Here is a 144,179-nt window from a genome sequence, read left to right on the forward strand (position 1 = left end):
CCCCTCCCCAAACCTTGCCTTCCCCAGAGCCCACCCCCAAAATCTCCAGGAATTTCACAAACCAGGGATGGCAAACTTAACAGGACCCCATATTTAAAAATTTACTTTCCATTGTCTGTTGTTCACTCTCTTAATAGTTTTACTTGCTGCATAGGGTTGCCAACCTCCAGGTACCAGCTGAAAATCCCCTGCTATTACAACTGATCTCCAGCCAACAGAGATCAGTTCACCTGGAGAAAATGGCCGCTTTGGTAATTGGACTCTATGGCATTGAAATCCCTCCCCAAACCCCGCCCTACTCAGGCTCCACCCCCAAAACCTCTTGCCGGTGGTGAAGAGGGACCTGGCAACCCTACTGCTCCATAGTTTACTTTGATTTTAACCTGACCTACCTGGAGGGCTCACAGCAACATAAAATAAGGATCCAGCAAGGGGGGGGGGATGTTCAATAAACCTTTGATCCAGAATTGTTCCATGCATGCATCACCCCTGTTTGGGAGAGGGAGACTGGTCCAAATTCTTATTCACCCAAAACAGCCCAATGAATGACTTCATGGCTACCTGTCTTTGCCAAATCAACCTCACAAGGCGTCTAAGAAGCTAGAGTTGCACTGGAGGCGCTATAATGGCCTGAAGTCATGGGATATCAGGAGAGGGGGGAAAATCTAAAAGAGATGCTACCTTATTCCTCTAGAAGTTCTACAAAGTTGTGTTGATTATATTACTCTGCCGGCTTTTACATGCATTCAGACCAGAGAAAATATGGCCAGTGTTATGAAGTACATGCTTATATAGTACTTAATTTTGTTTTGTGTGTTTGTTGGTTTTTTGAAAAACCATAAAGGACAGCAGAGCTCAAGCATATCTGGAAGCCAAACACCTTGACACAGAAACTCAAAGCCTTTGCAGTTATGAGTGGTACTCTTGTGGCTATGCAGCTGTGAAGGAGGCAGGCCTCCACAAATCCTCTTGTCAGAGGCGAATGGCCTTAATTTTCGGGTAAGAGCATAATGTGAGAAACCCTGCTCCAAACTCAGGAAGGGAAGGGGGTTTCTCTTGTGTGACACTGAGCTTTACAGCAGACAGAAACAGGCATGATGATACTGGATGTCAGACATCTCTACCCCATAAAGGGGGGGGGGGCAGAGGAATAATGCTTCAGCTGCCCATCAGGGAGAAAAGCAAGATATGAAGCAAATAAACCCCCAAATTTATAGCATTTCTGTAGGGAACACAAGATAATCTGCACGGGAGGAAACTGCACATGGTTACATCTCAATTGCACGGTGTGCCTTCTGCTACAACTTAGGGGCAAGTGTTTTTCCTACATAGCAGTCCTTCGTCTCCAAGCTATATCTGGATGGAATGTCCTTCAGCATCCTTCTAGCTTATTCCAGCTTGCCAGTTAAGAGCCTCTTCTCGAGCCCTACTATCTGTGCCTCAGCCCACAGAGGTAAAGCAGGTGGCAACCAGAGGCAGGGCTTTTTTGGTGGTAGCACCTTGCCTTTGGAATGCCCTCCCCTTGAGGCCCCCTACTTTCTTTTAGGCACCAGGCCAAACCATTTCATTCTACCCAGGCTTTTAACGAAGGGGTTCTATTTAGTTGTTTTATAGTCTGCTCTTCGCCTGAGGCCTGTTTTATTCATATCATTTTAGACGGCTCTGTTTGTTTCATGTGCTTTTATGCCTGGGCTCTTTTAATCGTCTTGGCTTGTTGTAATTGGCATGCTTTTAATGGATCTGTTTTTATTTATTTATTATACTGGTTCAGCCGTTTTCTCATGTGATTTCACATCTCGATTGGTTTTGTTTTATTATTTTAGTTGTGAGCTCCCTAAATCCCTAAATCGATAAATAAGAGTAGCTGTGCAGTCCTGAGCAATACGACCAGTACAGTTTCCATTTATTTAAGTCACATACTGTTAGCAGCATTGGACTTCAATGTATGGCAACGCTATTTTGCCCGGCACAACGAAGGGCCAAGTGGGAAAGAGGCTGCTCTTCTCCTGCCCACCATCACCATAAACACTGCATACAAAAGAGCTCTATAGATACGGTGCCAAGCACACTCATCCCTCCCACTGTGGTCTATCTTGTACTTCCATCTTATGCTCAGATTACCTTTAAAAGCCTTTGCTGTACTGTGGGAAAATACAAACAAGAGCAATGGCCTGATGGAAACTACGGAAGAAAATGTAAATGAACAATCTGATATAGTAGGTAAGCCAAGCCAGGGGGAGAATTAATTGAACTCAAGTGTGATTAATTACAATGTGTTTTCATTGTGCCTTCCTGACTGACGCACAGCCGGGGATGCTTGTTTTCTTCTCCCAGAGAACTGTTCACCTTTCAGACAGACAGGGGACAGCCAGCCCAGATGTTCCACTATCGGCCAGCCAACTAACCAGCATACATTTACCGTTATCTAGTGGAGCCCACATTCCAGGTTGATAAAAACAATTGTCTTCTTTGTAACTGTTTGCATCAAGTACTGCTATTCTGTGGGGGTTTTTTAAATGTACAAGTTGTTATAAACTGGAAAATTCTAAAGCATTTGTCTTCTTGTAAACTGGACTCTGCTATTCTCAGATTAAATGAGTTTTGGACGTTCCTTTGGAAGCAGCATCAACAAGGGTCGGGTACTGCTGAATTTCAAGTACGTTCAAGGTTCATGTGAGTTCAAAAAAGAATCACCCCGACTTTTACCAATAAATTATAGTTTGTTAGAATGGTAGAAGAGAAAGTCATAGATCTGACTCAGAGTCAGAAAGTTCAGTCACTGAACTAATGTTATTAACAAGAAAGCTTGTGAAGTTTCATGTAAAAAGATAAATGCCGTGGTACACACCAGGTACACAAAGTATATAATATGCCTTATACAGTAACTTTCCCCCACTCCCAGCATCATATGGCATGCAGTAAATCCCCCAAACACATTACATTCACATGGACTGGCTGCCCCAGCTCAGCACTTCCAACCACATTGTTTTGCTGAGTAACGTTAGAGAACATGTCTGTTTAAGGTAGCCTTCTTCTCAAAGTGCCACTAGAAGCAACCTAAGCCCTAAGGTAAAATGAACCCTGAAAGGATTAGACTCTGACTCCTGTGGAAACCTTGGTTTTGAAATCTTGTAACCATATAAAAAAGAACAAAACAGCATTTAAAAAAAATAAAACACGTAACATGACTTAAATAGTGGTTTCTTATGCTCAGGTGGGGTGTCCTGTTATTTGAGTAACAGGATAGGTTCAGCCACCATCCTCCCAATCTCTGGACAGTTTAACAGCCAGGAACGAAATGAGGATTATAACATTTGTACGGTTCAGAGGAAGGGCAAAGTCCTTCTTTTCAGCTAAATGAAAGAGATGTACCGGTACTTCTAAGGATTCCACTTTCCATGGTGTAGCTTTTGCTACTCTGCATTTTCTAGTTTCAGGAAGATCAAATCAGTTGCATGCTCCCCACCCCTTTACGAAGTGGAGGCAATTCCTGAAAGGGATATAATTTAACCAACTAAAATGTTTCAGGTCTCTCACTACAGATCACAGAATCAGTGAAACCCATGAGCAATATGGCTTAACCACCATTAAAACCACAATGAATTATTCAGATACTGTTTTGTTATGCAGATAGTAGCATAAAGCATAGCATCTTTCTACCAGTGACAGCTTTATTGGCAGAGCCTAATGATCAAGGGGAAGTGCATCAGAGAGGATGACCCCCTTTGAGTTTCAACATGCTTACAAACTGAGCAGGCGTAAAATAAAAGACCCATACTTTTCAAACAAATCACTTGAGAAGGCGGAGGATGTGGGATTTATGAGTTAAACATCCATTAAATCCACCGTTTTACACTGAAGAGGAAACAAGTTAGAGTTTTAAAAGGCATAGATCTTCCCCAACAAAGAGTGGGGATTTGCTGAAAGCCAGCATGGAAAGGAAACCTTGATTAGTATCTCAAAATAAAGTTTGGTGAACTTGTGCAGCAAGAAGGTGGCAAAGCAGCAGCTGGTTTTTGTTGGGCTTGGGGGTCTCTTGAAGTAGTTCTTATTCCCCAAAAAGATACAGTACAGGGAGCAATTAGAGAGGCTCATAAATGCAAGTATATAAAAATGGTCTACATGGATTTAGTTTGACAGACAAGCTTGTGGATTTTATAGGAGCTGGCATCAGAATTCATTTGACTTTTTCAGCTCAAGTGCTCATAATTAAAGCCTTGGATACCACAGCACTGGGGCCCATGTGAACACTTCCCTAGACTCCATAGACTGCCATCACCTTGCCTAGAAGCATGGTTTGAAAACAGCTGCTTTGAGTATGCAACACAGGTTCAGGGAAAGACACTCCAGTAATCCCCCAATCTACTGCCGCTGATGGAATATCTGACTTCTAAGAATATATGACATACATTGGAGCTTATCTACCATATTTTAGCTGCTGCTGCTACATATCTAGCTTGTTGGCCCTTTTATGAAGAGGACACATAAATGCTCCAGACAGAGCATTCAGTAGGCTGGGACATTATTTTTGGGACATAAAAGCCCTGCTGGATCAGACCAAGGCCCATCAAGTCCAGCAGTCTGTTCACACAGTGGCCAACCAGGGGCCTCTAGGAAGCCCACAAACAAGACGACTGCAGCAGCGCCATTCTGCCTGTGTTCCACAGCACCCAAGATAATAGGCCTGCTCCTCCGATCCTGAATAGGTATGCATCATGAAATTCAGGACCACCACGGAACACTTTCAATTCTTTTGCGTTCTGCCCCTCTTCTTAGTAAAAACTTCTGGCTAAGGAGGCTTGCCAGTCTTGACTTGGATATATGTCCATCTCAAGCAGTGGAGTCCAATAAACATAATTAATTGCATATTAATTGCATTGACCAGCTTTAACCCAAGCAAGTGTATGTTACGGGGGAAGAGAGCTGCACACAATCCAGCCCTACCCATATTTACACAGAGGCTGGTCCTCCTCACCCCTTCAGCGGGATCCGCAGTGGTTACAAGATCCTAATAAGGCAACACATTTGCTCGCCCCTCGTGCAAAAAGTATTTCGAGGATGCAACTTAACTGGCCATATTACCCTAACAAAGGCCCTGCGCTTTCGACCCTTACAGGGGACATTCCGGAGTCGCGGCTGCGTTCGGAAAACCAACAGATCCATTCAATCCCCACGGGGAGCCGAAAAGGGAAAGCCCCCAAGCAGCGCGGAGCCCGGGTCGGAGGGGAAGCTCGCCGGCGCGCGCCACTCGCTCCCCTCCGCCGGGATCAGCGTCGCGGCCGACTTTCGGCCCCCGGGATGCCGATGCCGACGCCGCCCTGCCGCCCGCAGCCGCCCCTTCTCGCGCTGGAGCGGCGGGGCCGCGAGGAGCTGCTCTCGCTCCGCGCCCAGCCCCCGGCCGAAGCCCGCCGCCGGGCCCGTTCCGCGGGCAGTTGGCACTGTAGTGGCAAGTTATAATATAGCGTGGCCATAACCGCTGTTCGCCATAAAAGCTTAATGGAAGCGACCTCCTTCAGAGGCATATTTCTGATTACCAGAAGCAGGCGAAAAACAACGAGGGCGAAAAGGCACGGTGGCTGGAGCCTCCTTTCTTCCCTGTTCCAGCCAGGATCGAACGCGCGTTCGATCCTGGCTGGATCCTGGCTGGAACAGGGAAGAAAGGAGGCTCCAGCCACCGTGCCTTTTCGCCCTCGATGCGGTTTTCATGCCATGTGCAATGAAAACCGCAAAGCAAGCCCGGGAGCCCTGGCCCTGGCCCGGGGTCCTTCACCGCCTTTCCAAGCCGCGCCTTCTTAGGGCCAGTTCTGCAGAGGGGGGTTGGCCTCGGCTTGGCCGCTCTGCAGAGGCCCCCAGTCCCCGTGCCGAAGCTCCAAACTGGGGTTGAGTTTGGAGAGCTCCGGCGGGGCCAGCGTGCCTCTCCGGCGCGGCCGATCCCGCCCGGGCAGCCCGACCTAGCCCTGCCCGGGGAGGGCGGAGAGGGGCCCGGCGGGGGAGCCGCTTCCGAGCCTTCCCCGCCCGCGCACTCACCCGGGGCCCGCTCGGCCGGTGGCCCTGGGCCGGCGGCAGGAGCACCAGCAGCGCCCAGAGCAGGCGAGGAGCGGCGGCGGCGGCGCCCCGCGGCATGGTGGTGGTGCTGGGCCGGGGAAGCGCCCTCTCGCCGCGGCAGGTTCGACGCCGCCGCCCCGGCCGGCGGGATCCCCGTTATAAAGCCCGCCGGCGGGGCGGGGCGGGGCCAGCCGAGGCTCCCCCGAAGAGGCGAAGCCAACCGGCGGCGGGGAGGCGCGGCGCGGCGCGCTCGGGCGCTTCCCCGGCTCCCCGCTCGACGCGCCGCGCCGGCCGGGGGGTTGGACGGCGCGACGCCCGCAGACAACCCGGGGCTGCAGTCCGGGAGGCAGGGCAGGTCTCGCTTCGCCTCGGGTTTGCTGCTCTGCACAGGCAGGTTTTTCCCATCCGGATGCTCAAAACTCAAGGATGCGGGCAGGGGTTTGGGAATCCCGGAGGTGGGGGGACGTGCACCTAGAGAGCAGCAAACCCAAGGCAAAACCTCCCGTGCGTGATTGGCCGGGACAAAAAGTAACCGCCTCACTCATCCTAAACGTAGTAGAAAAGGGCAAGAGTCCAGTAGCACCTTAAAGACTAACAAAAATATTTTCTGATAAGGTGTGCGCTTTCGTGAGCCACAGCTCACTTCTTCAGATGCAGTAGTAGAAAAGGGCAAGAGTCCTGTAACACCTTAAAGACTAACAAAAATATTTTCTGGTAGGGTGTGAGCTTTCGTGAGCCACAGCAACCAGAAAATATTTTTGTTAGACTTTAAGGTGCTACTGGACTCTTACCCTTTTCTACTACTGCAGACAGACTAACACGGCTACCCACTGTGAATAATCCTAAACGAGTTTACTTGGACATCTGTTCAGACACTGCGATGGCCAACAGAGTTATACATGGCAATGAATTTAGAAGGGTGTCTTTGGGAAGCATTTCCCTCTGAACTGGGAATTGGGACCCACTGAACTTGGGGCAACTTACTTCTCAACAAGCATGCTTAGGATTATTATAGTGGTATAGTGGTTAAGAGCGGTGGTTTGGAGCGGTAGACTCTGATCTGGAGAACCGGGTTTGATTCGGATCCTAAACCCTGCTCGCCCTAATGGCTAAGCAAACGGATCCTATTGGCCCTAAGCCAGCATGTTCCATTGGTCGCTGAGAGGGTATTCCCCCCCATCACGGATCAGGGGGGAGTGGCCGCAGGCAACCAGGGGGGCATATAAGCAGGGCATGTTCAGTGTGTTAGTTCTGTGCTGAAATCAAATAAAGCTGTGTTGTCGAACTCCGTCTCTGATCTCGTGAATCCTTTCCACGTGGCCTTAACATAAAGTAAACCGGTTTGATTCTTCTTTAGGTGGTGGAGAAAGGCAGGATATAAAAACCAACTCTTCTTCTTCTTTATTTACTTCATGTATACTCTGCCTTTCTCCCAGGTGAGGCCCCAAAGTGGCTTACATCCTTCTCCCCTCTGTCTTAGCTTCACAACCCTGAGAGACAGATTAAGCTGAGAGCATGTGACTAGCCCAGAGTTACTAAACCAGCTTCCATGGCAGAGTGGGGGATCAAACCTGGTTCTCCCAGAATCCTAATCTGTCACTAACCACTAGACCACACTGCCTCTCTTATTGAGCCAACAAGGAGGCAAAAAAAGACCCTAACTCTTTCCTGAGCGTGTGCATATGTATTAATTCATTATTCTGTCTGGGGTTTTTATGTTGCTAAAAACTCCTGTTTCTTTTTCCTGAATGATCAACAAGAATGCATACACAAGCCTCCTGCCTCATAGGTAAGAGCTCCATGACAAACGTTGATTGGGAGGAGTCTTTCACAGGTTGGAAAAGCACTCATGGAAAGATTCTCAGCACATGGATTTCTTCCTGTTGTGCACTGATGTAGGCACACTGGTGTGTGGGGGTGCCATTCGAGTTGTATCAGACATGTCTTGCGAAAGGATTCAGGAAAGAATCCAGATGGCTCAAATAAGTGAGCCATCAACATCTATAAAAGCAACAGAGCGTGAGCATAGAAAAGAATAAAGAGAAAGAAAAGAGAAAGACAGGCCCAGAGTTGAATGGGAGAATAGAGAAGAGAGTGAAAGTTAAAATACACATTGAAAAAACTGGGAAATCTGCTTATACATCAGATCACATTCTGTACTCAACTCATTAGATATATTTACCGCCCAAGTTCTGTGTTCAAGCTCGTTGGAGACCCAAAATCCTTTTGGTGGAGCCAGTTCCTTAGGGGCAGAGCATCTTTGGTCTGAAGAAGGTCCCAGGTTCAATCCTTGGCATCTCCAGTTCAAAGGACCAGGTAGCAGGTAATGTGAAAGACCTCAGCCTGAGGCCTTGGAGAGCAGCTGCCAATTAGAAGAGACAATACTGACCTTGATAGACTCGGGGTCTGATTCACTATTAGACCACTTCATGTGCGTGTGTACATGGGGGGGGGGAGAAAGTCAGTGCTGTTTGTAATCCAACGTTCATTCAAGTGGCCTGTTTGCACCAGCCATGTAACATCTGAAGGGGAAAAACAATGGAGAGTGCGGTGCCTGCTTCTCCTCCCACACCTCCCAAAGAGACACCCAGAGTTTCAATAAGAATCAGATTTGTTTCCTGTTATTGCATCCTCAACCAGCTACATATGTCTCGTCTGTCATCAAGGCATGCCTGCCTAAATTAAATGTAACAAATAGAAAAGCAACCATAATTATGAGTTTCTAATTGCTCACAGAATTACACTGTCAGCAATAAAAGGTCTACAGACCAGTTTCTGTGAGAAACAATGCTTGTACATTCAGCTGAGATTCAGATTTCACAGCACATCTAGGGAACAATGAGCTGGGGAGAAGGGCAAGACAGCCAAGCAGGCTGAAGGCTAGAGAGCTGATTGGGAAGAAGTCCCAGAATAGAAACCCTCAGGGGGAGTAGGAAGGGGGCTGAAAGAAAGAGGCAGAGGAGGCGGTTAGAGTGAGATACAGGAACCTGAGGGAAAGGGAGGCAGAAGTCATCGGGGAAGGGAAGCATTTTCCTTCGGCAAAGCCAGGTTGGGGAGGGGCTGTGGCTCCGTGGTAGAGCATCTGCTTGGCATGCTGAAGGTACCAGGTTCAATCCCCGGCATCTCCAGTTAAAGGGACTAGGCAGGTAGGTGATGAGAAAGACCCCTGCCTGAGACCTTGGAGAGCCGCTCCCGCTCTGAGTAGACAATACTGACTTTGATGGACCAAGGGGCTGATTCAGTATAAGGCAGCTTCATGCGTTAATGTTCAAGGTTCTGTGGGACAGGAAGACAAGGAGGCAGCAGTACTCTGTTACCAAGTCAAGACTTGGAAGGGCTCCTCCACTTTCGAGAGCTGCACTGAAAAGTCTGCAGTGACTTCTGTTATCACAGCAACATTAACACATGGTCGCTTTAGCCTCCTTTATTCCCTGTTTCGGTGAAAACACATGAGTTCGATCCTGGCTGAACCCTGGCTGAAACAGGGAATAAAGGAGGCTAAAGCGACCATGCGTTTTTGCCCATTGTGCTCTGGCAATCACATGAGGGAAAGAACCAGGGGTAGGTGCTGAATTTCATGGGCTGATTTGAAGTAACTAGCCCCCCCCCCCCAAAAAAAAAATTCTCTGTCTTTTGGCTTCTCGTTTATTATCATTACAGGCAAATGTTCTGAAATTATTTATGGCACCATGTCAGTGAAATGATAATTAAGAATTGTGCTGTTGGGCTTTATATAATTGTTCAAGAAAAACAAGTAACCTTGGTTGGTAAATGCTAAGGAGGAAAGAAAACATGTCAGAGGGAGGCTTTGCGCTGGTTGTTGAAAGGTCTGCACTGGCTGCCTGCCTGTTTCTGGGCACAATTCTAAGTGCTGGCTCTTACCTTTAAGGCTTGGGGCCAGAGTACCCGAAGGGTTTCATTTTATCGATTTCTCCAATACATGACTGAATCACAAAAGTTAGGAGTCTGAGGGCCAAACGAGCTGAGGCGGCATCCTTGTGGCCGCCATGAAGATGCCACCACCATTTTAAATGCATTTTAAAATGCTGCAAAGGCCCAGTCCTGGTTCGGCCTACAGGACAGTGGGCTGAGACACTCTGGTTTCCTTCCCCTCCCCTGCCTTATCAAGTGCTGAAATAACTGCACACACACACACACACACACAGAGAGAGAGAGAGAGAGAGAGAGAGAGAGAGAGAGAGAGAGAGAGAGAGAGAGAGAGAGAGAGAGAGATGCCATGGCGGCTTCAGCAATTGAAAAGGCATGAGGGCAGGCCAGGGACAAACAAGACCACTGTGCTGAGAACCCAGTCAGGACCGGGCCCTCACAGCATTTTAAACTGACTTTTAAAAGGTGGCAGCATCTTTGTGGAGGCCAGCAGGATGCCATCACACCTAGTTTGTCCCTGAGTCAGCCTCCCAAGAACCTCAGCCTCCCACTAATCTGATTCAGACACTAGTACTAGACACTAGTGTATCCTGGAAATTTTTGTTGGTCTTTAATCTACTTACTGGACTTGAATTTTGTTCTAGCATTCCCCAGAAACTTTAAATTTTCCTCAGTTATTAACCCCAGGGTCGCTACACAGAGGCAGGCAATGGCAAACCACCTCTGAATGTTTCCTGCCTTGAAAACCCTATGGGGTCACCAGGAGTTGGTTGCGACTTGAGAACAACAACAAAAAAAAAAAAATAACCCACCCCACCCAAGAGTTCCAAGATCCTTAGACTGCAAGAAAATCCTAAGAGCTTGTTGGTTAAGCATTCCCAGTGTTAAAAATAAAATGTAACTCATATGTCGATGATCTCATGTATTTATCTCCTTTTTTTGCTACAATAATACACAATATGCACAAAATGGGAAGCCTGCAGGCAGCTTCAGGTTGCCCCTTCACACTAGGGTTGCCAACCTCCAGGTACTACCTCGCGATCTCCTGTTATTACAACTGATCTCCAGTGGATAGAGATCAGTTCACCTGGAGAAAATGGCCACTTTGGCAATTGGACTCTATGGCACTGAAATCCCTCCCCTCCCCAAACCCTGCCTTCCTCAGGCTCTGCCCCAAAAACCTCCCACCAGTGGCGAAGAGAGACCTGGCAACCCTACTTCACACACACATAAGCACACAGAAAGAAACCCATGCAAATGCATGCAGTTGGCTCATGGAATGATCTACACAGAGGAAACGTGTTATTTACTTCATATGGCAGCATCTCTTTGATAGGAACTCTATAAGCCATGAGCAGCCTTAAGACGTGTGTGTATCTTAAGGAGAAATTGTTGCTTCCTAGGACATTAGCAGTCTAAACCTGGCCTGAGGTATGCATAAAATGACATAAGCTAGGATTGGCAAATTACAAATGATAGTCCTTTGAAAAGAGGTTTCCACACTACAATTTACCTAGGATGAAAAATGTGACGGGCGATGTCATACTAACCTCAGACATCGTGCACAGGCTGAGCAGCAGTGAATAGTTAGTTCAACAGATACCAACACCTCTTTGGGAGGATAAAACTCTTAAAAATGGATTAAGCCAGATGTTTTGTAGTGCCAGAGTTGGACAAGGATCCAAGAGTTGGGAGCTCATCTTGTCGTTTACCACAGACACTGTGTGTGGCCTTGAACAAACAATCAGCCTCAGCTCCTATAAAACAGGAATAATTGACTTGCACTGCCAAGGTCTATTGAGAAGATGCCTTTAGTGAAAACTCAAAAAACACAACGTTCAGCACGTACAAATTCATGGAAAGAATCCATCGGTGGTGACTTTTACCCTTCAAATGTGGTCATTGAAATCTGCCCTGTCTGGAATTCAAGGGAAAGAAAAATGAATTCAGCACTGGCAGTCCACACGGTAGTTCTGGCTTGTGCAGAAGTTCACATTTGTGAGGTATAATCAGAGCAGGAGGACCAAACTTTTGATGTGAAGGTGAAACCTGAGGAAACTATCATTAGAACCTGGCAGATTTTTATAGAGAACTGGCTTTTGTCTTTTCCCACTTCAGCTTTTGCAATGTTTTTGATCATCACTTGCCTTCTGGACAGCTTGATAGCTGGAGAACATAACCCTCTTGATCCTGATGCATCATCGCTGACGACTCCAGTCACTGAGTTACTGAAAGGCAACCAAGGGCAGGCCCACATTGCCTTGACTTGGTTTTAATTTACTCCATTTTTTAAATCTACAGAAACTAATAAAAGCTTTAAGTTGCTTAAAAGGCCTTGAGCCACTAGTTTCTTCACCAAAGTTTACATTCTTGAGGCTTTTTATAGGCTAATCATGAAAAACATTTTGAAAAAAAGAAACACACTATAGCATAACAGACCCCAACATTAAGAAACTAAGGCTTCAATTTTGTTCCTTATGGCTATTAAGGTATTTCTTCTCTTCTCTCTTTCCCCCACCTAATTAAGATTCTGATTGGTTCTACAGACTCCAGTTCAACTTCCCCAGTGTGCAGTTTGGAATTAACTCCCTGTTTGCCAGGCACCAGCAAGGGGCTTCATTCTGTACTGGGACTAAGATTGCCATTTTTTTCCCTGCAGGCCTCCTGCGTTTTAACAGAAACATAATACACAGAGGCCTTTCCCCACTGGGGAAATGTCCCCACAGGGACATCACCCCACTGACTGCTTCAGGGCTTCCTTTTGATTATGCATGCCTTTTCTGCCCGTCAGAGGTCGCCTCACTCTCCCCAGGCATTTTGCCTGTGTTTTCCAGATGCTGTTTTAGCCAGAATCTGGAAAATGTGGGCAAAGTGTGCATGTTGGATGTAAATATACACTCTCCTCTGTGACCAGATTTATTATCACAAAGTAGAGACGACACCAGGTTTAAGAAGCAAAGGGAGAAAAAAGCTTTTTTTATTTTGCCAGGCAAAAGAGGAAGACATTTCAGCCCTTTTCGGGTTCAAAAGTGAAAGTTTCCTAACAGACTCCGCCTAGTCCTCATATTTATACTTTTCCAGAGTTCTTTGTTCTAAGAGGATTTGAATATCTCCTCCTCTCAAATCCACCCCAACTCTGATCTCATTTTGTGGTCACATGCATATGATCTCATCTGTTATTTGGTGATATCCTGTACCAGATACGAAAGATCACCTGCTTTGTTCAGTTTAAGTTAGACAGGACTATTTTCTACTGACTTATATAAATAACCACAGCTTACAATAGAAAAATAACATTTTTCCAATATGCTAGAATTAAATTAATTAAAATCTTACACATCCCACAGTCCCCCCTCATGATCAAAATTAAAATTATTTTGAATCTTGATCATTTTATTATATTAACTTGCAATTTTAAAACAATAATGTAGACACAATGTTTCCCTAGCCACTTTTTTTTAACCCAAAGGACCAAATAATACATTAAAATGGCTTTTTAAAAGAGCTTTAAACATCTACTCTTGTTCTTTAGCTAGCAATTGTGCTTTGGTTTTCAAGTTTTTAATCATAAGTTTTGTTGATTTTTGAATAAAAATTAAGTTCGCCTGCAGGTTTGACCAACCACTTTGAGCCTCTTGCACTTGAGCTTTTTTTCCAGTTGCAGTGGCTTTGGCTGCCACGACGTCATCTACTGCCCTTCTGATCTCGGCCTCACACGGTGGTAGCACTTTCTTGCATTTGGATTAATGGACTCAGCCTTCCTTTTCATTTACCTTCACTGCGACATCTGTGGTGAAAAGAATTTGGAACGGACCCGTCTACCTGAGCTGGAGAGTAGTATGCTTTTAAGATTTTACAAACACCCAGTCTCCTATTAAAAAAAGAATGGACAACAGAGTTTAGGGGGAGAGGTTGTACAACACAAGCCAGTTTTTGGGTTTCCTTTAAAGCTGCACTTAAAGTTTTTGTATAGTTTGTCATATATCTGTTTCCAACCTTTTTATTGGGTGTTCCCTGATTCTAAAAATGCTAAAAGAGACATTCATACAGAGCCTCAAAGGGCAACAACTTGTGTGGCCCCCGGGCTAATATACGGATGCGTGTCAGTGTGATAGGCAATACATCTGACCATTTTAAATTAGTTTTTTTACACAAATTTTAATTAACATTTCTTTTTTAGGGTCTGATTCATTTTTTTTTACTGTCCCTGATAACTGGGGTAGCCAAGCCATGTAAAAACTATATTTTATTTTCATTTTTTTTTTGTTTCACATTTTAAACTTCAGAGAAAGAAAGGATCTTCTGTTAACAAAACAGTATTTTTGCCTTGATTTACGACCAGTCTGAGAGAGAGAAGAAGAACAAAAACACTTTGAAGCGGAGAAAGGAGGGGCATGGGGGATTTTTTTTTTCTTCCAGTCTCCTCCTCAGAAAGAAGACAACCAGATTACTTTTCTCCCAGCAAAGAACAGATTTTCAACAGAAAACAACAACAACACACAACAAAACCAGACTACTCAAACAATTTGATTTCCTTTCGGCAACACAGTTTGAAGGGAGGAGGGAAATTTCTTTTGGCTGACGCCGTCCAGTATCCCAGGCTGGCCCCATAAAAAATAAACACGTTAACATTTGTCAAATAATCACATAACCCTTAATAAAATACTTCACAGAAAGAGGGAACATATAAGAGAGGACAAATCACGCTGGACAAGACAAAAGACAAAGCTACGTTTCCTTTTCTAGGCATTTACCTCTTCCAGTGCCCTGGAGGCAACTGGAAAAATTCCGGATCAGCACAGGATTTTACAATCCCTGCTCTTGCTTTTCACACTGACAATAAAATACCATTGGCTGAACCCTCTGTTACAGCCCCCGTTACCATTCCAACTCAGTGGCGTCCCACTGAGCCCCTTATCCATGGTGGCGTTGCTTCTGCCTTCTCCTCTTAGAAGGGCTTACCTCTAAGATCTGCCCCACCATTAAGGTCCCGTAATTCCTTTCCGCGGTTCCTTACCTCCAGCCCGTTGCTTCTCCTGGGTCGGTTTAAAAGTGGGACTTTGCAATTGCACTCACCCCCAGATGCTGTGTCTGCCAAGCTTGAGGACCAGCGAAATCGCCGGGTGCACCTGTCCTACAAAACTTCGACACCCGTCATCTGTGAGCAATTGACAACCAGATGTCCCATCTGGGGTGCCATAAATCTGTTGGATGTAAATATACACTCTCCTCTGTGACCAGATTTATTATCACAAAGTAGAGACGACACCAGGTTTAAGAAGCAAAGGAAGAAAAAAGCTTTTTTTATTTTGCCAGGCAAAAGAGGAAGACATTTCAGCCCTTTTCGGGTTCAAAAGTGAAAGTTTCCTAACAGACTCCGCCTAGTCCTCATATTTATACTTTTCCAGAGTTCTTTGTTCTAAGAGGATTTGAATATCTCCTCCTCTCAAATCCACCCCAACTCTGATCTCATTTTGTGGTCACATGCATATGATCTCATCTGTTATTTGGTGATATCCTGTACCAGATACGAAAGATCACCTGCTTTGTTCAGTTTAAGTTAGACAGGACTATTTTCTACTGACTTATATAAATAACCACAGCTTACAATAGAAAAATAACATTTTTCCAATATGCTAGAATTAAATTAATTAAAATCTTACACATCCCACATGCAGGGAGAGCGAAGCGACCTCTGAGAGGCAGAAAAGGCATGCATAATCAAAAGGAAGCCCCAAAGCAGTCCCTGCATAAAAGGCCAAAGCTTTCCTCCTCACAACCTTTCTTCATCTTAAGTCCCCAGGTGAACTGATCTCTATTGGCTGGAGATCAGTTGTAATAGCAGGAGATCTCCAGCTAGTACCTGGAGGTTGGCAACCCTAGTGCCACTAGCTGAGGATGACCTGATGCCACAGGCCTGGATGGTGGCTCAGATCAGGTGGATCCAGGCTGGGGAGGCGTAGCCAGCCAGTGGATGAAACCCAGCCGGCCACTGGACTGGCTAAGAGTGGGGGGGAGGCACGGCTACCATGGAGGATAGCCTGGGAGGAAGGCACAGGTGGGGGGAGGCAAAAACCTACCCAAGCTGAATGGACTCACAGGCCCCTTGTAATAACTCCACAGGCTGGGCACCACTGGACCATATCAAGGTTGTAGAGCTGTACGGGTCTTGACTGGGTTTTGTGTATGAGGATGTATCAGTGTATGCAGCTGAATAAGATAATTTTGCAGCCTGATGGAAGCTGCCACTACAGTGATAAACATTTCAAAACTTCCCTGGTGGATATAAAACTGGCCCATCTCCTTTAACAACTTGGTCCTTGTGTTTGCTTATTTTATCTACCACGTGCTTACTTGCTGAACATATCTTTAGCAATTTTCACTGGGTGCTTGAAGGAATTTATAAAATAGGACTGGGCTTAGTTCCTAAATCAGTCAGCTAGAGGGCCCCCGCCCCAATTCACTGGGCAGAAGATTTTTTTTTAAATACTGTTTTGTTGTTTTAAAAAGAAATACTGGCTTTAGGCAATAGGCAATGGGTGGCTATTTACTCTCTTCCTGGAAGAAAGCTTTTCCTCCATCTTCAAACTTGAGGACTGACTTTGATTATTTAAGTGGCACATGGAGGAAGTCCATGTACGCAGAAGATGAAAAATCTGAGCTGCAGAGCAGGTAACTAACAGGTGCAGAAAAATGGTTCCCTATCATACAGGCTAAGGACTTTTCAGATTTTATGAACCGAGGTTGGCTTTTGAAGCAGATCCGAAGGCCAGACTTCGGCAAGCTCTACCTCAAACAAACTATTGGTTGAAGTTTGCTCCAGATGATTGCCTACAAAGCACACTCACACCCACAGTCTTTGAAACAAATATTGAGGTTGGAACTCATGTCTACAGAGGGTAAAACTACAGATCTGATTATGTTTGGGGGACTTTTGCATCTTAACTTTTCTGCACAGACCAATCTCTAAAACAAATAAATTGGGTTTGTTTTTTATGAACAAATCCAGTCACACCTCTAGCTTTGCTGTCATTTTTTAAAAAATTGTACAAATTACCCTCCCCCTTTGACCCCCTGCCACTAACAATATACAGAGAAAAACCTTTCACTAAGCAGAAATTGCCTCTAACCTGCTTTCTAGAATATCCTACTGTGGTACATACTAACCTTTATCTTATGATTGATAGACACTGCCAAGCCAACTTAACAGAACAGATGTGTGTGTGGGGAGGGGGTGCTGTCAAAGGAATGTTAATGCTCCCCTCCCTTCTCTGCACCCCTTACTTACAAAGCTATTTCTAAAAGATGTGTGAATCTAAAAGCTGGGGGAAGGGATGCTTTGGGATTAGGGGACATCTGAAGAAAGTAGTATAAAATGGCTCTGAAAGGAGGAGGGTGGGAAGAACCTATAACCCTTTCTCCAGCCACCCCAGTGTCAACAAATATGCAACCAATTAATGTAATTGCAGAGTTATTTATGGAGCACAGGAAAGTTTAGTCAAATATCCCAAGGTTGGGGAGATAGAAAATCCCCACCACCCAGTCTTTCCCACAGACATTGGCTGGTGGAGTCCATGTGTCTCATAACCAGAGAGGCCATGTGTGTCTTTTGTTTGCAGGTGTTACTTTCTGCACGGAGGTCAGGTGGGGGAAACATGTCAGGGCCGGAGGAGGGTGTGTGTGGAAAAGAGCAAAAAGGTCTCCTGGTTTCCAGCTGTGATCAAACAATATGGTTTGTATTTTAGATATTTCCTCTCAGCAGTTCTCAATAGCCTGACTTAATCCTACCCCCCACCCATGACCCTTTCGGACAGCAGCAACAAAATTTGCACACAAATAGAAGGGGGGGATACATCCCAATTCTCACTCTGTAATTTAATTGTTCTAGATGACAGTTTGTCTACTTTTCAGTGCCGTTCACCAGAGAGGTTTTAATTAGAGCTATTGAGTGGTCTGAATTGGCGCAATTAGGGTCTGCATTAATTATTGTTGCATGTGCTTTTTTGAACAGTAGGGCCTTTTTAGTTGCTGTTGTAATAGTAGTAGAAGGACAGAAAGGGCTACTGGGAGAGTGCAAATTACTCCTGAAACGTAAAGACAAGTATGACATGCACTGGGAAAAAAGAACCAAAAAACTGGAGATTGTCGGCAAAACCTACAAGAACAGCCTTCTTCTAATCCTCTTTACTCCCGTAGCTCCCCTTAAAGGTAAAGGTAATCCCCCTGTGCAAACACCAAGTCATTACTGACCCATGGGTTGACATCACATCACGACATTTACTACACAGACTATGTTTGTTTACTACACAGACTATGGGGTGGTTTGCCATTGACTTCCCCTGTCATCTATGCTTTCCCCCCAGCAAGCTAGATACTCATTTTACCAACCACAGAAGGATGGAAGGCTGAGTCAACCTTGAGTCGGCTGCCTGAAACCGACTTCCGTCGGGATCGAACTCAGGTCATGAGCAGAACTTTTTGACTTCAGTACTGCAGTTTACCGCTCTGCTTCATGGGGCTCAGCTCCCCTTAGTCCCAGTTTATTGTGCCCACAATAGGCATGCACAACTTGTGACCCATCAAGCCAAATGCAGTTGAGCAGTCATATATAGCAGCCCCACAAGAGCTTAACAAGTGTCCTGTTTACACTGTTGGTCTCACACTGTGTGGCAAACCCACTGGTCCTATTGAGCACCTGGAAGTCCTGTACCTGGCAGATCACAGATTGTGTGGCTCTGATAGGCTCAAGAGTCACAAGTGAATAAAAATAATTTAGACCAACACCTCCCACCTTCATCTGCCCCCAAAAAGGCTACTCGTGCACCAGTCCCCTAGACATGAAGAAAGGCCCCCAAATATACCTGCTTTTTCAATAACAAGTACACAGATTGATAGAAAAAGCTGACACACATACTTCAGTACAGATGATAGAAAACTGTCACAGAAGCGAGCAGACAGAAAGAATCGTGGAGGTAGAGATGGAGACAGATAAAGGTGTGGAAGGGAAATGTAGCGTTTTTAGGCTACCTTTAGGGGCAACTCAGTCAACTCCCTTATCTGACTTAGGAGATCACACATAGTCAAGTTGTTGCTCAAGGAGTCAAATTGGCTGGCTGTTATCAGGGTTCTTCCTCTATAGCTGTAGGGTTTCCAACAGCCTGGAGGAAAAAATGTCCTGTCCTTTTAAGAGAGACTTATCAGAGTGCTACTTATCTGGAGATGTTAGTTACTTCCATGTCATGAAAAGTGTCAATTGCCCATTTCCACACATTAAGCCTCTATTAAAGGGACACATTTTTCTTGTGGCCTATTGGCAATCCCACCAGTACAACAGGATGCCAGTTCATATATTAATGTCGTAACCAACACGAGTAAAGAACTTCTCCTGTGGCATCAGGACATGGAGGTAATCTGTGGTGTCTCAGGGAACCTCTTAGAAGCTAGTAGTGTTCCATCTGGGTAGCATGACAGGGATCTGATAGGGTTTAAACTTTAAAGGGTGAACTCTGTATTTTCATAGTGATTTCATAGTTCATAGTGATTTGAGGAAACTACGAGCTTGGTTGTTGTTTTTTCCTGTTTGTTTGTTTGTTTGTTTCTGTTGAGGGAGAGAAAGAGGAGAAATTGGCGTTAATATGGGAAGAAGGTGTCAGTGAAAGAGGTCAGGAGTGGCTGGGAAACAGAGGCATAGACACGGTGTCCAGAGGCAGCATCCCATCACCGCACTTACCCACTCATTTGAGAAAGCAGAGCTGAGTATCTGCACAGCAGAATTCTACAGTCTGGCTGCTGGAGGAATAAGTTCACACATAGGCTTGTTACTTAAAAAAGAAATAGAAGTTCTTTATTATGAGAGAACTCCATACTAGATAGCAAAGGCAGAGCATAGGCTTCTAGCTGTCTATCTAAACTGGGATGGAGAGAGACTGTAGAAAGCATGTGATGCCCTCATGCTGGACAGAGGAAGTGAGATAAAGAAGGGAAGTGACTGGAAGGAAGGAACCCCTGAAAGTACCATTCTGGGTAACAAAGGGACAGCTGTAGGAGTGGACAAAGGTCAGAGAGCACCCTATCTATCCTTATACTAACTCCCTACTGCCTTTTCCTGAGACTCCAAAGCCTGTGCTAGCATTAAGCGACATTGCACAGTCCATTCCTTCCAACAAGTTGGAGGCAGCCCAGGAGCAGCCCCAGCAAGAAGGGCAGGAGCCGGTAGTCAGGGCCAACGGAGTCCAGGGGCAGGGCAACTGTAGAGGAAGCATGTGGGGAGAGGTTGGCCCCATACAGGGCAGACAAAGAGGCCACGTGCAGGGGAGAACGGCTGGTGGGGTGCAAAAGAGGAGAGGCAGTCCCAGCCTCACCAAGTCCAAGAGGGCTGAAGGCAAGCTCCTTTAGAGGAGGCTGGGGAGGGGGCATTTCAAGACACAGGGAGAAGTCCCATTGGTCCTGGTTCCTGCTAGTCTCCAGTATCGAGTCCCTGGACTGCAGGAAGGGGGAGAAGCTGGGGATGTCCCTTCACCAGGGAACCCCTCAAAGGTGGGTCTAGGAAGGGCCATAGACAGGGTTGCCAACCTCCAGGTGGTGGTTGGAGATTTCCCACTATTACAACTGATCTCCAGGCGACAGAGATCAGTTCACCTGGAGAAAATGGCCACTTTGGCAATTGGACTCTATGGCACTGAAATCCCTCCTCTCCAAACCCCGTTCTCCTCAGGCTCCACCCCCAAAATTTCCAGGTTTTTCCCAACCCAGAGCTGGCAACCCTAGCCATAGAGGAAAGGCTTGAGAGCCAGCATGGTGTAGTGGTTAAGAGCAGTGGTTTGGAGCTGTGGACTCTAATCCGGAGAACCGGGTTTGATTCCCCATTCTTCCACGTGAGCGGCAAATGCTAATGTGGTGAACAGGGTTGGTTTCTCCACTCCTACACATGAAGCCAGCTGGGTGACCTTGGGCTAGTCACAGCTCTCTTAGAGCTCTCTCAGCCCCACCTACCTCACAGGGTGTCTGTCGTGGGGAGGGGAAGGGAAGGTGATTGTAAGCCAGTTTAATTCTTCCTTAAGTGGTAGAGAAAGTGGGCAATGGGCATATAAAAATCAACTCTTCTTCTTCTTCCTACACGGCAAAGGGAAAGGATGTGAGCAGGCCAGAAAGAGTGGGAACTGGGTAGAAACAAACCTCCTCCTCTAGACCCATTGGAGGCCCTCCTAAAACCCTGCCAGGGAAGAAAGGAACCCCGGAGGGCGCTACAGCTCTGTCCTCAGCCCCTGCACCGACACATGGTTGACATGGAAATCTGGTATCTTTATTTTTGCTAAACGTTATGCTTTCCCTTTTTGTAATTAGTAACTGAAAATAACTAAATTTTACTTTTCTGAAATAGTTCTGCTGATATCTTGGCACCCAGATAAAAACCTACTTTGGTTCACGTGTGTGTGAAGTGATGTCAAGTCACTGCTGACTTATGGCAACCTCATAGGGTTTTCAAGGCCAGAGATGTTCAGAGGTGGTTTGCCATTGCCTGGCTCTGCACAACAACCTTGGCCTTCCTTGGTGGTCTCCCACCCAAATACTAACCAGAGCTGATCCTGATTAGCTTCTGAGATTTGTCAAGATCAGACTAGCCTAGGGGCCATCCAGGACAGGGGGGTTCATATTTACCAAGGTACAAAGATAAAATGGGGAGATAAGTTGGATGTGAATCACTCTAATAAGTGAGTTTTCAAGGCTGCATCCGTGTGATTTGTAGTTAGTCCAGTTCTTAATATGAAAAAGAGCCTTTTAAAAAGACATACAACTAGAGCTAGGCCCAGAGAAATACACAAATATATATCTGAATATATAAGAATTAGGGTTCCTTTCACTGCCACCACTAGCGGTGACAGTGAAAGGAACCCTAATTAGTTGGGGGGAGGAATAAAGCTGGTGAGAGAGGTGAACTCCTAAGGGTCTAGCACTTGGGTAGGCCTGGGTAGGGTTGCCAACTGCCAGGTAGTAGCAGGAGATCTCCTGCTAATACAACTGATCTCCAGCCGATAGAGATCAGATCACCTGGAGAAAAATGGCCGCTTTGGCAATTGAACTCTATGGCATTGAAGTTCCTCCCCTCCCCAAACCCCGCCCTCCTCAGGCTCTGCCCCAAAAATCTCCTGCCAGTGGTGAAGAGGGACCTGGCAACCCTAGGCCTGGGCCAGCTTAAAACTTCTGTGTCCCCCATGGCAGAACAGGTGCCTGTTGGGCCCATTTCACCACAGAGGCAAAGAAGTGTTCTCTACCCTGCAGCAGATCCCCAGAGAGAAATCCTGCCCCACAGCAGCAAGTTTACAGCAGTCTATCAGCTTCTTTGTCTCTTTTTCAACTCAAGCTAACCTTTCTTCACATACCTGCCCCTCCATTCAGCCAGAGGAGTCAGCTCCACTGTGCTCTGGTGGGTCCTTCAGCAGGGCTTCCAGTGGACCATCTTCCAACAGTTATCCAGCATTGAGGAGACACCCACAATAGTGAAGGAACAGCAACATCCTTTTGTTAGAGGCTGCACTCCGCATAAGCCAAGCCCAGAACAACACTCGTAATGAAGGAAAGAAGGCTGCCCAGTGGCATCTCCAGGCCACGTTACAAAGCAAAAAAAAAGATGAAGCAATCTGTACCTTTTGAACTACTCATCTGGTTTCCATTTTTAAAACAGACTTTGTTCTTTTTTAAAAATTCCCTTCAGTTTTTTTTTGTGCTAGCTTTTCTTTTTACATTTTTCCCTTGCCACACTACATGCACCCATTGACAGCACAAACTTTTCTTCAAATAATAATAATGTCTACCTCCTTCTGTCCATTACACTGACTGGCAAACTACACTGACTGGCAATCAAGCTAAATTTCAGTAGAAATTACAGACACAATATCTAAAAAGAGATTAGTAGTGGATATATTGATTTGTTTTTTCTTTTCTTTTTTAAATATATTTTATTGTGTTTATAGAGGGATACAGAAAGTAAGAAGGGGAATAAGGGGGAAAGGCTCAAATCTATTTCTACTGCCGAGCATTACAGTCAAAACTATCATCAGGTCAAAATAACACCAGTCGTCTTAAACATATAACCATTGTTATAGACTCTCATTAATTAATTTCTAGAATAATTGTTGTTGTTTTCTTTAAGCAGAATGCCATTACATAAATAGTTTTTAAAAAGGTAAAGGTGACGATATAATGGCTGGTAGGCACGCCACGCCCCTGACAGAGCACAGTCCTCTGACAGTCCTCAGTTGGCCTTCCCTGCTAGTCTTCCAAGCACCAGGCAAACAAAATGATGGGTGGATTAAGAATCTCTCCAGCATTGGAGTGATGCAGGCACCTTGGTCTCCCTGGTCCCATGCTCCAAGTCTGTTGGCCGAGGAACTTCCCAAAACTGAGGCCATCCTTGGCCACATCAGTCCTTGACTATTTTGAACTGGCTCTCTGCCTAAGAAGATTGTTCTGATTGCCCCCATGTGTTACGGTTTCTCTAATATTACTTCCTTGTCTATACACTTTTAGCTTCCTCTTTTTCTTTTCTTTTTTAAATCAGCTGGCATTACAAAGATTGTCCTGGATTTCCCACTGCTCAGAGAAGGGACAGCAAAACAATACCAATTTCCCTTGAGTCAAGTTCTTGCTTTCCAGAGATCTTGTTTATGCAATTAGTTTATTACAGGTCAGTGTAAGCTCGAAAATATTGTATGCCCAGTTGACCCACATGTAACTCCAAATTAAACTTCTGGGATTCCTTATCAGTGCCACTTAGAAGCAATGTTTGCAAACTATGGACTGCTTTGATAAGAGGTAATCTTCTTTTCCTGAAACAGCCATAGAAAAATATGCATGCACATATATCCTACATTATCCTTTTGCTAAAATTTACTCTGCCATTTTTGGCAGATTTCTTCTTGGTTTCATGGCATGTCTTCACAGTAAGTACTCCTTAAGCAAGTTTTCAGCTAATTTGCAGGGAGGAGGGAAAACTGCTATACACTGATTTGCAGCAATCAACAGGTTTTAGTGAACAGTTTAATACATTTCCCAGGTTTTTTAAAAAACGAGTCTGGCAGAACCCCATACACACAACTTCACGCTAGCCCACTAATCCTACGGAGAGGGTACTACAGTGAAAAGCAAGGTTGTAAATGAGAGAGGGTGAGCCAGTGTGGTGTAGTGGTTAAGGTGTCAGACTAGGATCTGGGAAACCCATGTTCAAACTCTCACTCTGCCATGGAAACTTGTTGGGTGACCTTGGGCCAGTCACACACACTCAGTGTCGACCCTGGCAAGTATTTGGATGGGAGACCTCCAAGTAATTCCAGGGGCATGACGTGGAGGCAGGCAATGGCAAACCACCTCTGAACATCTCTTGCCTTGAAAATCCCACCAGGGGTTGCCACAAGTCAGCTGTGACTTCATGACAAAAAAAGGGGGGGAACAGTGTAATGTAGACTGAACACAAATGTGTGGAAAACATTAAGAATTAGAATCTCTCATCAATGCAAGTTTATCAGTCCTTAAAAACCAGATTTGTCACATTTGTCTCTTGAGTGCCAAAATGTCTGTATTCTGTTTGGACTTTTGTCTAAAGCATTGTAATTATGCCAATAAAAGGTATGCATATGTATGTGAGTGCCAAAATGAAGGAAAGTGGGGTGGAGGCAAAGAAGTGTGTTTTGAATTCTCTCCACTAACCAGTGCTTCCACCTAGATTTATTTTGAGTGAAACCTCAATTTGGTTGCATGAACTACACACTAACACCATGATCCTATCCTATGAAGGTAGCCCCACTGATGTAAATATCGCTTACATTATTATTTGTCATTTACCATGTTTGTATCCTGCCTTTCTTCCATCAAACAGCTGAAGATAGCCTCTTCCCATACCATCCAGCCCAACAGTTAGTTGGGATCTCCTTTCCAAGTCCTGCTATTGTGCCTCTGTCTGGAGGGGAGAGGCAGGTGGCATTCAGAGATGGGACTTTTTAGTAGTGGTGCCGTACCTTTGGAATGCTCTCCCCTTTGAGGCTTGCCTGATGCCAACCTTACTGTTCTTGGCCAACATGTTTTTTCACCCAGGCTCTCAACAGAGGGATTTCATCTTTTTTAGTTGTTTTTTATGGTTGACTTCAAGCCTGAGGACAGTTTTATGAATATCATTTTAGGCTGCTAAATGCTGGGTTATTTTTGTGGCTTATTTACTTCTCATAATTCTTTGTTATTGCAGGTCTCTGGACAGGCAGCATATAAATTTTCTAAATAAATAATTTTGACTGATGTAATATTTATTTGTTTAAAACATTTATACACTGCCTATTCAGAAATCTGGCCAAGGCAACTCATAACATAAAAGACAAAATCATACAACATAAAACAGTGCAGTCCTAAGCAAGGTTACACCCTTCTACACCCATTGACTCAAAAGGGTGTAATTCTGCTTAGGATGATACTGAAAATCATTAAAATTAACAACCATTAAAACCAGCCAATAAAACCCAGAAACATAAAAGCATACGTAGTATTCCCAGGTGGTCCCTCATGGGCAGGCCTGTTTGGCTTCAGCAAGGTTCCTGCATCACATGCCTTCCACCGATACTCTGGTTTAGGCAAGCCAGTCCAGCAGCCTCTGTTCCCTACCACTGCTTGGTAGGGTGGCAGGGGGAAAGTGGGGGGAAACTCAATGTTGTTCAGATACTGCAGCATCACTTCTGCACCAACCTGGAAGTGATGTCATTTGCATTGGGCCAGTACTCTAGGATTCCATCATCCCAATACAATGATGTCACTTTCGGGTTCACACAGAAGGGATGTAGTGACACCTGAGCCACACTGATTTACGTGTCCCTGGCCCCCAAAAGCTCTCGCGGGTTGCCAGCACTGAGCTGATATCCCTACTCTGGCTACTTACTTCTAAGTAACACTGCAGCCACAGGCAGTATGTTCTAGAAGGGCAGCCATCTTCATCTGTTGCAGCAAAAACAACAAAGCACCCCATGGTACCTTAACAACAAACGCAATCATTGTGGCCTAAACTTTCATATCCTGTCCCCCAAACAAAACTTTCTCTTTTCATAGCCATCTTTCTTCCCCCACTATTCCCTGCTATTAATGTGTGCGAACCCCTGACACCCTGAATGGTTTCCCAGTGCCGACACTAATCACATTTTAGGGAGCAGGTCAGCAGTGAAGGAGCTGAAATTCGTGTGAAAAAATCTCCGGGATGGCCCCAATGGCTCACACCTGCACGTCCTATTCATAGGCACTGTTTACATATTGTCATCCACAATTAATTCTTTCCCGGGACGCTCCACTGATTGCCCTCCCGTTGCACAGGGACCCCATTCGGAGCTGTTGTGACTGTTAAATTGAGCATGGGGCACCATGATTAAATTAGGTTTTGTAGCTCTCTCTCTGTCTATCTCCCCTTTTCTTCCTTCCCTCCTCTTTTCTCTCTGTTTAATAATGATGCCTGTCTGAGGATGGCTAGCACTGGAGTACAAAGGTAATTACAGGCACTAAATGTGTGTGGAAGGAAGGTTTGCATTTAGAAGTGTGAAGCATGGCTTTAAAGGGGGGGATCTTTCCTAGATTGCTAAGGCTGACCTGGACAGAAGAAGGGATGGAGGAAAGGAGTAACAGAGGCGGAAACAGCTACGTTAGAGATATGACAGCACTTTCCACATATCAGCTTTGTGATTTCCCCCCCCCCCTTCATGGTGAACTATTTACAAGCTAATTGCCTGTCAGAATGACACACAGGGAGATGAAGCAGAGGGAAGGCTCTTCTAGCCATTTCAGATATTGTTCTTTTCTTTGACCCACCAGGATCTTATGTGGAAACCAGTGAATATTCCTTGCCTTGCTCACAACTAACCCTCCATTCAGTTTAGCTCTTGTCATGCCAGGACAACATCGACATCTCCTGCATTCGTATGATGGAGGCCTGGGACCTGTGGGAAAGGGGAACCGTACCACCTGTGCTGCTCCAGATTTCCACCACAGGACAAAGGAAAACAGATTCGGGCTACTAGTGCACCATATAACATTGGCAACCTGAAAGGGATGCAGAGCCAATATATAAACTGGTTGGTCAACAAATGGCATGCTTCCCTGGAGGAGACAGTTTTCTTCCTCCAGCCCATAACTGCCAGATCACCAGCTATAGCTAGGGTTGCCAACCTCCAGGTAGCACCTGGAGATCTATTACAATTGATTTCCAGACGACCAAGATCAGTTCCCCTGAAGAAAATGGCTGCTTTGGAGGGCGGGCTCTATGGAATTGGACCATATTGAAGTCCCTCCCCTCCCCAAATCTCGCCCTTCCCAGGCCACACCCCCAAAATCTCCAGTTTATTTCCCAACTCAAAGATGGCAACCCTAGATATAGCAGAGAACTTCCTGGCGCAGCTCCCCCCCACCCCATAGGGCAGCTGGGAAGAAATGAGCCAAAAATTGCCATCATATCAATGACACAATGTCATTTCCAGGATTAACCGAGAAGTGAAGTCATGCTGTCAATGCACAGCTCTAGCATTCACTGGAAACTCTATGGTTTTACCATAGTATTTCCAGTGAATGCCAGAGTATCATGCCAATGGTGTGACATCCCTTCTGGGTTTGACCCAGAAATAACTTCATGCCATTGATGTAACAGCACCCTACCCTATGTCCCTGCACACCAGGCTTCCACTGGGTGCCAGCCATCAGTTGGCAACCCTATTCCAGCATGGTTTGATTTATCTGTTTGCAAACCTGTTTATCCTGGCAGATGGGAAACAGATGGGTACTGGGAACCTTTTTTGGGAATATATGCATTGATTCTCCCCTTCCTATGTATGCTGCTGGTCCCATAGGGTAGGATTGGTTGCAGTTTAAGGACCAGGCTTAACATTACCTTCACCATGGAGGCAATCTGGAACTCTACAGAGAAATAAGCCATGCATAGCCACCTGGGCCTGATGAGGGCAGAAAGGCAGAATATAAACTTTGTAAATAAGATAAAAATGTATTTCACCTTCACTCTTTCCTTAGCCAATCCAGTGACTGATGTTAGACCTGTTTCTTGCAGTGTGAGAGGAGAAAATGGAGCTGGATAGGACATTGCTTTGTGGTGGAGAGTCTGTTCATTCTCCATACAGATTCACATTGTTCAAGGTTTTTGATGGACATACACACTCCAGAACACAGGTGGATAATCTATACCAGAAGCTAACTAGGACTGAAGGTCATAAACCAGCAACTGGCTTTTTGTAAATAATAATATTTTGGCCTGTTCCATCCTAGTGTCTCAGGGAGGACTGTGGTATTGTAGTGTATAAGATGAAGTTAACTGAGTTTAAATTAAGCATTATTTCATCACATCATTCTTGAAAATACTACCCTGCTCACAAAGAATGCATTCCAACTAAACCAACAGTTCATAAATCTGCAGCTTTGGTATTATATGAACATAAAATAAAATAGTACAATATGATAGAAACATACACATTGGCGAGTATGAACTGAGTTTTGAAATTCTGAAATGATAGTATTTGGAGAAAACAGAAGAGTTTCTTTGACATTCTATGCCTTTGTTTCCCTTCCAAGCCATGGGGTGGAGGACCGCCCATACTTACCTCAGAGGGCAAGGGGCACTGTGATATAGACACCTCAGAGTGCTTCCACATGTCTCAAGTACTATAGGTCAAACAGCCTGGTATGGGAGGATTATAGGAAACATGTGGCTAAAAGTTTTTCTGAGAATAATAATTTGCTCCAGTGTTCATAGCAGGGAGCTGAAAACAGATGGCCATAGTTTTGGGCCAGCACACAAACTGATATGCTAGCCCACCCCTCCAATTCTTGACCTCTTGCAGGTCAGATCATTACTGCTTATAGAGATGTAGCCTGAGATTTTTTTAAATTGTTTGTAATATTCCAGGATTTGCAGGCATGTAATTTTCTAGTGATTAGATTAGAATTTTTAAAGGTCACTTTAGACATTTCCACTTATTTCCCCCCTCTTTCTACATTGTTCCAAGCCGAGTTTTGAAGGCCTTAAAATAAGAAATTATAGTGAACTAAAGATTATTCATGACCCTGATCCACGAACCTCACATGTAGCAATGGCTTCAGTTCTACCATCTTCCTTGAGGAAGCAGCATGCAGATGGAAGAGAACAATCCAAACAGATGGTGAGCCAAGTTTTCTTCAGGCAAGCTCAGAGAATTGTCCTGTATATGATAGCTAACTATGCAGTGCTTTGAACTAAAAGATAAAAGTAAGTGCTAAGGGAAGGGTAGCTTTTTTAAATATCTAGAAGCCAAATTAGGCAGACAGCCCATAATATTTATGTATGTTTATATTTTTGGTACTTCTAATCTGCTTGTCTCTACCCAGTGGACTAAAAATGGCCTACAATATCACCCCCCACACACACATACACAACAAAAACCAAAAACATTTAAACCCCTTATTATATAACATGAAATGAAATTAGACAATCAGTGTTGAACTGTTAGCCAAAATGCTCAGTTATGAATATTTATATGGGGAAATTAGCAAATCAATAACCGGCAAGGGGCATAACCTCGAGATCTAACCTTTGTTTACGGGAGTCCGTTCCAAGATTCAAACAAGATGCGGAAGAAGTGGTTTCGTTTAAGAAGTTTACTTAAAAATATGTGCACAAGCAGTCCAATAACACGTACACAACACACAATCAGAGGCTAGGAAATAAAGGTAGGAATACAGAGACGTTCACCAATGTGGCAGTATTCCTTGAAGAGGGTAATACTACACGTGGTCTAGTAGCGGAGATGTCCTGGATTCCGTGCGGCTAATAGAAAAGGAGGGGGACAGGGATTCCTGGGGCTTGGCCAGCAAGTCGGGAGGGTATATTGGCTGGGCTGCGCAAAACCCACACCAGCAAAGTAACAGCAAGGAAGAGAGGGGTAAAGAAGGATAGCTTATGGCTGAAAACTACCCCAGTTATACTCTTTTTGGGATGGGGGATGATGGGCTTACCCCCTCGTGGTTCCCATTGCAAACAAAGGCAGACAATAGTGTTAATGATCGGCTACTGGGGTGGGGTGATGAGTGATTTAAACGGGCTAACTCGAACCTATGGGCTTTGCGCAATTCCGGGAGATCCGGGAGAAGATCGTTGATGGGTTTATTGAGTTGACACAAAGACGCGAACAGCTGCGTCCGGGGTGAATCACTTCCTGGTTGCCTGAGGTGTGGTCTTTTGGTGCTGATGCCTCAGGGGCTTCCGATGGACCGTTAATCATGCAGATGGAGCGGGGGCTGGCTACGTGTCTAGTTGTTCCTTGCGAAATGGCATCTGATGGACACTCGAACGGGTTTGCAGGAAAATGGATTCCCTCTGGTTCACTTGGAGGGGCCGTCCTGCCCGTGGATCCGTGCTGCCTGTCTTGCGGGATGATGCATGAGTCTTTCCCTTAGAGTTTAGGGCTCGCTGCATGGCTGGAACGGTGGCGACACGTATCTTTGGGGTGGCCAGGTAGCACAGTCCAGTAAAGGGCCACTGCCAGGTCACAGAACAGACTTCACTATGACTTCAGAAAGTTATATCCAGAATGTGATGTCTGGCAACAGCATCTGTAACAACCTGGACCAATTTGTTCAATCCCCTTTATTTGCCTCATTTTTCATCTCTGTGTGGTTTTTATGTGTGTGTGTGTGTGTTTTGTGTGTGTGTGTGTGTGTGTGTGTTTGCTGTCAAGCAAAGTTGAATAGGGGATGTGGTCGGCTGAGAGCCAAACTAGACATGATAGCATCCCTGAGTCCACCATGGGGATGCCTCTGCCATAGAAATGACATTTTCTCTGATTATAAAAGCCACAGGGGCCCGATCTTCAGAGAGACCAGTGCACAGGGAGAAGCAGGGGTTCCTGTTCACCCCACACATACCGTTTTCAACAACGCAACCCCCTGGCATATCCCTCTATGGGCCAAGATACCAGCTTCTGGTTCCATTATTTCTATCTCACCTTTATTTCAAGGGACAAAGACATGATTCTCTAGTTATTTCTGCACCACTAGTACATTCAATCTTGGTTGATCCCTGCCCAAATCACTGTAAATGGAAAGAAAGCCTCTTGAAAACTCCAAAAATCTCATACTAGGGATTGTGGGAGCATCACGAACAAAATGCCATGGGGTATAAGGGGTTGGTCAGCCCTGGCTAATATTTGGATGGGAGACCACCAAGGAATACCAGGGTTGCTGTGCAGAGGAAAGCACTGGCAAACCACATCTGTTAGTCTCTTGCCATGAAAACCCAAAAAGGGGTCGCCATAAATCGGCTGTGACTTGACAGCACTTTACACACATAAGGGGTTGCAGTGAAGAGAGACTTGGGCAAGATTGCCTAGACTGACCAAGTTGCCCACTTTGGCAGGCAGCCATCAACCTTGGTCCCCTGCCACCACTTGATATGATGGCAGGGAGAAATGGCAGGGGCCAGACAGCGCCCCACAATGCCACTTCTGGCTGCATAACTGGAAGTGACATCACCAAGATGTTGCAGCATCCCAGGACACTGTTTGGGTAAGTCCTGCACGCACACACACACCGGTCTCCTGGGAGTTGCCAGTGGCAGCAGGGGACCAAGTTCGATGGCAAGAGTTTGTCTGCCAAGGGCAGGCAATCCTACAATTGCCCCATTCCTTGTCCCAGTGATTTTGCCCAACTCCCCATCCTCACAGCAGTCTGAGTCCCATGGTATTTCATTAAGAGGCCCCCACAGTATCAACAGCATCAGATTTTTAGTAACCTGGGGCAGTTTCTGGTGGAAGTGGGAAACAGGAAAGATCTGTTTCTATGGGCACCATTTTACTCACAATTCGTAGGATCCAGCCTATAATGTTTGAAGTGGTATAAGGTAAATTGAAAGTTCCATCATTTGAACCTCCAGCCTCATTCGTGGGAGCTGACACTTTTCTGCTTTGATTTTTTTGTCCTGCATAAATGATTGAAGGAAGACCGATTAAATGAGAGTGAGAAATTCCCAGCTGGATCTTTTCACTATCCCCTTCTTTACTCTCCTCCTTCCACACTTATTTCCTGCTCCATTTCAGCTCCTGCTCCCCAGCTGCAAAGGGTGACTAAGTGGAACACTGCAGGATGAATGTGGAGCCTAATCTCTTGTATTATGTATATAAAGATCACCACATGATTTCTTTTAACAAGGAAGGAAAGACTTTTAAACCTTCTGTCGTGTGTCCCACCATTGCCCTGGTCAATGCGGTCATTAAAGCCCTCTGCGAGAGTGAGAGTGTGCAGCTCCCTGTTGTTTTGAACTGCATTAACGTAATTAAATTGGCATCCTATTGTGTCCAGGTGCTGGAAGACACCTGGTGAACTTCGTCCGTCACTGTAATTGTGCCACCTGCAACCCAAGGATAGCTGCACACCCTTGCAAATGTGTTATATACATTTGATCCAATTGTTGTAGAATAAAATGCAATCAGGCTTAGTTCTGGTGTGAAAACAGATTCAGGCTTGAATGTTTTAAATGAGTGGCAGGCTTGTTTTTAATTGATTGTTTACTTTTGTTGTATTGTGTTAGTGGTGAGCTGCCTGGTCAAGTCCCTGGAGAGGCAGCATGTACATTTTCTAAATAAGCTAGGGAGAAATCCTTTGCAGGTTTACTCAAAAGTAAGTTCCATTATGTCCAGTGGGGCTTCCTCTTAGGCAAGTGGTGTTAGCAGAAGAAAGCAAATAAATAACCTTTCTGGCATGAGTACCAAGAAATACGTTGTCTATCAATGAAGATGTTGGGGTATTGGCAGACAAAAGATGTGGGGGAGCAGAGAGAAAGGTCAGGAATGTTGTACATGTTGTCAATAGATCCTGTGTGTGCGTGTAATGAACTTAAATGCATCAGTATGAAACATAGTGGTTTTGCTCATCTCTAATGTCTGGTACTAAAAGATGCCTGTTAGCAGGGTTCTAATGGGGCACCAGGGAACCAGTGGGAGAGTCCACACTCAACCTTTAAGTCATGGAACTACCACACTCCAAATTTTAATTTTAAATAGCTGCTGCTCTACTGGAGGGGATTGCCCCTTAGTATCCTACTGGCTTCTATCCTACCCTTCTTCCTCCCAACAATAACCCGAGACTGTCCCAACCTGACTACATCCCTTCTTTTGGGGTGCAGCACATGAGCAGTCGAACCAAGCAAAATATTCTTTCATGCCACTGTTTGGTACATAGGCAAGGGGTTACCTGCCCATTTCAAACTCTGATTTGTGCCGGTTTATTTTTTTTGCACCCCACAAGAAAGTTCTAATTTTTACTGAGAAGGTATGCTTTGCTTACAGCTGGACCACTTCCAACTGCAGGTAGGGGGACGCACATAACTGAATACCCCTCTTTCCACACACACAAAAATCCCCTGTACACAGAAAACTAGAAGTCAGAAAGAAGAGTTCTAGCCTAGACTTCTTCCTGACATGGTAGTTTTCATTATGCATGTTCCATGTTAGGCATCTGGTTTTCTATCTGGAGGGAATTGTTCTTGAACGGAGGAGAGATCAATCATGTGAGCATGATTGTGCTACAACCCAAATGCAGGTTTCCCACCTCAAGGAGAACTAGTTCAGAGTCCATGTGCATATGGAGTCCAGCAAATGTGCTCATCCTCCCTGTAATCCTACAGTCTTGGACCCGACATCTTGTGGTAGCTGAAGGAGGGAAACACAGTTATTATCAAACTATTGTTCTTAAGCAAAAAGAATAACAAATAAAGCTTGCAAACGATCATTTTCATGAAACTTCCTGAATGTTTTTAGTACTAAATCAGGTTACCAGCTCTTGGGATATTTCTGGAGATTTGGAGATGTCTGCTCAATGGGTGGATGGGAGACATTCTTACAGCACCAATGTGTATTCTGCCTTGGGTTACATGCAGGGTTGCCAGGTCCCTCTTCTCAACTAGAGGGAGATTTTGGGGGCGGAGCCAGAAGAGGGTGGGGTTTGGGGAGGGACTTCAATGCCATAGAGTTCAATTACCAAAGCGGCCATTTTTCTCCAGGTGATCTGATCTCTATCGGCTGGAGATCAGTTGAATTAGCAGGAGATCTCCTGCTACTACCTGGCAGTTGGCAACCCTCGTTACATGAAGGGTGGGATACAAACAAATATTGTTTCTGAGCCTCAAGAAACCAAAGGAAAAAGAGGGAAAATCAGTTTACCAATTTGCAATTTGTGTTGATCCATTTTATTATTCTCATCAAATATCTATATGTTTATATGAATAAACAGAAAAGAAAACTTGTTCATGGCAATCAGTTTACTTCTCTGCCTCCATCAATATTTCTTGCAATTTAGGAACCTCAAGACTATAAAAGGACTTAAGCCCCTCCCCTCATCAACTTACTTCCTAAGAAGGAGATCTACTGTAGATCTAATCTAACCTCCATTGCACCTTTTATATAAAAGGGAGTCCCATTAGTTCACACCTTATTGTTGCCAACAGGCACCTGTGTTTATATAATAAATGTACCTCTATAGGAATGATATCATAAGCAGAGTTATTTAAAAAAAAAAAGACTGATGACTTGAAATGGAGAATTATAATTCTGACTGTCACCAATATTAAAAACAACAAAGCAGCTCTTGTTAAAAACAAATTTAAATTTAGGCCCAGAATGTTTCCAATGGATAGTCTCTTTAATGAAAACCTCCCTCGTTATTGATTTTCAAGCCTGGAATCTTTGCTTTGTACAAGGGAAGTGTGACAAACATACATTTTTTCTGCCTGTAAAGCTTTCCAGTAAAAGTGACTTAGGAGTTAGTGCTGCTGTTTATACAGGGGAAGTCTGGAGCCTAAAGCCAGGTGTGGCTCGTCTTGCAGCATGGGGTACTAGCTATCAAACCAACGCTACCATCCCTGCTCCCCCCCCCACCTCCTCTAAGAGATCACAGTGGTGTATGCATCCTTAGCCAGGAGAGTCTGTAGAACAGATCAGCCAGGAAAGAGTGTGCCTGGCACTAACCACGAGCTATAAAGAGGAGGCCCTAGCCCTTTTGAGCTTAGCAAGAGCTGAGGTCTGTTTTCTGGTCACCTGTCTTGAGAGGCCCATGGATCAGCCAGCTGATGACCTGCTACAGTAAATCCCACAATGCTATTCCATTTCCATGAGAGCAATATGAACGGTAGAGAAAAATCCAACAACAGTGTATAAATATATGAAACGTAACGTATGAAATAGCTTTCACTGTGACCACTTGTGCATATCCTAGATAGGGATCACTAACAAAAATAAGATTATGTTCTAAATGTAAAATATATTTGAGTTGTAAGTGCCTTAGTATGTACAGTAGTTACCATAAAGTAGCTTGTGTAGAAGTGTTAGAAGAAGCCATCATATTGGGGGGGGGGGGCGCTACCTGATGGCCCTGCAACCCAAAACCTGAGGTTCAGGACCAAAGCCTGAAACCTGGCAACACTACTACTATCCGATTTTAGTAGCACATTGATCAGATTTGAGTGGTTGTAGTGAGAATTGTGAGTATTTGTGTGGTTGTAGTGAGATGTGTGAGTATTCATGTGTGTGTGTTGGTGAATCACAAAAAGCTGGACCTGAACAAGGCTAAAATAAAATTTTGCCTCATGGCCTACCCAGTTTATTCTACTGAGATCTCAGAAAAGACACATTTTAAAACTGAATTTTAAAGCTTTGCTAATGTAAACTATTCCAGGGCCTGTGACTGATAACATCTCAATTCATTATGTGAAAAGATAAATCATACACTTGCTTTGTGGACAAATTTATTTCCAGTCTATAATGGGTTTTTTTAACCAGATAACACCATCAGAGTTTAAAGGTGAACACAGGAAAGTCATAGGAAACTCTATCTTAACCCCAAAGCTTGATCATGAAAGAAACAAAGAGGAGTCCAGTCAGGTGCAGGAAAACTCAGTCTGATTGGTGTTAAATCTGGACAGGAAATTGCTGGTCGTATCTCCTCACCACATGTGCAGAACTGACAGCGAACTCCAAGAAGTAACTAAGTGGGGCTCTCACTGTTTATCCATCCAAATGGAGGGTTCAAACACTATCCATGGATATTAGTCACATAGATCAAGCCATGTAAATAATCTTTTTTAATGTTATGATTCTGAATAATCCTGTAGCACTGTGTATGTACACACACCCCTTCTGAAACATTCAGTCATTCGTGGCAATAAGCACTATGGGAATTCTTTCTGTCTCTCATCCTGCAGACAGAGAAGATTGGGGGGGGGGGGGAAGCTTGTGGGTTCCAGTGTAACAATGGCAATCTGATAACCATGAAACCTTCTACGTGACATTAAGGGCTGAACAAAACATCTGTCTAGAAATGTGTAGCTGAACAATTGTGAGAAATCTACATCATCCTCCACAGATGAGGGTGAGACAACATATTACACAACATCTTTTTTCAACTACACATTGCTGCAAGACCTGAACTAGCAGTATCCACACATCTCCCGTTTTGCATCGCTTGATGTGGGAGTCTGCACACTTGGGTTCACTTTTTTAGCAAGCAGAGATACTGGTCCGTATCGTACCATTCTCTCAGCAATGTTTGAAGCCTTCTTCCAGCCTAAGTAGCCTTCATCCAACTTAAGTGACTCTTCCTCCAGTGGAGGAGTCTCTTAAGCTGGAGGAAGGCTTCTTAGGTTAGTAGGATACTGCACTTTGTACTTATTATACATTACTTGATACAGAGGCATGGCACTTGATAGCTTTACAATCTTTAATGTTTGATGAAAATGAAAACTCCTAAAATGTCACTAGTTGTCAGGTTTCAACAGCAATGGGGCAGTCCTACTGTTGCAACTATTTACGTATTTTACTTCATTTATGCCTAGGGTTGCCAGGTCCCTCTTCACTACCAGTGGGAGGTTTTTGGGGTGGAGCCTAAGGAGAGCAGGGTTTGGGGGGTGAGGAGGGGAGGGACTTATATGCCAAAGAGTCCAATTGCCAAAGCAGCCATTTTCTCCAGGTGAACTGATTTTTATCAGCTGTAAATCAGTTGTAATAGCAGGAGATCTCCAGCTAGTACCTGGAGGTTGGCAACCCTATTTAGGCCCCACCTTTCCTCCCAAAGGGGACCCAAAGCTTACATTGTTCTCGCTTCTGCCATTTCTGAGGTTAGACTGAGAGTATGTGACTGGCCTAGGGTCACAGAGGAGGCATTCATGGTAGAGTAGGGATCTGAACCTGTGTCTCCGAGATCCAAGTCTGATACTCTAACCCAAATATCCTTGTGGGGGCGTTTATGCAATTTACTGCCTTTTTGCAATTTAATCTCAAAAGACAACTTCACTCACCAAAGCGCAGGCTTCAAGCGCAACCTAGCTGTGATTTTTGCCTCCTCTTCCTACTGAAACCTGAAACTGTGGCTTCAACATAAGGTTGCTGAGAAGCTTGCTGTAAGGGTCCTACTCCCAGCAGTAGTCGCTATGTTAATGGAGACTGAAGAAATCACCCTACTGTTCTTCTGTTCAAGGTCTGTTTGAGAGCATTTTTTCTGTAATTACCATAGTATAAAAGTCCGTTATAAATGTAATCCTGCTATAATTTCACTCTGAAGGTCCAAATTGGCTTACAGACTTATCATTGTGCTCTGGAGCTGACAGAATATGCTACCCCTATTTGCAGTAATCTTGTTAGTTCTGTTTACCGTAAAACTTCCCTCAGTGCTCCCTTGAACAGAGAATGACTTCCTGTGTGCTCGGTTGCCCCTCGTTTGCTGTCAGGAGGAGCAAATGGGAATTAAAGCATGTTCCTAACAACTGTAGCTTTCTGGGGTAATTAAAACAAGACAGTTTTGGGAGGGGAAAACACAACTTTTGTGTGAGTGGAATACTTAGGCTGGTTTTTCCTCAATGTTTTAGGAGTTCCTACCTCAGGGCAAACCTCTCAAATGCTCCTCACTCTGCTGAACATGCAGTTGTTACTTGTTTGAGCTTACCTGTTCCTCAAGATTTCCTGGGGTGCAATCATTTGGTAGTAGACAGTCAAGGTTGCCCAGGGTGCAATCATTCAGCAGTAGACAGTCAAGAAGCTTAAGCAAAGGATTATATCAGACATGATCTCCATGTCCTGTCTTTGCCAGAATTAGTCACATTCATCTAATGTTATGCTGAATGTTATTATTTCCATGTATGGATCCTGCTGAGTCACATCTGAGTTTTTAGACTTCTGAGTTTGTTTGTTCATTCATTCATTTATTTATTTAATTAAATTTTCCCCGCACCCTCCCCAGCAGAAGCCGGGCTCAGAGCTGCTCACATAACAACGTTGCATATAATAAAGCAGAATAAAACCATTTAAAAACAACAATTAAAACTAGCCTTATAAAATCAATAAATAAAGGACAACATGCATCTGATGGCACCCTTAATTGTAACATATGGCTACAGCAGGGCCTACAGGAGAACAAAACCCCATAAAATGACACAAGGGTGGGGCAGGGTGGGGTAGGGAGGCCAGCATTTACAGGAAGATAATGTTGCTGGCCCTGGCAGAATAGCTCTGTCTCGCAGGCCCTGCAGAACTTCTTAAGATCCCACAGGGCCCTGGTCTCATTGGAATTGAAATAAAAGTCGTCACCCCCCCCCCCACTGTTCTGCAGTCCTTACAGGATTACATCTGTCTAAGCCCATTGACTTCAGTGGACTTAGAAAGGTGTAACACTACTGAATAAATATCTGCAAAATATTTTATTGGTATTTTCTGGATATATTTGGGTCTCCAGATGGTATCCGGGATTTTCAAGGACACTGGGAAATGAGTCCTGAAAAATCCTGAAAACATTCTGAATTAGCTGTAAATATCAGGAGCCAGTATTTGAAGGCTCCCATGACCCCCGCCCCCCAGTATGTCTGTGTCTTCCCAGGCTAGTCATCAGCTTGCCATGTTGGGTTTCACTTTCAGTCGGTCCTTTTAAACCGGTTTTGTTGGTCTTGCAATATTGTATTCTTTGTGCAAGTTGGTTTGTGTGGTTTGTGGCGGACTCTTGTGTTCGACATTGGCTTTGATTTTTGGGTTGCACATGGGCATAGATTACATTTGTTAGGCTTGCAACAGCATTCCTATTCGGTTCAGTTTGGACAATTCTCTGGTTTGCCATTGGGTTGGATTCTCGGGTTGTACATTTGTTGTATCAGGCTTGCCACATAGTCCCATGGTTCTTTGTGCTTGTTGGTTCTGTCTGCTTTGAGAGGCTTTTGACCAAGAGTTGCTTTGCTTGATCTTGTGTCTATTCTTTGCCCTAGAGAAAGCAAAAGAAGCAATGGAGGATGGCTGGGGGCACTTTGTTCAAGGGCCCATAGAATTGGACCTCTTGGTCTAATTCACTTGAAATGACAGGCACCAGTAGTCCTGCTGCAATTTTGGTGTAATTTGATCAAAAAACAGTCCTTCCAACCCTCTGGGAAGATTCCTCATAGGGAATAATGGAGCCAAATAATATTGGAAGCCCCCACCCCACCCCAAAACCCAGATCCAAATACCAAACAAGTCTTTGGAACCTGGAAAATGGGGGATGCTAAAAAATTTTGGCTTCTTGATATCCGAATCTTAAAAATACCCATTTTTGCTGAGCCCCACATCCCTACTTGACAGTGAAGAGCCAAAGCAGAAGGGAATGGACTTGCTGGTGCCTGATCTAGTCAGGGGTATCCCACAGCCCTTCCTTGAATTTTCAGCTTTCATTTTTAAAGGGGGAGTGGGTTGTAGAGATGCAAGGAAAAGGAAGCAATATTCTAAGCTGGCTCCTGTCCCCCCAGTATTCTAGCCAATAAGCACAAATGCAGTCTGATACCTGAGAAGCATGGACATTGATCTGTAAATTTTATAAAAACTAAATTTTATTTTATTAATATACAATTGAACAACTTTAGACATTTGGGCTTCCTGTATTTTGGTTGTCTCTTGCACTGATTCTCTTCCCTGGCCCCAACACCACAACATTTCTGGCTACATGGTTGATCTTGATAGTGAAAGTTTAAAACAGAAAATTAAACTTTGGTAAAATCATGATTTTGGGATGTTTTACATCTTCTGTAACCAAAAGAGTGAATATGCAGTCAAAATATCCATATATGTGTTTAGTTGTTTATATAAAAGCACTTGGTTATGAGAAAGCAGCTTAGTAAAAACAGATGATAGATAGATAGATAGATAGATAGATAGATAGATAGATAGATAGATAGATAGATAGATACCCTTTAAACAGTAGACAGAAACCATTAAAAATATTAATTGGATTGGGCAGTTTAAAGGATCAGGTAGCAGGTGATGTGAAAGACCTCTGACCAAGATCCTTGAGAGTCTCCAGAGTAGACAGTGCTCACCTAGACTGATCTATGGTCTGTCTCCGCATAAGGCAGCTTCCTGTGTTCTTCCTCTGTTTGCTAGCATATGGCAGCCAGCAGAGACATGAATAATTCGGCTGGAATAGGAATGGGCAGGAGAATATGCAGCTGGCTTGTCTTCTAATGCACTGAAAATTTTACAGGTGCAGGGCAGATCTCCAGGTTCTAATCTGACAATCCTAATGTAGATTGAACAGGGCAAAAATTATAGTTTTTGCACGTGAGTCAAATGACATAGTTGCCATGAACATCAAGCCATAAGCAGAAAGAGGGTGAAGGGGAAGCCAGCCCTACAAATAGACAGTACAACAGTATAAGATCATTTGAAGCAATGTCACCAACTTTTTCTAGCAGAATTCCAGTGCTTTTAGCAGATACAACATGATACACAAATCAGCAGATAAAGAAATTCTTCATTGCTGAATCACCATGCTACCCTCTGGTACTCTCATGTTCCTTCCAGCATCCCCCACCCCCGCATTCCAACATGGCCACATTGTCATAAGAACATAAGAAAAGCCATGCTGGATCAAACCAAGGCCTGTCAAGCCCAACAGTCTGTTCACACAGTGGCCAACCAGGTGCCTCTAGGAAGCCCCCAAACAAGACGACTGCAGCAGCATCCTGCCTGTGGTCCAAAGCACCTAATATAATAGGCATGCTCCTCTGATCCTAGAGAGAATAGGTATGCATCATAACTAGTATCCATTTTGACTAGTAGCCATGGATAGCCCTCTCCTCCATGAACGCGCCCACTCCCCTCTTAAAGCCTTCCAAGTTGGCAGCCATCACCACACCCTGGGGCAGGGAGACATCCTGTCAGAGCTCCAGGGATTAATCATCCCAGCACCACACAGGAGTAGCCTCAATATCTGGTTTCCACCTCTTGGAAATCTTTTTAAAGGTAGAAGGAACCTGCCAGGAAAAAATGCTGGTAACCTAGTTTGAACGGAAAGCTGTGACAGAATCAACTGGTGGTGAAATTTTCATCCCTGCAGCAGTAAATTTCTACCCCTGGTAATGGACAGAGATGCTCTGTCTACAAACCCTTCAACTGCAAGGTGAAATTAAATATTGGCTACTGAAATTAATTGTCCCCCCCTTTGATGGTTTACCCCAGCTACCCCGGTTTTTAAATATTTTAACTCTGCTGTTCCGTTCTCATTGTTTTAGTTCTACTTTGCCTGTTTTACCTCTCCAGTGAGCTCATTTTCTGATATTTATTGCAAATGTTAAGCTGTTTTATGGTTTTTGATCATTTGTTTGTTTTAAATCTACTGGTTGTCCCTTAATTTTACTCTGGTTTTGATACATTTTTATGCTGCTGTGTTTTTTTTTGCCCTTAGGGGTTTTTATTATGTTAGTTGTATTACAATTTATAAGGCTGCCTTGAGAATAGTTTATTGAGTGGTCTACAAGTCTTTTAACAGTGCAATCCTGGGGCGGGGGTAAATGTGCTCAGTGAGCCGACCGATCTTTATGCTGGCATATCTCTGAGTTACACTGGCATAAAGGCCAGTTACATCAGTGCAGGGCCCCAGCACCACTCCACCAATCTTGGGCATGTGCATAGCCCCTCAGCAGCCACCCGCCAGTGCAACAGAAGCACAGCCCCTTGCTCCAGCATGGTTGTGGGCGGTTCTGGGGGCATGGCCAGAGTTAGTTGGCTCCCTAATCCCTTTCAGCCCTGGAACGCCCCCTCTCAGAGGTGGAAAGTGACACCAACAAAAAACACAGCGTAGCCCATGGGTGCCAATTGTACTAACAAACCAAGTCCATCCCCCCCGCCTCAGCCATGACCATAAGAGCCGGGGGAGTTTAGGATTCTGACTAAGGGTGCAACCAATTGCCTCCTTCCCCTGCAGCAGCCAACCCCCTTCCCAGCACCCAATCATGATGCGGTTGCGGCCTCAAAAGCCCAGCTACTAACTCTTTCCTGCTGGCCGCTCACTAACCAAACCCTTCAGGGAACAGACTAGCAGTGCCGCAGTTACACCGCCGGCAAGCCAACACAGTGCGGGCAGCCCTTAGGATTGCACTGTGAATTAATTAATGAACTGATGGTTGAAAGCAGATGCTTTAGTTGAAATTGCGAACACTAAGATTTTAAGCAGACCTACTCAGAGGTAAGTCCCATTTGATTCAGTGGGGCTTACTCCCACAATAGTGTTCTTTGGATTAAAGCCGAAGAGATCTAAGAGCTGGATAGTGCCCCAGTCAAATCCTATCTGAGCCATGAGTACAGTGGGAGATTTTACACAAACCGCGATTATTGCAGCTTTACTACCCATTCTGCAAAATGTAACATTGACCAATGTTAAAGGGTTGTTCGAAGGAAGACTGAAATAATGTTTTGAATATTTAAAAAGCAGTGTGTATAAAGGAGAGATATTATTACTGTTATCATTATTCAGGACGGCAGTTCATATTATTATAACTGGTCTGACATTGCAGTACATAGCAACGGTTTTAAAGCTCCTTAAAAGAGGTATAAAAAGACATATTCAGAAATGAATACTAATCCATGTTTTGCCTGAAAAAGAGAAAAAATATTTTAAAGAAACCTTGCATTGCCATCTAGTGGTGCTTCATGTTCCATGAAATTGGAGGGGGGGGGGTCTGTAAACGGTTGCCAAACCTGAACCCAATCTGAGGAAACAAAACCAGATCTCAGTGCAAGATGGTGATTTCGAATTGGGACTTGGAATAAAATCCAACAAATTTCAAAAACAACTGCTGGGTTTGGGACTTGGAAAGAGTCCTCACATCAAGTCAGGAGGAGAAATCTGATCAGTAACTACTCAAAATGCATATTTCTCAGCGGAGACTGAAAAACAAGGATTTCTGTAACATCAGGTATGTTGCATTTTTCCATCTCTGCAATAATTCTTGCTATGTTGATCCTTCAGAGTGAAAGAGACACATTATGAATTGACATCGTTTGTTTCACCAGCAGCAGCAAATGACCTGGGAGTGGGTAAGGATAACATCCACACCTAGGGTTGCCAGCCTCCAGGTACTAGCTAGAGTTCTCCTGCTATTACAACTGATCTTCAGCAGATAGAGATCAGTTCCACTGGAGAAAATGGCCGCTTTGGCAATTGGACCCTGTGGCATTGAAGTCCCTCCCCAAACCCCGCCCTCCTCAGGCTCCGCCCCAAAAAAATCTCCAGGCATTTCCCAACCTGGAACTGGCAACCCTATTGACAACCCTAACTTTGTTGCACTCCTTGCAGCTCCCACCCTGCCTTCCCACTTTCCTCTGTCACATTGGAACTGAGGCTCCTGCATTCATAATCTAGCAACTACGTTTCCACTGTGAAACAGAAAATGCCCATCAAAGGACTAGAAAAATGTAGGAGGAAGTGTGAAGCTTAGCTTCACCACCCTCCCCAGATAGGCTATGGCTAGAGAGTTCCTACAGCCATGCATCTGCACCCAACCCAAAGTTTTCCCAATGAGCCAGATTTAATAAGGTTTCTCTTTATTTTGGCATATCGGGGGGGGGGGGGATGTATGAGAATCACATTTCATGAATGAGTTGGCCACAATGTGTGTATGCTCCCAAATAAACTGAGAGCTTCCCCATGTGGAAGCAGCCAAAATTCCAAAGTTTTAGGTCCTATTGATTTCAGCAGGAGTATTAGGCATGTGTTTAACTCTTGTGTTCTATCAGCTTCACCTAGTCTGGCAGTTGGCCTCCTACCTTGGCTTGGATGATCTGGCCATGTGGATCCATACTATAGTTACCTCAAGGCTAAACTACTATAATGCACTTTATGGGGCTTCTCTTGAAGTCAACTCAAACTCCAGTTGGTACAGACCATGGCTGCCCAGCACAATGCATGCACTACCCATCCTGCAGTTGCTCCATTGGCTACTGATCAGTTACTGGGCTCAGTTCAAGGTACTGATTATCACCTATGAAGCCCTTCATGGCCCTGCCTACCTGCATGCCCCCCTCTCCTACTCTGCTCTGCCACGGCAACTTCAGTCATCTGAACGGAACTTTTTGAAGATTCCTCCCTGCAAACTGGTAAGACTGGCAACTTCCCACTCATGTGCCATCTATGGTGGCTCTGACCTTATGGAACAGCCTGCCTGACACCAGGCCAGGAAGACTCCCACAGTACTATCATGCTGCCAAATGTGCAAAATAGAAATGGTCAGGAGGGTGTTCTTGTAATCTGCAAGGGGACAGAACAGTACAGAAGGGCACCTTCATATCGGAGTTGTTCTGCATTGCCTTGTACGTTCGTAAATGTACATTCTGCATTGTTTGCGCTATGCCAACCTGGGCAGTTTGCTGTTGACATTGTTATTTGATTTTGCCTTCCTAATCCTATTGCACTGTCATTGTCATTCAGGTTTTTTATTCCTAGTCCTATTGCATTTTTCCTGCAAAAGTATGATTAAAAATAATGTATAATTACATTATTTTTCTCTTTCTCTACTCTGTAATCTGCCTTGGGTTTTAGTGAGAAAGGTGGGCTATAAAGAAGCTAAATAAATAAATATTCTATTACTGCTTGTAGTGAGAAGACCAGACATTCCAGGGGCCTAAATTGGGGGATGGCAGACTAAGAGCAGGACTCCCCGACTCCCATCCTTAGAGGAAAAAATGCTAGTGGGTGTGAGCACCTGTGCTGCCATAATTCTGCCATGCAATATCCTGGCCCTTGCCATTTGATTCCCCTTTAATTAATTAATTAATAATTTTTTGCTTTCAAGTCACATCTCACTTATGGTGACCCCTGGTGGGGTTTTCAAGGCAAGAGACGTTCAGAGGTGGTTTGCCATTGCTTGCCTCCACATCACAACCCTGGTATTCTTTGGAGGCCTCCCATCCCAAATACTTGCCAGGGTCAACCCTACTTAGCTTCTGAGATCTGACAAGATTAGGCGAGCCTGGAGCTATCCAGGTCAGGGCAATTAGTACATACAGGCCATATAATTTTACTTTTTAAAATGTCAGTCACAACACAAGATAATCAAGACAGTTCAAGGCCACCACATATCAAATATGGGGATTTCCAACCCACCATGTCCTTGCAAGGAAGATTTGATTCCCCTGTCCCAGACCTGGGACCCTGGAATAAATCCCCTTCTGACTGTTTGATTGAAACTGTGTTTGGAGTCTCACACATGCAGTAGCACATACCAATAAAAGCAACACGCTTTATTGAAAAGCATAAGCATAGGGCAAAGGGCAAGCAAGCACAATAAAATAACAAAGTCTAGCTTCCTAACATACACGTACACACATGAAGGTTACAACATCTTCAAATCAGCATAAGTAACAAAGCAGCAGGTAGGAGATGTAGCAAGATGGTCCCTGGCCCATTACTGGTCCTGATGATGTTATTTGGTCATAATATTGTCGAAGGCTTTCACGGTCAGAGTTCATTGGTTCTTGTAGGTTATCCGGGCTGTGTAACCGTGGTCTTGGAATTTTCTTTCCTGACGTTTCGCCAGCAACTGTGGCAGGCATCTTCAGAGTAGTAACACTGAAGGACAGTGTCTCTCAGTGTCAAGGGTGTAGGAAGAGTAATATATAGTCAGAAAGGGGTTGGGTTTGAGCTGAGTATTGTCCTGCAAAAGTATTGTCCTGTAAGTATCAAGATAATGTGCTAATGAGGGTATGGTATGTTAATATGGAACCATTGTATCCTGAAGTGATCTGTTAATGTGTGTAATCCAAAGCTAATCTGTATGGCTATTGTTGAATGTTGTCTTTGTCTGGAGGTTTTTCAGGGCAGGAAGCCAAGCCTTATTCATTCTTAAACTCTCCTCTTTTCTGTTAAAGTTGTGCTGATGTTTATGAATTTCAATGGCTTCTCTGTGCAATCTGACAAAATAGTTGGTAGAATTGTCCAGTCTTTCAGTGTCTTGGAATAAGACCCTGTGTCCTGTTTGTGTCAGTCCATGTTCAGCCACTGCTGATTTCTCAGGTTGGCCAAGTCTGCAGTATCTTTCATGTTCTTTTATCCTTGTTTGTATGCTGCGTTTTGTGGTCCCGATGTAAACTTCTCCACAGCTGCAAGGTATACGATATACTCCTGCAGAGGTGAGGGGGTCTCTTTTGTCTTTTGCTGATCGTAGCATTTGTTGTATTTTCTTGGTGGGTTTAAACACTGTTTGTAGGTTATGTTTTTTCAAAAGTTTCTCCATCCTATCAGTGACTCCTTTAATAAATGGCAAGAATACCTTTCCTATGGGAGACTGTTTTTCTTGAGTTTTCTGATTTTTGTTTGGTTTAATGGCCCTTCTGATTTCATTCTTGGAGTAGCCGTTTGCTAGCAGTGCGTGATTTAGATGATTAGTTTCTTCCTTGAGAAACTGTGGTTCACAGATCCGTCTTGCACGGTCCATTAATGTTTTGATTATTCCTCTTTTCTGTCGGGGGTGGTGGTTGGAGTTTTTGTGTAAACTACTTTACACAAAAACTCCAACCACCACCCCCGACAGAAAAGAGGAATAATCAAAACATTAATGGACCGTGCAAGACGGATCTGTGAACCACAGTTTCTCAAGGAAGAAACTAATCATCTAAATCACGCACTGCTAGCAAACGGCTACTCCAAGAATGAAATCAGAAGGGCCATTAAACCAAACAAAAATCAGAAAACTCAAGAAAAACAGTCTCCCATAGGAAAGGTATTCTTGCCATTTATTAAAGGAGTCACTGATAGGATGGAGAAACTTTTGAAAAAACATAACCTACAAACAGTGTTTAAACCCACCAAGAAAATACAACAAATGCTACGATCAGCAAAAGACAAAAGAGACCCCCTCACCTCTGCAGGAGTATATCGTATACCTTGCAGCTGTGGAGAAGTTTACATCGGGACCACAAAACGCAGCATACAAACAAGGATAAAAGAACATGAAAGATACTGCAGACTTGGCCAACCTGAGAAATCAGCAGTGGCTGAACATGGACTGACACAAACAGGACACAGGGTCTTATTCCAAGACACTGAAAGACTGGACAATTCTACCAACTATTTTGTCAGATTGCACAGAGAAGCCATTGAAATTCATAAACATCAGCACAACTTTAACAGAAAAGAGGAGAGTTTAAGAATGAATAAGGCTTGGCTTCCTGCCCTGAAAAACCTCCAGACAAAGACAACATTCAACAATAGCCATACAGATTAGCTTTGGATTACACACATTAACAGATCACTTCAGGATACAATGGTTCCATATTAACATACCATACCCTCATTAGCACATTATCTTGATACTTACAGGACAATACTTTTGCAGGACAATACTCAGCTCAAACCCAACCCCTTTCTGACTATATATTACTCTTCCTACACCCTTGACACTGAGAGACACTGTCCTTCAGTGTTACTACTCTGAAGATGCCTGCCACAGTTGCTGGCGAAACGTCAGGAAAGAAAATTCCAAGACCACGGTTACACAGCCCGGATAACTTATTTGGTCATGTTTGGAGAAATGTGTGCCAGATGGTTATAGGCTAATTTTATAGGAAACTGGACCACTGACCCTCCCCCAGACCTGTGTGAGCCAATCAAGAATATGATCCAAAAGATGATTCTCAAAGAGGAGCAAGATTCCCTCCTCCCATCTGACATCACTTAGGGTAGTTAAGTCAGATTGCTTTGAATTGCAGAGGTGCAATCTCAAGCCCTTCATCTTATCTTGGGAACAGCGGAAGGAAGAGTTTGTAAGTGTTTGATATGGAACTCTCCCTGTGTTATTCTTTAACACTTGGCTGACACATCAGGAAACAGGGTATTGCTTTAAATTTATGCCATGGCCTGGATGGCCCAGGCTAGCCTGATCTCGTCAGATCTCAGAAGCTAAGCAGGGTCAGCCCTGGTTAGTATTTGGATGGGAGACCACCAAGGAATACCAGAGTTGCTGTGCAGAGGAAGGCACTGGCAAACCACCTCTGATAGTCTCTTGCCATGAAAACCCCAAAAAGGGGTCGCCATAAGTTGGCTGCGACTTGACGGCACTTTACACACACATGGCCAAACACTGATGTTTAAACTGTCAGGTTGATTTATACAGAGGTGACCATCTCTCTTGACATCACACAATAGTAAAAAAGGGTTACAGTACAAAGTAACCTGGGATCTTTCTGAACTTTTTAACCAATGAAGTGCATTCAATGTAAGGTGCTCCCTTTCAGCCAGCTGGGCTTGGAGTTTGGGTTGTAGAAAGTGTTCAAATGACCTGATCCTTCTTTTCCTTCATCCTGGAGTTTAAAGGATTGTGCGGTGGGAAGGAACTGGATTCAGAGGACATGAATCTTGTGTCATGATGAGTCCTCTGGGCCCAGTCCCAGCCCCTACATACCAGTTTCCCCACACATATTGCTTTCCCTGTGAATTTTCACAGGCCTCAAGTCATAAGCATCATATATTCAACCCAGTTTCCCAACTCCATTTTATTAGATTGGCACAATGACTCTGATGTACAGATGGGAGAACTTTAAATACAAAAGAGGTCCATCAAATTCGCCAAGGCGACAAAAGAAGAACTGAAAAATCAATTCTGCTACAATTTTATATGAATTTGGAAAAATCCATACAGTAAGTGTCTCCATTCCTATGCCTCAAGCCAGTTCCGGGTATGAATGTAGCAAAAGATGTACATCTAGCAGTTTTAAAGTTAAAATACCAACCCAATATAGTAAGAAAAAAGACTGAAGAAACTGATCATTAATCAGAAGTAACTTATTGAACAAATGGCACAGAAGGTCAGGTAATGCTCCCAGTTCAAACTTCTCCAATCCATCACCAGTGATCTATCCTGGACCATTCTGGCCAATGCAATTTATCACTGATTGATGTACACACATCTGGAAACATTGATAGTTCTATACCAGATTGGTGTGTGAGCAATTTTCCATGTAGCAAGACCCAAGCTTTGGGTTAAGAACTTACATCAAACCACATAAATTAATAAGATAAAAATACCTCATAAGGTTCACTTCCAGATTTTTTAAAATAATCATGCTGTATATTTATGACCACTGAGGAAGGCGTATTTAGGCTGAAACACGTATGGTGCTATATTGGTCATTTATATTGAATGTATATTAACTGTATGAGATTTTTGTAACTGATGTTTTTATATGAAGCCTGTATTCCAGGCCCCATGTATTTAACAAATTTATAGTGTATAGATATATCCCATCATCTGGAAGCAATACCAGGGGTAGACTGGCCATTTTATTTAATAGGAAAAAATTCTAATGGGCCTTGGAGGGCCCTTCCAGCCAGGAGCAAGCATGGTTGAGCCCCAGGAGCCACTCAGTTCAGATGTGGTCAGCAGCATCAGAGAGGGCTGTTGGCTCATCCATGGCCTCCCCTTGCATCACAGCCAACAGACAGTACAGCAGAGGAAGCCATGTGTGATCTGACCACTCTTGTTGGTGCCACTGGTAGGAATGCTTCAGCAGCAGGGCAAGAGGCAGAAACGATGTTCCACCATGTGCCTACATCACATCCATGCTAAAACCTGGATGTGGTATCTGATGACACTCTAGAAACTCTATCACAATAGAGTTTCTAGAATGTCAACAGATGCACTGACATCACATCTGGGTTTGATGTCAGCATGTAGCCTGGATGTGATGTCAGCATGTAGCAGAATATCATTTCCACTCTTCACTGTTCTCCCACCTGCCCCATAGGTGAGTAGCGTTGCCAGGTCCCTCTTCACCACCGGTGGGAGGTTTTGGGGGCAGAGCCTGAGGAGGGCAGGGTTTGGGGAGGGGAGGGACTTCAGTGCCATATACTCCAAATTGCCAAAGCGGCCATTTTCTCCAGGTGAACTGATCTCTATCGGCTCGAGGTCAGTTATAATTGTTGGGTCTTAGATAGATAGATTCGTTACATGTCAGACAGTCAAAGGGTTAATTAGCCAAATGGTCAGGAAGATCAGATCACCATTGCATTCATGTCATATGGTCACGTAGGCAAAGTAATCTACATTTTACTGCTTTGGTATATCCTTTGTTTGAAAGAGAAACTGTATCCCAGTTACTTGTAAGTTACTAACCTGCAAGCATGGAGGAGCACATTCTCCCTGTGAGAATGGCTACTCGTGAGTAAGTGTAGTAACTGCTAGAGGAGTCTAGCAAGGCTAGGAAACTTAGCTATGTAGGAAGTTTATTGTTTAATCCATGTACCTTACCTTTGAGATTAGTTAGTAAAGAATTGATTTGATTAAGAAAACGACTCTGTGGTATTTTTGTGTGTGACTAACCTTTATTTTCAATAAGCCAAAACAAGATCCATCACTCTGAATGGTAGCAGATAATTAAGTGAGTTTCAGATCCTAACAATAATAGCAGAAGATCTTCAGCTAGTACCTGGAGGTTGGCAACCCTAGAGGTGAGGACTAGTGGGGAGACCCTTCAATAAAAAAGTGTGGCATCCCTACTCACTGGCCAGGTCTGACAGGAGTGGCTCCTGCAGCGCTAGCTTGTAGAACTGCAATGGTCATTCAGCCATCTTGTTTCTGGGCCACTTTAACTTCCCAGTCCTTCCCTGAGCAATGTTATTTTACTGCCTACATGGGAGGAATAGGTCAGGTTCAGCTCCCATTGATCTTGCTGGTTGAGAGGAGGGAGCCAAATTTTTGATGGGCTGTTCATGAACAGCTCAAGTGTGATCAGTGTGATATTTTTTTTAGTGTATTCAAACAGACCAATACAGTGCAGTTGGCAGCATTTCCCACATATGTGTTTTTGCAAAGCCTGATGGGAGTTGTAGCTCCCTCCACAGACCTGTAACAGCTGCACCACTTGGAAGCCAATTGTTTAAATAAAGAGTGAGCAAATAGTCATTCTGGTCATAAACCTAGTTATAAACAAACACACAAATAAAATCTTAGTTTTTCTACCTAGTATCTCTACCTAAAGATCATGGAGAGCTGCTGCCAGTCTGCGTAGACCAGGGGTGAGGAACATTAGGCCAGGGGCCGTTTAAGGCTTGCAAAATCATTTGGCCCTTTGTGGGTCCTGGCAGATCTCTAGCTCAGAAGGATATAAGATTGGTGATCCACCCCCTCCCGCGGACAGGAATAGCCTCTTTGGTTCTTGTAGGTTATCCGGGCTGTGTAACCGTGGTCTTGGTATTTTCTTTCCTGACGTTTTCGCCAGCAGCTGTGGCAGGCATCTTCAGAGGAGTAACACTGAAGGACAGTAGCCTCTATTCAAGGCAGATATGAGTTTGTTTTGCTGAGAAAAGGAACCTTTTCCCCACCTTGCAGAAGAGTAGTTAGCTATGAAGCTGCTAGGACTGCCTAAGAAACCGTGTTAACCCTTTCCTACCCAGGCCATGGAGAAACGTATTCCTTCTGTACTACAAGAGGGCTGGGGGCAGAAGTGGCAACAATGGAGGGGTTAAAGGAGGCAGGGCCAGAATGCGCAGGGGGAGGTGAGTTCTTAGCCAGTGGGTCCTCATTTCATCCCTGCAGGCGGAGGTAGCAGGAGCCGGCTGTAGAATCCGGCCCCGACCATGCGGAGCAGGAGCAACTCTGGCGTGTGGCTGGATGGCTACGCCTGGCTGGTGCAACAGACCATCCTGTGCCACCAGGTGGGCAAGTGCGCCACTGGTTTGATGCCTGCCTGCTTACCCGTGCGAGGGGGTCATCTGGGGCAGCTGCCTGCTTGGGGCTTGGTTGGCTAATTTTTAAGTTGATAATTTTGTATAGCCTGCGAATGATGTTGTAAATATCCAAATGGCCCTTGGCGGAAAAAAGGTTCCCCACCCCTGGAGTAGACAATACTGACTTTGATGGAGATAGGGTCTGATTCAGTATACACCAGCTTTGTGTATTCAAAAAGCATTCAAAATGCAAATGTATATGAAATATGTAAAATAATTAAATACAAACAAACACATAAACTCACAAAGCGCACAAACAGGGAGGAGGGGTAATACCAGTCAGTGAAGGAACACCAAAAGTCTGTTGGGGGAAGAAAACAATAACGAGAGACAGACAAATCTCCCTGAGGAGATTTGGTGCCACAATCAAGAATGGCCTTCCTCAGGTTTCCACCCATGTAGCCTCAGATATCATGGGCACCCAAAGCAGGGCCTCTGAAGATGACCAGAGTGGTCGGGTAGGTTCATAAAGAAGAGGCGGTCCTTGTTCCTTCCTTAATAATAAAAATGGCAGCAGATAAATGCATTGTACACCTTTATGTGAGCTGTGACAACATTCTCTTGCTGTTGCAATTCCATGTCAGTGTGTGTGGTATAATTATTTATCCAGTCTTTTTATTATTGTCAGCTAACGCTTCCAGGCTTTCTGCCTCTGCCCATCCCCCCCCGGCATCTACACCTCAATGGAGACCTGCCCGGCTAATCGTTAGTGTGTTACCAGGCCCCGCGGAACAATGCCTGGGAGCCCTGGCAATCACCTAGCTATTTCACGCATTAGTTTCATGTATGGTTTTGCCAGTGAGTAGTTACCGGCTGTTACCTTCTGTATTGTTTCCTTATACCTAAGCCATCAAGACAACTCTGCCTCAACTCGGTCCTTTTGTATTACGTCCTGAAACTAATCAATCCTGTTGTATGTACCCTTTAAATGTACTGGTGTTTCCCCATGTCTGCATTCTAGCCTTATGTCTCAATGGACCTACTGAACTCGCTGGCTTTCTTAAATAAAACTGTTTAACTCGCGATTATGTCTGGAGTAAAGTTCCTTATGAGAGAAATGCAACGAGGTGCTGGAGTCTTACAATTATGCAGAAGATCTCCATTATCTCAGCATCGTATATGGGTAACCAAGACTGACTGCATTATACAGTACTCCTGTAAACCCTAAAAATGTAACTGCATGACATCCAGTGTCAGATATGAATTGGTTCTGATTCAAACTAATTGGGATGGTAGCCGCACAAAAGAAATCAATGGTTCTTTTCATGACAAATGGGAGGATCTGAGAGGAAGTATGGGAAGAGATTCCAGAGTCTTATTCCAAGCACTAATTCACACTGCCCTTCACTACTGTTGCTGTTACCCCTAATTTTGGCAAGCATTAACCATACACCAAACTTCTTCCTATCCTCTGTATTCAGAATTGTTTAAAATCTGCTGTGCAGTGATGGAAAGAGGGCAAGCAGGCAGAGAAGAAAGGCTTACCGCATTCCTTCCTCTTACCAGTGACGTTCCCAGAGCAATTCATCTGAAACGCTGGCTTGCTGGTATGGTCCAGTTTCAATAGAAATGAATAAATTAGTGCAGTTGAGGATTAGAGCTGGATAGTTGTCCTACGAGAAAAGGACATTAAGCAATTCCAGGAGAGAGAGAGAGAGTTGTCCTACGAGATAGTTGTCCTACGAGAAAAGGACATTAAGCAATTGAGAGAGAGAGAGAGAGAGAGAGAGAGACAGACAGACAGAGAGAGAGAGACAGACAGAGAGAGAGAGACAGACAGACAGAGACAGAGAGACACACAGAGAGAGACAGAGAGAGAGTGCTATAACTTTTCCCAGCTCCAGGATTCCAGGGAAAGAGATAATCAACCCCTAAGGAATTACTTGAGATTAGAGAACAAGAAGACCATCACTCCATCACAAAGCTTCTACGTTTCTCTTTTCCAGGAGCTACACTGTACACAGTAAGCTATAATAATTAGGCATTAGAGGACCGAGGGAGGATTCTTCCAGTCTGAGATGTCAGAGTTTCACCTCTTGAAGAACTCAGTTATGAACAGGTCAAGCAAGTTGTGGCTGCCCTGAGAGTGTCAACACATTATCAATCCTTGTAAGTAGACTTTAGTCACAGGTATACTAATTTATCTGAAAATTGTAATTTAACGTGTTTGTGTGAAAGAATGCTTGTGTGTGCAAAACTGAGGCTATGATTCTAGCAGAAAAGGGCCAATGAATGAAGGAATGTATGAGCCAACTTCCATTAATATAAGGTTATTCAAACTTTCAATTCTTAATCAGGGAAAATGGAAGATCTGCTCATTCTCAGCAAGGAAGCTGTACTAAATACAAATGAAACATATTTTAATCACCTCAGAAATACAGTGAACTGATCATCAAATGATTAACATTTCATGTGCATATATTAATTAATACATTGACCAATAGGGTTGGTACAATCATATTGTATTTCATGATCCAAGAACTCAAAATAACTTTTTAATGGTTCTTGTAGGATATCCGGGCTGTGTAACCGTGGTCTTGGTATTTTCTTTCCTGACGTTTCACCAGCAGCTGTGGCAGGCATCTTCAGAGGAGTAACACTGAAGGACAGTGTCTCTCAGTGTCAAGTGTGTAGGAAGAGTAATATATAGTCAGAAAGGGGTTGGATTGAGCTGAATCATTGTCCTGCAAAAAGTATCAAAGGTAATGTGCTAATCATTGTCCTGTAAGTATCAAGATAATGTGTTAATGAGGGTGTGGTATGTTAATATGGAACCATTGTATCCTGAAGTGATCTGTTAATGTGTGAAATTCAAAGCTAATCTGCATGGCTATTGTTGACTGTAGTCTTTGTTAGTCGGGAGGTTTTCAGGACAGAAAGCCAAGCCTTATTCATTCTTAAACTCTCTTCTGTTAAAGTTGTGCTGATGTTTATGAATTTCAATGGCTTCTCTGTGCAATCTGACAAAATAATTGGTAGAATTGTCCAGTCTTTCAGTGTCTTGGAATAAGACCCTGTGTCCTGTTTGTGTCAGTCCATGTTCACCCACTGCTGATTTCTCAGGTTGGCCAAGTCTGCAGTATCTTTCATGTTCTTTTATCCTTGTTTGTATGCTGCGTTTTGTTGTCCCGATGTAAACTTGTCCACAGCTGCAAGGTATACGATATACTCCTGCAGAGGTGAGGGGGTCTCTTTTGTCTTTTGCTGATCGTAGCATCTGTTGTATTTTCTTGGTGGGTTTAAACACTGTTTGTAGGTTATGTTTTTTCAAAAGTTTCTCCATCCTATCAGTGACTCCTTTAATAAATGGCAAGAATACCTTTCCTATGGGAGACTGTTTTTCCTGAGTTTTCTGATTTTTGTTTGGTTTAATGGCACTTCTGATTTCATTTCTGGAATAGCCGTTTGCTAGCAGTGCATGATTTAGATGACTAGTTTCTTCCTGGGAAACTGTGGTTCACAGATCCGTCTTGCACGGTCCATTAATGTTTTGATTATTCCTCTTTTCTGTCGGGGGTGGTGGTTGGAGTTTTTGTGTAAGTAGCGATCTGTGTGAGTTGGTTTCCGGTAGACCTTATGACCTAACTGAAAGTTTGTTTTACGGATGATAAGGGTATCAAGAAATGGGAGTTTACCCTCAATTTCCTTTTCCATGGTAAACTGAATGTTTGGATGGATATTATAAAGATGGTTTAGAAAGTCCATTAATTTTTCTTCACCATGGCTCCAAATAGTAAATGTATCATCTACGAACCTGAACCAGACTGTAGGTTTGTAAGATGCCGATTCTAATGCTGTCTTTTCAAAATATTCCATGTAAAAGTTTGCTTTTACTGGACTGAGTGGACTTCCCATAGCTACTCCATCAATCTGTTCATAAAATTCTTTATCCCATAGGAAACCTTTTAATGGATTGCTTAGAGCAGGGATATGCATTTAATTTTCATGCTTTTAATTAACTACTGAAAGAATTGCTCTCCACAAATGCAGAGATATCCTTGTCCATAACCTTTAATCTATGCAAATCAATTAAAGACCCTAGAAAATGTTTTCCATGTACTTATAGGGGGCTTTGTGACTATACTTTGTGCACTAAATCACTGAACCTGTTTTTAACATCAGCCCCACCTACCTCACAAGGTGTCTGTTATGGGGAGAGGAAGGGAATGAGATTGTAAGCCGGTTTGATTCCCCTTAAAAGGTAGAGAAAGTTGGCATATAAAAACCAACTCTCCTTCTTCTGTTGAAGAACTGGGTCATATTAGAGTCTTTCTCAGCATATGCAAAGAGCTTTTCTTACTCACAGAATCACTACAATGACTGTAGGCACAACCTTGTGCACAACTTCAAGAATTTCAACTGGATTCCTTCCTTTGTCAACTCCTGCAGGGCGAATGATGGCTAAGATTCCTTCCTCAGCAGCTGACACTAGTGATACCTATAACACCTCAGAATACTGGAAGCCAATATCATCAGACAATGTCTTTCTACCTAATTTCACCTTTCCATTTGCCTTTGGCCAAAGGGCTACTGACTATGCCCTGAATGGTGTTCTGATTGTTGTTCTCATCATTGTCATGATATCACTGGGTTGTACCATGGAGATATCCAAGATCAAGGCTCATTTCTGGAAACCCAAAGGGGTAGCTATTGCTGTGGTAGCCCAGTATGGAGTCATGCCCTTGACAGCATTTGGCCTGGGTAAGTTCTTCCAGCTGAACCCTGTTGAGGCATTGGCTGTACTCATCTGTGGCTGTTGCCCAGGAGGAAATCTCTCCAACGTATTCAGTCTGGCATCAAAAGGAGACATGAACCTCAGGTAAGCTGTACACACGTTAATGATACTAAATATTCTAAAGTGATACTGGACAGTGAGTGGCACAGCTGCTTTAACTGGTTTCTTGGCTGACTGAAAATATATCTTCCAGTGTATGGTTAAGGATGAAGTAAGGAATCTAATCCAAACCATTTAATGGTTGTATGGAACACAGAGATAGTAGTAGGAAAAGGAACATAGCTTAGTGGAAGGGCCCATGCTTTGCCTGAACAAAGTTCTGTGTTCAATCGCTGATATCGTCTCATAATGATATCTCAGGCAGAAGGGCTAAGAAAACCCTCTGGCTGAGACCTTGGGAAGGTGCCGCCATTTGGAGTAGTTGTGTTGGGTTCGGTGGACCAGCGATGAGGCAACTCTAGATGTTACTTTCAAGATTAATTCAGAGTACAAGGGTATGATCTGGAGCATATGGTGCTTGATGGGAACTAGCATGGAGTTCAATATGTTCTTTCTCTATACTCTCCTTCACCTGGTCAAGAGGCAGTCACTGATAATGAGAGATCAATAATCATGTAATGTAAATCAAAAGCACTGAAGACATTCAGGAACAGAAGGCCACTTGTGCTAGCACTTAGCCCTTCACATCAAACCATGAGCATCTATGTCATCAGTTGTGTGCTCTTTTCTCAGAGTGAATCACAATATTTCATCATCTTACCATCACAAGCAACTCTGGGAAGGAGGAATATGTTATTCCTATTTTACAGGTGAACTTGGCAGGAGTTTATCAGTGGGTTCCGTTATTCACCAGGAGGAGGGAGGAATATAGGGAAGCTGTGGAGAGGTATATGAGTAACACAGTCATTTTCTGGAGCACTTACCTCTCTAGTAATTATGAGGCATAAAAGGTAACTGTTACAAATCCTATTAAAACACTGCTTGATGCAATTTAATCCTGAATAAATCCAAGAGTAGGCCTCTGGACTTTGCAGTGAACCTTGCCTCCTGCTGAAATGTATTGTTTTATTCCCACCACTGAAACCAAAAATGAGTAAATAAGGAGCGAAGGAAATCCCTGAAATGACTTCTCTGCACAGATAATGGTGCAAGGGGAAAAGCAAGCCTATTTAATGTTAGGGGAGAATGCCATGTGATGCTTTTGTTTGAGTTTTGTCCAGGTCCTTCTGACCTCTGCTGTGGGGGAACCCTGTTTTCAGAATCCTGGCAGCTGCCCTACATTGCCAACCTCTGGAGCCGCCCGTGAAGCTCAGCTCATCCTGGGCCCTCAGCCGCTCCTTGTAGGCAAACAATGAGAGCAGCAGGAGGCGTGGAAACAGCCAGTGTGTTTCTTAGAGAAGTTTCTGAACTTTCGGCATCAATAGCTAGAACTGAGATAGCTATCATATATCCCAGAACATTGTCTTATCACAACTTGACATATACATCCTTAAATGAAAGATTTGCTCTCCCATTAGATTGCAATATGCATTTTATCTGTTCAGAATGTTATTTTGTACTGTGTTGATTATTCTTGTGCACATCATGCATTTGCTACAAGGGTAATGCTAGTGTGCTGTGCACATGCAGGGTTTATTTGGGGGCTTCTCTGGCCTTTTAAAGAGAAAAAGTCATACAGTTACTAGCTGCCACATGCACATACAGTAGTATCCAGTAGTATCCAGAATTTTGCACATGTATAGCCATAGGCAGTTGTCACAGCTTCTCTCTAAATTAGGGAAGGAGTCAAGCCATAGAACTGTAGATTATGATGAATCTTAAATACTATAAGCTAGATAGAACACAAGAAACAGGACACGACAATCTGATAAGGGAAATAATAATCTCAGTGATTCTAGTACTGCACATCCCAAGTATTAAAGAATGGACTAGCTGTTACACCAGCGATCCCCTGCAAAGCACCCGTGAATGGTGGGCTGCCAGGTAGTCATTTGTTTTTTCCCCAAAGGGCCTCTTCCACAAAGCAAATAACCAGCCTTGGTTCTCCTTCTCATAGGAGCAGGTGTGGTTTCAGAAGAACCCAGGAGGCATCACCTTTGGATCTCCCATCATAGAAGAACATTTGGCTCGGAAGAAGCTCCTGTTTTGGGATTGCCACTCCCCATTGCAGTCATTTTATGTCTGGTCCTGCCTTTTCACGGCAGCCATTTTTTGAGGGGGTGGCCACTACTGTTTCTCAAAATCCCAAAGTTCCCTCAGGTGCAACAAAATTAGTGACTCCCTGTATTCTACACCAAATCATTATTCTTGTACCAATAGGTTAAGTTCTTGCAGCTGCCACTATTACAGTCCATTCATAGAACCAGTCTTGCCATCACTTGATATGAATGTATTCTTGAGTCTGAAAACAACCTTACCTTGATTGATTCACAGTGTTTAATTCTAGCCCCAGCATCCAGTATATTAATGGGTCAACAATGGATAAAGTGAGGCAAATCTCAGGCATTCTCAAGACTATCCTACAATTAATTCTTTCGTTTTACTGTTGCTCTTTCCATCTCAGCATTGTGATGACAGCATGCTCAACACTCTTGGCCCTTGGTCTGATGCCTCTTCTGTTGTATCTCTACACTAAAGGCTTATACCACGGTAATCTGGAGAGCAAAGTGCCTTACAAAGGAATTGTTATTTCCCTGGTCATGACACTTATCCCCTGTGCTCTGGGCATCTTCTTAAATGAAAAGAAGCCTCAGTGTGCTCGCCTCCTTGTTAAGGTAAGTGGGAGAAGGGAGCAAATTTAAAGCAAAATGCAAAGGTAGGAGCCCCTTGATTTGAATATCTTTGTTTTGTAGAATTTAAATTGTCCTAAAATTATGCTTTTATTCTGAACTGAGCAGTTTTATGCTGTTGAAGTGTTCTGTGCATTTGAAATATCTATTATTAAAGGCATGAGTGCATACTATGGCATGTATCCAACTTTGGGATGGAGGAAGTTCCTACAGCCTATGGAGTGTTCCTTCAACTTAAGTTGCAATTCCATCTTCAAGATGAAGGAAGTTTCCTTAGGCTGGAGGAAGGCTTTCAAACTTTGGTCAGTACAGTGCATGCCCATATTTCCAGGTAACGAGTAACAACTGGTTCAGCATTTGGTCAGTGGAAAGCACTGGTAGATGCAGATCTTCATGGCATTTCCCTTATACTGGAGTCCTTTCTGACCCAGGAAACTTGATTCCACTCAGCAAAGCTGCATTTGCAGAAGAGAGAAGAGGAAGCAATTTTGCCCCTTCTCCTTTCTTAGTGCAGCCCCCCCCCCCACCTGTGTGGCTATCATCCACATGGGACCCATGACCCCAAGAATCATCCTTCCTGGGTCTGAAGGGACTGCTGAGGAGAAGGGAATGCCGCAACAATCCATGTGCCTTGCACCCAAGGATATCTGGATCCAACCCAATCCATGTGACTAGATGAGAATTATCCTGCTTTGAAACTCCCTCTGACTTTTATGTACAAATTCATTGCATTTCTGACTAGAAAGAAAGATCATCAGACATTAACTTTTGGTGCCCACCCAGGTTTATATAGTTTCGGTCCCATAGAAAATCTCTGCTTGGAATGTCCACTGGTGGACTTGGACTTCTTAAACCTTCATCTGCAGCATAAAACCCCCTTCAATGCTGCTCCTGGGGGATAGAGGACCCCCAGAAACAGCATAGGGGTGTCAGAGGATTACAGTAGGGGTAATCAGCAAACATCAACTCCCTCTACTAGTAGCGGAAAATTTTCATGGGCTCCAACCCAAGATCTCCAGATAAGGCATTTTTTAACACAAAAGTTAGGGTTTTTTTTGTTAAGATTACACCAACTCAACCTATGAGGATGTGGTAGTTAATAATAAAGTAAGCAAAGTAGACAAAAGAATAGTTTCAAAGGATAGCTGTGTTGGTCTGCAGTAGAACAGCTAGATTCGAGTCCAGTAGCACCTTAGAGACCAACAAGATTTTTGAGGTATCTGATGAAGAGAGCTTTGACTCTCGAAAGCTCATATTCCAAAAGTCTTGTTGGTCTCTAAGGTACTCCTGGACTCGAATCTAGCTAGACAAAAGAAGACACTTTTTAAATGATATTATGGGAGAGGAATTACAATCTCTGACAGGAGTCGAGCTGATTAAAAATACATCTTCAAATTTATTCTATAATAGAAGCTCAATATAAAATGATTTACTGATGGTGTCACACCCCAAAACATGGATTGAATAAAAATGTACCACATGGGCAGATTTAAATGCTGGAAGCGCATAGCAGAGCACACCGATCTTTTTCATTTCTAGTGGAGCTGCAATCAAGTCCATACTTGGTCTTCTGTAACAGGGGTTTTTAATAACTCAGTTAATATAAGACTTAATCCATAATTATCCTTTTGAATTTTTGATTTGTGCATGCCATGAGAGTTCCACATTATGAACAGCAAATCTCTTAGAAGCCTTGTGGTGTCACAGTTAAAGAGTGTTAGACTAGGACTGGGGGAATTTAGGTCCAAGCACATTCAGCTCTGAAGCTCGCAAGGTGGCCTTGAGCCAGTCAGTCACTGTTTTGTTCTGGGACTGCAATACATGGAACTGTATGCATTTAATAGCTGCTTCCAGACATTTTGGCTAATACTGAAAGGAGCTGTCCGGTTTTCCTCTTGTATTTTCAGGCAGGTATGATTATTCTGCTTCTATCATCTATCCCAATAATTGCTCTGTCAGTGATCAATGTTGGAAGAAGCATATTGATCGTCTTCTCTCCACGCCTGCTGGGAACATCTGCTTTAATGCCGTTTATTGGCTTCTCCTTGGGCTAAACCCTATCTGCATTGTTCAACCTCAGTGATCAGTATGTCCTTCTAAGCTCAGTTCGTTTTGCCTGGGAGCTCTTAAGGCAGGGACTGACTCCAATAGCATATATAGAGGCAGTATGTGCTGGGTATTTGGTCTGAGTTTGGTTGTTTAGATAGGGCATTTCTAGCCTGCCTTTCTGCATTGAAGGACCCCAGACAGGTAACAATGGTGTCTTTTTAAAAATGACTTGTATCTAAAAACAAATCACTTGTGTCCATTTAAAGCAGATCCAAAGGAGGGCAACAAAGATGGTGAGGGGTCTGGAGACCAAGTCCTATGAGGAAAGGTTGAAGGAGCTGGGTATGTTTAGCCTGAAGAGGAGAAGGCTGAGAGGGGATATGATAGCCATCTTTAAGTACTTGAAGGGCTATCATAGAGGGGAGTACTGAGTTGTTTTCTGTTGCCCCAGAAGGTCGGACCAGAACCAATGGGTTGAAATTAAATCAAGAGAGTTTCTGTCTAGACATTAGGAAGAATTTTCTAACTGTCAGAGTGGTTCCTCAGTGGAACAGGCTTCCTCGGGAGGTGGTGAGTGCTCCTTCTCTGGAGGTTTTTAAGAAGAGGTTGGATAGCCATCTGTCAGCAATGCTGATTCTATAACCTTAAGCAGATGATGAGAGGGAGGGCATCTTGGCCATCTTCTGGACATGGAGTGGGGGTCACTGGGGAGGTAGTTATGAATTTCCTGCATTGTGCAGGGGATTGGACTAGATGACCCTGGTGGTCCCTTCCAACTCTATGATTCTATGCATCAATCTAAACTCATATAAAACTATAGTCATGTATGCAAAGTGCTGCCAAAGTCTATGCTGGCTGCTGTCAACACGTGGTCCTTGAAGAGGGCGGGGAGGCAAGGAAGATAAAGAATTGGAAGGTCCTTCAGGTGGAAGAGTAGACGGTGCTTCAGCCAGGGAAAGGAGGGAGATTAGTGAGGCTAAGGTTACCTGGGGGTCTATGTCTCCCACTGCATAAAACTTGACATCCTTCAACATCTCCTCAGGAACCTTTAGCTCCCCTCTTTGCTCATCATAGTCTCGCCCAACTAACTGCCGCAGCTTCTGCCTTTCCAAGGGCTGTGACTCCCCTCTTAGGCCCGAGGTCTCCCTCTCCCTTCCCCCCACCTCCTAGTAGCAGCCTAATCACGGGAATGGGGCACCCACACTGTGTAATGAACCATCTCTTCTGGGCAATTGAGCCTCTGATCTGGCTGCCGCTGCCCCCTCTCTGCCCACCATCTGGGGCACCTGCTCCCCCTAGATCCAGCCCTGGGTAGTTGGGGGCGTATGACCCATTGATTCCACTGGACCTTTTAGGTGCTTTCAGTACCATTAGTCATGGTATCCCTCTGGCTTATCTGGAAATTGGAAGCACCATTTGATACAAAGCAAATGTACTAATCAGACAGGACCTAATGTTGGAAAACTGCTCCTCTTCCGCCTGTATTTCTTCAATAAGCTCTGCAGGGTTCAGTCTTGTTCTTCTTGCTTTCTAACACCTATAAATTCTATATGAAATTGGGAGAAGTCATCTGGAGTGAGGTTTCAGAGTAAGCTCATGCCTCCTCTATTGCTCCATTTTCAGTAGAAAAGTGTTGTTGTAAGCCCCAGTGTCCATGATGAACTCCATGAGGGTGAATAAAAGGAAGCAGTCTATTCAAGCCGCATGGTTGTTCTGGGAGGTGGTAGTTCTCCTGTGCTGTGCGTGACTGCATTTCACCTGAAATCAAGGTGTACATCTCGGGTGTGTTTCAGATTCTGCCATTAGCCCTAGAAACCCAGGCAGCAAACAGATTTGGATGCCACACCTGGTCACCATGTTTATGCCTTGGTGTCAATAGCCCAGGCTGCAACTACTGTACATGGTCCTACCTTTGAAAACCGCTGGGAAATGTCAGTTCAAAATGCAGCAGCCTACTTATTAGCAGGAGTGAGCCACTGGCAACATATGACACAGATAATGAAGGAAAGGGTTACTGGTTCAGCTTGTGGCACTATTCAAATTGTCACTCTTAACTGTCAGATCCCTAAGTGAAATGAAAATGAAGATACCAGAGTGTTTTGGTCAGTGTGCAGCTGTGTAACCTCCTCTGGCAAATACCTTAAGAAACTTGGAGGTGCGGCTTTGCTATGTCTGCGTCCTATCTTTTCTGGACATTAGATTAACAGGATTTTCTCAGCACAAGGGTCCTTCCATAGAATTTCCTGCCCAGGGATGCTTGACAGATCAGCTTACTCCGTTTTTAAGAAAAAAGATAAAACCCAGTTGATTCCAGAAAGCATTTAGGGTGAAGTAAGAAGAGTTTTAATTACAGTTGTTTGCCTTTCTATTCTACTGCTCTGGGTTTGTTTTTAATGTTTTAAGATGATGGTTTTAATTATGTTTTATTGTGAGTTCTGTTTAGCTGTTTTGATATAGTCATCAGCTACCAAAAGGGCTCTGTAATGCCAAGACACATAGATGTAACAGTAATTAAGATATTTTTGGTAAGGCAAAACTGATGCTGATCAGATTGTTGCACATGTTCACAAAATAAGACCAATCAACAGCTGGTTTTTCACATAACTTGGAATGTTTTGACAGGGAAAGCAGGGTCAGTGCCTATGAGATAGTTGGGATTGGCAGTAACGTGAAAGTTTCCGTGATTTCTAAGGCCTTATGAAACATTATATACAATATAAAGATATTTTATTTGCATAACTCACCAGGTATCCACATCCACATTTTAGGGTCTGAATCCCTCAATCAGCAGTTTTAATCAAGTTTCCTTCAGAATCATGAGGACTAGCATCTTGCTTTCTTTTTAGCAAATGCCTGAATTCTTACATTAATGGTTCTATAGCAGGCAACACATTCTTTTCTAGTTTAGAAATTCTGTATTGTATGATGTTTACAGGACTCTCTGATTATATACAGGAGTAGTCTGACAAATGGTGTTACCTAGCAAATTTCCCTTTGCTTGAAAGCAGCAACTGAATCCTTCATCTGGTGTCACCCTATGTTTCAAGGCCTCCGTACAGCCATGAAGTGACTGAGACAAAAGCATTGCTCCCATTCTCAATTCTGCCTGATTAAAAGAAAAATAACAACTTGAGCATTTCATTAGTACAAACAAACAAAAACTTGCTTGGATAATTCTGAAAACTGGTCACAATATGCCAAAATGGTGCATGTAAGAATATACCCCGTGTAACGCAGGACTGTATGTGACTGTTTCCTGGATAGGTGCAGGAGGACAATCTGCATGGAGACTGGCTGCCAAAATGTGCAGCTCTGTTCCACCATTCTCAAGCTGGCTTTTGCCCCTGAAGTTATTGGACCCCTCTTCATCTTTCCTCTTCTGTATATCATATTTCAACTGGGAGAAGGGCTCCTCCTTGTTGTGATCTTCAGAAATACAAAACAGAAGGGCAAGTACAACCTTGAGAAAACATCTCTTGCTCCATTATCAATTGTAAATCCCCATATTACTTTATAAGCTTTTTATATACCCATTACATCACATGCTGTTTTGTTTCTAAGACTGAATGCTGTGAGCTCTGTGTCAGAATATGGTTGCACTAAAATACTAACCAGGGCTGACCCTACTTAGTTTCCGAGATCTAATGAGATCGAGCTAGCCTGGGCCATCCAAGTCAGAGTATACGAACCTTACCATCTGCTAATACATGATTGCTCACTTTAAGTATTTGAAGCGCTGTCACTTAGAGGAGGGCAGGGAACTGTTCCTGTTGCAGCATAGGACTCACAATAATGAGTTTAAATTGCAGGCGGAGAGGTACTGGCTAGATATTAGGAAAAAGTTTTTACAGTAAGAGTTGTTCAGCAGTGGAATCTGCTACCTAGGGAGGAGGTGAGTGGCAGTCATTAAGCAGAGGCTGGACAAACACTTGTCAGGGATGCTCTAGGCTGATCCTGCATTGAGCAGGGGGTTGGACTAGATGGCCTGTATGGCCCTTTCCAAATCTTATGATTCTTTGACTTGAAGACTTAACTGGATTAAATCATAGCTACAGTGGCTGATTAAAAAGTTGGCAAACCTGATTCAGACACCCAGGATACAAAAAGTTTATTTTATAAAACAAATTTCTGGTTGTGGAGATTTTGGAAAAATGTCAACAGTGCCTGTACTATAAAGGGATGTTAGTTAAGATGAATGTTCCCACCTGTCCCTCCTTCACTGCTGCCAGTTATCCTACTTGAGACAGCATATTTATAATGTTGTCACACCACTACTTCCAGCTGGATCCAAGATGAAAACAATTCAAATACTGAGCATCCACAATGATGTGGAAATACTCCAGGTTCTAAGTAACTCTGCCACATGCAAACATTTCCAGCAGCTTCCATGTATGTGGCAACTGTGCTCCAGTTTGGTATTCAAAACTAGATTTTTCTTTTAGCATCCACATGGTATTGTCCCCTAATTGTCAAGTATCCAGATTTTCTCCTGCTTTGCTCACTCTTTCCAAACCTGGTTTGACCCAATCTTTTGGGAAAGACTGCAATGTGTTTGTACGCCATACACTATGTAGATGGGAAGATGCACATCTTTTGCAGGTCCCCATCAATTTCTGCACCACTTGCCTTGTCGCACTCGTTTTTTTAAAAAAATCATCAATTGACATATCACTAAAGTTTAGGCATCAGCGATATTGCAATCACTGATTTTAAGTTATAGCAATATGTCAATTAAATATAAGTACTTGGATCTCTTTGAGGGGGCTGTGGAGAGACTTATTAGAATGGAAAGCTTCTTCCTATTCTAATCAAGTGCCCACCAAAGATCTTTCCTGGTACGAAGTAGACAAAGCCCCTAAGAGCTTATGGGCTCGGATCCTAAGCCACACTTCCACTTGTGTGTCACTTTCCTCTGGTTCTAGGAGCTTCTGCTGATTCAAGACCAGCAGCTTTCAAGGAACTAAACACCAACTAGCACCAGAGAAAAGCACCACACAGCAAAAGGCCACCTCTGCAATGGAGAAAGGGGTGTAAATGGAAGCAAGGCTTAGAATTCAAGCCACACTGTATGGGGGAGGGTTTGGAAACAGGATTGGGTATGCATGTCGTCACCTCTTCGCAGTGTACTCACAGATCCAATGCTAAGGCTGAGTTCACCTCTCTCAAAGAGAAGCTGTCAGGAAACTGTGCTGCTCTACTAGACTTCTAAGGGTCAAGGCTCTACAGGAGTTCCTTTTGTAGCCCCAGAACTCAACAGCCTAAGATTACAGAGTGGAAAATGTCTCAAATGTTTATTCCAGTCGTTGGAATTTCTCTTAGATCCCAACTTGTCCTCAAGACCCTCACAGTAGTTAAGGTCCCTAGAGCACTAATTTTCAGTGATGGGGGAATAGACCAGTTTATTTGGCTCCCATTCTCGTTTCAGATTCATCAAAAACCATCGACATAATTGTGGACAACGCTGAATTGGAAATCAACCATGCAGCAGAGGTCATAGTAAAGGAAGGGAATGCTAAGGAAACCTGACCATGCTTAGGTTACCCATCTGAGATTTGCCAAACACAGGCACCTGTGCATACTATACACACCACCTCGATGCTTGTGAAAAGCAAGCGCTGTTGCAGGTTGCTGTCATTACAGGACCCCTTTGCTCACTCTGCCTTCACTTTTCCAGTTTTCCCACTTCAGAAGATTGTCACAGCAATAACTTTTTAAGAACTCTAAAATCAAAGGCAATTTGAAATATTTAGTGAAAACCATGAAGACTATTCATATATGTGATATCCTGTTTTCCAGCATACCTGCCTTACACTATTTTGCTCTATGGGTTTATTGCCCTTAATTAACAGGAACTATAAAGTGCACTCCACCCCTTTGAAGCAGGATGCTTCTTCGGCATTAAAAACGTACGTAATAAAATCAGCCAACCAGCAGTAGTGTTTTACAACGAACAGCAGTTCCACACTGCCCTTTTTAGAGGAAAGGGTTTAATCAAAGTACAAAAGGAATCTGTGCTTAACAAGAGTACACCTCTCGGTGCTATATGATTAATCATAAATAAGATTAGACTGGATTGCAGATTCCAACTGATACAATTTAGGACATCAGGAGTGGAGAACTATTTCCCTTGGCCTTGCCTGCCCCCCCCCCCAAGCAGCTGGGAACAGAAACTAGTCATTACTTTTACCAATTTGCAGCATCTCTGCAACTGCCAAGCAGAACTCAGTCTGTATTATCACCAACTATGTAAGTAGTTCTACTCCACAGGGGAAAGCAGCATTAAAAAAAAAGCAGGGCTCCTTTGTGATAGGAGGGGGAATCCCCCACACACACACCTTGCAAAGGAAATAGCTGTGGACTGAGAAGGGCTGACTATGGCACACACAAGCACTTCTGCCATGACTTTTTAGTAATCTTACTGCTTCTAAATAGTGGATTATTTTTATCATCTTGGGAACTTGTATGAAACAATTTATATTTGAAAGACACAAAATACTTGCATGAAGCAAACAGGATTGCACCTGTTTAACCCCTCTGCCTTTAACCACTGAGTGGCTGAATGGCCAGTAGAAAATCAACACAGGCACATTTTCCCACTGCCCTACCTCCACATTGGGAAAAAATACCGGTGTTTCTGAAACAAAAATCCAGTGTCACTTTTTACAGGCTTTGATTCCCACTTTGACTTTCATAGGCCACAGACCACTTTGTGAAACAAGATGCCACTATCTCTCTGAAGTGGGCTATGAACTACAAAAACTCATATGGAAATAAATGAGGTCTTTACATTGACAATGAATTTTTATACTTTGCTACAAAACCTAATGCAGCTACCACTGCCTTATAGCCGTTACAGAAAGATTCCAGTTATGAGAAACACCAGCAGCCTTAGACTAACATACTCTGAAGATACTCGAGGCAGTATCAAACATCCCAGAGTGGATGACTGGGGCTAAAGGCCTACATGTTACTGTCAATTAAACTGAAGCCCTGTATTCTGATAAACTAGCACGGACAGCTTCAGTAACCATCCAGGTATATCCTTGCCCCAATACCCCCAACCCATTTCTCCTTTCGTCAAAACAATTGGGAAAATTTTTCATACTTTTTTTTTTTTTTTGGTATTAGGCTGTAGGGCAGTTATTTAAAGGTTACACCTTATTCCACCTAACAGCCAATTCAGACTGCTTCTGTCAAAGAGTAAAGGGATCAAGAGCTAAATAATAGCTAAAGCATACTAAGGGCATGGCAGTAATTAATTAATCTGTATTATGGTGAGGAAAAATGAACCCACTGTACTGTGGATATGCTCTTTCCCCATAGCCAATTAGTGTTTCAAGCTATCATAACTCTCCCGCTCATCTGAACACATCTAAGGAAAGGAGCAAGTTCTACACCAAAGATTATAAAACAGATGACAATTACTGCTTGAGTGGAGTTTCACAGTACATGCCTACCGGATAGTTTAGTATGAAGGTTCAGGGTGCCTCAAAGCAGTCCTGTCATGGAATACTGGGCTCCACACATCAAGCCATTTGGTAATAAAAAATTTAATCTGCCTGTTCTAGTTTTGTTTTTGGGTGTTTTGAACACTTTGTATTTTCTGTATTGGAATATAACTTCTCTCCAACACATTCTTACAGCATACCACATGGGCTCCAGTTCATAAATTGTTCCTCTCCTACATGAAGTCGGGAGGCATGTGAAGACAAGCAAAATTTGCTTATGTAAACAGATTTACAGTGGTGGTTCAGATATGCTGAACATATATATATGAATGAACCTAAATGAGGCATGCAACAGGAAGGTCACTATAGTAGACACATACTCAGTATATCCAGAAGCATGCACTTGTCAGTGAAGTGTTAACACAAGCACATTCGTAACACTGGAAAGCCATTAGTTTCAATAGCCTATTGCCAGACACACCTGGTGTCAGGGCAAGTTCTCCATAAATGTTTTTACGCCTTACCAAGATTCTTGTAACAAGGAGCAGAAACTTACTTTGGTATGCAATTATTCCTAACCTATTATACTGCTACCCTCCAGTGCAGCTCAGAGAACACCAGCTGCACTTCAGCAGTTACCCCGTTAAGAGCAACTAGCAGACAATGGAACGGAAGTATAACTTTCAGTACTAGAAGTGGTTTGGAAAAGGTATCCAAACCACCACAGCTGCGAGAATGGTCTATGCAGCTAAATGGAAAATGACTGAAACACCGGACAAAAGTGATTGGTCACATAAAATGTTTCAACTAGCAGAAATGGCAAAATTGACTGAGTTAGTAAACCAAAAAGACAATGATGGATTTGTTAAGGAATGGGAGGCATGGATTGTTTATTGTAAAAATGAACTCAATGTGCAAAATGTTAAAGGTTATGACTTAACTTATAACAAGTTGAATTAGTCTAAGTCAATTTTCTTGTTTTTCCTTTTTTAATAACTGGAAGTTTTTATAATTTTTTTTATAAAGAATTAGAAAAAAACTGCTAAGAGGATTATAAAGATAAGTTAGAGATAGGAGGAGGAAGAGGGGAAGTCAAAGTAGGGGAAGATGATTGTTATATATATATATGTTAGATTTAATTGAGAATTAGAAAAGATTGAAAGGCAATATTAATTGATTGTATAGAATGTATGAAAAAACAATTAAAAATTTTTTTTAAGGAAAAGGTATCCAAAAAGGGGGTAGCAATTCCTTGATACATTGTATACAACAACCTCAAAGACTATGGTAAAAAGAGTGACAGAACTAGAGGTTTTTTGGCATAAGGACTGTTGGGTAGTTACTTGAAAAGCTGCACCTTACACCCACCACCTGCCAGCAACTTTATACCTTCATATTGTAGTATGACCATGATCAGGATTCATACCCTGGGTGTACCCAACTGGAAATTTGGTTTGGTAGTTGGTTTGGGGGAGTGGTATCTTAATTCTTTTCCTAACACTTAACGGTACTGATAGTATGGTACCTTGTAAACAGCTAAAGCAACCAACCTCATTAAAAAGGTCTGCAAAAGAGTATGCAGTAAGCACATTACATTTTGTGAAAGAAAGGCACACAAGTTTTTGAATAAATTTATTACCAACCAGTATGACTGTAGATTTGGCTAAAAAGGCAAACAATGCATGAAAGAACCAAAAATCTGAAATAAAGCTTTATTAACAGCCAGAATAGAGCTCTCTAACCAATTCCAAACACTGAACACCCTGAAATGCCAATTACTAGAATACACCTAGAACTAAACGTTCAGAAGTCAATTTTTTAAAATACAAAAGATTAGTTCTTTATAAAGAGCTCTACCAATATACACAAAGCTATACACTTCTGACTTAATGAAGTGAGCAGGAAAAAGATTATCAAAAAGACAATACAATTAGTCCAATAACTTCTGTGGTCCACATATACAAGGCTGTTAAGTCCCACTCCCTCCCCCATTCGTTCTCTGCTCCAGAAGTCACATACTTACCATAATTTAGGCAAGTATGGTTTTAAGAGTCCCCAGGGCAACTTATTGTTCAATTGCCACTATCCACAGACCTCGACCTTGAACGAGATCTTTGCCGGTCCACGGAAGCTGGAGACTTGGATCTACTTGAAGAAGCACGTTTCTGACTCTTTTCAGGGGCAGGAGACCTACTAACTGAACGTGACTTGCTACGACTACGGCTCCTGGATCTGGTGTAAGATTTACGGCTTCGGGAGCGAGAACGGCTGCGAGATCGTGAAGAGCTCCTGCTACGAGAGCGAGACCTGCTCCTTGACCTACTGATAAAGTTAAAATAATGTACATAAAAATCAGGCTCTACAGAGGCAGAGATTCTAACTGCACTGAACATAATAACCGAGCTGTATGTTTTCACACAAGCAATCTTACCTGTGTCTCTTGCTGCCTTCAATTAGTTTAATTTTCCTCCCATTAATTTCTTTGCCAGACAGTTTTTCAATGGCATTCTTTAGATCACTGTAAGAGGCGAACTCAACCACCCTAATTAAAAAAGATAGACAAATCAGCTTGACAAAGGGATTAAAAAATTCTAAACATTAACATAATTTCAGAACATATTAAGATCTACTCCAAGACACTTACCCTTCATTTAATTTAGGTCTATGTGCATCTGCAAAGGTTACCTCCCCAGCTTGCCTCATGAAGTCTTTGAGGTCCTAACACGAGATCAAATATATTACACAAAACAATAGGCAGTATTGAAAGTATAATATTAAAATTTACTACTGTAAGAAAAGATGTTAAGAATTAAAATGTGGCAAGATGCCACACTTTAGATAATTCTATATTTGATAGAATACATCAGGGCACGAAATAAATGAAAACAGCAAATTGCTTTAAGCAAAATGCTCAACTTTAACATTAAGCTATTTTTCTATGCACTTTACTGAACGGAATGAAAGACAGCTTATTTGTAACAAAGCATTCTGAAGCAAAGTTTTATGATTAAACATAACATTTACAAAAGCACCAATTATTTTGTGCCCCATATGCCATTAAAAATATAGTTTACTTTACCTTCATTAAAATTTCCCTAGGCTAGCCAAGCAGCAAACTGCATTAAGCGATCGAAGATACCGTCATGATACATGCCCGACTGGCTCTTCGCCAACCATTTGAAGAATACTACCCAGTCGATGGAAGCCTTTAATCGCACAGCCCTCCCTATTAGCAGACTACGTGCAGATCCAGACATTCTCTACTCTTGAGCAGTTACATCAAGGACCACTTTACTGCGATCAGGATTCCAACGACCACCTAATGCGTATCTCTTTCAACTCTCTTGATCAGGATCTCTTATTTCGAAGCTTTACAGGAGGAACAGTTCTCAACTTAGGAATCAGATCTCGTTAACTCTCGGGGATCGCCGCAACCCGGCACTTTAAGGAAGTGCATCGATTACGTCTAGACCGGCAAACACAGATCTAGAGGTGGCCAACTGATACACTGGAGGAGCTGACTGGAAAAGTCAACCAGGCCCAACCAAGAGTGACCAAGACAGAACGATTAGGATAACCCACAGGCACTCCTCGTCATAAGGCCAACGACACAGATAGGCTGGCAAATAAAATGGATTTTTAAAGTGGTTAAAATGGATTTTGAAAACAAGGTAAAATTACATTAAAATATTATTATTAAAACTACTTTTGAAAATATATTTACACATTTAAATATTAATAATTTTGATAAAAAATTTAATTTAAGATAAAAAATTAACTTTAGTAAAATATTGTATACATTACATACCCGTTAATCGAAGTCTAAAGAGAGATAACAAACCTGCCAGCTGACTCTGGATGACAAATTTTCTACAATAAGTCGATTTTCTGTCCTTACAGGTGGAGCATTTCTGAGTGGGATAAAAATAATGATTACATGATTATGCCCACTAAAATCAAATAAAAAAGCAACTTACTCTGAACAGGCCTCATTCAGACATAATGAAAACCTTGTCTGTTCGTGATGGGCCCAAATGCAGCTCATCTCAAGCCTGCACACCACCTCCTGCAGAGCTTGACCGAAAGCTTCCTGGTTTCAGAATCCCCAAGATAAAATCTATTTTGCTGCACCGTCCAAATGCAGGTGTCTGGAGTTAGCTTCCACTCCCCCAGATTCTTAACCTGAGTTAAGCCATGGTTAGAATGCCAGTTTGGAGGCAAAAAACAAACCTTGACATGACCAGACACACACATTAGGACATACAAACTGGAGTTTGAAAAGAAAAAAAAAAGGCATCTGAAACCAGTACAGGTCTGATATGAGAGGGCCAGCAGAGATTGCTCAAGCATGAGATCTGAATGCAGCCATACTATTAGATGTAGCAACAGGAACATACCTTCTATCATTGCGTGGACGCCGGCTACTAAACCGGTCAGAGTACCGCCCTCTGCCTCTTCCACCCCTAGAACGGGCCCTTGCATGCTCAATTGTAACTCTGGAGGAGAAAAAAAATAGTAATTGGATTTAATTGCTCAAACTTGGGTGAGTAAAGATCAGAAACCTATTCACAAAATTTAGAACAGATTCAAGTTACTTGGCTGTTAAAGCTTCACTTTTTAATGGTCCTTATTCAATAAGTTTACATATTCTAAAATTTTATCAAGTAGAGAAAAATTAGTCTCAAGATTTACCGTTCACTACAAAGCTCTTTTCCATCCAACTCATACACTGCATCATCAGCATCTCTTGGATCTTCAAACTCCTGTGAAACAGAAAGAAAATGCATTCTAATTTTATTCAACTGCAACTTAAACACAACTTTACATGAACAAACTAAGAAAGCTTTGACAACATTTAACAGCAGCCAGTGAAATAGCACTCGAGCTACAATCCAATGTACACTTATCCCCATTTAACTCACTGAGACTCCACAAAAGCTTTCTAAAAGGGTACTTTTCAGCTTGATACTATACACAGTAACACAAAAAGTATCATTAAGAAGGATGTGGCCACAACCAAGTTTCACAAGACATTACATTTCTAGTAAAGGAAAGATCGTTTTAAACACTCAAGCACTGCTTGTGCTTTCCACCTGGGGCTGAATGTCAGTCGGACACCTCCACTTACCACAAACCCAAAGCCTCTTTTCAGGTCAATGTCTCGGATCCGTCCATAGCCCTTGAAAAATCTCTCCACATCCTTCTCTCTGGCTGCTGGATTCAACCGCCCGATGAACACACGGCAGCCACTCATAATGCCACTCAAGATGGATGGAGCTGCAGAAGAAGGCAAAGGGCTAAGAAGAAGAGAATGCCATGCGCGGCGGCGCTCAGCCCCTGCCAGACAAACGGGGAAGGCAAGATGGCCGCCACGAAAATAGGTCAGCCTCTCCTAGCCTCGCCCACGAGCCCGACTGTGCCGCAGTCCCCGCTCCGCCTTCTTCTGCCGCAATCTGACATCAAGGAAGGCTGAGCGCCAGGCAGCCCCGCCCCCAGAGGTTCCGACTGGAACGGGGGACTGAGCAGCGCCCCTCCCTCAGCCAATCAGAAAACGACACACCTGGCTCCTCCTTTTGTGACAAAACGCCAACAGCCAGATTCATACCGCTACGCTGGCAACGAGCTGCGCATGCGTCCTGGCTCCCTCGCGCTTGAAAAATTTGAGCCAACGCCATCAACCTTCACAAAATGGCGGCGGAGCCGCACCCATGGCGGCGGCTATAGCGCCCACATTATGCCCCTCCGAGCATAAAACCGATCCTCTCTACCCTTCCCAAGAAACAGAGTCCTACTTATACCACCCCACACATAGAATGCGCCCCACAAATCCCCTCTAATACGGATTTTCTCCGTCGTCCCTCTGCCCACCCGAGCTCGCTCTCGCAGCAGACAACCTGCGAAAATCTTCACAAACCTGCACTAAAACTGTGTAATTTTGGCCAAACTCTCTGGCTGTGCAGCAGTTTGTCGACGCTCGGCGATCAACAAGCCGGAACCTTACCGTACGACGGCCGACTCTCGACTAACCCACCCAGCCTCTAACTGCGACACAAAATGGAACCTCGCCCCACGTGATACCGTTGGCGCTCAACGATAGGCGGAAAGCCCTTGGCCACGGGGGAGGGGCGCTCGACTCCGCCTGAGTCGCGGGAGTCAAGGAGGATCAACGAGTCCGGTCGGCCTGTGCGCGTGCGCAGTTGGAAGCGTCGTTGTGGTCGTCGTTTCCTGCAAAATAAAAAGAGTTGGGAAGGAGCGGACTCCGCCTTTTCCTCAAGCCACAGCAGCCGCCTCTGGTTGGCGGCCTTAATATCGCAGTGTGAAACTATAATTCGTGTCGGCGGTGCCCATGTGGCGTGTTCAGTTGTTGCTTACCGCCACACAGTGTCACACGTAGGCAGCGTTGTATAAAGCCGCCTTCCAGCCCAGCCCTACACGCGCGCTTACTTAGTTCTGTGGGAGTTGGGAGTTGCCCTCAAGCAAATGTGCGCGGAACTGCAGCTTCGTCTTTGCTCCCTCGCTCGCGCGGCCGGGGTTTGTCGGGCCCGTCTGCCGGGTCGCTCTTTTATTCATGGAAGGTTTTGCATTGGATTTGCCACTCTCTAGATGCACATTTTCCCCATCTGAATTCTCAAAACTCTGCAGGGGGGCTTATCGTTGAGTTTTGAGAATATGGATGGGGGGAAAGCGCATCTAAAGAGTGGCAAACCCAATGCAAAACCTTCCATGAATAAATGGCCTCATCAGTGACTCCCACCTGGATTGTCTAAGAGCGGCAAAACTCCTGAACTGCGGCTTTTTAAACGAAACTGGTTCCACGCACATCACAATGCACGCAACTCGAAGCGCTGTGCTTCTGGGTTGTAGTGGAGTAAGGAGACACAGTTCCACTTCTCCATGTGAAGCAGGAGCGAGGTTGTGTTATAAATTTATCATTTCTATCTTCAGACTCCCACCAGCAATAATTCACAGTGGGTCGCCGTGTTAGTCTGTCTGCAGTAGTAGAAAAGGGCAAGAGTCCAGTAGCACCTTCAAGACTAGCAAAAATATTTTCTGGCAGGGTGTGAGCTTTTGTGAGCCACAGCGTGAGCTGTGGCTCAAGAAAGCTCATACCCTGCCAGAAAATATTTTTGTTCGTCTTTAAGGTGCTACTGGACTCTTGCTTTTTTCTACCACCAGCAATAGCATTTGTACTCCCTTTTTTCTGAAACAGTTATCTGAGGCCCAATTTACTGTGCCTGAATTGATGTGGGGAGAAGCGGTTATCAAAATGTGTTGGGGCCTGGTGCAGCTTAGGACCACAGTGTGTGCGTGTGTGTAATATTCTGTGCATGTGTAGGTTGAAATGGGGCATGTAATGCCCTTCCAAGTCCAGTTTCAGCTTGGGACAACAGAGCAGGGAGTAAGGCTGAAGCCCCTTTCGTCCACATCACAATCCTAAACTGAATTGGGCCCCTGCAATGCCCTGCAGTAGATCCTGCTGTGGGGAAAACAAATCGGGTCCTAGAAACCTGGACCCAACTTGTTAAAAAAAGAATGCCATTTTCTCTAACAGCCTGGCAGTTTTTAAATTATGGCAGTTTTTAAATTAAGTTCTTTCAAACACAAATTTAGTTCTACAAGTGCTCTGTCAAAACACTCTGGTCTTTTAGAGCAGGGATGTTTGAGGAAGTTCGCATTTGTTCACCCTGCATTCATACCTCATACATTAAAAAATTACAATTATGCATGGATCTGAGGCTTAATAGTTTGGCCTTTAGTCATATCCCTTTCTATTTTAATAATTTAAATATACACTTCTGTTAGTATTTTGAGTTGCTGTAATTTGAGTCAGGCAGCAGTTTCTGTACTGTAAAAAACTGGACAGAAGGAAGAATCCCATTAGCTCACTGTTTTTAAAAACCCTGCGCTGGTAGAAATTTCCTATTAAAATTTTAATGATGCTCCAGACATTGGGAGTATTTTTAGTCCAGCTATTATGCTACTGTTGCAGGGATTCAGATGTGTTTCTTCAAAATAGTTATTCTGTTGTGAGATAAATCACATTTTCACTGCAATAAATGACATTGTTTTGTTGCTAGAAAATGTAGTTTTTCCTCACCTAGTATTTCTATTGCAGTGGCAAATGCTGTATGTACTATTATTCTGTTAAGTGTTCTGATCCCTCTTCATTCTTGAGCTATTTTAGCATAATTAATCATTTTTACTTCACTTTTATTCTTTAAAGATGAAGCATTCCTCAGAATGGATATTTCCTCTTTCCATAGCAGTCCCCATCCCTCATAGACCTTTTTCCTCCATTAATTTTTTGAGTTAGTGCACTGCCCCTAACTAGCACACATATCTCCTGAGCTTTCTCAATTTTCCTCTGTTTGGACCACAAGTGATATTGACAAACCTCCTAAACAAGGCTTAAAGGTAAAGGTAGTCCCCTGTGCAAGCACCAGGTCATTACTAATCCTTGGGATGATGTCACATCCCGACGTTTACTAGGCAGACTATGTTTTATGAGATAGTTTGCCATTGCCTTCACCAGTCATTTACACTTTACCCCCAGCAAGCTGGGTATTCATTTTATCAACCTTGGAAGGATGGCAGACTGAGTCAACCTTGAGCTTGCTACCTGAAACTGACTTCTGCTGGGATTGAACTCAGGTTGTGAGCAGAGCTTTTGACTGCAGTACTGCAGTTTACCACTGTGCAATGGGGCTCTTCAACAAGGCTTACACCTATCTATATGTCCTATGGAGATTGTATATAATGCTATGAGAGAGTTGTGATATTTTCATTATGTATATGATGTTTAAAACACTGAAGTATATGCAGGATCATACTGATCAGGGTTCAGTGCTACTTTCCTAAGTTGGCAACCCTCTTTTAAATGGAAAAAAACAGGGATTATGGTGATATCCAGTCCTCACTGTGGGAAAGTCTGGCAAGCAAGGAAGCTATTTTCATCAAAACATAATACACATACAGTGGCCTATCAATTAAACTGGAAACCATCGTGATCCTATAAACCAACAACAACAAAATTGTGATCATCTTTCCATTTGTGCAAACACCAGTTTGACTAACAGGTCATTCACCCACCCGTCATTTTTTTTCACTGCATGTTTATGCAGTAAAGTAGGCCTTAGAGGGGAGAGATTGCTCTTCAAGACCTATGCATAATGTTCTGATAAACTGAATGAAAAACATGGGGTGAAAAATTTCAGTGTTACAAGGGATCCCACATGCACTCCTATAGAAGAGATCTTTACAATGAGACATTTACAAAGGGATCAAAAAGTACTTTTTATCGCACATTTCTAAATACTGTATTCTGTACCTTTCAAAGCATTTTGCATAAGCGGAAAAACTAGTGTGGCTATCATGAATTTGATTTGGCACAACACACTTCTGGGAGGGGAAAAATGCGACCTGCTTGCTCAGGAATCCTGCCACCAGCAGAACAGACTATTAGGATCCAACCCTGTGCCACCATAGAGGGAGTTGGTGTCAAGAAAGTTAAACATTTGTATATGTCAGTTAATAGCTCACAAACAAGGCTTTCCAGTTAATTATTCTTAAAGCAGAGTTTTGAACTAACTTGACCAAATCTAGAAGGGCAGTTAAAGAAAACTATTCAAAACCTTTCTATGGCTGAAGTTCATTGTTTCTAGCAGTTGATGGGGTCTTCTTTAAAATGCACTCATGATTGTTGAGAAGCTGTGGATCACATCCACAAGCAGCCAAAAAATACCATGTTGAGTATGAAACCTGAGCTTCTTTCCTTATTTGTAACATTGCTTAGGATTGTGCTGTATTATCCTAGGGTTAAACCCTTTTTGGTCTCAAAGTCCATGAATGGCATTAGGGCCAAACTAGACGTGATGGCATCATTGTGGCCACCTCAAGGACAAGACTACCATTTTAAAGAACCAGCGTGGTGTGCTTAAGAGTGGTGGTTTGGAGCAGTGGACTTTAATCTGGAGAACCAGGTTTGAAGAAGAAGAAGAGTTGGTTTTTATATGCTGACTTTCTCTACCACTTAAGGAAGAATCAAACCGGCTTACAATCACCTTCCCTTCCAATGCCCACAACAGACACCCTGTGAGGTAGGTGGGGCTGAGAGACTAGCCCAAGGTCACCCAGCTGGCTTTGTGTGCAGAAGTAGGGAAACAAATCTAGTTCACCAGATTAGCTTCCGCCGCACATGTGAAGGAGTGGGGAATCAAACCTGTTCTCCAGATCAGAGTCCACCGCTCCAAGCCACCACTCTTAACCACTACACTACACTCCTCCACATGAGTGGTGAACTCTAATCTGCTGTTCAGATTTCTGATTGGTTCCAGACTTGTTCAATCCTAAACCTATTCCATTGTTCATTGATCATCACATTTTACTTATTGTATTGATTCACTCTGTATAATCTACCTTGAGTCCCTATCAGATAGGCTGACTCTTAATAACTTAAATAAAAATAAGTAATTTTTTAACATTAAGGCACTAAAATTAATGGCAGGGAGAAGCTGTGGTTCAGCTGTAAAACACTTTTTTTTTACTGGCAGATGTTTCCAGGTTCAGTTCCTGACAGCTCTCAGAGAGTAGCTGTTGCTTAAGACCTTTCTCAGCCTAAGATCCCAGAAGACCTTGCCCAATCTGAATATTCAGTGCAGAGGTAGATGGACCAATGGCCTGACTTAGTGTAATGAAGTTTTATATGTTCATACACATTTGTATCGTACATGGAAAAAGGATTTCCCAGGATTTATAACAGGTTGCATTAGGAGTATGTTGTCATCTGACTGTAAGTTCTTTGCTCTGATTTAATCAGGTTCATTGGAAACCATGTACAAAGGGCAGGGGGGGAAATTTTCATTAATCTCAGATAATTTAATTAAAGCTGCAGCCTCTTGTAGGCTGTAAACATTAAGCCAGGAATCACAGAGAGATTCTGTATTTATGATGACATGCTGCTGAGTTTATTGGTTCCGATAGTTACATTCCTCAGTCTAAAGGATACCAAAGCACTCTCTGCAGTGCTCTTTGGAGAAGTGTTTTATCCAGTAATCCAAGGGTGACATCACACATTCACTTGCTATAAGAGTAGTGTAGAGGTGCTTTTTGGTGGCATAGCATTCCTGTGTGGAATTACTCATTCTCTAATTCCTGTGATGGAGAAAATAGTACCAGCAACAAACTTCAGAATGGCGAGTGCAGTGTAAATCCACCATCAGTGTTTTTCTTTGGTATAGTCAAAAAGGGCAAGAGTCCAGTAGCACCTTAAAGACTAACAAAAATATTTTCTGGTAGGGTATGAGCTTTCCTGAGCCACAGCTCACTTCTTCAGATACAGCTAGAATGTGAATCCCTTGGTCTTTAAGTAGAGGAACAGTATGTAAATGTGAATAGCAGGCTTGATTGGATTAGGTGTGATATGCAAAAGAGTCTGTGATGTCTAGGGGAGAGATGGGTGTGGAGAAATCAGCATTGGTAATGGGCCATGAATGCAAGGTCTTTATTCAGCCCAGGTAAATGCATTGACTTTAGTTTGAATATCAACTGTAATTCAGCAGTTTCTCTATCAACTGTATGTGTGTGTGGGGGGGAGGGATCAGAAGTCATGTTTCAGAACTGTATGTAAATTACACAGTTCATCTTAATTTCTCACCTGTTTGCTCTGCAGAGGGACAGATGGTAATGGCTGTTTTTATGAGAGGCACTTTGAGCCTCTCTGTCATTATGTATACTTGTATCCTTAGCAAATAATGATTGTACACATTTGATTGTACATTTTAGCAAATGTATATTTTTCACTCTCTTTGTAAAAGACACTTCTACAAAAAGTGTTTCTCATGGATAAATGCCTCTAAGTGGTAGCAGCACTAATTTAAGGGATTGAATGTTGGAGACAGATACTGGAGACAATTTTGAAGGTCCTCCTCACATGAGCACAATTTCCTTGCCTCAGCATCACACCCCCAGTGTGACTTCCCCAGATATTACTAAAGGGCCTTTAAAACACCTTTAAAAAAAAAAACTCGCAACTGCTGTATCAGTATATTATCCACCTGACACTCAGATATCTATTTTAACAGCTCCAAAATGTATTGTTATTTTAAACTTACATACCCAGCAGACTCTTTTAATACAGTTTATAGTATTGTTGTTGTTGTTTTTAATGGCAAAATTCCATGACTCAGATTCATAAAATGAGCTCAGATTTGAAAATATACATAATTAACTTAAGTATCAATTTTAGCCATCTTGTGTGTCTTTTTCTACAGGTTACTCTCTCGTTTTTGAGCTTCTCTTCACTGCCACAAGAACTAAAAGCCAAGTTGGTGGGTTTTTTTTTTTTATTTTAATGAAAGCAAATAACAACAGCCCTTAGGCTATATAAACCTATCTTGGGAATTCCATGCTGCTAGGGCAACTGGCCATCTGTTGCCCTCTCGGTCATGTGCCAAACAAATGAACAATGGTGTTTTGTAAACCAAAGAGAAAGAACCTGCTCTATCCCTGTTTTGAGGCTGGAGAATGTCCTTAATATTTCTGCATTTAAAGTATGGATTAGCCACTGTCAGTCAATCACAGTATTCAGTAAACAGTTTCTTCCAAACTATGAAGAACATTATCAAATCCATTATGCATAATTAAAACAATGTGGTGGAGGTGTTTTAGATTAATTTTCCAGAGCTATCCGTTTATCTTTTTAATAGCCTCAGGATAGTAAGAGATAGCACAGACAACACACCCCATGCTAGAGGCTTACATTTACAGTCTGGGAAGTTTTTTCCAAATTTAATAGTCCTGACGAAGGACATATTTAACAGTCCATTCCTGAGGGGGAGGCTGCGCCAGTGGCTGGAGGCAGTGCAGCCGCCCTGCCTCCAAAGGAGGTTTCAGCCCCTGCACTGAAGCCGAAACCTTGCCCTTACCTGGAAAACCCATGCAACCCATTGGGTTGCACAGGGATAAGCCACCTCAAAAGGTGGTGTATCTCCAGATAAGGGCAAGGGGGCGTTCCTGGGCTGAAAGGGCTTAGGAGGCCACATAAAGGCGGCTCCTGCCCTGGCCCAGCATGGGAATGCCCCAGGAACACCTCCAGAAGGACGGTGCACAGAAGCACACTGTCCAGACATCGGCGCGAGTCTGTGCCAGCGTCCCTGGATGGTGCTGCTGTGGCAGGGCTGGGAAGAGGGCTTCCACCACCCAACACCGGCATCCAGGCCACCCTGGGTGGCGTAAGTGGCATGGGTGCTGGCGCAGGGGGCCCAAACGCCGCAGCCCATTCATGGCCTCCTGAGGACTTTCGTCCTTTCGGCTCAGGAATGAGCTGTTAGTGTACAACACATCAAGTTTTGCAAAGGAATTCCCGTTTAGCACCTATTGTGTATTTCTTTTAGATCCTCATCATTAAAAATGAAAAGAATCAGTGGTATGTTTAAAAACCCAAAATAATGCTACATATTACTATTTTTTTCTCTTATCTTTGTGCCACAAAGCCTAGCAGAGTCCCCAGAAGGAAACTTCCTGCTCTCTCCCTCCCCTCCTGCTGTAGCTTGCCATGCCTCTCACAATCCTGCCCTGAAGGATGGATGGACTCCTAAGAATAGCATAAGGGGTGAAGTGGAGTTTCTAGGCCCATCCTACCCACATGAGCCAGTAGAAAAGGTAGACAAGCTGTTCAGATCAGGAATATTTTAGGTGTGTACATTCTCATGCTGCGTTATCAGAGTTGTAATTATTGAAGGGGAAGAGCCAGCATTCTTTCTGCAACCTTGTGATTCTCATCCTGTGCCATGACAAGAAGCTGCTCTGATTGGCTACCCTCACATGTTCATAGGGTTGCTAGCTCCAGGTTTGGAAATACCTGGAGATTTTTGGGGCAGAGCCTGAAGAGGGCAGGATTTGGGGAGGGGAGGGACTTCAGTGCCATAGAGTCCAATTGCCAAAGTGGCCATTTTCTCCAGGTGAGCTGATCTCTATCGGCTGGAAATCAGTTGTAATAGCAGATCTCCAGCTAGTACCTGGAGGTTGGCAACCCTGCATGTTCATGACCTTATAGCATATGAAACAACTTTTGCAGGAAAGCTTCTAGAAGTGAGCAGTGCTTAACATAGTGTTTGGTTTGAATTTTGAACAAAAACATTCAGGGGACCCAGCGAGGAGCTCACTTTTCATGGAAAGGAACAGTTTCATCCCGGTAAATTAAAATGTTGATCATTTCCCTTTGAAGTCCTCAACATTCCTGTTTAACCTTGAGAGTGGTTTTCCTAATTATAATTGTGCTGCTGTGTCTGTCTGAAACTAGCCAAAGTGGATCCCCTGCTTTGTTGCAATCATCTGGAATTTCTCAAAGCAAAAGAAAAAGTGCTCCTATTGCACAGTTTCAAGGAAGGGACCCTGATAGTCTTTAACATTCTTGAAAGGGTTGCCCAGTGAAGTCTGCTGCATCAAAATTAACATGTAGTCCAGGGACATCTAAAGTCTAGTCAAATTATTGTGGCATAGAGCCTTGGAGGGCTAGCTGTTCCATTCCATGAATGTTTATGTCACAATAAACATGTTAGTGAGTATAGCATCATAGGATTCTTGCAGCTCCTTATTAACAGATTGGGGAGCAGTCACCTTTTGCCAAATATAGGTACAATTAAAATGCTAAAGTACTTCACCCAGGAGGAGCAGAGCATGCTCTGTAGTGCAGAAGATCCTAAGGACAGTGCAGATGAGGATGCATGTGTGAGTGCAGGGAAGTCGGATAATGCAGCTTATGGTTTAGGTAGGGAGACTTTGGTTTTTTCTGCATGAAGCACTTACCCCAGCTTTTCCACATGGTTGAACTGCGAGCCTTGGAATCGCATTCCACGATTTTTGTCCACATGCCTCCTTCTGCGATGTTTTTTCTTCCTGATTTCCTGTTCGTGTCTAAATCAATTTTATCCTGTCTGCACTGTTTTCCCATAAAACATTTTCTAGTAGGGGGCATCACATCATTTGTGATGTCATGGATGATTGCACTGGACACTCCCTCCACTTCCCCACTTATTTTTTGGGTGTGTTTTTGCGCATGTGCTCTAGCGTTGATAACTCACCACCATTAAACAGAAATGTCGGGAAAATTTAAACTCAAAATGGATGCCCCAAACCAAAGTGCAATCCACCATTAGGCACATCTCCACTCCCCCTCCAAAATACTACTAGAGACCCAGTGTTTGCTTTGCACTCAAGCACCATCAAACAATCAGAAGGGGTCTCGCTGCCTGCTCCTAGGCAGCCGGACTCTGTCGCCCAGGAGGTTCAGGCAGGCCACCCCCAGGGGGCAAAACCACCTTCTTTCCTCTGTGGAGCTGCCACTTGGGAAAGAGAGGAGCACAGCGTGGTGAGGACTCCCACCGACAAACTCGGGTGGGCAGGACTCCATGAGAGCGCCGTTGACTAAGAGGGTCACCAGCCTTGCGACCCCTGGAGTTCAAGGGGAATTTACTCAGAAGTAAACCCCAATGGGATTGACCCACAAAAGCCCTAGCCATCTATGGGGGGATCCCAAAGAAGCGATAGGGCCCTTTTTGTAAGGACCATGGAGGGAAGCCCCAATTTTGTGAGGCTTCACAATTGCCCCTGTGCATTAGCACACATGTGTCTCATCCACCATTATGCATTTTGAAAAGTTTGGATTCAAAATGGATGCCCCAAACGGAAGCACAATCTACCACTAGCCACATCTGCATGTCCCTCTCAAAATAACTAGAGGCCCAGTGTGTTTGTCCACTTTGCATTGAACTCAAGCAGCATTGAACTATCACACACTTTAAAACACACTCCAATTAATTCAATTTTTTTGCTTGGAGGGCTTTACCAAGCAACTTTATGAAATTTCCAGAATTAAAACATAATACTCTGGCTCTCCCAGTGTGTAACTAGAAGCTCAGGGTAGCAGAATTATAGCCTAGGGGAATGCAGAAACAGGGAGGGTTATTCTAGCGTTCATGTGGTCCATTCAACCCAGCGTTATATCGCTAATCTCGGAGTCAAACAATTTTTTTTTTAATTGGGTGGAAATTGGTGGAGGGAGGGGAAAGGAGGGCAGATGAGCAAAACAGTGAGCGTGAACAAGGGAAGAGTGTTTGGTGGGGCTGAGAATTCAAGAATTTTGCACGCTCAAACTGGCCCGGAAATGGAGAGAAAAAACACCACGGTAAATGTTCTCGGGAAAACAACGGAAGAAAAATGATGGGAAAACGTTTCTGAAACGAAACAGAGGAGAAAACATTCAAAAATGAAAAAAATAAAATGTAGCTTTTGATGGCATGAAACGTTGTAAACCATTTGTGCAGAAAAGGTCTTTAGCTGGTTTTGGTTCAGTAAGGCTCAGCCATTGCAGGCTTCACCCTACAACCGTCACAGCCTCAACTTGCTGCGGCATTCATGAATCTTGGCTGTGGCCCCCAGCCACATATTGGGGAGGGGAGGGTTGCCTAGCCTGCTAGATTTTCAGCTACCGTCCTGGACATTGTGCAGGATTTATCTCATAAGAGCAGTATTAAATACTTCCACATTTCTCTTGATTCAGGCACTTTTCCTTTACGACACTAGATGGTGACATTTTATCACAGTAGCCTCAATGCCTTCACTTTACCCTATTTTAATGTTCTAGAAATTGCATGGAAGTTACTGGGCACAGTTAAAATCCTCTGCATGTAAAAATCTTAGTGCATGCCTGCCAACTTAGCTTCTTCAGTACCACCATCCTTTTCTTTGTGACCACCACCCTCGATTACCTTGTCATATCTTCATTTGCCCACTTTAGGTTTCTAAGTAGTCACAGTTCTCAGCAATATTCAAGACAGCCGTTCCAAATGGAAGGGATCAAATTTTGTACTGGACTTAATTATGCTGTTGAAATTACGTAAAGCTGTTTTGTTTTTTTGTTTTTTTACTTTATCTTCCGTGTAATTCAAAAGCATGAATACTTTTCAGCTATATCTGGGCTAGTCAAAAATATCATTTCTGTCTCCTCCTGACTTACGATGCAATACATATATTCTCACACCTGTATTTGCTATTCCACAAAAAGCATGGTCTACCTTGTAGCTGAAATGAGAAACATTCTGGTTTGTGAGCAAGCAAAGCAGAACTGGCTCAATAAGCAAGCAAATTCATTTGATTCTGAAATGCATTATTGTCAGCCTGGAACCTAGGGTTGCCAGCTCTGGGTTGTGAAACACCTGGGGATTTTTGGGGCAGAGCCTGAGTAGGGTGGGGTCTGGGGAGGGGAGGGACTTTAATGCCATAGAGTCCAATTGCCAAGGCAGCCATTTTCTCCATCCAATAGAGATAAGTTATAATAGCAGGAGGGCTCCAGCTGGTACCTGGAAGTTGGTAACCCTACTGGAACCTCAACTCTGCTTGATGTCCCATGAGAACTCTTTCACTCTTTTGAGCTGGGAGCAAACTGGAGCACTGAAGCTTCCCTGGTCTGGGTATTTGGGACCATTTGTTGGCACACTGTGTGCGTTCACTGGGATAGGGACACAAATCTCCCTCCTTTGTGTATAGCTTTAACAGAGGATTTCAGGAAGTTCCTCACAATTTTTTTAAAGTGATGGATCTGTCTCCAATTGTCAAAATATTTCTGACATTGGCTGGTTGGTAGGACCAAGTTGCATCATGGAGTGTCTATCTTTTGGGCTCCATTTTACTGCACACTGGTCTTCGTGGTAATGCAACAGATTGTGGCTGCATAAAAGAACCATCATTTTTCACAGTTGCTTCCAGCAACAAGCAATGGCCTTGCTCTGTGACAATAGAGTCCATGAAAGACAGCAGCTGCTAGGGAGGAGTGCAGGGACTGGAAGAAAGCAAATAGCAGCTACCATCTGAAAGGGCAGAGCGAGAGATTTGGTTTCTAATTTCCAGGCTTTCAAATTTGCTCTGTTGCTTGAATTTCCAAACATATGTGCTCAAAAACGTTTCTAACCTGAAAGCTAGATGGTTTCCCTGTATATTGTGTGGGAAAGCCTGCAGGTACATATAACAACATTTGGCATAAGATCTCGTAATCTATCCAGTGCAGCCCTAAGAACATCTGTATTTTAACGAGTCAGGAGAAGTGGGGGGTCATGAGTCTGACAGCTGGAAAACTGAGTGGGAAGAAATCCCAGAAGGTCGGGATCAGGGTAGGCTGGGGGGGGGGGGGGCAAGTAACAGGAGCAAAAACAAAAAAAAGTGGAAGAGATGCAGTTTTGACAAAGAGGTGTCAGGAAAGTAGGGATTAACATGGAAAGGTGCCAGAAAAAACAACAGCAAAAACTCTGAATATCTGCAGGGGGTTGGACTAGACGACCCTAGTGGTCCCTTCCAACTGTATGATTCTATGAAACTGCCTTATATCATTGGTTCTTCTAACTCAGTACTGTCATCTCTGCCTGAGATCCTAGAGAGCCAGTCCCACTCAGTGAAAGGCCTCTTGGTAACTGCTACCTGGGATACTTTAATTGGAAATGCAGGGATTACACCTGAGGGGACTCTGAAGCCCTGCACCTTTCAGAGTTGCACAGAAGAAAGGACTCAGCACTTACAATGGTGCAACCTCGTAACCCAAACCTCGTAACAGACCACCTCGTAACAGGCGAGTGCGCCACCAGTTGGATGCCTGCCTGCTTGCCCGTGCCGGGGGTGGGGGGGTTATCTGGGGCAGCTGCCTGCTTGGGGCTTGGTCGGCTAATTTTAAGTTGATAATTTTGTATGGCCCGCAAATGATGTTATAAATATCTAAATGGCCCTTGGTGGAAAAAAGGTTCCCCACCCCTGGCCTAAGCAAATGCTGGGAGTACAGGTAGTTAGAGTCTGGGGAGGATAGAGTTTGGGGAGGATGTGATGTCACTTCCAGGTGATGCTCTGGGAATTTTCCCTGTTCTCAGTGGCAAAGAAAAGAGATTAGGGGAGATTCCTAGACCACTGGCATGGAGACCCTCCCCCACCCCCACCCCATAGTTTCACAAAGGCAGGAGACTGGGACTGGTCAAATGGGAAGACTACATGAGGGGCAAACTAAGGGTCTGCTGCAGGAAGGAGGAATTGGCAGAAGTTATACCTATCCTTCTATTAGTTGAAAAGGTAGTATGTGTTTTACACATGTATGTAGAGACTGCTTTGTGTCCTGTCTCATACATTTAAAATTCAGATCCATACCTTTGAAAGGGCTTCTGGGGGCAGGTAGCTATTAGGCCAGGTCTCGCTCATGGCAGGAATGGTGGTGAAGTAGTTCTTTTGACAGTTATGTCCTTATCAGCTTTGCTCATTAAGATGGGTTCCTATAGCAACAGGCACATCTCATCTGCAAACCCATGAACATGTAGCTGCCTGAGTGACCAGTTCTACCTGAAATTCTCTCACATCCTCAGGTTCCTGAAAGGAAACATGGCAAAGAGAGGGAATATTTAGCATACGCAGTTTCTTGGGCAGTTCAGGAAAGGCAGCATACCTAGGCCCAGATTTCTCAAGATCTTGGCACAAAACTGCTGCTGGAGCAGACAGGCCCACTATTGCAAGATGGCTCATGCAGTTTCTCCAGTGATCTCAGGCACACTATGCACAGCTTGGCAAGGATGAACAGGACACTTTTTTTCAATGAAAAAATGGCAGAAACATCTGAAAATAAACAAATGCCAGATTTTTCACTGGAGCTGTAGAACTGGATAAGGGCAGACAACAGATTCAGGTTTCTAAATGTCCATCATGAAACATTTGGATGCAAAAATGAGCTATTTAACATTTGTTTGTGCTGGTACTACAGTAGCTGTGCGCAAATTGAGTACCTCAGGGCCATATAAAAACTACAAGTTTAAATGTATAACTGCCAAATCTGCCACCAAGAAATTCTGGGAACTGTCATTCTATGAGGAGTTAGAGATGCTCTAATAAGGAGAACTTGGTGTTCTTTAACCCAATTTAAGTATGTGTGTGTGTGTGTATGTAAAGTGCTGTCATGTCGCAGGCAACTTATGGCGACCCCTTTTTTGGGGTTTTCATGGCAACAGACAAACAGGGTTGGTTTGCCAGTGCCTTCCTTTGCACAGCAACCCTGGTATTCCTTGGTGGTCTCCCATCCAATACTAACCAGGGCTGACCTTGCTTAGTTTCTGAGATCTGACGAGATCAGGCTAGCCTGGGCCATCCAGGTCAGGGCAAGTATAATATAGATGCCCAAATATTATCTCTCCCCCACAGGTATCTGCAGATTGCTAGTCAAATGAAGGAAGTCAAGTGGAATCTCTATGAAAAGTGTAGTATTCCTTGACATAATGAATACGACAACCATGCTCCTTGGCAACACATCTTCCTCAAAATCTTGCCCTTATGTGATCCATAATTTACTGCTTGCTTTGATGCTTTGATGTTGCATGCACAATCCATCCCTTTTCATACTTGCATTCAGTTGTTGCAGTGTTACATCTGCTCTTTTATTGCACAGCTGCTGATAGCTTTGGTCTCGGTGGCAGGATGAGCTTATATCTTGCAGGTTCAGGGCAGTGAAACAACTAAAGCAGTGACACAACTGTCATCCCAGAGTACAATCGGAGAGCCCGGTATAGACCTGTGGCAAGCCTCATTAATCAGAACAGGAAGACATTGCAATGCGTGCTAGCTGACTTTTCATTCAATCTCTAGCTCAGAAGATTAATGGCTGGATTTCAATTACAGAGCAGACAGGTACTGAGCAGCCTATACAGTTTTCCATCTAAACAATTGGTTCTCAGACGGTGGGCTGAGACCCCAAACTGGGTCACAACACTCTCAGTTGCAAGGCTAGGAGAGGAGAAAGAACAGGAAGAAGTGACTCTGGGAACCTTGGGGGGTTACCGCACTTGGTATTCCCAGCGATGTATTAAGAGTTTGAAAATGTTATAAACAGCATCACTTTAAAAGGGTTTTTGGATACCACAGCTTATAAATGGTTGGAAAACGTCTTCACAGCTAACCAAACAAAGTGCGAACAGTATTTTTTATAACGTTTTCAAACTCTTAATACATTGCTGGGAATACAAGTGCGGTAACCCCCTTTGTGGCAAATTTGGATTTGCCTCTCTGTATAAGGTGTGGAATACTTACAAATTCTAATAACGAAAAAATTGTTTATAAACATATTCAGTGTTAATCAATGTGAGGAGGGATGTTGGGAGGGGAGAAAGTAGCAAGTAGTTACTTTGCAAATGTGATCTGAAAACGACAATTTTTGAAAATGCACATTACCTCATTTCTTTTCGGCTCAACCCCGTTTCAATCTTAAACAAATCCGGCTTTTCTTCCTCTTCTTACCGGAGTCAAATCCTGGATCCTGGCTCATCCCAAATTCACAGCACATGCATGCGTCGTTCTCAGGTTGAGACTCAACCTACCCTTTTCCAAACCCCTCCCCATCCTGTCATTTGTGTGAACTTGCCGCCTTTTTGTGTGTGTGTGTGTTTAAATTTGTATTTTCGCTACTTCGCTATTTCACTATATCGCTATATCGAAATTCCAAACTGTCGAGAGATTTGTCAGTGGCCGAAATTAAAATGTGGTGCTGTTTTATTCCTCCCTCGGTGTCTTGTGTACTTATTAATTAATTAATTAATTAATTTTTAGCCGGTGGGGGCGGGGGTTGGGATGCAGGAGCCATTTTGCATTTTCCCGCTCGGCTTTTTTGGGCGCCATTTTCATTTGACATCCCTTACTTGTCGGTGATGGCCTCTCAAAGCCGTGCTGCCGGGGTTTGCGGCGTCTCTTAGAGGGAGAGGGAGACCCTCGACTTAATCGCTTTTTTGGGGGAGGCTAAGGTCCAGGAGGCCTTGGGTTCCTCCCATCGACACAAGCAGGGGCGGGAAAAGTCAAACCCGTTCGTCCCCTCAACACAAGCAGGGGCGGGAAAAGTCAAGCCCGCCTCTTGAGGACTGCGCAAATCACTTGAATTCTACCCCCCACAGTGTTTCGTGTGCTTAGAAATGTTTTTAATTTGAAATGTCGCTGACTCGATATATCGAAATATTGAAAAGATATTATAAATTTAAAAAAAACGGTGGAGGGAGGAAATTGCAAACTTTGGTAGACCAATCACATCTCTCAATGTGGATGGACCAATCTTGCTGCTCAATTCGGTGGACCAATCAAAAGAACAGGGGGAGGTCCTTCAACCGGGTCCTTCAACCAACCAGGAAAGAGGAGCTCACTCCTCCCACAATTTCTTGTATGAATGCCTCCATTAGCACAGGGTTTTATCCCTGATCATTCCAGCCAATGCATACAGTTTGACCCAACCCGGGTTACTTTGATCCTGGCTGAAACAGGGAATGAAGGAGGCTAAACCAACCATGCATAACTGACCAATGAGTTTAGAAGTGGGTTTCACTTCAAGAAGTTGAAGCACACTGCTCTGGATTTATGTTTATCCTTAACTTCCTTCCTTTCTTCAAACCCTGAATCAGACAGACACAATTATCGGTTCCATCAAAATCACTACTGGCTTGTTGCGGGGGGGGGGGGGTGAGGGCGGGGACAGAAGAGTTCTGCTTCCTGAGGCTGTCTCACATGTGAAGAACAAGGCAAAATGAACAGTCTTGCTCTTCCCTGGACAGTTATGAAATTAACAGTTGCTCTTCTGGTCAATTCCATGAGGTTACTGCAAACTCATTACTTATCTGAGAGCTCCCCCACTGACTCGGAAAGGCCAGAGACCAGCAAGCAGCTCACTGTTGCAGATGTTTGAGAGACTGTTCACATGCACATTTTGGCTTTGCATTGTTCTCTTATTAAAATAGCCAAAGAACACAAATGAACAATTGTCAGGAGGAGGGGAATCACACATAAGTGGCATGTAATTATTTTCTTCTCTACTATGTAAAAAACTGGAACTTGTCTGATCCCAGGACTGTCCTTTTTAGTTTTATATCATGAGTCTGGAAAAAATAAAAATAAAATAGTAACCATCATAAGAATGCCGCCTAAAGATTAGAACTATTTTTGTTTAGATTGTTGTCCCAAATTAATTTTAGCAACGAATTTGGTCGAACAATAACTTTGATTCATGATGCAAATATTTGGAAATATTTAACATAAATAATTAGAGGTCCTATTTAATACGATGTTTTCATTTTATGGGATCGTCCCATCAGGCTTCAGTGGTTCTGTAGCCCCATCAGAGCTATTTGTTTTCAGTGCTGTCAATGGTCAAGGCTCTGGACACAACAATATAAGCAAAAATGGGCAGGCCCTTCACTGCCCCAGCAGCTTACAACCCAAATATCAACAGATAGGGGGAAGCTGGAAAACAACAAAAATATTCCAACTGCAAGTACTGCAGGAAACCCTGACCTTGCACAAAACAAAGGGCCATAAAATAACCAAGTTTCCCTGAAACCACCCACATCACTTACATGAAACTCGCCTACGCAGGAAGGAAAATCTCACAAGCCCTATACTCATTTTTTTCCCTTTTTCTAGTTTGCTTCCTCTAGTTTGTCTCAGTTATATAATATTAGGGTTGCCAACCTCCAGGTACTAGCTGGAGATCTCCTGCTATTACAACTGATTTCCAGCTGATAGAGATCAGTTCACCTGGAGAAAATGGCCGCTTTGGCAATTGGACTCCATGGCATTGAAGTCCCTCCCCTCCCCAAATCCCGCCCTCTTCAGGTTCCACCCCAAAAACCCCCAAAATTAGATATATTGGTACTTAAAAAAAAATGTAATCCCATCTTGTTTCTCAGCAAGAAAGGCACACTATAAGTGAAGCAAATTAATAGTGGAAGGAAAAATGCCGGAACATACAGTTGGTCTTGTTCCAATCCATGATTTCAGTGCCTAGGTATGATTTTTGGGGGGCAGGCCTTTAGCACTCATTGCTAGTAACCTATATGTCGAGTTCACCATTCCACTTTGCAATCCTTCAGTGTACAATGCATACCTTAAACCACTATTCACAGCCACTTTTCAATCTTCTTTGAATTTGTGGTGCTGTTAAAAAAATTATCACCTAAACATCGTTTGGTTGTGACCCCTCCCCCCAAAAAATCTACCTATGTATGGTAGGCCTGAGTTAAAAAAATTACTTTAAACTTGCTATGCCTTCATTCTCATCAGGACTCCTCTAGTTATAAAACTGAGACACACTACAGGGAAAACTCTAATTATGCAACAGATTTCTTGTATGCATGATTTCCACCAAGGCTAAAGCCATGTCTGTAATCCACTGGCAAAACTACATTTCCTAAACTGAACATGAATTTTAATGTCCTCTTAAATCCTGAATCAAATTCAGTTTGTCCAAAATGTGGCAGCCAGTGTATTGTTGGAGCTGGATACAGGGATCTTATTACTCTGGTGTTGAAACATCTGCACTGGTTGCCCATTTGTTTTCAGGCACAATTCAAAGCACTAGTTCTCATCTTGTAAACTCTAATAGATTACGGCTAGGATAGGTGATGAACCACCTTTACCCATATTGTCAGCCCACCAATTAAGATCCTCTTCTAAAGCCCTGTTTTCTGTGCCCCTGCCTTCAGAGGTGAAATGGGTGGAAACCAGAGACAGGGCCTTTTCAGTGGTGGCACCTCCTCTTTGGAATGCCCTCTCCCATGAGGCTCGCCTTCCACCTACCTTACTTTTCAGCACCAGGCTAAAACATTTTTGTTTACCCAGATTTTATTAAGAGGTTATTTTTAATAACATTTTATAGTGTGCTTTTAGACTTACAATTATTAAACTTGTTTTAGTCTGTTCATTTTTTCCTTATTCTCTGGCTGGGGTTCAATTTACAACTTTTATTGTGTTTTATGATGTTATTATGTACGCATCTTAGGCTGGCTCCCTAGAAGAGGTGGCATAAAAATTCCCTAAATCGATAAATACTGTGAGGGTCATCATTCAATTAATCTTCCAAAGCCTTATAGAGGTAACTGATAAGGCTTTTTTTAAGTCTAGATAGAATCTGAGCCTTTGATACTCCAACAGGAAGCCCAGAAGCACGCCAGGAGTGATTGGTCTCCTTGGCCCTTGAGATCTCCGTAGGAGCCAGTGATGCCAGTTCCCATAGAATAGCCTGGTTGACCTTTTGCTCTGAAATCTCTGGATAATGGCCATTATTCAACTGTGAACTTTCAGGATGGAACACTCTTGTATTCTAATAGATATAAAAACAACAACAGGCAATTCACTTCAAAAGTTTTTTTTTTAATTTAGAAATGCAGTTATATACATAGAACAATTGCAATTAAATTAAACTTTATACAAATATTAAAATACTATCTTCACACCCACTGCAATGTACAGGATACCAGAAAATATATATATATATATATAAAATAAAGCAAAATAAAACTGATTGACATCCTGCACAGCATTAATTATGTATTTTTAAATCCCACATATATAAGAGTACCATTCTGCAAATAATTCCAAAGTGGTGCAACTCAAATTACAAATAAAGACCTCTGAAGGCAACCAGGTTCTCCCTCTTGCATTTGTATCTCTAGCTACCAGCAGCCTGCCCACTGTGTAATTGTGTGTGTGTGCGCGCGCACACGTATTTCAATGGGATGTTTGGTCTGCACTGCATGAGCACCCAAACAAAAGGGTGGAAAAGCAAACCATGACATTTCCAGCAGAACAAAAGCCACCCTTCTCATTAGCTCACCCAAAGGAAAGAAGTCAATGGCAGGCTCTCAAGATACACACATATATATATAAACAAAGAAATGCCTAATTATTCAATGCACATCTCCATGGAGCAAGCGCTGAAATTGTAATAAAGTGACAAAGGTGGCCAAGTTCAAAATCGAAGAACAAAACAAACCCAGGCAAGGAGGAACGAAGCGTTGAAAGAAGTCCATATAGCACTACATAATATGAATCAAATCGAATTGAAGCAGGATTCATACAAAAATACCCATGAAGAACTTTAGTATGCCGGGCCCCTCATGGGCATTATGTGGTGCTACTATAAAGCAAGTAAGAAAATGAAAGCTAATCCATGCTTTGACAAGGCATCGTGTTTACAGTAAATGATGTGAAGTGTGTGAAGGGAATACACTGCATCTCCCACTTGGTACATGCAGTACGTAAGTGCTAGGGAGCTGCTGCTGTTCGCAGCACCTTGTCAGGGATCCACTACATGCTCACGGACACATCACAGCCCTTTAGATGTTATGGTGTTGCTACACACAGCTCCAGGAAAAATGCAAATTGGGCCCAGACTCTTTGCCAGATTTAGTACCTCTGAACAATGTGAGTGTTCTGTGGGTGCACCTCATCTCCGAAAGACAATTCAAACTTTGACAACCCTATAACATACATATTCAGCTATCTGCTCCCAGGGTCTGCCACACCATCTGATACTGAGCAGAAAGGATCACCAACGATAACCAGTAGCCTTTGTTGTGGACGTACTCCCCAACAGGAATTCAATCCTGTGTATTGCCAACATGAATGGTGTATGTGCTGTTCCTTTACTGCAATTACTATGAGTGTCTTTGGCTTTGGGAATGCTCTCCCACATACCAAAGTCATTTTAAATAGTATGATAAATACTGTGCAACAAAGTAGTTGTACTTCTGACATGTTAGTCAATGGTGTCAACAGATAGTCACTTCTTGTAATATTCAGCATCCACAAAGACTGCCACAGAAAGCTTACAAAAAGTTGAATCAAGCTCTACGTTTTGTTTTCCTTGCTCCCAGCATTTGAGGGACAATTCTCACATGATATCTATACACACATTGCCTGTGTTTATCACCAAGTGGACAGGATGGAACATAGGCTTTTAAAGGGATACAAGCAGCTGAATCATACCATTATCTCTTGAGGCTTATAACATGCATCAACACCTCCTGTCTATAAATTATGTACAGAAAGTCTTAAGGGAGCTGTGTTAAAGATGTATTGTGGGAAGTGATCCTAGTCAGGAGTTTAGTGGGTGCAGCCTGCATCCAGATATCTAGCATGCTCCAGTTACCCCTCCGTCCATGGTTTGTTTTGTGTATTTTTTCAGATCTTTGAAGAGAGGTATCATTATAATATAAAAATAAATGTGCAATTTTAAAAAGAAACAAAGGTCCTCAGAGAATCTTCTTTCCCCATCCCTTGTCCTAGCTTATTTTACATGAAGGTTAACTTCAAAGCTGGACACTAAGAAGAAGAGTTGGTTTTTATATGTCAGCTTTCTCTACCACTTAAGGGAGACTCAAACCGGCTTACAATCACCTTCCCTTCCCCTCCCCTCCCCACAACAGACACCCTTTGAGGTAGGTGGGGCTAAGAGAGTGTGACTAGCCCAAGGTCACCCAGCTGGCTTCATGTGTAGGAGCTGGGAAACAAATCCAGTTCACTAGATTAGCTCCTGCCACTCATGTGGAGGTTTGGGGAATCAAATCTGGTTCTCCAGATCAGAGGCCACCATTCCAAACCACTGCTCTTAACCACTACACCACGCTGGCTCCCCTAAAAGGGGGGGACATGAAAATCTTGCTTCTTCTGACTTGCATGGACTCTCAAGTGTCAAGTTTTAGATTTTCCTGCCTCAAAGATTCTCTCATGCAGTGTTCCATTTTCATCAGCAGCTGTTCCAGAAGACACTGTTGCAATACTGGTGTTGTACATAAGACAGGTAAGTGTAGAGAGCATTCCATTAACTATTTGCCAAATGGTAACTTACCATTGTGCTCACCAAAAGACCTTGCAGGCAAGGCAATTGCTATTTGATTAAGGAATGAGGGGAATCTTATTTTTTTTTCTGCTTTCATAGATTTATCTGGCACAAGAAGAATGATTATGTCCTCACCCTTTGGCAACACAATACATACAACCAGCTGGCCAAGTGGTTGCTTGCTCACTGTGGTCTGTCATCACATGGTAAATGAATAGTCAATTCGTGGAAAGGCTTTTTCTTTTTTTTCGAGCTACTATGTTTTTACTTCTAGATGTGTTGATTGACAAAGGGTCTACAGCTAAATGGTCGTCGACATGCTCTGCATGCAGAAGATACCAGGTTCAATATCAGGCATGTCTAAAAAGGGAGGGGAGATTTCAAGAAGCAGGGCTCGGAAAGACCTCTTCCAGTCAGACAACAGAACTGGGATAGATGCACCAATGGCCTGGCTCAGCATAAGGACAGCTTCATATCATCAACCACCATTTGAGAGTAATGGAAAGACCAACAAGACACGGGAGACATTTAGAGGTATCGTTCTAGCCTTTATGGGTCAAGATCAGCCTGCAGAATCCAATGACCACCTTTTTTCCAAATCTCAGAGACAAGACAGGATGCTTGCATCACCTGGCTTTCTGTACACAAGGCTGGAAGAGGTTACATGAATTATTAGGCACATAACAGCCACACAGCCAAATTCAGTAGTTCTCATATGCTCCAAAAGTTTATCACAGAGTTAACAGACTACTCCACTCACTTGTAGCCTAAGCATTAAGAACAGAAAACCTGAGCATTGTACCCAGCAGCTGATGCTATCCCCGCCTTCCATAAATTAACTTAAGAACTAGAGAATATACGACAAACAGCTCACATTCCTTGCCAGAATAGGATACAGTCCATATTTCCAGTTTTATTTTTTAAGAGGCAAATTGCTTAGAAATGCTCAAGGTTTCAACTATTTTAAACAATTATTTATAGGTATGCAGCACGACTAATATCCATTCTAACTAATAGCCATGAACACCCCCTTCCTCCATGATGTCCACTCCCCTCTTAAAGCCCTCCAAGCTGGCAGCCATCACCACATCCTTTTATCTGTTTTGAATCTCTCACCCTCTAACTTCAGCAGATGACCCCGCGTTCCAGTATTATGGGAGATGGAGAAAAACTTCTCCCTGTCCACTCTCTCCAAATCATGCATAATTTTATAGACCTCTATCATGTCTCCCCTTAGCCGCCTTCTCTCCAAGCTAAACAGCCCTAAGCATCTTAACTGATCCCCATAGGACAGTTGCTCTAGTCCCCTAATCATTTTGGTTGCTCTTTTCTGCACCTTCTCAAGCTCTGTAATATCCTTTTTTAGGTGTGGCGACCAGAACTGTACACAGTAATCCAAGTGTGGTCTCACCATATACTCTTCAAGCAGTTCAGCTGATATATCAGTTCCAGAACTGGGCCCAAGTCAAAGTGAATGGCTTCACATATCCATTTAATGTCTAAGCTGTCCAAGGAATTCCCAACGATGCAGAACGTGGAACACTGATGGGTTGTACTAATGACTGCCTAGTGGAGAATATGCATATTACAGATTCAACTGCCAAAATAGCATTTCAAAGATGTTAATATACCACAACAATTTATGAACCATCCCATCTGAATGAGGAATCTAAATTAAGAGTGGTGTGTCAACTGGAATGAAGTTACATTCCATTGCTATGTATTTAGACACTGCACCCTGTCCTTTAGGACTACCTCAACCATGCCACAAGAAGCTAGGGAAGAGATGGCCAGCAAACATGTTCCCTACATAGGGAAGTGGAAACAGTGTGCAGTGCAAAAAGGGGAGTGAGGAGGGTCTTCCATCAGACAAGGCAGCGGCATGGCTCTTTCCATTCAAAATTATTAAGGCAGACATATAACTAATTTATTCAAGGCAATCGGGCACACCAGTTACAAGCACACTAGATTTTTTCCCCCTGTTGACTTGGTTTCTGACAGAATAGGGAGAAAGACCAAAAAAAAAAAAACAGGCTAAAAAAAACCTAAACTCAAAATCCCTGGCATTGCCTCCACGTATGAGAAGGGACAACAGAAGTAATGATGTGATATTACTCTCCCATTACGGTGGTTCTAAGCAAAAGGTGCTATTATAGCAGAGAATGCAACTCACAGAGTGGTGCAGCGTGCTCACGGGACTCTACACAAAGGGAAAGATGGAAGGCTTTGGATTAGCAAGAGTTCTGCCACAGTATTGCTGATGGGGAGGCTCCCCTAAGAAGAGGGCACTAATTCTACTCTCCACCTGGTCTTACACCCACAGGTGCTCCTATGTTTTATGCAGGATAAATTTCTCCAAGGTCTGTACATTGAGAAAGCCCCAAATTTTAGCCCACCACGATGTTCAGAGATCAATATCATGGATGAACAAAGAGCTTTTTTGTGTGTGTTTTTTTAAAAGGAAACTTGCAGAGGTACAGATGTTTCATTCCAGCAAGGTCATTTTATTCTCCTCTCACTGGGAAATATAGAAAAAGTAGCAACCTAAGCTTGTCAGTTATGTCCCCGCCTTAAGTTGGCCAGTTGTGATTGCCTTTTAACCAAGCCCAGGATGCCTAACATGTTGATGTGCAGCTATAGTATATGTTAGGTATACAATTCTGAAAGACCTCAAGAGCTGTAGTATATATGTGTGACCTCCCCACTCTGGGCTCCATCCTCTCTCAGCCCATCCACACGAGTTCTGTCTTGCCTTCTGTACGATAAATGGAAGGACACTATTTGCACCCAACAAAGCAAGCAATTTTGGCCTCTGCTTTTCTGAGCAGAGGTCCAGAAGCTAGTAAGGCCTGTGAGCAGCTGCAACAAGCCAGTGTGAGAAGGAGCAAGGCACAAGTAAATAGCAGCTCTCCAGAGAGCACACAAACATCTGGCTGAGAACAGGGAGAGGCAGCAGGCGCGCAAGTCACTGAACCATGCCCCCCTTTAGGGGGATGGAACTGGGGGGAAGAGGAAGATGAAGGCTGGCACCCTGCACACCCCAGTGGTGCATCGAGGAGGCATCCTGGTGGCATCCTTTGGATCTTCAGCTAAGGAGCGTTTCCTTCGAGGTTTCCGGGGCACATCGTGGGAGGGTGGGGGAAGCTAGCACGGAGTGCTCACCATCCCAAGGAGGAGAAGAGGAATGGAGAGAAAAGGCTAGACAAATGCAACAGACCTCATGCTTCTTTCAACAATGGAATATCTGTTAAAGGGGGGAAAAATACAAGTTAAACTATATTTCATGCTTGTCTTCAAATTTCCAAGCACCACATGGCTCAGCCTCAATGTGTATTTGAATTGTCTGTAAAGCCAGCTATCACATGCTTATTTAATGAAGTCCAGCTTTCAGAAGAGCTGAACATACTTTCAAATAGTCATCAGCTTTTCTGCAACACCTTCCATAACAAAGTCTTCACAGATGGACTAGCGACTAAAGCTTGAAGCACCCAACATACATCACGCACGTGGCCTGTGGAGGAATGCCCTGCAGCCCCCATTGTCTCCCCTCCACCCCTACTGCCTATTCCAACCACGGCATCCCATTATCCCATTGAAATCAAAGGAAGAATGCCATGGATTAACATGGGACTGACTTGCAGAAGGAGCGCTTCTTCCCTCTCTCTGCCATCTTACTAGTGCAGCACTTCAGATCATCGGAGAGGCGGCATTTTGTGCCCCAAGGAAAAACCGCTGCCTCCTGTGAGACATTCAGGCCATCTACTGTAGCCATCTGGGATGCTGCCTTATAAAAGTCAATGCAAATTTTCCCTTTGATGTCAGTGGAATAAAGAATTAGACATTAAGCGACATTAAGGGGAAAATCTTGAACAAGCAGCACTGGGATTAGTTTGATTGCAGCAGAAATCACCCAGAGTGCCCCATGGCACGTTAAAAGCCTAGCATTATTTGGGAGTAAACTGTACTGAACCAAGCAAAAGTTGGTAAAAACTAGCATTGAAATGAGCTTCAATCCTATGTGTTCTTACTTGGAAGTAAGCCCACTGAAGACAGTGAAATTTACTAAAGCTTATTTGTTCATCTTGGTCCAGAAACCAGTCCCTAGCTCTCAACATGAAGCAGTAACCTGCTTTCTTCAGGCAGGTAGCTCAGAATTTGCAGAAATACAAAATGGGGTACTCTTCCCATACAACATTCTCAACAATAAGGATTACTTGGTGCGGGCAGATTGTGGGCCTGTTAAGGAAAAGCAGAGACTGAATGTTCTTCCTTGTAAACTTTCCCCACTGAAGCAGCTGAGGGCACTCTAAAATGATTGTGAGTTTTGTATTCTTATTCCAGCTTGCAGAAGTTCATGCATGTCAGACGTATTTGCTTACCATCTGTGTAGTCCTCTGAGGAAGTGAGTGATAGAAGGCTTTGTACATCACTGCTTTCCGAGTCTGGAGCTTCTTTGTGCCCTGATCTACTACTAGACATACCAGCTACCCAGGAGGAGGAGGTGGCTTGATGCACCAGGACAGCCTCTGAGTGGTGAGAACTGCCTGCTTCGCACAGTCCAGAGTGTCCAGGGACTTCATCCTCCCCAGCAAAGCAGTTATGATCCGTTTGGTCCGGTGGTGGCGGCTGCTGCATCTCCCTTGCTCCGCTCTGCCCAGCTCCCTCCGACAGGACAATCTGTACCCGTGAATCTGAGGGAGGGATGCAGTTCCCGGCACTGCCATAAACTGCTTCTTCATAGGATGGCAAAGCCACCTGAACGCCATCCACTATGATGGAAACCTGGTCCCCAGAAACACCTTGATCACGCCTGCATTCAGATTTTAAAGAAAATATATTATGGTTAGCGTTTGCAGAATGGTATGCTGGCAGCATTCCTAGAGTTAATACTCCTTCAGACAGGAAAACTTGCTCACATCCTGATCATTTCACAGCTGGATACACGTTTAATTCAGTCAGTAGCAATTACACAGATATGGTTATATTTGCTGTGCACCGCCATGCAACTGTAACTCTCTTGCTGTACTAAGAAAGTTTGCTGAAAAGCCTATTCCGTTCTCATTCTTCTTGTTGGGGCTTCACAGAACACCCGGACAGGAATTACACAGAAATTGAAGCTGATTGTCACAGAACACACTTGGGCAATTGCCTGAAGGCTCAGTGTGGACAGGACCATCATGTCACAAGGAAGTCAAGAGTTGGGACCACCTAAACAGTTTGTGTACTGACCCTGATAAGTAAATTCCAAGTCATCTACATTGCAAAGAAAGCCTTATGCATTAGGCGGCCAGCTCAAGCAGGGGTATCTTGGGGCAGGGAAACAAGAGGCGGCAAATTATCTGTACCTTGAGCAGGGGTTGACCTATTTTGTTCCTTCCAATGGGTGCAGAGATCCTGCTTTGCCACCATCACTGGACACCATTTTTTCTCTCCTTTACATACCAAAGTGAGGGCAGGAAGCACACTGTGCTCTCTGTTCAGTTTTGTGCCAGCGCCAAGTAGTCAGTGACATTTGGCTCTTGCTGGCTGACTGGTATTTTGCAGAGCCTGTGTAGGGAGAGCCCTGACCAGGATGGCCCAGGCTAGCCTGAGCTCATCAGATCTCAGAAGCTAAGCAGGGTTGGCCCTGTTTAGCAATTGGATGGGAGACCACCAAGGAATGCCATGGTAGCTATGCAGAGGAAGGCAATGGCAAACCATCTGTTAAGTACTTTGCCTTGAAAACCCTACTGGGTTGCCATAAGTCAGCTGCAACTTGACGGCACTTTGCACACACGCATGTAGGGAGAGGAGTCATTAGCACTTGAGCAAGTACTTTAGTGAAGGAAAAAGCTGCGTTTGAAGTCTTCATTTCTCAAATTCACCAGGAAACAACCTCATCTCAAGCTCCTGCCCACTGCCCAGGCTGCTCGTTGAGCTAGCATCTGATAGGGGTGGTCCATCTGCACTCTTTACTACCCCTCCCTGCTGTACGTGGCTCAGCTTGCTTCCTTCAGTTGTCTGGAGGTATTTGTTCTAAGCAGCCTCCTGCGCAAATGGTGACTTACATTTGGTCAGATTTATCAAGTCATAAATCTTTGTTAACCTGGTAAGTTGCTGGTTCTGCATCAGCTTACAAGATGGGGAGAGGTGTGCATGAATACATGCATGCCCCCAGCAGTGTTTTTATTCTCTCTGCCCTATCCCTTCCCTGGCTGCTTGTGTTTTATGCTCTTTTGCTATATGCAATCTCTATCACAGTTATTGGAACAAAATATATACAGCATAGCATGGATGCTGCTAATGGAAGCATTCCCCCCCCTTCCCTCAGGCCTTTGGAAAGCTGCTCCTGAGGGTCAGGGAGTCAATAAGTGCCATGTGGCTGCAGCAAAAAAGGGGAATTCGACTGAAACCACCTGGTTCCATTCACACAAGAGTTCTGAAGTGAATGTTGTAATTTAGAGGTGTTTAAATTACCCCCGCTCCTGAATAAAGTGTTGAAAAAATTGTTTCACACTACAGGTCCAGAATGATGGCCAAAATAAGCCTCAAGCATTAAATTCCATGCTTCCACTTGAATGTTACTGTAATGTACCTTTAATCTATGGATATCACACTTGCACTAGTGTGTGTAATCACGCTCAAAACACAAGCCCTAAAAATGAATGGTATCAAAGGAGATTTGGAAATATTAGAAATGTTAAAATCCATTTTCTTCCTTTGTGTTCAAAACCCTTAATACTTCTGTAATCCTATCATTATGCCAGAATGTATTGCAGGTGGAAAACTGAGCCTGAGGCAGTAGGGCTTGCCTAAGGCTACCCAATGAGTTTATGACTGAGCTGAGATCTCAATATAGAAGCTTTTAGTTGGGTTTATAATACATTGATATTGGTATATATTTTTGTATGGTTTAATTCAATTTTCACCTTATATGTATTGTATTGTTTGATTGTTCTGAGCCACCCTGAGCCTGGCCTCACCCAGGAAAGGGCAGGCTATAAATCTAATAAAATAATAAATAAATTATAGCTACTGTAGTTCACTAGCTCTAGTTCACTTTGGGGGGACCCACGTGTATCACTATGATACCATAACCTACACTGGAAGGCCTAGGCTTGTCACATCTATAACCTATCAGTTGTAACACTAGCTATCTAGGCTGGTATCATACTACCACTCAGGCCTCTGTTGAACCCAGCTGTCTAGATAAACAGTGAGTCTCACATTCACCTCATCTACATGAGGCATAGTATCTACTTTTCATCCTGCCCTTCTGTCAAGGAGCCCAGAATGAAATACATGGTTTTCCCCTTCTCCTTGTTTCACCTCACAGCTACCCTTAGGGTTGCCAACTTCCAGGTAATAGCTGGAGATCTCCTATTATTACAGCTGATCTCTAGCCGATAGAGATCAGTTCACCTGGAGAAAATGGCCACTTTGGCAATTGGACTCTATGGCATTGAAGTCCCTCCCCTCCCCAAACCCCACCCTCTTTAGGCTCTGCCTCAAAAACCTCCCGCCAGTGATGAAGAGGGATCTGGTAATCCTAGCCACCCTGAGAGATAGGCCAGGCTGAGGAAGCAAGTCTGGCCCAAGTCATCCAATGAGCTTCACTGCCAAGTAGGAATTTGATCCCAGGTTTCTCTGGTTCTAATCTAATGCACTATCCCATCAGTTGCGTTCAACTAGAAAACCAGGGACTGAACACTAGAGACAGTGCTGTTACATATAAAGAGCCTAAAGCACATTGACTGGTAAAATGATGACAAAACACAGCCTTCAGCCTTTATAGGACAGTAGTAGAAGGCAGAATTCTCATCATTTCCATACATTTGTCTGGCTTCCTCCCATCCCACACACTTCTTTGAATGGAAAAAAACTCAGCAAGGATAAACTGACTAGAGAACTGAATGTTATTTTAAATGTTCAAATCAAGCAGGAGCATCAGCTTCAGTGACTCTGCAATTCATAGCTTATGGTAACTATCAGAATTCCTGGAACCAGCCAGGAAGTTGGGGGAGGGCGAGAAAACAGGCCCACACACATACCAACTCCTTTTTTAGTCATTAATCCAAAAGCAAAAGAGAAAAAACACTAAAGGGGACTACAAGGTCTGAACATAAGTTTCAAATATCTGTTTACGTGTAAGTTTGAAGAGTAAACCATAACCATGAGGAAACAAAGCAGTGCCTGTTACCATGGGTCTCACTGCCCACATTTTTATTTTTAAAAAGCACCACAGGTGTTTCTGGCAATCTTCACAATGTATTTCTGTGTTGTATCATGTGTATGCACCCCTAAGCTTCACCTCCTCACTAAGAAAGGAGTTGTTCTTCATTTCACATCAATTTTTATTGATAGAAACAAAAATAGTGACGTCTGATTTTGGTCGTATGCAGAGATCGGTTTTCTGGAATGTTTGGGATTTTGCTGGTGATGGGCCAGAGCCGGAGGGGGTGGGTTGATCATGGTTTCTTGGGCCCCCCGCTGGTCGGGGACGACATCACTTGGACATGGCAGGCCTGCGCCAGGCCGCCAATGAGGTTCAAGAATTCACCGAAGTCCAGCTGGCAGTCACAGTCTATGTCGAGTTTCTTCATCATGCGGTCCAGGACGCCTGGGTCCTTCTGGTTCTTTGAGAAAGATGCCAGCTCTGTGTTCATGAAGGTCACAAACTCCTTTTTGGAGAGGGAACAAGCATTTCCATCGCAGCTGGCATAGAGCTGGAAGACGGCCAGCAGCGACTCAATGCAGCGTTCCGTTTCTGTGGGGCCGGCGGTGTACTTTGACGACATTTCTGCGGAGAGGCAAGGTGGACCACAGCTGCGGGCTGGCTCAAGAAAGGAGTTGTTCTTGACCCACATATGGGGGCATGGGGAAAAACTGTGCTCCTTAACAAGCATCTTAGACACTTGCTGTTTGTTCAAAATATGGGTTATTAAAGATGGCAAAGAACTATTCCCTTCTCGCAAGTCATGCTTTTCCTCCAGCCCATCAAGAGATACGCTTTACCAGAAATAAGTCCCACAGACATGAGTCAAAGCCCCACTAAAGGAACAGAAACTTCTGTGGTGCAACTGCTTTTACCAGCAATGTTAACGAAGATACACACACCCAATCCCCTACAGCTAAGTTCACATCAAAGTACAGAAGTAAAAACAGTACACATGAGGAACATTTTCTCAAGCACTAACAAGGTTGAATCTTCCCCATATATGACAAGAATGCTGTCAGTATGATGGACCGCCACAACTCGAGGATGCTAAAGCCAATTTACAGACTTGATAGCTCCTGATTTTTGCAGCCTCTTCAGGCAACAAGGATGGGAGGCTTATCAAGCTGCTGCCTGCCTAACTAGCTGAATATGCAGTGATGGCTAAACTGACGAACATCGTGAACAAAAGACCAATGGAAGAATTTCAGGAGAATTGGAAATTGTATTATGAGTCTATAGCAAATTAGTCCCCATGTAGGGAGCTTGCAGAAGGGAAAGTTATTGCGAATATATAACAATGTTAAGTACTGTAACAAATGCAGGCCACCAAGGTGGAAAGTAGCTATGTTTGTATACGTATCTCTTTTTTAGATCTAATAATATTAAATTTGCATAACCATCTATTTTTTAGATATTATAGTTGATGATATAGTAAATGATATAAGTATAATGCAATAACTATCAAGTTTAGCATTTTCTTAATTTTGCTGGAGGGGAGGATAATTATATATAGTCCCCGCTTGGTTTAAAAGATTTAGTTACTTGTAAGATTTAAAGATTAATGCTAGATAGTACAGAATGATGTATCTCTGCTCATAGGTTTATGGATGAAGATCCTGTTTTAGGCATGGAGCGTTGATTATGTATATGGAGCGTGTGTTATATGTTGTATGTGTTGGTTCTATGTTGTTTGGAAAATATTAAAAAAAAAAAAGCCGCTGCCTGCCATAAAACATGGCTAACAGGGTTTGGCAAGTGTTAACTGGTAGAGAACAGACACAGGTTCCATAGCCAAGAAAGTAGATGGATGATTCTTCCAAAACAGTGTCTACAGAAAACGTTGCCTAAGACTGAGGAGTAAGATTGTAAGAAGAAAAATAAAAGGCATTTGGAAAAGTAAGTGAGAATGACAGGTAACAGAGTAAGCAAGAGACACATGCTGGAACCCCTGTAAATGATTAAAATCAAAAGCATCTGCCTTCCAGTTGAAGGTCATCCCCAAAAAACTCACCTGCTGTGATGAAAGGACTTCAACTTTGGCTGCAGCAAAACAAACAGTACAACTAGGAGAAGGATGAGGGCCACGGAGCTTGCTGTGGAAGCCACGATGGACAGAGTGGGCACCCCTATACTTGGAGGAGAATCTTTATCTGTAAAGCCAAAGCAAAAGAATTCTAAAGTGGTTTCCTCTCAGGAAGCAGCTGTTTGCCATCAGCACCACACAAAAGACTGCCAACTGGGCAAGCAAGCAGAATTACAATCATGGTCCTGCTTTAACATGGCCAACTTTGACCTCAATTCATATTATGTCAAACTGGCCAGTCTAAAATGCATTAAAATAACCAGTGACACAACAACACCATTTCACTGACACTATCTGGCTTTTTTCTCCATGTTGAGCCAATGTAGCCATGTGAACACAGTGTCTGGATGGTTGAGACACTGTCTATAAAGCATACTAGTGAAATATTTTGAGAAAAACTGTAGGCTCCAAGATTCAGAGCTGTAATTCCAATATGCTGAATGCATTTTACTTTTTCAAAAGCGCAATGCTCCCCACCCCCAACATTCATTTTAAATATTCAATTAGTATCAGCACAACTACCAGCTTGCAGGGAATTTTTGCTTTTTTCCCATGGACTTCTATTCATACTCTTCCCCTCCTCCCTACCCCAATACCTCATGGTCAATTAAAACAACATGACAAACATTTTCCTGCAGACTTCTTGGCTGTCTTTCATGGGAAAGGAATTCCTATCCAACACAGCAAAATCCTGCATGACATAACTGTCAACTTCCTTTTGGAAAGTAAGCCAACAGTACTACGCGGCAGTCTTTCCAGGGCAGGCAAGGCAAAGAATGCACTGTTCTGCAGCGCAAGGCAATCCAGAAGCATTGGAATTTGCCCAAACAAGTTAGTGGCCTGTTAACCATAGTCTTCCTTCGGTATTTACACTACCAACTTCAAATGGCTTTAACAGCAATTTGCTCCCCCAGAGATCATGAGAATTTATTGGGGGGGTATGAGAACCTAGAGATTGCTATCAAAATTCTCACCAAAATACAGTTCTTTGGATTCTTTGGGTAAAGCCAAGGCAGAAAGTGGTACACAAACCCTGATATATCAGTAAACACGTCTTTAGGTTTACTCAAACTTAACCATAAAACTATTTAGAAGTCTTTACTTGAAAAGCTTGGATGAAAACATCAAAAATCCTTGTAAACTAATGGCTTAACTTACCTTGGCTGAGCCTACAAGTCACCTCCATGACTGGATCCCACTTTCCATCCTTGCAGGTCAGGTATTTGTAGTCTCCTTTCAGCATGAAACCTTCTTCACACAGGTACTCTATGACGCTGCCAGATGTCAGTGGGTCTTTGCAGGGTGTTGGATGGCATATATAACCTCCATTCTCTGGCTCAGGTGGCTGTGGACAAGCTGCAAAGAAGGTATGATTAAAGCATTGAGTACACAGTGAGGCTGAAAGCCAGCAAGAAACAAACCAGATCTCCCTCTATGAGTTCATAAGAAATAGACACTATTAAAAAACTTTGGCAAGTGGCACAGAGAACCATTGATTTCTACCAGCTAGTAACACACAATATAACCATATGTCAACTCCTTGTAGTTTCTGGTTGGGGGAAATGGACTCAGTATGCTTCGGTGATAGAGCTACACGTTGGCCTCTGGGAAGCAGTTGTTATTTACCACAGGAGACCAGGCAAGGACCTCCTTACAGATACCACTGCAGCTGTATTGCCTCCAACAGTTGCCCCAAGACTGCAGGAGTGATGGGAAAGGACAATCGGCCTCTAACAGCAGCCAGAAGATTAATGGTCACAGGATAATTGCACCGCTACCACCCAAGCGAGGCAAGATCAGCCTGGCCCAAAGTTATGGGCACACAAGATGCGTAAATGAAGCTCCTTTTCTTTAAAAATATATATAAATTGTAGCCTCATTAAGCTGTTTTTCGATCAGTGGTGAGTTTGGAGCATTTGGATCCCTGGGATGGGAGAAGAGCACTCTCATATCCCTTGATGCTCTTCCCTCAAGGTTCTCCTTAGAAATTCCATAAGCTCAGCTCAGCAAGGATTCCACCACCCTATTACTACCTCAGAAGGGGGGAGGGAGAAAGTACATTATCTCCTTGAAGATCTGCTCTGATGGTCAGGGAGTCCATCTGGAAAAGGGGAGGTCTAACAGAGGAAGCTGGCGTGCCACTGTAGCCCCTAGGGGGCAAACTAGCAGCCGAGAGAACCATTTGAGCCCGAGGTGCCATTTTCACACCTTTTTAATGGTGCGTTTTTAAGCACTTTTGTTTTTGAACTGAGGCCTTCCTACTTTGCTCTGGGCTAGACTCATCAAGATTGCTCTCTCTACAAGAAACAGATGACAGGAGAAGAGGGCCTACATCATTCTCAGAGAGGAATTCATCCTTTCCATGTTCCTCCAAGGTTTCTGGGCTTGTTGCAGGGCCATTAAGAAAAAGAAGGGGGAGTGGGGAGAGCTGAGAAAAGTCGCAAAGACGAAAGAAGCAGCAGAGCTGAGAGGAGGCGTGAAAAGAAGGTGTGAAGAGAAAGACAGGCTGGAGAGGTTACAAGTCTCTCTCTCAGGTCTGAAATTGCTCTAGGAATAAGGCAAGTAGAAAAGGTGAGGACCTTCACCCAAATGCTGCACTCCCTGTCAAGGTAGGAAGCAAACTGAGCTGGGGGGACTCCCACCTAGGAAGTTGTTAAAGTTGGTCCTGCCTCCCTGAGCAATTGGTGGCAATCACCTATATATCAAGATACCCTCCTCCTCAGAGTGAGAATTTACTAGCGGTTGTTCTAATCCTTCCTCCCTAGCTTAATCTTCCATTTTAGTACCACACCAAGGAATGACAATGAGATGCACTATAAACCATGTTTATAGACAACAGCATGTAGCTGATCTTACCTGTTAACTTATTTATTTTATTAACATTATAGTCCGCATTTCTCACTTGAACTCAAGGTGGATTACACAGTCAACACAAATCAACAGGATGGGATATTCAATGAACAATGCGATAGGAATTAGGGTTTTAGAACCAACCAGGTCCAAAAACTGAAGTGAAGCAAAACGTAAGTACTAATATGATACATTTAATGAAGCAAAAATTACATTGCAGTAAGCTATATACAGTAGTATAGACCACCATCCCTAATAATTTATCCAACTAACTTTGTGAAACATTTAGTAACAGTGCAACTGTATTGCTTGCACAGAAAAAGCCCTGTGGCATAATTAAGTTTGGCATAGTTTGCAGAAAGCCAGGAGACTGGGAGCCTTCCTGACCTCCTCAGGCAGGCCATTCCATAAGGTGGGGCCCACAATGGAGAAGACAGTTGTTGATTTTGCCCATTTGCAAGTTGGAAGCTGTCATGGTGGAGCGTAGGGGGAGAGGTAGTCTCATAGATATGAAGGTCCAAGGCGCAGATTTTGGCGTCAGCAGTTGCTGAGCTACTTTGAACAATTGGGTGGTTGTGAGCTAGCTAATGCTATAGTAGCAGAGTTGTAACATTTCTTTGCCACCATCACCACCATATGTCTTCCAAAGGGCACTGTAGTGTAATCTATCAGATTCAGTACAGGTTTGTTACCAGAATCATTATAGATGTATCCCGGCCCTCTCCGTGGTAAACCAGGGGGCCGGTGTACAGCACTGAGGTGGGAGTTATCGTAGAGAGGAAACCTTGTTGATAGCTTCAAGGAGCTTCACATTCCATACTCCCACTTCAGCCTCAAATGAGCATGTGGTTTGGGATCCTGAATTCTGGAATTCATTAGGATGTAAGAGCCTCCATGAGTGGACCATTTTAACTGGGGCCTCTCTCATCTGGGGTGTTGGAGCCACATTCACCTTGGCTTTAAGTAGGCAGTGGTCAGACCATGCTGCAGGTTGAATCTCTAACCCCAAAACCAGGCCTTCCCTCAAATGCTCAGTGCAAAAAATTAAATCCAATGTGTGACCTCTTTGATGTGTTGGGCCCATCACAATTTGATAGAGGCCCAAGGCAGTCAAAGAGACCATAAAATCCTGGCAAGGTATTCTCGGCACAGATACTAAAGTTCCCCAGAATGATCAGTTTAGGAGTCACCAATACCACATGCTACTGATGGCATCTTAAGAAAACTACTTTGGGGACCAGTATAGTTAGCTTCCAGCCACATTTAAGTTGCCAAGGATTACAGATACTTTAACTAGGGAATCAGGTCTCTCATTCGTCCTAAAGCACAAACACAAGCTTCCAAGCTTGCTGTACACCTAGATGTCTTGAAATTCCAGTCTCTAACACCACTAGTCTCTCCCTGCTCCCTTACTCACCTTATAAATGTGACAGTCTAGGTAATTTGGGACTGGCGAGACAGAATATATGACGGCACTCTCCCAAAGTGTACAGAACCATCTGTTATAAATTAGTGCCAGATTTCATTTAACACATAGTCAGTGTTACCTGGAACTCAAGTTCAGTGTAGCAGTTCAAGCTCACCAGCCCAGAATTCAAACATAAGGGCTTTCCCCGGTTCTTAATTTCCTGCCCCCATACTTGGGAGAAATCATCATGTTTCTTCTCTTTACAAGGTCAGATTTCGCTACCATGCTAACAGATGGCTTCTGAAATCCCAGAAGGGCGAAACTGGAAAAAAAAAGTTTCTGCCTGAACTTGTCATAGTAGCTGGTGTTGAAAAAGCTCAGATTGTTTTGTAGATGACTTTGCAAAGGCTCTTAAGTTAAACACAGAGGTCACAGACAGACATTTGCCTGTAACAGGAAAGAATACAGAATGTTGTTGTGGTTGTGCATAAAACACATTTTCTGTGGGCAAGCAGTATAAAAGTTTCACACAAAGACCGTATTCAGTCTATACTCTACTCCTTATTCCCTCTCTCCTTTTTTTAAAGTCATTTTATTTTAAACAAATCATTTTATTTTGAACTTCAGCCTACATTTTACTCAATTCACAGCCCAATCGAAACAAGTAATTTTTACTCCACCCGGGGTTTTTCTTCACATTAAGTCATGATTGGGAAATTACTGTTTCCCTGTCAAGGATGCAGTTTGAAGACAAGACTATTTTTATATACTAAAGTGGGTAAATGAGATCACACTTAAGAAAAGGGATTTATCTATGTAATCACAGCTGCACATTTATGTAATTAGACACAAGCATTTATATGGTGTAATATATTATATGCATCGTCATTTCAGTCTTTTCAGCTTTAATAAAAGCATTTTAATAAAAGACACCCCAAAAGGGGAACAACGTCTAATTACAGTCTTGCACCAAGACAGTCACCAGCTGGTGACTCACAGGCAGCACAGAACAGAATTATCTTGATTGAAATGCTGCAACACTAGAAATACTGTGTGCTTATTAACACTCTGCCATGACCAGCCAACCATGGAGGAAGCTTGCCAGGACTGCCGTAATTAGGAACACTGGAGAGTTTTCTTTTAAAATACTATTTTGTAACATGCTATAAAACTATGCAGTTAAAGTTCACTGTTTAAACAGTTTTCAGTCCTGCTCTTAGAACTGTTTCACAATTTCAAAAACCACATCACTATTGTGACAAGTCCCTTCCTTGTCTTCATTTAGTATTGCATAGATTAATAGTAGCACAGGATAGTGGTAACAATTCCACATAAGCCCTCTTAGGAAGAGCTAAGAAACAGATCAGGACCTACTTCTATGCCTGAAAGCAATGCTAGTCTACAAAGTTAACGCCTGCGTTTTAAATTTTAAAAAAGGTTGAAAAGGATCAAGATTTGTCTTTAGGCAGAGGACAAATTACATTATAATTATGTCCTAACTGTGCTGCAGACCTGAAAACTCAATACATCAGAGAGGTAAAACCTGCAATATTTCCCTCAAAAACCATTTGCTGACAGGCCTTCAAAAGCCTATCCAATTCTCTTCAGACTAGGGTTGCCAGGTCCCTCTTCGCCATGAGTGGGAGGTTTTTGAGGCAGAGCCTGAGTAGGGTGGGGTTTGGGAAGGGGAGGGGATTTTTATTTGACTTTATTTTACATGGGCCATTGTTTGCAAACACTGTCGTGACTGTAGCAAGGCAACCAACTACACAATCTCTGCCTATTCAAACCATTTTAAAGGGAACTTTAAGCAACTCTAGTAGACGATAGACCCAGCTGCTGAGCAGGTGTTCAAAATGGACAGGGCATAACCCAGGGTGGGATGAACATCTGCCAACCTTGTTGTAATGAAGATTTTTGCATTTGGTTTGAAACTGGCCATGTGCATGAAAAACATAAATAAGCTCTTGAAAAGTCTAAATTGTTAAACACACTCACCTCTGTATTTTACAAACCCATTATCAATTTGTTACTCTGTTTACAAACTTGTCATAGCAAAATGAAAGCCAGAACTGAATTCTGAAAAGGCTGGGATTCATAGCATTCATAACAGTGTCAAAAGTCTATAGGTTACATACAAGTAGGCAGGGTGATGACTGTAAGTAACGTATTCTCCCCTTAACAAAATGGCTTCTATGCTAATTTGGGGGGATTTTATATTCTCCAATGTATTTTTTAACATTTCAGATTTTTCCACAAACCTGGGGAGTCCCGTAAAGTATGCAGAATGGAACCTTGGCTTACCTGTGAAGGTTCCTTCTACACTGAGGGAGGAGTACATCTTCATCAGTGGGTTTTGTCGTTCCTATGCTCAGGGAGGCAGGATCCAAAAAACCTTTGCTTCTTGTCACATGTGCTAGGACCGCCCTCTGAAATCCAGTTTGAGGACTTCCATAGCAGAATTTTTAAAAACAGAAAGATGTGCACCCAAAAGAACAAGGACCAGCCACTCAAAAAACACAGCTTAAAACCAAGAATTAGTAACAAGTAGAACATGAAAATACTTTATTCTAATTCCCCTTATTTATTATTCCTATATATAACATATTGTTTTCCTTTTTTTTTAATTCAGCTTTATCTGGACACTTGACATTCTTCATTTTGATCCATTCTTCACCCTGGGCGGGCAAGATGTACTCCTCCCTCAGTGTAGAAGGAACCTTCACAGGTAAGCCAAGGTTCCGTTCTCCCACTGAGTTTGGAGTACATCTTCATCAGCGGGATCTTCAAAAGCTGGCGTTCACTGGGAGGGAGTCTTCACTGATCATTTGATACAACATTCTGGAGGACTCTCTTGCTGAATGCCGCGTTGGATGAAGAATAGGCATTTATCTTGTAGCGTCTTATGAACGTAGAAGGGCTCGACCAGGTCGCAGCCTTACAGATTTCTTCCACGGATGCATGGCCATCAAATGCTGCTGAAGTAGCGGTGCTGCGGACTGAGTGAGCGGTAATTCCTAACGGCACTGGTATGTTAAGTTGATAGCACAGCTGGATACACTGTTTGATGCACTTGCTGATAGCTGCCTTTGACATTATGCAACCTTTATTGGGTGATGAAATAGAAACGAATAAAGACTCCGAGCGCCAGAAAGGTTCCGTCCTTCTCAAAAAGATGCGTAAAGCTCTTTTCACGTCCAGAGTGTGCCAGTTCTTCTTCTTTGGATGAGAAGGGTGAGGGCAAAAGGATGGAAGATGGAGTTCTTGTTGTCTATGAAACTTAGAATTTACCTTCAGGATAAAGGCCGGATCTGGACATAGTACTACTTTATCCGCGTGAAAGATGCAGAGGCTTTTTCTAGATGAGAAAGCTGCCAGTTCCAACACCCTTCTAGCTGATGTAGCAGCCATGAGGAAGATAATTTTTATCCTAAGGTGACCCAGGGAAGCCTCCCGTAAGGGTTCAAATGGGTATCGAGTCAGAGCCTGGAGTACCACGTGAAGTCTCCAAGTCTGAAATCTATGAATTGTCGGAGGAGAGATAGCCGAGGCTCCTTTCAAGAAAGTGACTATGTGGGGATGCCTTGATGTTGGGTAGCCATCCAGTTGGGGAACAACTGTTGTGATCGCCATCAGCTGTCGTTTGAGAGTAGATGCCTTCAGCCCTTGAGCTAATCCCTCCTGGAGAAAGTCAAGCAAGTTGCCAGTGGAAATGGTCACTGGATCAGTATGTTTTCTCCCATACCATCTAGTGAAGGCCTTCCAGGAAAAATCGTATATGCACCTGGTGGATTGTTTCCTGGCTTCCAACATGGTGTTGACGACCTCTGAGGTATAGCCCGTCTCTAGCAACATTGACCTTTTAAGAGCCAGGCAGTCAGCTTTAACCAGGCTGGATCTTGATGTACTAAGGGGCCCTGTTGGGAGAAGGTCCTGGACTGGAGGTAGGGACCATGGCTCCTGGATCGATAGCTCTCTGTGTCGTGAACCAAGGTCATTGGGGCCATCGAGGGGCTATGAAGATGACCAGGGCCCTCTCTTGTCTGATTTTTCATAGAGCTTTGGAGATCACTCGTAGAGGTGGAAATGCATAAAGGAGACCCCGTGGCCACGGGGACAACAGTGCGTCTATTCCCTCTGCCCTTGGATGCATAAATCTTGACAGGAACCTGGGAGCTGGTGATTTTCGCCTGTTGCAAAGAGGTCCATGATGGGTCTTCCGAATTTCTCCGTTATTTGAAGGAAGGTCTCTGTCTTCAAGGACCACTCCCCCTTGTCCACCTGCTGTCGGCTGAGCCAATCTGCCTGCTCATTTAGTACTCCTTTTATGTGCTCTGCCCTGATGGACGCCAAGTGAGCCTCTGCCCAATTCAGAATTGTTATGGCTTCTGCGTGAAGGGAGGAGGAATGAGACCCGTCTTGCTTGTTTATGTAAGCTTTTGCTGAGACATTGTCCGTTCTCAGCAGGACGTGACTGTTCTCTATCAAGGCTTTCCGGATTGCCCGTAACTCCAGCCGATTTATGTGGAGGTGACTCTCTTCTGGTGTCCAACGACCCTGTGCTACTTGTTGCTGCAGAATCGCCCCCCAACCTTCCAAGCTGGCATTGGTGAAAATCTGGATCGTGGAGATCGGGAGATAGTTCTGGCCCTTGGCTAGGTTGTGGGACCTGACCCACCACCTTAAGCTGTCCTTCACTTGTCTCGGGACGGTGAGGCATGGGTTCCTCTTTTGAGTTATCTGCAGTTGAAGACGACAGGCCGGAGGATTTGGAAAGAATCACTGTCCTTGTCAACTTGACAATGGAGGAAATCTTGTCTGGCGGAAGGAAGACTGCATTCTGGTTCGTGTCTATGAACACCCCCAGGTGATGGATGAACTGGGACAGAGAGAGGGTGCTCTTGATCCAGTTTACCAGGAAACCGTGGAGTTCTAGAGCCCGGAGGACGGTCTCCGTGTGCTGAAAGTTGTTCTGAAGGAGCGCTCACCAGGATATCGTCTAAATATGGGAAGATGTGGATCCCTACCTCTATCAGGTGAGCCACTAACGTCACCAGGACCTTGGTAAAGACCCTCGGGGCCGATGAGAGACCAAACAGGAGGGCCCGAAACTGATAGTGATCGAGGTTGTACGCAAAGCGGAGAAACCTTCGGTGCTCGGGGTAGATGGGGATGTGTAAATATGCTTCCGTCAGGTCTATCGACGTCAGAAACGCTTGGGGACGGAGTGCCTCTATGATGGACCTGAGTGTCTCCATCCTGAAACGTTTGAGCCGGATAAATTTGTTGACATGCTTTAGATTTAGGATTGCGCGCCAATCTCCGTTTCTCTTCGGAACGGTAAAGAAAACGGAGTATACCCCGGAGCACCATTCTGTCTGGGGGACTGGTTCAATTGCCCTTATTTGAAGCAGGTGGTCTATGGCTGCTTGATGCGGGCTATCTTGTCCGGTTTGGAAGAGGAGGGGGAGAGAAAGAAGCGGTTTGGGGGGGATTTGCATAGTTCTAGGCTGTATCCCTAGTGAATAATCTTCTGCACCCAAGTGTCTGGGTGAAGGGAGTGCCAGGTATTGGCAAAAAAGCTGGAGTCTTCCCCCCACCTGACTGTCCCAGCAGTCATTGTTTCCTGGGTTTCTCACTAAATCTGTTGGACTTGTCCAAGTGTTGTTGTGGCTGGAATCCCTTATTAAACCTGGGGCCCTTGCGAAAGAATCCCCTTCCAGAATTCCAGTTGTTTCTTCTGTTGTCCACTCTGCCCCTTGCCAGGTTGTAAGAGGTAAGGAAGGGACGAAAGGAAGAGTAAGATGTCTTACCTTCTTTCTTTATGTATTTTGGCAAGGCCTTTTTCTTGTCTTTCGTCTCGACTAGTATGTCTTCTAGTTTAGAGCCGAAGAGCCGATCACCCTCGAATGGGTATCCCGACAGGATGGATTTAGAACCGAAGTCAGCTGACCGGGACCGGAGCAAAAGTGCCCTCCTAGAAATAGAGGAAACTGCCAGTGCCCTGGCCGACATAGTCATGGAATCAAGAGTGGCGTCCGCCATAAAATTTACTGCTTTCACAACTCTGTTAAGACCACTCAGAACACTTTTATTGTCTTGTGGAGTCAGGTCAATTATTTTTCTGATTCATATGATGGATGCCCGAGCCACCAATGCTGCTGTAGCCGATGCTTGTATGGATACGGCCGAAGCCTCATGGGCCTTTTTGATAGCATAATCAGCTTTTCTATCTAGAGGGTCCCTGATGTTGCCAGCCCCATCCTCAGAAAGTAAGCCGGTGGATTGCAGAGCAGCAACTGGTGCTTCAACTAGGGGAACCTGAAGGAGGTTAGAAGCTCGAGACTCTAGATTATATATTCTTCTAACAGCAGTGTGGAGCTGTCTGTTAGAGAGAGGCTTCTCCCATTCATTTTTGAAAAGGTCCTCAAAATATTCAGGAAAAGGCAAAGCCCGGGTATGGGTTCTCAGTCTGGTGAAGAATTCCTTCATACCCCTAAACTTAGCCTTACTTTTGGAAGCCTCTGAGTCCTCATCCTCATAAAGATCTAAGGCTGCCAATACCTTGCTCAGGAACACCTGATAATCTTCCCTGGCAAATAACCGGGATTGTTGTTCCTGATTTTGAGTCTCCTCCCCCTCCTTGTCTTCTCCTGAGGAGAACTCGCCCTCATCTCTATCGCCAGAAGAGGGAGAAGGGGACTTGTTCCTGCTGGAAGAGGGCAATGGTGCCTTCCTTGCTGCCTTAGTTGGCCAGGCATGGCGTGTGTCACTGGAGCATTCCCCACGTTCTGACTCAGAGTGGATGGAAGCCCTGGAACCCTGGGATGAGGCTCTGGATCTTGTGACGTCCCCACAAGAATGGTCGCTAATTTGGGCAAACTCCTCTCTCAATGCCTGCCGCATTAAATGTATCAGACGTAAGTAGCCCTCCACCCTTCCGCAATTAAAAAATGAACATTTTCAACATTACCCGGGGTAGTCCCAGTCGCATGAACTCCAGAGGAGCCGGCATCACTGGAATCAAGTTCGCCCTCGTAACCTCTAGAGGCTGAACGGGGAGTTGCGGCAGCCATCTTGTCTGTGCGTGTCTTTTTCGTGCCGTTTTGAATGTCTCCCGGCTGGAGGCTCCATTTTTGTGCCGCCGCCTGCAAATCGGGCCGATTCGCCCATTCTTCCCCTTCGCGGCTCTTGGACGCCGATAGGGAAAGCTGTCGGGGGGGAAGGAGTCCTTCAACTTGCTCCTCGTCTCCTGACATTAATTCCTCTGAAGCCCTATCTCCACTCTCAGACGTATTGTAAATGGAGGAGGGGGGAGGGGGAGACAGAGGCAAAGACAAGGGAAAACAGTAGCTACAAGAGGAAAAGGCTGCTGGGTGCACACAGACCAAGATTAGGACTAAGAAAAAACACAGAAATAAAGTTAGACAGGAATAATTATTGAAGTGCAAAGGCTAGGAAAGAAGGTTTGCTACAGAGCTAACCACAAATGCTGCTTCTCCCTCTAAGGCAGGAAGAGAACTGGATATCAGAGGGCGGTCCTAGCACATGTGACAGGAAGCAAAGGTTTTTAAGATCCTGCCTCCCTGAGCATAGGAACAACAAAACCCGCTGATGAAGATGTACTCCGAACTCAGTGGGAGAAAGGTCTGTTTTGCATCTGTGTGGCCCCAATCCATGGACTTAAGTATCTGCAGATGGGGGGCCCATGTCACTGTTCGATATATAGATGCATGAGGTGGAGAGAGTTGACAAAGAGAAATTTTTCTCCTCCCAAAATGCTAGAATTCAAGGGCATCCAATGACGCTGATGGGCAGTAGATTCAGATGGACAAAAGGTAATACTTGTTTACACCGTGACTAAAATGTGGCATTTGCTGTCAGAGGATGTAGCAATGGTCATGGGCATACACAGCTTTAAAACGGGATCAGACAGATTAATGGAGGATAGGTCTATCAGTGGCTACTAGGCATGGGGACTAAATGGAACCTCCACATTCAGAGGCAGTAAACCTCTGAATACCAGCACCAGGGGACACAACATCAGGGAAAGGCCTTGGCTTCTATGCCCTGTTGATGGACCTCCAGAGGAACTGGTTGGATGTTGTGTGAGACAGGATGCTGGACTAGATGGACCACTGGTCTGATCCAGCAGGGCTCTTACGTTGTTAAATTGCCTCCCACATTCAAGTTTATGTTAATGGTATATTTGCATAAGAACACAAGAAAAGCCCTGCTGGATCAGAAAGGCCCATCAAGTCCAAACGTCTGTTCACACACTGGCCAACCAGGTGCCTCTAGGAAGCCCCCAAACAAGACGACTGCAGCAGCACCATCCTTCCTGTGTTCCACAGCACCTAATAGGCATGCTCCTCTGATCCTGGAGAGAATAGGTATGCATCATGACTAGTATCCATTTTAACTAATAGCCATGAATACCCATTTCCTCCGTGAACATGTCTACTCCCCCTCTTGAAGCCTTCCAAGTTAGCAGCCATCACCACACTTTGGGGCAGGGAGTTCCACAATTTAACTATGCATTGTGTGAAAAAATACTTCCTCTTATCTGTTGCAATATGATAAGTAATTCAATCATCAGAACCCACCTTCCCCAAAAGTAGCTAAAGTACTTATCAGGTCCAGTTATCCAAAGTGAGGTGAACTCTAGAACATAGGGGCAAAAGACAATGTATATTCTACATACAAAGATGGCATTAAAAACCTAAGTTGGTTCAGTTGTATGTCTGGAAGATTTATATTCTTCATAGATTTCTGCTATTTAAATGCCAGAAGTTCTAACAGTCACACCAATGTAGTTAGCATCATCACAGAGTTTCTGAGTGAACTCATTACAGTGCATTGATAACACTCACTCAATGAACTCATTCACTCTCTTCCTGGCTATTAGAAATCCCACTCAGCCTTCTTTAAGGATTTAAACAAACTTCCCACATGAATTCTTTTTTTTTTTGTAGTCACTGAGATGCTTCCCTTACTACAAGAAGCTCAGGTTTTTAGGATTCTACAGGATCCATCTTACAAAAATGAGTGCCAAAGATCGTTGGCACAATAGAAATGCAGAGGTTCTTTCAGGAAAGTTGTCCTCAGACAACCCCTCTTCCCCAATCTATACAGACAAGGTCTACAGCATTTCAGCCACACAATTTTGTATAAAACAGATCACAGAAATTAGCCTTCTACTAATCTTAACCTCTCAATAGATATAGCTGAATATGAAGACAAATCAGACATCAGAGTTCAGTAGTTCATCCCAGAATAATGTGCTCAAAGCCTCAAGGCTGTTTCCTTGAAAGAATCTACTACACAAATTACAAATTCTAGTCTGTTTTAAGATATACTCCTTCAGTGATTATCTAGAGTGGTCACAAGACACTCACTCTCTAGGGAAAGCTGCCCAATATATACCTCTGTATAGCAGATGTGCTATCCTGCTATTATGACTTTTTAGAGTAAATCTAGCTGCAAGAAAAGACTGATCAAGGGGAATTATGCTCAATGCAAGCTGAACTCTCAATTAAAAACAGGTATACTTTAAGAATGGTGCACATTAGCCTTCCCCCACCAGCCTAACCTTCACAAGTGTTAAATAGAAAACAGTTTTACAAGAAAACTGTGATCTTAAGTACAGTAACAAAAACAAGGGATTAAATATTTCAAAAGTAGCCCTTATTTCGGTATTAAGAACAAAAAACTCAAACTAGAGTGGGATAACACACATTTGCATTCTTTAATACACTAACAAACCTCTTCACTATTTCTTCCATCTGCTTTCCTGTAACAGCTTCTCATGCACTTCCAACAGATATTTCAATTTTAGGTGACTGAAATTTGAGGTTTGCGGTATATTTCTTTGCCAGCTGTTTTTTCTCTCTAAAACAACTTCTCAACTCTTGCTTTCATATCTGCTAGGCATGTCGATCAACAGTACAATAGGCACAAAGCCGCTTTTCAATTAAGAGATAGATAGTTTCCCCCTTAGAACCTGGGGTTTATGGTAATTCTCCTATTGAAATGCTAATGTTATTACAAGCATAGCACCAGAAGACAAGTGGCAGAGTCTGGGTGACAGAAGTTCTGGCTGTGCCCTTACACAGATGGTTTAATCAGGGCCTTTTATAAACCCTCTCTTCCCACCCCCACAACAGTGTCCCCTCTGGGTCATGCTTGACAGGCTCTGCAGCTGTGATCCAGATAAGTGTGGTTTGGCCACAAAAAGGGCAGAAACGTGAGGAGGGCCTTCTAGCATAAAGAAATACAGGTGGGCCAATGGTCTGCAATGTAGGAGCAGTGGTTTTCAGTGCTTAGAGCGCTTCACATACAGTTCAGTACTACAATCCTTATATAATAGGAGACTGAGCTTGAGAGAGTAATAGCTTGCTTAAAAGTTATCTAAAGCTGCAGTACTGCAGTTCGAGCTCTGCTCACAACCTGAGTTTGATCCTGACAGAAGTTGGTTTCAGGTAGCCGGTTCAAGGCTGACTCAGCCTTCCATCCTTCTGAGGTCAGTAAAATGAGTACCCAGCTTGCTGGGGGTAACGTGTAAATGACTGGGGAAGGCAATTGAAAACCATCCGTTAATGTAGTCTGCCTAGTAAACATTGGGATGTGACGTTACCCCATGGATCAAGAATGACCCGGTACCTTTTAGTACATTTATGGCAAAGGCAACATTTGAACTTGGAGCCCTTTACTTCACACTTCACCAGTTCCCCACGCAGCAGCAAAAATGCCGAAACAGAACAAGGATTAAAATTAGGAAGGACTTGAGAAAGAGCCTTGAATTACTTACCGTGAAGGCTCCTTCTGCTCTGAGGTACGGAGGGCATCTTCAGCTAGGGTTATTACCTTTCTCATTATCAGGGAAGGCAGGAACAAAAACTCTATGGCTTTCCTGTCTCCCGGGGGAAATGACCTCCTCCTTTCTCAAAGCTCCAGTCGTTTTAGAGCTATAAAATAAGATAGACAGGAGTGCCTCCGGCAGAGAAACACGGAGAAGTAACAAACATTATGCAAACTAGCTTGAAGGAACTAAGCTTTCCTTGTGTAAATTCTGGTATAGTAACAGACACAAAGGGTAGAGACAAACTCCCCTATAAAAACGTAGTTTAAAAAACTGCTTAAACGTGAGGGATAAATATTATATTCCCCTTTTGTTCTTGTTGTTGTTGTAGCAGGTACCATCGGGAGGGGAAGACGCCCTCCGTACCTCAGAGTAGAAGGAGCCTTCACGGTAAGTAATTCAAGGTTCTTTCTCGCTCTGAGGGAGGAGGGTGTCTTCAGCTCGGGATGTACCAGAGCTACCTGAAGACCAGGGTGGGATCGATTAGGTATCCTGCACCATCTCTAGGACACTTCTGCTGAAGTTGGTTGATTCCTTGGCCAGAAGATCCACTCTGTAGTCTTGTGAATGTAGACACTGACGACCACATCGCTGCATCGCATCTCTGTTCCACTGACACCCTGCGGTTGAAGGCTGCCGAGGTAGCCACACTCCTGACAGAATGTGCAGTGATGTTGAGTGGGACCTGTAAGCCGGTAGCCTTGTAGGCGTGGGCTATGCAACGTTTGATTGCGCCGCTGATGGCTGCCCAAGACATTGCCTTTCCCTTATTGGGGGCAGTAAGGGTAATGAATAAAAAGTCTGAGGACCGAAGATGTTGTGTGCGTCTAAGATAAATTCTGATGGCTCTTTTGACATCCAGGGAGTGCCACTCCTTCTCTGTCGGATTAAAAGGCTTAGGAATGAAGGTGGGAAGGATAACCTCTTGTTCCCAGTGAAAGCGGGTGTTGATTTTTGGGAGGAAGGTTGGATCGGTACGTAGGACCACCCTATTCTTATGGAAGATGCATAAATCTGGTCTGGCCGAGAGCGCTCACCGTTCTGATACCCTTCTGGCTGAAGTTATGGCTGTCAAAAACACTGTCTTCATCCAAAGCCATTTTAATTCGACAGACTGGAGAGGTTCGAACGGTGGTTTAGTGAGGCCCCTGAGGACCGTCCTGAGGTTCCAGGTAGGGAAACGGTGTACTACCGGTGGTGATGTGGATGTAACACCCTGGAGGAACACTTTGACATAGGGATGTTTGCTTGGTGCGTAGCCTGACACTAGAGCAGTGGTGGTGAACCTATGGCACGTGTGCCAGAGGTGGCACTCAGAGCCGCCCTCTCTGTGGGCACGCACGCTGTCACCCCAGCACAGAGTTCCCCTGAGTTCTTTCCCTCGGCTGAGGAGGCTGGGGACCAGCGGTGCCTTCCTGGCTCCTCCGGGAAGCGCTGGACTCCTTCCCAGTGCCTTCTCCACAGTCGCCGGCTGCACGCTCCAGAAGTGAAGACGACAACGAGCCTTCTGCCGAGAACTGGAAGAGGCGGAGTTGGGATGGGGCTGGACCGGGAGTGGGACGCCTGAGCAGCCGTCTGCGGTGGGCTGGTTGGTGACTGCAGCGTAGGGGGTTGGCAGTGAGGGCTGAATGAGGGCCCGCCTGGCGTTTGTGCTGGAGCCAAGCCCTTCGCTTAGCTCGGGTTTCCACTCTGCTCGTTCATGCAACCAAAGGTGCCTCTGAGCATGTGCAGAGGGCTGTCCCCACCATCAGCCCCCCCCCCACATAACAGTCTTTTTTAATTCGTATGAACAGTTGGAAAAAGAACCAGACTGAATGGGTGGGGGCTATGGTCCATCTGCTTTCCTTCCCCCGCTTGGCCACCCATGCAGGGTTGCCAACCTCCAGGTAATAGCAGGAGATCTGCTATTTCAGTTCACCTGGAGAAAATGGTCGCTTTGGCAACTGGACTCTATGGTCCCAAACCCCACCATCCCCAGGCTCTGCTCCAAAAACCTCCCGCAGGTGGCAAAGAGGGACCTGGCAACCCCATGTGGACCTCTAGCTGTGTTGGCACTTTGCGATAAATAAGTGGGTTTTGGGTTGCAGTTTGGGCACTCAGTCTCTAAAAGGTTCGCCATCACTGCACTAGAGGAACCAAGGTGGCAATGGCTGCTAATTGATGACGCATGGTAGAGGTCTTAAGACCTAGCCTCCTTCCCTCCTGTAAGAAGGAGAGGATGTCCATCACCTTGGCCTTGTGAGGGTTGACCGCAGTGCGGTTACACCAGGATGCGAAGGCCTTCCAGGTGACTCCATAGATTCGATGCGCGGAGGGTTTTCTGGACGCCAGTATGGTGTTGACGATGTCCGAATTGTACCCCAGGTTTAGTGTGTGTGTGTGTGTGTGTGTGTGTGTGTGTGTGTGTGTGTGTGTAAAGTGCCTTCAAGTCGCAGCCGACTTATGGCGACCCCTTTTGGGGTTTTCATGGCAAGAGACTATCAGAGGTAGTTTGCCAGTGCCTTCCTCTGCACAGCAACCCTGGTATTCCTTGGTGGTCTCCCATCCAAATACTAACCAGGGCTGACCCTGCTTAGCTTCTGAGATCTGACGAGATCAGGCTAGCCTGGGCCATCCAGGTCAGGGCCCAGGTTTAGTAACCTTCACCTTTCAATGGCCACATGGTCAAGCGATACCATCCCGGGTCCGGATGACAGATGGGACCCTGGAGGAGTAGATCGTGTCTGTCTGGGAGAAGCCAATGAGGCCTGAAGGACATTTCCCGGAGCGCCGGGTACCACTGACGTCTTGGCCAGTCTGGGGCCACTAGTATGATTGTTGCCCTGAGAAGGCGGATGCGCCTGAGTACCCTGGGAATTAGAGGGATGGGGAGGAAAGGCGTATAGTAACCCTTGGGGCCACAGCGATATCAGGGCATCTGTTTCCTCTGCGCCCAATTGTCGGTACCTCGAAAAGAACATTGGAAGTTGTTTGTTTGACAAGGTTGCAAATAGGTCTACTAATGGGTTGCCGAACTTGAAGCAGATCTGACCGAAGACCTCTGGATTGAGGGACCACTCGGTCTCATTGAGGTGTCTGCGGCTCAACCAATCCGCCTGGACATTCAGTACTCCCTGTATGTGTTCGACCGATAGCGAGGAGAGATGACTCTCCGCCCAGTTGAAGATTAGAGAGGCCTGCTTGTGGAGGCTTGAAGATCAGGATCTGCCCTGTTTGTTGGCATGGGCCTTGGTGGCCACATTGTCTATCCTGATCAGTAGGTGACAGTTGGTTAGTTGAAGACCGAAGTGCAGAAGGGCCTTTAGAAGGCCGTGTTCTCCAGGAAGTTGATACTTTTCCCTCTCCTGTGGACTCCATGTTCCTTGAGCAGGTTGGTTCTTAAACGTGGCTCCCCGACCCGTCAGGCTCACGTCCGTGAACAACTGCACTGGAGGGTCGTGTAGGAATATGAGCCCCTTTGAAAGATTGAGTGGGTTGGTTCACCATTTTAGGCTTAGGCAGACTTTGGCAGATAGGAGTAGAGACTTGTTCCTTTTCTGAATGATGTCCTGCTGGTGAGGGAGAAGGAACCATTGGAGAGTCCGTGCGTGGAATCGCGCCCAGGGAGCTGCTGGGATGCAAGCAATCATGTGGCCCTGCAGCTTGGCTAGGGTCATGAGGCGCGAGGTGGATGAGGATGCGGTCTTGTTGGCCATGGTGGTTATAGATGACACCTTCTCCGGAGGGAGAATGAGGGAACAGGAGATGGTGTCTACAATCACCCCTAGATGGGTGAGCCTCTGGGATGGTATGAGGTGGCTCTTTTCCCAGTTGATCAGAAACCCATGTGATTGAAGGAGGTGGATCACTAGTTCCGTGTGGGCCAGGCTGAGTTCTCCCGATGGCGTGCAGATGAGGATGTCGTCCAGGTACAGGGGTACCTGGACTCCCTGTTTTTGAGTGGCTGCCATTAGGGTCACCAAGATCCTGGTGAATATCCTGGGGGCTGAAGTCAGGCCGAAGGGGAGAGCCCTGAATTGATAGTGCCTGTTACGGACCACGAACCTCAGGAATCGCCGGTGACTGGGGTGAATGGGAACGTGCAGGTACGCTTCAGTGAGGTCCACCGATGTCAAAAAGGCTCTTGGTCTTAGAGCCTCGATGACTGACTTGAGCGTCTCCATCCTGAATCGTTTGTATATGATGGATTTTTTGACAAATTGGAGGTCCAGGATGGACCTCCAGTCCCCATTTCTTTTGGGGACCGTGAAGAACACGGAGTAGACCCCGGAGAAGTGTTCTGAGATCTCTACGGGTTCGATGGCCTGAATGTCCAGCAGGTGCTGGATGGCCGATTCCGTGCAGTGGAGCTTGTCCCTGCTGATGACGCGTGGTTGGGTAATGATCTTGTCATGTGGAATGTGGTGGAACTCTAGTAAGTACCCTTGGTTGACTACCCGCGTCACCCAGTGGTCCATCTGGGAGGCTGCCCATTTGGCCACAAACTGGCTCAGGCGGCCCCCCACTGGAATTGCCCTGACGTCACTGCTTGGTCTGGCGGGGGCCACCGCCAGTTCTGTCAGCGTTAGACTGGGAGAAACGTGAGCCTCTAAAGGCTCGACCTCCCCTCCGGAAGGAACCCTTGTTAGAGTTCCACAATCCTCTCCCCTGGTCACCTCGAAATCTCTGGAGAGTGTGGGAGGAACGAAAGGAGTGAGACAAAGAACCTTTCTGGTCTCTACGGAAACTCTTAGGCAGTGCCTTTTTCTTGTCCGTGTCTCAATGAGGATGGTGTCTAACTCATCCCCAAATAGCTTACCCCCCTGGTAAGGGAACCCCATAAGCTCCACCTTGGAGTGTCCGCCTGCCTTGGCCGGAGCCATAGCGCTCGTCTGGCTGCTGTTTGGGTGGCTATGGCGCGGGCTGAGAAGGATAGATTATCCAGAGTGGAATCTGCCAGGAAGGTAATGGCCTTGAGGACTCTTGACACACCCTCTAGGGCCTTTCTATTATCTTCAGGGATAAGCTGCTGCAGCTTGCGCATCCACACGAATGCTGCTCTTGACATTAGAGCAGATGTTACTGAAGAGTTAATTGCTCAGGCGGATGCTTCGTGAGCCCTGTTTAGGGCAAGCTCGGCCTTTCTATCCAAAGGGTCTCGGATGGACCCAATGCCATCTCTGGCGACTAAATCAAAGGAATGCAATGCCGTTACTGGTGCTTCTACCACCAGTATTTGTAGTAACTGGGTAGAAGCCGCAGCCAGATTGTAAAATCGTTTAGCCATGGCAGGAGCCTGCTTACTTGCCAGGGGCTTTTCCCATTCTGACTTAATTATGGGGGTAAAGTACTCAGGGACCGGAATGGTCCTTGACGGGATGGAGTGATGGTGGAAGAATTCTTTGGAACCCTTCAGGTTATCAGGATGTGCTGCTTGAGTCTCAGAGAGATCCAGGACAGCCAAGGCCTTGGAGAGGAGGGCAGGGAAGTCCTCCTGAGAGAACAATCTGAGCTGCTTTTCCTCTATAGGAGGGAGGTCTTCCTCAGAGGAAAACTCACCTTCTTCCCTTGGCTCAGAATCTGAGGAGTCTGGGGAAAGGGTAGCCTCCGAATGTCTGGATGAGGAGGTCCTGGAGGGACTTGGAGGGCTCAGAATCCCCCCCCCATATGGGAGTCCCTGTGATCCCGACTTGAACCCTCTAATGGGTCGTGGGGAGTGGCTAAGTTGTGAACTGAGGGAGCCAGAGAAATTTGTATGGCTTGCAGACCCTCTCTAAGTACGCTTCTGAAAAGCTCAGTGAGCTCAGAACGCAAGGCAGATATCCCCCCCCCCCAGCTGCAACAGACGAGTGCAGAATTACATTACCAATCGCCACCTGCACTGGAGAGGCCGGCAGGAAATCAGTCTGTCCTCCTGCAGTGGGAGTGAAATCCGGGGCACCAAAAACACAGGGCTAGGAGCCACGCCGCCTGGCGCCCGGCTAGAAGCCGCGCCAATTTTGACTCGCTCGGCCACTGATGTCATTGGGCCGATACTCGGCGCCCAGCTAGAAGCCGCGCCTTTTTTTGTGTTCCGCCCGATGTGGAATTTTTACGTTTCTTCTTTGCTCCCTCATCCTTTTTTGATGGTGCATTTTTGCGCTTAGTGGCCTTACCCACTGACTGAACAGGAGTTTTAAAGGAGGAACCACTCTTATGGCCCTCGCGGCTCCGATCCGGGGCCGTAAGGAGGCCCAGATCCAAATCTCTAGGCAAAATGTATTCGTTGCCTGTGGTCGCCGCCATCTTTTTTAGGTGGGAACTAAAAACTGCCCGGCAACAGTCAAGGGCGCAGGAGCCGACCAAACGAGGGGACAGGGAGACAAAGGGAACACAGACTACACTTAACCTGAATGTATCTAACTCTAAATAAGTCTAACTCTAATAAAATTCTATTAGTCTTATCTGTAAGGATCTGTAGCAGCAGAACGCTGCAGAAGCTGCTTCCCTATCAAAGGCAGGAAACAAACTGGAGCTTTGAGGAAGGAGAGGGTCATTTCCCCCGGGAGACAGGAAAGCCATAGAGTTTTTGTTCCTGCCTTCCCTGATAATGAGAAAGGAAATAACCCGAGCTGAAGATGCCCTCCTCCCTCAGAGCGAGAATGACCTCGAGAAGATTCTTCTCTTACACTGTCCTTTCCTCATGAAATACACATTTGTCTATTGTGTATTTGTACTTGCTGCCCTGGAGCATTTTCAGAGCAGGACACTAGCAAGGCTGTTTTGATCAGAGATGCTCACAGGTTTTGCAGTGTGTAAATATTTTGTTCACTGAGAAGTACAGAGCTTTAGCTGATGACTCCAAAAGCTGCCACTGGGAAGCTACCACCTGCCATTCCAGGACCTTGCAAGACAACATTTATATTAACCAAGGAACAACCACTTGTGCTTTCACCAAGACATGTTAAATTTTAAGAGGGCTAACACACCATCAAATGCTGCTGCTACTGTTTTCCTGCCCGAGGATTAAAACTATTTCAAGAAATCTTCAGAAAGACCACACACAAAGCCTCATGCTGAGTCTTCAGCCACGTGGAAACTAGACTAAAATGTATAAACATTTAAAAAGATGAAAAAAACACATTAATTGGCACTGTAAACTGCTGATCAAGCAACTGCACCCAGTGGATGAATATTTCAGTGTTCAAAAGTGGTTTCCACAGGTACATCCTGGCTGGACTTTGAGATGAATGTTGTACAACATCTTGCCAAAAGCAAAAACAGTAAACCAAGGACTCAAAGAAACCATTTATCACAGGTTAGCACTGCTGCAATGTTTGCTGCCTCTTCATACAAACTGCCACAGCAATATAGAGCACTCGCTGTATACCTCTCATGAGGGGGAATAAATAAATGCAAACAAATGGGGAAACTGCTGCACTTTATTTTCTATCATATTTTTTAGCCTTGCAGTAGGATTTCAAGAACATTTGGATATGGGATTCCCAAGTTCAAATCCATCAGATCACATAAATGAATGTGAGTCAGTGGCTCACTTGTTTCCATGGAATTGCTTCAGAGCCAGCGTGGTGTAGTGATTAAGGTATTGGACTAGGACCTGGAAAACCTAGGGTCATATTCCCACATGGAAGCTTACTGGGTGGCCTTGGGTCAGTCACAGGCTGTCAGCCCTGACCCTGGCTAGTAATTGGATGGGAGACCAGGGTCATGATGCGGAGGCAAGCAATGGCAAACCACTTCCGAACATCTCTTGCCTTGAAAACCCTACAGGGTTGCCATAAGTCAGCTGTGACTTGGCAGCAAAAAAATTAAGTATTGTTTTGAGCGCCCTAAAAGGAATGATAGCATACAAGGAATGACAGCATACAAACTGTCCACATCCTCATACATTAATGTCATCAAACCCTGCCATTCTTTCCTCTGGAAAATCTCAGAGATCTGCCCTTTTCTGCTCTACTAGTGCCTGAACCCCATACCTATATTCCATCACCTCCTTTGGCTTCTTTCCAAAATCAGTAAGCTTCACATATGCCAAAGGCCATACAGGGCTCCTGCCCATGTCACAAACCTAGTGTCTCAGGTCTACAAGGACATAGAGGTGGGATTCAATCTTACTAGCTATTCCTATCTAAAGGACAAGCTCCTTATATAATGACTATGGTTCGTCTTTAAAAGTGATAGGTCAATCATTAAGGCTACCAGTCACATTGATTATAGAGAATCTTTATATTCAGAGGAAGCAATTTACCACCTGCAATTTAAACCCATTATTGTGAGTCCTATCCTCTGCTGCCAACAGGAACATCTCCCTACCCTCCTCTAAGTGACAGCCTTTCAAATACTTAAAGAGAGGTATCATGTCTCCCCTCAACCTCCTCTTCTCCAGACTAAACATTCTCAGCTCCCTCAGCCTTTCCTCATAGGGCTTGGTCTCCAGGCCCCTGATCATCCTTGTAGCTCTCCTCTGCACCCGCTCCATTCTGTTCACATCCTTTTTGATGTGAGGCCTCCAAAACTGCACCCAATACGCCAGGTATGGCCTGACCAATGCTGTGTACAGTGGAACTATGACATTTTGCGATTTGGATGTTATGCCTCTGTTGAAGTATCCCAAAATCGCATTAGCTTTTTTTTGTCACCGAGTCACACTGGCTGCTCATATTTAATTTACAGCCCACTTGTACCTCAAGATCTTGTTCACGCACATTGCTATCCAGAAGTGTATTCCCCCATCCAGTATGCATGTCCCTCATTCTTGTTACCCAGATGTAGAACCCGACACTTATCCTTGTTGAATTGCATCTTGTTCACATTAGACCACTTTTCCACCTTGAGTCACATTTCCTGTTTGTTTTATTCTCTTGTATAGGATGCATGGGAGATTTCACTGAGATACAAGGTATGGATCTTGAAGTTATATAAATCATAAGTGTTTGAGGCAACAATAAGAGAACCATTTAGGATTTTTCTGGACACTCCTGCATGCTGTACCCGGCAAAACATTACTTTGAGGGATATTCCTCTGCCTCAGAAAGGATGCAGGAGATATAGGGGGTTACCGCTCTTTGTATTCCCAGCAATGTATTTAGAGTTTGAAAATGTTATAAAAAACACCGCTTTAAAAGGGTTTTTGGATGCCACGCCTTATAAATGGTTAGAAGACATCTTCACAGCTAAAGGGGCCAAACAAAGTACGAACAGTATTTTTTATAACGTTTTCAAACTCTTAATACATCGATGGGAATACATAGAAAGTGCAAACAGTATTTTTTATCACATTTTCAAACTCTTAATACATCACTGGGAATACAAGTGCGGTAATCCCCATACCCAGATATCATGCTCAGCATCATGGAAGCTTGCAAAGAGGGGAGCAGATTTCTTTCTTTAGGCTAGCACCAGGACTGTGAAACTTCTCACTTTTGATCTGGTTTGGAAGACGTGTGGGAGGATCTCAGTTTCTCCCCACCACGGGTTATGGACTAACAGCAAGCTGCCTACATCCCTTCAGTTTCATCACCAAGGACAAGGGTGAGGTCTTGTGCCTACACTCTTGCCACATTCTGTTAGAGTTCCATGAGGTAATCACACATGCACAGACATTTCTCCATCTTGACACACATCAGTGGGAAGAGAATAGGCCATATTTTCCTGCATGCAGTTCCTCTGGAAATGCGAATAGCTTTGCAGGACCGAGGGTCTGATGCAGTATAAGGCAGCTTCATGTGTCCATGTGTGTGTTTATCTGTATCATGTGGCAAAGTCAAATGCCTTATTTTTTTTTAACTGTGGTGGATCCTTCGCTTTTGTGATGTGGTCTTTCCCTTTGTTATACATGCGTCTAATTCTATGTGGAAGCAGAAGCAAAACTCTGTGGTCTGTATCTTCAGTAATTCACATATGGAACTTCGCTGGGTTCCATGCTTTAAAATTACTGGACACTATGCACTGTAGCATGAATATGGGAACAAGGCACATTATAAAACCCAGGAGTGCAGTGCTATGAAACAGTCCTGTGCAACAAAAAATGTTTCAAGAACAAGGTGAAAGAAAGTGAGCACACAAAGGAAAATGCCCCCAACAAGAAATACCAGGTTTCCCCCCCCCTAAAACCCTCTCCTGTAGTTCCAGCACTACACAAAGTAGCAGACATGGGAACATGTCAATACTTGCCTTTTAGAGAACAGATCACTGTTTCAGCACAAATTGTATGTATGCATTCATTCTGAGCACAAGCAGTCATCTGTTTGCCACATTACCGTATAGAATTCAGAAAGAGTAAGATCTGAATGGCATCAGTTCTTTAAACAAGCAACTGCATTCACTGTGGACAACCATTCAACGGGTTCTGAGACCCTGTAGAACTATAATAAGTTGGCGCTATGATACATACTTCCCCCACTCAGTGGACTAGCTCGTGACACTGTTCTCCCTTCCTCCACTGTGAGGTAGGTTAGGCTGAGAACGTGTGATTGGCTCATGGTCACCCAGAAAGCTTCCATGGCCATGGGGGGGATTAAAACTAAGATACTAGTCAGAGACTCTAACCACTATACCAAACTAAAAGGAGTCAAACCAAACCAATTTCTCTTTTGCCTATGGCAAGGCTCTCAAGCTTTCATAATCTAATATAAGACTGCATGTGGTGGTGTTAACACAGATTTATCATGTGCCAGATACAACTGCCAAGACATAATAGACCATTGGAACATAGAGAGAATTTAACAAGATTTGCCTTCCAAGCTTTGAGCCAAGGACCAATCTCCCACACAATGCAGGTGAATGCCACCACCATTCATGGACTAATTTTCCAACACTTCCAACTGTGTAACCCTTATATCAACTTTTATGAAGATGACTTCCATAACAAAAACAATTATCTACACAAGTATCATTCCAAAGAAAGTGATTTATGTCCTATAAGCCATTTACTTCACCCCCCACTCTATATACTTATCACAATTATTCCAGGTACACTTCTGTCCCTCCCAATCCAGCAACTGCATCTATTTTTCCTCAGAAGGACAGGTAAAAAAGGAAATTCAGCTAGCTAGATAGAAAAATATTAGTTTTATTTTTAAAACAGACTGCAATTTTTGTACTCTCTATTCAGGCTTAGGTTCAAAATGCTTGGTTAAATCAAGGCAGAAATGGCGTAACTCTCTCAAGGAAAGTTATCTGCAGCTGCCATACCATCCAGCCAGTGCAAACACTTCATATCCTTCTCCCCACCAGGTTCCCTCATTCCAGTTCTCAATGTTATGAATATTTATGATTCTACATATCATATAATATGAACATTTGCTTCCCATCTCATGCAGAAATACTTTTGTCCAGTAACTATCTCCCTTTCCTTATGGAAAATTCTGGACTACTGCATCCCTAATCCGATACAAGTTTACACAGAAACAAACCTTGCTTTGTTCAGTGGAACTAACTACTAAAGTGTTCATAGGATTGTGGCCTTGTCCTTCAGATAAAGTGTTCTCTCTTAATACTCCTGCATGTAAACAGAGGGTACGCTGAACAGAAATCTGCCTCTAAGCAAATATAGTTTGAAGGCTACAGACCATAGTCTTCAGATTTCATGAAGACTAGTTAATTACAAAACCAATACATTTTCAGTAATTACAGTGGCCTTATTTAAACTTGTTTAGGAAATGCATGCACTTCAAAATAGGAAACTGGATTTCAATCAGTTGTCATTAGGGCTGTGCAAAAAAAAAAAAATCGGTAAATTTCAGGTTCAGGTTTATTGGATCCGATTTTTTTCACCTGAAATAAGTTGAATACCCATATTGGCAAATGGGTATTCTGGCTTTTTTTTTTAAGGTTTCTCCCCAAAAAAAATTGGGTCCATTTTAGCCTACAGGAGTTTTTCCCGAGGCTCTTGCGGGGGCATTTTTAGAGGTAGAGTTTCCAAATTTTCAGGGTAGCTGCAAGGGACACTCCTTGCATGAATCCCAAAGTTTGGTAAACTTGCATGAACCCCAAAGTTTGGTAAAATTTGGAACAGGGGGTCTGGTTTTATGGGGCCCCGAAAGGGTTGCCCCCTTCTCCACAGAAAAGCATTGTGAAGCTCCTAAAAAAAATTCCATGGAGAAAAGCCTTGGGAAAGCAAAAGGCCGAATAAGTCAAATACTTATTCAGCTGATTCGGTGATTAACTATCCAGCTTAGGCTTTATTGCCTATTTCAATATTCGCCCCCAAATAAACTCGGGAAAAGCCAAAATGCCTTTTTGTTTGTTTATTTTATACACAGCCCTAGTTGTCATATAGTTGGTCTTTGACCTTGGTGATTAAACTCAACTTTAAATCAACTCACACTTTGCATTACACATCCCCAACCAAGTGTGTGATGCACTCCTATTCCTCCCTCATTTTAACATTTCTTTGGTGACTCAGCAGCAGAGACCATGCTGAGGATTTATGCAACTCAGAGGGCGAATACCTTCAGAAAGTTAGGTCTGGATAAAACAAACGCAGGATATAGTTTTAAGTGTTCCTTAAGCAAGCTAGCTAGCTCCTATTATGGCCACTAACACACCTGCTGTGGTGTCACCTTTACTGAAACCAGTGTGTGCCAATCATGACTCACAACAATCTCCAAACTTCTTATGCCACTTCAAGTGTGTATCATCCTGCCAAACATCTGGCAGGAAGCTCCATGAATATTTCTGTATGATCTTCCAAACAACTCATTATTGTTTATTATGGCATTCCCAGAAGTAGAACTGTCGGACATATCATACCCGACACTGCTTACTAAAGCTGCTCATCTAGATCCCATTCTGTATCTGTATCCATACAAAAACGACCCTCAGTAGCAACCGACAAGAAATTCTGCGAATGAAGACCTTGTGCTCATATACTCATTTTTCCAACAGGTACTTAAATACTTTTTAATTTGGAAAGTTAGAAAAAAATGTTTCAGAAGGAACAACAAGTTTTCCAAAGCAAGCTGTCTGAACTAGGTATTTACCTGGCCCTCAAATCCTTAGCATAATTCTTAAATTATATAAAAGACAAGACACTACCACAGGTGTACCTGGTTGTCAGACACCTAGAACCTTTAGTATGCCACAGCAGCCATCAACTAAATTCATTCAAACACAATACCCTCAAGCAGAGATATATGTCTTGGATTCCACAGAGGACTTCTGTAGACTGAAAGGAGGGTCATTTTTGCCAAACTGCCCCATGCTGTTCTTAGAATCCCCCTTTCACCAGGAGGAGCATCTCAGGGGATATTTAGGGCTGCAACAGGAGAGAGGAACCCTGCAGAAGTCCTCCATGGGATCCAAGATATAATCACTTTCTTCCCTAGAAAGACTCTTAACATTTTGGCATACAGCAACAAGTAAGCAGTTATCCAAATAAAATCAGATATCCAAATAAATTATATATCCAATAAAACCAGTTATCCAAATAAAAACAGATATCCAAACCAAGTCCTAAGACAAACCCTGTCAGATCCTAAGACAAAGAATGGAACAACACGAAGGAAGAAATTACAGGAGGCAAGTAGCCCTCTGTCTCCAAAACACAGAAAAACTATGATTCTTCAGTAGCACCAATCAAAGCGAATGCTGCTCCACGGAGCATACTTAAGACTTCCATGAAAACTGTAACAGTTTGGTGGATGAACAATCTATTACAGGCTATTGAAAAGAACAATCTCAATTGCAGATGCTGCATTAACTATGTGAAGATTTCTGGGACGGGGTGTTTCAGTCATTTATCAACAGGGATCATAGAATCATAGAGTTAGGAGGGGCCATACAGGCCAGCTAGTCCAACCCCCTGCTCAATGCATGAGGCCTTGTGGCCAAGGAAGAAGAGCTACACTGGAATGCAAGGCTGCAAAACAAGGCTGGTCTAGCATTCAGAGTAGCTCCCTTCCCCATTCTTCAGCTATTATAGTATTTTTTACTGAATAAAGGAATTCATTCATCTGACCAATCCCACACAAAGAATGTAGTAAAAGAAATACACCACACACAGATTGCAGTACCTCCCACAACCCCTGGTGATGGATGACCCTGAAGTCTTTGTGATCCTCTACAAGTAACTGGAGATTGGAAAGCCAGAATGCTGCAGGGTTACGCTGTGCCTTTCCACAGAACCACTACACTGATGGCTCTAGAAACAGTGCTTTGTATCTCTTCCAAACAAATGGCAGCACGTGGAAGGAAGTACTGCTGGAGTAAAAAAAAGTGGGACATATTAAGAGTGGCTAAACTCATCTCCTGCCTCCATCTACTCACAAAGCTTAATGGAAGCCATCCAGGATTAATATGACCATATTCTGGGTTCTGTTTCTCAGTCACACTAGCAAGCATCTCCAAACCGACAGAGCAAGGAACCAATACTTACATATCCAAGGTATCTAAGCTGTCATATCTGATGAGAGCTACTGTGATAGTTGCTAAAACTGAACATGCCCAGTGTCCTCCATTTTCTACATGAGTGTCATCACACTCACAAAATTATACACTTTATATGAATTACATAACCCAAACACAGTTATTACTGCTCAGGAGAACTCAGACTCATCATTTCATTCACAAGCATGAATCAGAAAGCTGGAAACCTTAAATTCTTTTGCCCCTTTGCTTATGACAACAGCAAGAGCCTTCAAAGATATCAAATGATTTTTAAAAAAATTATCTGTGCAAACAGTTATTCTTGCTTGCCCCTTGATTAACTAGGCAGAAAGAGGTTTACTTACATGAGACCAGTCCTTCCGCCCCAGGAGTACTGAAGACGACCAGTGGAAAAAATAACCCATGACTGAACAAGGCAAGCAGTGACGTCGTCGTGCTCTTTGTGGCTACCATTCCATGGCACATCTTTTAGTCGCCAAAATTTAATCTTTTCCACCCTGTAATGTTTTGGTCGATTGGAATTCGTCACCTACAACAAGAGGGAGGAAAAGGTTAGGTATAGTTGAAAACTGGGAGGGGGGAGGGGATTGGGATATTTGAAAGATTCTCAAATGAATAAGCTCTTGCCTCCTAAAGGGTATGGGAGGGGTGGGATTGAACAAGATGGGAGCAATTTGTGAAAGAGGCGGGAAGCTCATAAGAGAGGATGCGAGAATTTTGTTCATGCTTGTACTAATTTTCAGGCATACTGCATATAAAGCATAACACATCATTTGTGCTGTATTTGTTTTAAAAGAAAAACCCTGGCAGATTGCCTCATCTGGAGATTTCATCCAAGAGACTTCAGGTAAACCAGTTTTGCTAGACAGATGCTTCTGGGGTTTTGGGTTTTGATTTTTTAAACTTGCACAGGAGTGACAGTCAGGATAGACTAGGCAGCTAAGACAAATGGATCAAAATCCTTCATAAGCCACGTGGAGAGAAACGAGACCACAAACCCACAATAGAAAGAAGTCTATAGACATACACTGCCTAATAGGGACCGCTTACTATGACAGGAAACAAGGCAGAAAAAACAAGAGTCCCTGTGAATTACAAAAGAGTATAGCTATTTAAATTCAGGTATGTGACTTCACTCCTTTCCTGTGGACTACTGGTTTCGAGTAGCAGTTTGCAGTGTATGTTCAGAATCTAAGGTCATTTTTTCACAGAGGTTTTGTTTTGCCCTGCTGCAAATTTTTGATTTTCATGAACCCTTCGAATTTTAGCAGAAAAATCGCGTCAACTCCACGTCTTCTCAAATCTGTGTTGGTCCGTTCTTTGTAGTTGCTACGCAGGTTTTGAAAAACGTTCCTGGGTTCGGACCAATTGTCCCCGCCCATGTCAGCTAATTTCTCCTCTCCTGTGAATGGCAATTGTCTGGGAGAGTTTCAAGCCCGGGGGACAGCCTCCCTCCAAGGCAGGACAGATCGGCATGCTGTGAAGGGAAGGGAGAGCGTTTGGCCATTTATGCATGGAAGGTTTTGCCTTGGGTTTGCCACTCTTTAGATGCATATTTCCCCATCCAAATTCTCAAAACTCTGCTTTGGGGGCTTATTGTTGAGTTTTGAAAATTTGGATGGGGAAAATGTGCATCCTGAGAGCGGAAAATCCAAAGCAAAGCTCCCTCCCATCACCCTTCTGAAGAGGGGCGGCGGGTCTGCTTTGGGTCTGCCGGGGAAAAACAGCCACGGCCCAGCTGCCAGGAGGTCCCGCTGCCCGGCGCCAAGGTTGGAGCAGGGAGTGCCCAGCTTCCCCTCCCTGTTTGTGGTACCCCTCCATTGTTTTCCATCCTACACATGCTTTCCCTGCCGGTGCGATCCTGTGTGTGTATGTTGGGGGGGGGGTATCCTGAGAGCAGCAAATCCAAGGCAAAACTCCCGTCACCCTTCTGAAGAGGGACAGCAGTCTGCTCTGTGTCTCCCTCTTCTATCTGGATGGAAGTTCCTGGCAATGGATGGCCAGAGCTCTAAGGGGGGGGGCACAATGATGACCGTCTGTCAGAGTCTGGGAAAGGGGGGCGTGGCCAAGTGTGGGGGGAACAGGGAGCATGGTAAATAGAAAAGTTATATAAAGAAACCAGAGGGACTGGTGCTTTTTTTGCGCTGGGGCCGTGTCCACAGAGGTGAACTGCACAAGGTAATCCGCTGGACGGAGTTGGGGCGAAGTTGGGGGCGGGCATAAACCATGAGCTTTTCAGAAGGGGACAGACCAAACCGTTGTAGAATACTGCGTGCTTTGTTCCCATGAAAAATCAAAACTACTTCTGGATTGACGGGGATATGAAAAAATAAATTTAAATCGCACCCATGAAAAATAAATTTAAATTGCTTTTTTTGCTCCGCAGCAAGAGAGCATCAAAATCGTCTGTGAAAAATGGGCCTAAGTCAAAGGCAAAACCTGCCCTCTGGCAAAGGGCTTCAAGATGACAATGCATCAGTTACAGCCACACACAAATCAACACAGCCCAGAGTTATAAGAGTTTCTTAATCTCTCTCAACCACCAGCTTCTAATCAGTGCACAAATTTCCTGGAGTCAGCTATGTTGATCTGCATTTCAGAAAATATAAATGGAAGGAGTATAATTATCAACCATTAGAGGACATTTAAAGAACTTTAAAGTAGGTCTTAATGAGAAATCATCATGGATAATTTGGCTGATTCACCTTGATCAAACGCTTCAAAGGAAACTGACTTGGATGTGGAATAATGTGACTGACTACGGCGCCTTGCATCAGTTTTTAAAGAAGTCCTTAAAAGTTCAGTACTGGCGATATCTCATGTTCTACATATTAACACACAATCACCAATTTGCTGGAGGTGCAGAACTAGAAATAGAGACCTTCCTCTCTCCCAGCTTATGTTCACTTAAAGAAATCCTGGAAATTGATACCTGAGAATGAAAGATGGGCTCCTCCTGTTAGAAGTCAGAGAGGCGGTGGAAGTGGCAGGATAGATTAGGAAACAACTCCAGTCTCCACTCTGCATCATCACAGTGCAATGCTGCTGACTCTCATACAGAGAACAGCTACCTGCAACACTCAAACAGCCCTAAACCTCAACAGGTAAATACTCAAACTGCCCCCTTTAATTTCCATTGATTTATTATACTTGGTCAAGACAGGACAAATATTTCAAATGAAAATATTAAGCTAAAATTATTTAATCTGTAACAGATCAATAAAGACATTTTCCATTTATTCTCTTCCATGTGCTGCCATTCCTCGATCTCTTCCTATTCTCAGGTCTTCTCAAAGCCCACCATGCAACTGCCTTATACAGGAAACCTCTTCCAGGGATATTGCCTTGTACTCTTAGTCATAGCAATCTAACTTGCAACTCTGTTCTAAGTACAACTCCAACCTTTCAAAAAAGACCCACTTTCAGAATTCAACAAATACTTGACAGAACAACGGTGATGTCTACTGTGTTGACCAGCAGACAGCAACAGCATTCTGTCCAACACATACTTTATTAGTAGTTAAGTGGAACTAAGAGACCTGTTGCATCAACTGGCAGTACTTCATCAATTCCTGCTCTCAAATGGAAACTCAACTGTTTTCATTGGTGTTTTTCATCCATTAGTGCCAGAAGCTTATCCAAGAACAACTGCATGGGCCTTCCTGAGAAAAGTTACCCCACAATGTAAACATCTTTCATACGCCAAAGGAAAAAAGGTTCCTGCTCACACTGACTAATCATTTGCTGATCTCTGCAGCTCACATGGGCAAAATTCCCAGATTACAAGCCAAAGAGCTCCTCACCAAGCAATCCAAGGACAAGAGAGAGACACAGCATGAAGCAGACAGGACTCATGGCAATGCAGACAATCCAGACAACCAAGTCTGTGTCTTCTCTCATTTGTTGCCAGCTTTTAAAAGAAGTCTGCAAAGGCTGTTTATCTACTTTTCAATATCAAATGAATGGACTTTATTTTAACTTATCAGAATGCTTTAGATTGGTATTTATAACTTAATGTGCCATCTATAGTGTCATGTAGCAGAAACTATTTTAAAAAGCAAAGCATCCTGAATAAAAATAGACCTACTGTCACTCAACACAGGCAGGCTAAGGTCCTACTATTGCAGTGTTTACATTAAAGCATACCTGTGGGTTACTCATGTGTACAAAAGATTCCTTCTTACCATAGCCAAAAAAAATCAAGAAATCCGTGCAAGCAAAAGCTCTGCATTATAGTGCTATGGACTTTAACCTGTGATTTTCAGTATGCGGAGAAAGGTACATTGTTTACTCACCGAGAAGGTCCTTTCCGCTCTGAAGTAGAAGGGCATCTTGAATCTTGTGTGTTTCTCGCTCCATTGCTAGGGGGAGGCAGGACTAACTAAACAACTTCCTGTCTCCTGGGCGAGGAATGCCTTCACTTCCAGTTATTCTACAGCAAGCATGAGAGACAGAGAACAGACTCACAACAATGAGTACCAGAAAACATTAGCTATAACTTTATAACTATTAAACTATAGATTCTGACAGGTGACTGAGACCATCCGGCTCATACGGGTCATGCTGGTGTGAGTAATTCCACCCTCGGAAGATGATGTACCTTCTCCGGATAGGCAAGATGCCCTTCTACTTCAGAGCGGAAAGGACCTTCTCAGTGAGTAAACAATGTACCTTTCCCGCTCTGAAGGAAGGGCATCTTGAATCTTGGGATGTCCAAGAGCAATTACGCAATGGGTGAGAAGTTCAGTCATCATCATCTTCCACCACATGTTGCAGGATGCATCTTCCGAAGGCTGCCTCAGCTGATGCCATAGTGTTGATCCGATAATGTCTGATGAAGGTAGACACGTTGGACCAGGTGGCTGCCCTGCAAACCTCTTCCGTCGAGGCTTGTTTAAAAAGAGCGGCTGAAGTGGCTGCGCTCCACAGGGAACGTGCTGTGATGCCTGACAGAACTTGAAGACCACTAGCTAGGTATGCGTCCCTGATGCATGACCTAATGGTGGAGCTTATGGCTGGACGGGACATAAGTGAGCCTTTAATAGGAGCAGAAATGGAGATGAACATGAATTCCGTTTTTCTAATATTTGCCGTCCTTGAAATATAATTGCAGAGAGCTCTACGTAAGTCCAGGGAATGCCAGCTCCCTTCCTTTTGAGTGGATGGATTAGGGCAAAAGGATGGCAGGTGTAGTTCCTGGGCCTGATGAAAGGAGGAACCCACCTTGGGAGTGAAAGAGGGATCTAAGCGCAGTACCACTTTCTCCTTATAGAAAACACACAAGTCTTTATGGATGGAAAGCACCCCCAGCTCTGAAACCCTCCTTGCCGATGTAATAGCGACTAGAAATAGTGTATTCATCCTCAGGAATCACAAGGGGGCCTCCTTCAACGGTTCGAAGGGGCCTTTGGTGAGTGCGGAAAGTACAGTGTTCAGTCTCCAGGTAGGAAAACGATGTACCACCGGAGGGGTAGATCAGACCACTCCTTTGATAAAGGCTTTAATCTGTGGATGAGACGACAGAGGGAGGCCGTCCAGTCTGGACACACCGAAGCGATAGCCGAAACTTGTTTCCACAAGGTTGCCGCTCTAAGGCCCTGCCGCACTCCATCCTGGAGGAATTCCAGCAGCTGTGGGAGGTCAGGCGGGGTAGGGTTGACTGTCTTACGAAGGCACCACTGTGAGAAAGTTTTCCAGGTGTATTGGTAAATCCTAGTCATGGAAGGGCATCTGGCTTTCAGAATAGTCTTAACCACGTCCTCTGACAGACCAAGATCTATAAGCCTAGACCTTTCAACCTGCACGCAGTCAATTGAAACCAGCCTGGGTCCAGATGATTCAGCGGGCCTTGTTGAAGGAAATCCAGGTTACTGGTAGATGCCGTGGCATTTGAATGTATAACTCCATCAGGGCCGGGAACCATGGCCGGCGTGGCCAATTGGGTGCGATCAGAATTACTTCTGCCCTCTCCGACCTTATCTTCCTGATGACCTTCTGAAGTATGGGAAGCGGAGGGAAGGCACCACTGAGGCCCGGAGGCCACCTGCTCAGGAGAGCATCCACCTGTTCAGCTTTCGGATCGTAGAATCGGGAGAAGAACATCTCTACTTGTTGGTTCTGAGATGAAGCAAAAAGGTCTACAGCGGGTACTCCGGATCGTTTGGAAATGGCTTGGAATATTTGTGGATTCAACATCCATTCCCCTTCCTGGATGAATTGGTGACTGAGCCAATCGGCTTGGGTGTTCAGAATGCCCCAGACATGTTCCGCTCTCAGAGATAAAAGATGTTTCTCCGCCCACTCCATGATGGCCGCCTCCTGGTGTAGGCGCGAGGAGCGGGATCCCCCGTTTGTTTATGTGGGCCTTGGTGGCCACATTGTCCATGCGGATGAGTGTTTGTTCAGTAGAAGCTTGTGAAATTTGAGTAGTGCTAAATGAACCGCCTTAAGTTCAAGGAGGTTGATGTGGAGCAAAGCCTCTGACTGACTCCATACGCCCTGGGCGTAGTAGCCTGCTACCATGGCCCCCCATCCCTTGAGGCTGGTGTCTGTGAATACCTGAAGCAGTTGATCATGGATATAAGGTTGTCCGGCTGTCAGGTTGGAGGTGTCGGTCCACCAGGATAGGCTTTTCCTGGTTGCCTGGTTCAGGATAATGACTGTCTATTTTGTGAGTGATGAATAATTGACAGGAACGCAAGGCCGTCTGAAGAGGCCGGGAATGGAATCGGGTCCAAGGATTCAGGCCCAAGCAGGAGGTCGTAAGTCCCAGAAGGCTCAACAGTGCCATAAGGCGATGACGTGGTGCTCTTGCGGTGGATTTGGCCACTGCCGCAATCTTGCGTGCCTTGTCTGACGGAAGGTTTACTGAGTTGGTCGTGGAGTCTATGAACACTCCCAGATGTAAAATTTTCTGTGTTGGTATAAGCAGACTTTTGGCTTTGTTTATGAGGAAGCAGTGCGTTTCCAAGGCGTTGACAACCCGATTTGTGTGTTGGATAGCTAGATCGAAAGAGGGCGCACATATGAGGAGGTTGTCCAAATAGGGATGAATTTGAATCCCTTCCCTCCGTAGCATCGCCACAATGGCTACCATTACTTTGGAAAAAACTCAGGGGGCAGATGTCAGGCCAAAGGGCAATGCCCTGAATTGCAGGTGTAGATCCATGTAACAGAACCACAGAAAACACCGGTGGGACGGATGAATGGGTATGTGCATGTAAGCCTCTGTAAGATCTATGGAGGTCATGAATGTGGCTGGTTGCAGTGCTTCCACGATGGTTCTGAGGGTCTCCAGTTATTCCTTCCACAGTGGCCAAAGTGTTTGGTTTGTATGGAACGATTCAGGAACTTTAGATCTAGAACTTTAATCCAGTCCCCGTTCTTTTTTGGGACCGTGAAGAACACGGAATAAACTCCTTGGAGGTGTTCTAGAGAGGGCACTTCCTCTATTGCTCCTATTTGGAGCAGATGAGAGATGGCCTTCATAGATCTTTGATGCTTTACAGCGCTGCGGTAGCGTGGTGACAGGATCAGGCAATCTGGAGGTTTGCGCTGAAATTCTATTAAGTAACCTTGTTGAATCAGTTGCAGTACCCAGGCATCCGCCTGGGATTGGCGCCACTGTGGAAGGAAAAACTGTAACCTTCCCCCCACTACAGCTGTCCTGGCGTCACTGCTTATTTCCTTTGGGGAACTTGTCATGTTTGCCCCCCCCCCCCGAAGGACTGTGACTGAAAGGGTC

The 144,179-nt window shown here is 44.1% G+C and overlaps 4 protein-coding genes across 5 annotated transcripts; 1 reads left to right on the plus strand and 3 right to left on the minus strand.

The window, feature by feature from the left end:
- Positions 1-16,468: 16,468 nt before the first annotated feature.
- Positions 16,469-67,083, plus strand: SLC10A1 (solute carrier family 10 member 1). Its single transcript, XM_056851905.1, is given in 7 exon segments — positions 16,469-16,605; positions 17,945-18,141; positions 56,374-56,803; positions 59,283-59,493; positions 61,416-61,594; positions 64,822-65,006; positions 66,983-67,083. Coding segments are annotated over 7 exon segments (1,440 nt in total).
- A 3,620-nt stretch (positions 67,084-70,703) lies between these two features.
- SRSF5 (serine and arginine rich splicing factor 5) lies at positions 70,704-74,284 on the minus strand. 2 transcript variants are annotated; one of them, XM_056852110.1, is made up of 7 exons: positions 74,134-74,284; positions 73,698-73,768; positions 73,403-73,501; positions 72,847-72,916; positions 71,650-71,723; positions 71,437-71,547; positions 70,704-71,327 (listed from the first exon to the last, which is right to left on the minus strand). In XM_056852110.1, the coding sequence occupies exons 1-7, from the start codon at positions 74,257-74,259 to the stop codon at positions 71,078-71,080; spliced, it is 801 nt and encodes a 266-aa protein (XP_056708088.1). In that variant the 5' UTR covers positions 74,260-74,284; the 3' UTR covers positions 70,704-71,077. The 2 variants fall into 2 exon arrangements, with proteins under 2 accessions (XP_056708088.1, XP_056708089.1); XM_056852111.1 differs by lacking the exons at positions 70,704-71,327; positions 71,437-71,547; positions 71,650-71,723 and adding an exon at positions 71,813-72,624.
- Positions 74,285-99,782: 25,498 nt separating this feature from the next.
- On the minus strand, positions 99,783-136,910 carry SUSD6 (sushi domain containing 6). Its single transcript, XM_056852109.1, has 5 exons — positions 136,780-136,910; positions 108,108-108,305; positions 106,878-107,016; positions 101,049-101,479; positions 99,783-99,913 (listed from the first exon to the last, which is right to left on the minus strand). Exons 1-5 carry the CDS (start codon positions 136,898-136,900, stop codon positions 99,888-99,890), a joined length of 915 nt encoding a protein of 304 aa, XP_056708087.1. The 5' UTR covers positions 136,901-136,910; the 3' UTR covers positions 99,783-99,887.
- On the minus strand, positions 105,117-105,446 carry LOC130479704 (protein S100-A11-like). Its single transcript, XM_056852112.1, has one exon. The coding sequence runs from the start codon at positions 105,444-105,446 to the stop codon at positions 105,117-105,119; it is 330 nt and encodes a 109-aa protein (XP_056708090.1).
- Positions 136,911-144,179: the final 7,269 nt, after the last annotated feature.

Source organism: Euleptes europaea, chromosome 6, assembly GCF_029931775.1.
Source record: "Euleptes europaea isolate rEulEur1 chromosome 6, rEulEur1.hap1, whole genome shotgun sequence".
Classification (NCBI taxonomy): Eukaryota; Metazoa; Chordata; class Lepidosauria; order Squamata; family Sphaerodactylidae; genus Euleptes; species Euleptes europaea.

Excerpts from the sequence above, each read along its gene's own strand:
- SUSD6 (XM_056852109.1), bottom strand. The coding sequence starts at position 136,900 with ATGTGCCATGGAATGGTAGCCACAAAGAGCACGACGACGTCACTGCTT. Across the intron at positions 107,017-108,107 it reads GACTTGTAGGCTCAGCCAAG|ATAAAGATTCTCCTCCAAGT; the intron begins GTAAGTTAAGCC and ends TTGGCTTTACAG. Across the intron at positions 99,914-101,048 it reads CTCAGAGGACTACACAGATG|ATATTCCATTGTTGAAAGAA; the intron begins GTAAGCAAATAC and ends CCCCTTTAACAG.
- LOC130479704 (XM_056852112.1), bottom strand. The coding sequence starts at position 105,446 with ATGTCGTCAAAGTACACCGCCGGCCCCACAGAAACGGAACGCTGCATT.
- SRSF5 (XM_056852110.1), bottom strand. The coding sequence starts at position 74,259 with ATGAGTGGCTGCCGTGTGTTCATCGGGCGGTTGAATCCAGCAGCCAGA. Across the intron at positions 73,502-73,697 it reads AAAGAGCTTTGTAGTGAACG|AGTTACAATTGAGCATGCAA; the intron begins GTAAATCTTGAG and ends TTTCTCCTCCAG. Across the intron at positions 71,548-71,649 it reads AGACCTAAATTAAATGAAGG|GGTGGTTGAGTTCGCCTCTT; the intron begins GTAAGTGTCTTG and ends TTTTTTAATTAG.